The sequence below is a fragment of the Buteo buteo genome, chromosome 10, assembly GCF_964188355.1.
Source record: "Buteo buteo chromosome 10, bButBut1.hap1.1, whole genome shotgun sequence".
Lineage (NCBI taxonomy): Eukaryota > Metazoa > Chordata > Aves > Accipitriformes > Accipitridae > Buteo > Buteo buteo.
In genome coordinates, this window is record NC_134180.1 from 31,836,928 (window position 1) to 31,970,006 (window position 133,079).

General features: G+C 50.6%; 11 protein-coding genes across 19 annotated transcripts; 7 read left to right on the forward strand and 4 right to left on the reverse strand.

Moving 5' to 3' along the window:
* Window positions 1-10,946: 10,946 nt before the first annotated feature.
* PIF1 (PIF1 5'-to-3' DNA helicase) lies at window positions 10,947-19,074 on the reverse strand. Its single transcript, XM_075037581.1, has 12 exons — window positions 18,589-19,074; window positions 18,409-18,514; window positions 18,187-18,312; window positions 17,937-18,090; window positions 17,266-17,380; window positions 17,086-17,192; window positions 16,528-16,667; window positions 15,732-15,838; window positions 14,831-14,918; window positions 14,087-14,232; window positions 12,907-13,098; window positions 10,947-12,558 (listed from the first exon to the last, which is right to left on the reverse strand). The coding sequence occupies exons 1-12, from the start codon at window positions 19,072-19,074 to the stop codon at window positions 12,508-12,510; spliced, it is 1,818 nt and encodes a 605-aa protein (XP_074893682.1). The 3' UTR covers window positions 10,947-12,507.
* A 199-nt stretch (window positions 19,075-19,273) lies between these two features.
* CFAP144 (cilia and flagella associated protein 144) lies at window positions 19,274-22,555 on the forward strand. Its single transcript, XM_075039221.1, has 4 exons — window positions 19,274-19,421; window positions 20,288-20,347; window positions 21,256-21,359; window positions 22,420-22,555. Exons 1-4 carry the CDS (start codon window positions 19,289-19,291, stop codon window positions 22,483-22,485), a joined length of 363 nt encoding a protein of 120 aa, XP_074895322.1. The 5' UTR covers window positions 19,274-19,288; the 3' UTR covers window positions 22,486-22,555.
* Window positions 21,420-27,988, reverse strand: EBNA1BP2 (EBNA1 binding protein 2). Its single transcript, XM_075039220.1, has 9 exons — window positions 27,887-27,988; window positions 27,708-27,791; window positions 27,307-27,464; window positions 26,724-26,847; window positions 25,330-25,419; window positions 24,985-25,060; window positions 24,037-24,127; window positions 23,565-23,736; window positions 21,420-23,234 (listed from the first exon to the last, which is right to left on the reverse strand). Exons 1-9 carry the CDS (start codon window positions 27,947-27,949, stop codon window positions 23,184-23,186), a joined length of 909 nt encoding a protein of 302 aa, XP_074895321.1. The 5' UTR covers window positions 27,950-27,988; the 3' UTR covers window positions 21,420-23,183.
* A 97-nt stretch (window positions 27,989-28,085) lies between these two features.
* On the forward strand, window positions 28,086-51,552 carry CFAP57 (cilia and flagella associated protein 57). 2 transcript variants are annotated; one of them, XM_075039218.1, is made up of 22 exons: window positions 28,086-28,242; window positions 28,331-28,647; window positions 30,161-30,447; window positions 30,603-30,810; window positions 31,725-31,877; window positions 32,968-33,107; window positions 33,808-33,973; window positions 34,361-34,474; window positions 34,972-35,184; window positions 35,795-35,968; window positions 37,123-37,284; window positions 37,765-37,920; window positions 40,033-40,126; window positions 41,011-41,201; window positions 42,210-42,383; window positions 43,508-43,666; window positions 44,084-44,227; window positions 45,408-45,524; window positions 46,503-46,637; window positions 46,721-46,864; window positions 50,708-50,834; window positions 51,123-51,552. In XM_075039218.1, the coding sequence occupies exons 1-22, from the start codon at window positions 28,086-28,088 to the stop codon at window positions 51,332-51,334; spliced, it is 3,744 nt and encodes a 1,247-aa protein (XP_074895319.1). In that variant the 3' UTR covers window positions 51,335-51,552. The 2 variants fall into 2 exon arrangements, with proteins under 2 accessions (XP_074895319.1, XP_074895320.1); XM_075039219.1 differs by having other exon boundaries at window positions 46,572-46,637.
* Window positions 51,553-60,540: 8,988 nt separating this feature from the next.
* Window positions 60,541-61,203, forward strand: TMEM125 (transmembrane protein 125). The gene has a single exon (XM_075037582.1). The coding sequence runs from the start codon at window positions 60,541-60,543 to the stop codon at window positions 61,201-61,203; it is 663 nt and encodes a 220-aa protein (XP_074893683.1).
* Window positions 61,204-65,847: 4,644 nt separating this feature from the next.
* Window positions 65,848-71,669, reverse strand: C10H1orf210 (chromosome 10 C1orf210 homolog). The gene is made up of 4 exons (XM_075037584.1): window positions 71,498-71,669; window positions 67,932-68,439; window positions 67,119-67,265; window positions 65,848-66,655 (listed from the first exon to the last, which is right to left on the reverse strand). The coding sequence occupies exons 1-4, from the start codon at window positions 71,582-71,584 to the stop codon at window positions 66,291-66,293; spliced, it is 1,107 nt and encodes a 368-aa protein (XP_074893685.1). The 5' UTR covers window positions 71,585-71,669; the 3' UTR covers window positions 65,848-66,290.
* A 3,602-nt stretch (window positions 71,670-75,271) lies between these two features.
* Window positions 75,272-89,930, forward strand: TIE1 (tyrosine kinase with immunoglobulin like and EGF like domains 1). Of its 2 annotated transcripts, none has more exons than XM_075039222.1 (23): window positions 75,272-75,831; window positions 76,332-76,619; window positions 80,155-80,265; window positions 80,375-80,530; window positions 80,628-80,759; window positions 81,060-81,200; window positions 81,422-81,550; window positions 81,933-82,078; window positions 82,233-82,377; window positions 82,637-82,795; window positions 82,989-83,126; window positions 83,250-83,540; window positions 84,558-84,848; window positions 85,382-85,695; window positions 85,797-86,007; window positions 86,162-86,272; window positions 86,383-86,573; window positions 86,701-86,814; window positions 86,972-87,042; window positions 87,296-87,336; window positions 87,455-87,551; window positions 87,736-87,835; window positions 88,109-89,930. In XM_075039222.1, exons 1-23 carry the CDS (start codon window positions 75,786-75,788, stop codon window positions 88,178-88,180), a joined length of 3,495 nt encoding a protein of 1,164 aa, XP_074895323.1. In that variant the 5' UTR covers window positions 75,272-75,785; the 3' UTR covers window positions 88,181-89,930. The 2 variants fall into 2 exon arrangements, with proteins under 2 accessions (XP_074895323.1, XP_074895324.1); XM_075039223.1 differs by having other exon boundaries at window positions 85,382-85,575.
* Window positions 89,931-90,417: 487 nt separating this feature from the next.
* MPL (MPL proto-oncogene, thrombopoietin receptor) lies at window positions 90,418-96,550 on the forward strand. 3 transcript variants are annotated; one of them, XM_075039227.1, is made up of 12 exons: window positions 90,418-90,853; window positions 93,053-93,197; window positions 93,538-93,713; window positions 93,929-94,194; window positions 94,271-94,427; window positions 94,580-94,709; window positions 95,025-95,197; window positions 95,303-95,445; window positions 95,599-95,758; window positions 95,931-96,018; window positions 96,145-96,232; window positions 96,326-96,550. In XM_075039227.1, exons 1-12 carry the CDS (start codon window positions 90,601-90,603, stop codon window positions 96,512-96,514), a joined length of 1,968 nt encoding a protein of 655 aa, XP_074895328.1. In that variant the 5' UTR covers window positions 90,418-90,600; the 3' UTR covers window positions 96,515-96,550. The 3 variants fall into 3 exon arrangements, with proteins under 3 accessions (XP_074895328.1, XP_074895327.1, XP_074895326.1); XM_075039226.1 differs by having other exon boundaries at window positions 93,538-94,427; XM_075039225.1 differs by having other exon boundaries at window positions 93,538-94,427; window positions 95,025-95,445.
* On the forward strand, window positions 92,319-92,921 carry LOC142035344 (uncharacterized; the record flags this gene model as incomplete). The annotated part of the gene is made up of 1 exon (XM_075037407.1): window positions 92,319-92,921. A coding segment is annotated over exon 1 (603 nt), but the record flags the coding sequence as incomplete, so codon positions are not given.
* Window positions 96,551-96,675: 125 nt separating the features above from the next.
* CDC20 (cell division cycle 20) lies at window positions 96,676-102,630 on the forward strand. Its single transcript, XM_075039228.1, has 11 exons — window positions 96,676-96,849; window positions 97,341-97,543; window positions 98,133-98,278; window positions 99,041-99,137; window positions 99,684-99,812; window positions 100,171-100,367; window positions 100,718-100,812; window positions 101,163-101,394; window positions 101,504-101,629; window positions 101,800-101,917; window positions 102,248-102,630. Exons 1-11 carry the CDS (start codon window positions 96,803-96,805, stop codon window positions 102,424-102,426), a joined length of 1,569 nt encoding a protein of 522 aa, XP_074895329.1. The 5' UTR covers window positions 96,676-96,802; the 3' UTR covers window positions 102,427-102,630.
* A 3,348-nt stretch (window positions 102,631-105,978) lies between these two features.
* ELOVL1 (ELOVL fatty acid elongase 1) lies at window positions 105,979-120,654 on the reverse strand. 5 transcript variants are annotated; one of them, XM_075039230.1, is made up of 10 exons: window positions 120,614-120,637; window positions 112,851-113,072; window positions 111,491-111,624; window positions 109,721-109,779; window positions 109,085-109,275; window positions 108,866-108,946; window positions 108,601-108,657; window positions 108,161-108,266; window positions 107,863-107,999; window positions 105,979-107,440 (listed from the first exon to the last, which is right to left on the reverse strand). In XM_075039230.1, the coding sequence occupies exons 4-10, from the start codon at window positions 109,764-109,766 to the stop codon at window positions 107,186-107,188; spliced, it is 873 nt and encodes a 290-aa protein (XP_074895331.1). In that variant the 5' UTR covers window positions 109,767-109,779; window positions 111,491-111,624; window positions 112,851-113,072; window positions 120,614-120,637; the 3' UTR covers window positions 105,979-107,185. The 5 variants fall into 5 exon arrangements, with proteins under 5 accessions (XP_074895331.1, XP_074895330.1, XP_074895332.1 ...); XM_075039229.1 differs by lacking the exon at window positions 111,491-111,624; XM_075039231.1 differs by lacking the exon at window positions 111,491-111,624 and having other exon boundaries at window positions 112,851-113,112.
* Window positions 120,655-133,079: the final 12,425 nt, after the last annotated feature.

Consider the following 133,079-nt stretch of genomic DNA (forward strand, 5'->3'; position numbering starts at 1 on the left):
CACACTTGGAGGCTAATTTTCAGTAGTGCTGAGCACTCACAATGCCAGCTGAAGCCAGGTGGAATGGTAGGAGATCAGCACATCAGAAGATCAGGCTCTTTGATTTAAAGACTATCCTGAGGCAGAGAAAGCCTACCAGTGGGATGAAAGAATGGAAGACAATGACTGTCAGTAAGAGTCAAGCATTCTGGGAAAACAAGTTGAAGCCACCAAATAATCTCCTCCATGTCCCACTGCTCAGAAGGGCATAAAACTCAGCACTCTAAGAATCCAGGGGTGAGAAATATTTGTGGAGAGGAAAAAAGTGGTAAGTGGTGCAGTAGGATTTCAGAGCCGGGTTTTTAGGGTTACTGCTGAACAGATGCTTGATGGGAGTACCTAAGGGAAGGCTGTTATGTTCTCCAACTGGTAGAACCCATGTCTGCAAAAGAATGGCATAGGAGTCCTACTCCTGCAGAAGATAAAGCACAAGCAGATACCCACATACACAGCCCTGTAACTTGACTGTCCAGCTGTTCAGCAATTTCCAAATCTCCATAAATATCATAAATAATATTTTACTGTGAAATATATTCTCTCTAGTACCTATAAATATGACAGCTTATTGCAGAGTCTTGATTCAAGAGTATTTCTCTGCCCTCACTTAGTAATTGCCTCACCCACTAACAGCTACAGGTCTATCAAGATGATCCTAGTGATATTCATTATGCAGCATATACAGTATTAAAATACTAAATGCTTACTAGATACTAAAAACATATCACCCTCTACTCTTTCCCCTTACCCACCAAAAAGGAAATGTGAACAAAGCTTGGTATTTTGGGTAAACATGAAGGAGGAATTGAATACATGTATATTAAACACCAGCAAAAAATTACAAGCCCTTTCAGTTTGTAAATTAGCATATTCCCAGTTGTGTCAAACTGCAGGCTCAGGACTGGATCAACAATCTCCATGAACATATGAAATGAAGCCGCATATTTCAGACTATTTTGTCAGACTGGAGAGATTCAATGCTTAGCCTCCTTTTTTAACTTTTGCTTTACCCTTCCTCATCCTCAAGAGCATATAACAGCAGGCATTGCCCTCAGCTGTATCCTGCTGCTGCTTCTCTATTGTGATCATTTTTTTCTGCTTCTGGAAATGCAAAGATAGTCTGAATGAACTGGACCATAACCAGTATGCAGCATTAACAAAGTGCCCCATTCTATTGGATGCAGAACATAAAACTGGGAGAGACAACTAGTTTGTAGCTCTTCCAATTTTTTTGAGACAAGAGTGTCTCCAGCTTTCCTATCACTTAGTAAGAAAAGTTGAAATGTACACATCTGGAAAGTGGGATCCTCCCAGAACCTGTGAGAATCACTGGACATCCACACAAAATTCTTCCCTTTTTTTTGCAGTATGACCCACATTGTAAACCTTTCAAGCGGTAAACTCCCAATGCTTCACTGATTGTAGCTGCCTTCTGAATGCAGGCAGTGTATTGTTGAGGGAGAAAAAGCACAAGTTGATACAGCCTCAAACCCCTTTAGATAAGTAGAAGCTTTCATCTGGCTAGAGAAATAGATGGAGGCAACGTATTTAACCTGGGAAAACAACTTCAAGGTAAGCTTCCTCATGGAGACTGGACATAGAGAAAAACAAGGAGATTCCAAAAGGTAAATAGGATATTCAGAACAGGAGGCTTAGGGGAAAGCAAGTGAAAAAGGCATGCCATTTTCAAGATCTTGAGGAAAGATAACCTTTAATGGCTCCCTAGTCACCAAATCCCAAATACTGTGATAAGTAAGTTGCTAGCGTGCTAAAGCTCCAATTAAATAGTTTATCTCATTACACCAATGTCTAGTCAAGTCTCATACACTGCAGTAGAACATTTTGAAAGAACAACATTTTTGGTTCCTTGTAGAGAGGAGATGGATATAAATGGATGTAATTGCTTTGCTGTGTTATGCATTAATGCTGGTTATCAGTTGTTACCAAAACTGAGCAATTTGTGAATGTTATTTTACACTACCCCTGCTGCAGCACGTAGATGCCTTGAGTTTTGCCTATATTTATGCAATTAAGCTGCATTTAAGTTTCCACTGCCAGGGGTGATTTCTGCGGTAATGTGTTGTGAGCTTTTCTCCAGTACAAGCTTTCAATAATACAGATCCTGATAAAGTTTTAGTGTAAACACACTGCTGAACCTTGAGGATGAAATGCACATGATCTGAGTACTGAAAACAAAGTCAGGGTGGATATCTATGTCTTTTCCTCTTTTCTGCGGCTGGCTGAGCAAGCTTTCCTGAGCAGGAAGTGATCTTGTTATGAATTTAACCAACATTGTATTCAGTGGGCCCTAAGTTCCACATGTCTTTCCGTATTTTCAGTTTTCAAACAGCTGTTAGTGATAACTGCAAGAGAAAACTATATTCTGATAGTCTAATTCTATATAGAGAGAGATTCTCACATGCTTTCACATAAATTTGAATGAAATAGACTATAGACCCTACATGTCTTGAATATTCCTTGTGATAAATTGAAAGAAAAGGAATAACTAGAAAATGTCTAAACACTGGTTATGTCTGCTCCCAGTTGCAGTTCATACAAGTCTGATCTACCTTGCCCAGTAGCTAGGGCCCCAAGTGAAACTCAAGAGAAGGCCAACCAATTTCAAGAGAATGCATATGTCTTTCTAAACACTAGTCACATTAAATAACTCAAAAAAAGGGTTTTAACTGATGCATTTGAAAACTAAATGTGATAAGAAAATTATGTTCTTCAGCTGGTGTGCAGGGAAAATATCTGATAAACTAAAGATGAGTAAATTTAAGATGGATCAGGTAAAAAGGTCTTCCAACTGTAGTTAAAGAAACTGGACACAAAATATTTGCAGAGCTTCGCCCCACCTCCCACCTACCTCCCCAAGGGCAGTAACTAAACCTGTTGTAGCTGTGTCAATGTGTGTGTTCCAAGGATACTGTAATCTCATCTTTCAGGGAAGAAGGTTACAGCTTGCAAAAAAAAAAAAAAAAAAAATCAACAAGGAACCTACCCTCTTCCCTGAACAAGTATCCCTTCTCTCCAAGTGACTTAGATGGGCATATTCATAGAAGAGTAGTCCTTCATTCTCTGAATAAGCAGATTATAAAACAGTAGGCATTGCTAAGGGCAAGAAATCAAACTTGATGGTCTGATGCAATATGGCAATTGCTACAGCACTACTAGTAGTTCATTTCCATACAAAGTCCTTCAAATAGCTAGATGAGAATTCCACTCTTCCTCAGATATCTCTGTCAGCAGAATTTGCATTGCATGCAATATTTATTACATCCTTCAGGAATTCCACGTGACTTGTCTCACACTGGCATCTGTACAGGTCCAGGCCCATGTCATATTCCCTGAGAGGTTATGAAGGAACCCCTTGGCAAAGGAGCTCCGACAGGCAGTCAAGGGTCTAAGTATTAAAATGATTAGTTGGGATTGCACTGAGACTGTGAGATATTATGAGTCAGCTCTATAAAAATACCTGTTCAAGGCAAAAATTAAGACACAGCAGACATTCCATATTAAGGAACAGTCTGGCACACTGGTAGCTAATTGACTGTTAGTATATTTGTAGAATGGGGCATAAGGAAACAATTAAGCCTCCATACTGCTTATTAACTGTGGAACTGATTTTTGAAAATCTTATTTGATAGAAAATAACAGCAACTTCCAGACTACTATCAAAATTTACAAAGCTGAAGTAGGCAATGCAGTTTTCTTCTGACAGTATATCGCTTACATAGCATTTAAGATCAAAATGTGCACTCTCCCCCATTTATTGTCAATTATCTTCTCTTTCATGAAACTGCATGTTTTAGAGACAGAAAACAATCCTATACTTTTAAAGAAGTGAATAGAACAGTAGCTGTTTACTTCGGAGTGTTCAATAACTTCAGATCAACTTCTCTTCCCTCCAAAAGAAGAACTGGGTTTTAAAGTCCATTCCCTGAGCAGCATTTTCTATCAAAATGCTTGTTAGGTAGTGTTTTTTCCCCTCAGTTGTGGGAAAACATGCAAAACAAATATTGAAAAAAAAATATAGCTTGCTTTTCACTCTAGAAAGCATACTGATTTGGGGTTTTAGCACAACTAAATTCTCCTTGAAATATGGAGATGTTTATTTTGGAATTCCAATCAGAAACAAGGAAATCCCAGCCAAACCCTAGAGAAAGGAAAAAAAGCAGATATAAAGCAGTTATCTCCCCTGTCCGCATGCTAAGCAAAGAATTCACCCTTGATTTCCAGCAAATATTTCAGCAAGAGCAGGATGAGGTCTTTATGAACTTAGATGTAAAGATGAAATATGTTCCATTGCCTGTACTCTGGAAGTAAAATGAAAGGGCTCCATACTTGTAAAAGTAAACTAGATCCTTCTGAAGAAAAGGGAGCATTGCAGAACCTAAACTAATTTCTTTTGCAATATCCTCTACTCCATTTAGGCTCCATACTAATCATTACCTCTCCCTTTTTGGTAAGTTTTATTAAGTTGTTTGTGTCTTTTTCTACTTGTTTGGGCTGAAATCTATTAATACATAACCAGCCTGCAAACATATCATTATCGTATCATGTATTCTATATAACTACATGTAGTACCTATCTTTTGTCACCTCTTAAATGTCCTGGAAATACCTCCCCCCTCTTACAAACAGTCCATTGTAACAAAACATGCTTCATGAGTACCAAAAAAGATATACTGAAGCACACTGGCAAGTTTTCTTCTGTTCCAAAAAGTTGTCTACACTGTAATCTGGACAGCATATGCAATGTATCCAGCCCCAGCCCCGACTTTTTCTGGGAGTACCTTATCATCACCTCATTGGACTGGTACGCATCTAACAAGGGTTATAGTTATTTGGCTGCCTTCAGCACTAGCTCCACCATAACGCTTCCTAATGGCTCCTGAACAGACTGAGTGTCCATCTGGTGCCCCAAGGGTGAACTGACAAACTCATTCTGCAGCAAAGAACACAGCCAGCAGCTCCTTTTTAATTTGAGCTTATCTCCCTTCTGTGCCCTTCAAAGCACTGCAAGCTCTACTGACCTGGCTTTGCCTCAGTGCTGCTCCTAGCCCTCCTTCCTAGGCATCATTACCTCTATTGTTATACTTCTAGCCATTCCACAGTAAGACTGAAGGTGCTAAAGGATGGTACTGGTGACTTCCCCCGCTCTTTCAGGTACTTTTTGACCATACTAAATCTCTTAACTATCACGAAGGCCCATAGGCATATCGAATCTGGAAACATACTTGGTAACTATCTAAATCTACTTCACCTGCATGCCTTGAGCTGGACATATTACTTATGATTCAGTTTCTCTGGTTCTAGACATGTCACATGCTCTCTTCATCTTCAGTTTTTGACATAGCTTTCACCTTAGCTTGATATTCTGCTCCCAGCACCCTGCTTGGAGTTGTTACAACTTGGTACAGTGCTGAATTTTTTCTTCACTGAGGCCTCCTTCTACTGCAGGAAAAGCAATATCAAATGCAGTCTTCATACTTGAGGTTCCCTCTAGCCCTAGTTCCTGTTGACAGTGAGATGCCTCTTGAGTCACACTAATGGCCAGAAATGTTTTTGTTTGGGTTTTTTTTTGTTTGGTTGGGGGTGGGTTGCCTTTTTTTTTTTTAAAGAACAGCTCCTGAAACCCATGGCAAATGTTGTCAAGGGGCTGATACTTCTTTTTTATGTTAGCATCCTGATCCCAAAACTTAGCACTGTAAGATGATCGATACCTCACAGAAGTATTGGATGAGCATTATACTTACGACTTTTTGCCTGATGTTTCTGATGTGCTATATTTTATGGAGGCCCTTGATGACACTCCTAGGACAAGTGTCTGATTATCATTTGTTTTGACAATATTTCTATTAAAATAGATAGGTCCTTAGAAACAATATTTTTGACCTTGTACTTCTTTGAGATCTGAGAGTGCACAAGACTACACAGCAATCTGTCAAAAGTAATATTCTGTCTCTAACATGAATTTGAAATTGTTTGTACACTGAGTAATTTTTATCCTTTATTTTTAAAACAAAGGAATATATATTTGCCCAAAAGTTTAGCCAACAGCAATAATTATGGCTAATGAATTATCTGATGTGTTTTATTTTGAGTGTGGATTCTATGTTAAAATAGCCACAGCTTGCTACTATCACAAGTAAAACGGTTAAGGTTATTGTAAGGTCTCTTTCATCTGGAGAGAAGACATATAAAAACCAAACTATTTTAAAACTTCCTTCTTTATTATTAAATTCATTCTGGTAACATCCCTCCGCTTAATGCATTATGCATTGAAAGTCTGGCAATTAAATACTAGCTCATTGCTCAAGATTCAAGATCTATTTTAAAAATTTATTTTGTATTGCAAAGCATCGGTTGACAGTACCTGGTGTTATTATGGTCAAATATTTTATTACAAGGTGTCCGACTAATCTAACACAAACATGAAGGTAGCTTACCTGGAATGGTTTCACAGAAAACTTAATGATCAAGATGATCATCACATATGACTTGCAAGATAAATTACAAATGTAAAAAAAGTTATTTTTTAAACCAAGTTATTCTTATATTAATCCACAGAAGTGTTCTTCATATTTGATTTATTATATTCAGTAAGTCTGTCCAGCCTTCAGCTGGAGATATTAAAAAGATACATGTTGCCTTGCTTTTGTGAATTATTAGCTACTGGAATAATCTTAAGAAGCTTTACTTATATTTTTACTTTAATGTCTAGCATCATCTGCAAAATACATTATATCCTCTCTAAGCTGATATTTGATGATAGGGAATCACAGATCTTTCAATAAGCAAAGCAAGATCCAAAAATCTTTGAAGATCTGGACTCACTCCCAACCCTCAACTGAAAGTCTGGGCAAATCCCCCTATAATTCTCAGGGTGTTGTTAATAATTAAAAAAAAAACAAAACGTACCTACAGAAAGCTGATACAGCCTAGTGAGTTGGGAAGAGTAGATGGAAGGTGTGATTCATTTACGTATTCACCTACCTGTTCATAAAAACCACATATGTTAAGAAATGAGAGAAAAAACCCTGAAATGTCAAACTTCATATGATAAAAAAAATAATAAAATCTTAATCAAATTTCTGTCAGAGGCATCTTTATCATAGCTCTACCTTCTTGAAAAAAGATTGTAATAAACAGTTTCGTAAAAACATGTGTTACGGTTACATTTGGAACATTTTGGGCTTAACTCAGTTGCCCGCACATAGGCACATAGCACCATTTAAGATGCTCTTGGTGCCTACCTAGCCTCTAGCTGCAACCCCAGAAGGCCTTTCATAGGTTCTGTGTCACATCTGACAGCCCCCTGTATCAACACCATAACAGATTTAAAACAAAAAAGCAAACAAACAACAAAAAACTACCACAACACAAAACAGTTCAGTATTAAATAACTGTAAGTGAAGATTACTCTTAGACATGTTACCAGCTTATTTTGCTTGTATAACCAGATTTCATAACTTATATACTAGTCAGTAGCTTAGCTAAAAAAATCCATCCAACATCCTTATACTCTGTAATAGAAGCAAACATAAAATAATAATACAGGAAATAATGAGATAAAGATTTTACACATCTAGATGCAATGTCTAGTAATTCAGGTCTTTTCTCATGCTAATAGAACTGCTTAGATTTAGCAGCAAAAGACAATTGCATGTCAAAAAGTGGCATAATACAAACTGAGAAACTTTCAATATCTGTGAGAAAAATTACATTATTAGCATTCATAGCATAGCCTATAATGTACCGTAATTCCATTACTTAAGAGTAGCATTTGTTTGATCTATTCGGAGCAATTCTGGATACGAAGATCTAATTCACAGACACAATCTTATTACAGCATCTGAGACCAATAGGACTATTGCTGCCTTTCCTGTGCACCACAGGACTTCTGGGTACAGACGGTAAGGACACATTCATGTTTAATTACTATGAAAATGTCACCTAAAGAATGAGAAGGGAGTTAAATCACTGTACAAAGATTTAAACTGGAAGCTGGTAAGGTTTTAATAACACTCTGCATGTGAATTATGCTTCCAATAACACATAAATGTATTATGAAGCTTTAGCTGGTATAAAGCAGTTTCTTATGGCTTAATGTATTTGAAAAGAGAATGGCTGTACTTTGTGGTAACAGAAATACCAATTATGAATCAAACTCATAGTTTAATTCACTTAATTATAGCTGCAGTTAAGGCAAAAGCCACGTTTAAATACTTTTTCTTCAGTTTGTGAAAGTGGAGAGACAATATTCATTTCCTTGTATTTATTGGAGTACAGTAATGAAACCCCAGCCATTTGCTGCACTGCCATGTGCCCTCTTGGCATGCCTCTCATTTTAGCTGGACTCCAGCCACACTGCAGGCCACCTCCTACCTCTGCCTCTTGCCATCCACCAACATGGAAATGGCGGTTCCTCTGTCACTGGCCATTTCCCTTTTCATCTGCCACAGTGCCTCCAGCCTTACCTCTGTATCCCAGGATATCCAACCACGCAAGCGTTACGAGCATCTGCAGGAGAGGGCAGAGAGGCAATTTTGAAGGAAGCTAATACACTTGATACTTGGTGTATCAGGTGCCTGTGCCCAGGTGTTGGCGAGAATCTCTGTGAGGAGAGGTGAGGGCTGCCTCATGCCTGACACGGCTGGTTCCAACCGGTTCCAGCCAGTTCCACAGCAGCCCCACTGCCGGGCACGGCTGAGCCCATCATCGGCACTGGTGCAGCCTCTGTGGTAACAGATTGAAGAAGGGGAAAACTGCACAGCTGCCAGGAGTGAGGAAAAAAAGTGTGAAAAATGAGCCCTGCGGGCACCCAGGTCAGAGAGGGAGGAAGACCTCCGGGTGCCCGAGCAGAGACTCCCCTGCAGCCCCTGGAAAGACCATGGTGGAACAGATTTTTTCCTGAAGGACTGCAGCTTGTGGAAAAGATCCACGCTGGGGCAGGGGAGAAGCGTGAGCTAAGTTGCTTAAGCTGAGAATAGCACATGTACTTGCTCTGTGACAAGCCAAGTGACTTGCCCCTGAAAAAATCCAACCCATTAAGACCACCTTGCCTCAGCAGGTGAAAGAAACAACATCGCCAGACATTTTGAAGAGGGCTTGTAGTAGCCTCAGGTGAAAAGTTCCTTGCTCTTCAGATTCTTCTTCATTTTACTTACTAATAAAGACAGGACGAGTAGCTCTGTTTTTCCAGTACAATCACTGCAATAAAAAAATTAAGGAAAAAAAATCCTGTGTTGGTGTACTGAGATCTAGCTACAGACTAATTAATATCCCTCTGCAAAAAAAAATTAACATGTTAAGGAGTATTTGGAAGAAAGGATTTTTATTGTATTACAAGATTTTTACCTCATATATATGGAACCATGATTCTGTTAAAAAAAGGCCTTATCACAATCCTGACTGCAGGGGAGCCATGACAGAGCTTGACAGCTCAGATTTGTCCTAACTGCTCCTTTTAGGATTTAAGTAGCAGTCTTCAGCCTCAGCCCCCATCCCTACATCTGCTTTAGCTGGAAGTGAGCAAGAACATCTAAAAGTTACAGATGGACCCCTTTTGGCCTCAGTACAGCTGCCAACCCTTCAAAAGCCGCTACTATTCCATTCCCACTGCTCCACCTCTAAGAAGGTAAACACAATATTTCATGTACATTTAATACTAACATGCAATATTTATTATCCTTTCCAGCTTTAAGTTCTGTTTAGCATTTTATCTCAAACCTCAAATTGGCACCAAAAAAACCCCATACAACTGGAAAGATTTCAGTCCTTAAACCCATGAAAGCTGCAGTTAAATGAGTTGCTTTACAAGGTCACAATTAAAAGCTTATTTGCATTGTACATAATCAACTGTCTTACACTCTAAATTATCTTGTCATTACAGTGGTACAGGAAATTTTTAAGAGATGTTAAAGGATTTGAACCTGCATTATCTCATTACTTTTATGCAATCTGTCAATAAATCAATGTATTGTGTATGACTGGAAGTGCCTGGCATATTCTTCTTAACTGTCTACTGCAATGGTAAAACTCACTTTAACATCCCTGAGCTTTTCAGACCCCACATCTCAACCTCCGATGCAACACAAAGACCTCATACTGCAGCGTCCCATCTCTAAAAATCCACGAGAGTGCAAACTGGCCCCAGCCCAGCCCATTGGCCAAGCACACAGGCTTTTAGGTTACCCATCAGGCTTCCCTGCCTGCACAGCCAGCCTTGCCCCTGACAATTAGGGCACTCGCCGCCTCTGACCACCTGCACAAAGGGCATGATGGGAAGATGGACACAATGTCAGCAGATGGTCTGTAGAACAAGGGGAACAAAAGCAAAAACTCAACCCGCAACAAACATGGAGGATGCAGGTTGAGGCCCAGCTGGAACAACGCAGGAAGCATGAGTGGCACAGCACAGAGGCTCAGCCAGGGCACCCACCGCAGAATGGCAGCATGAGGAGAAGACAAGAGTGCTGCAAGATGGGGATGCACAGCAGGGTAGGGCTGACGTGCAGCTGAGGGAACAAGAGGTAGCCAAGGAAAGCCTGGGGCCAGCCTGGCACACCTGCACTCCAAGTATGCTGTCATAGGAGGAAAGGGCTGAACCTGAGCACCCTCATGCTCAGAGTCACACCAGCTGGGTACTGCCACCCAGTCAGCTGGGGGACACAGCCTGCAGGCTGGGTGGGGGCACCTGCAGCAGCTCCCCTGTGGATGCAGGGCTACATTGGAGTCAGGCCCTCACCCAGGTCTTGGTGGAGGCTCTGGGAGCCGCAGGCTGAGGAATCACACCTCAATGCTTATCTGCCCCAGCAGTGATACTTTAGAATGCCAGCACCCTCCTTCCCAAGGGTGTGGGCATGGGAAGGTCATTTCTCAGTTCCTCCCCAAGGTGGGCAAACAGCTTAAGTCCAGCTCAAAGAAGTGGAAAGTGTTGTTTAAAGAAAAAAAAAATTCACACACACACACACAGAGTCTGAAAGACCAGAGGTAGTGCCAGGAGCAACCTGCAGTGTGAGGGGAAGGGTCTTGCCTTTCACAGACTCCAGCTCCATCTTCAGGTACTTCCATCTACCCCCCACCAGACTTCTTTGAAGAAACAATGTGCTGATACATTAAGAACCCTTTCTTAGAATAAACACCTCAATAATTCTCACACTTCTGTCTTCTACTATTGCTTCCTCCAAAACTCTACCCCTCAAGCCCAGAAAAAACAAACCCCCACTTAAAAAATACATTTTGAAATCCTACCAAAATCTGTTTTCTGTTTTGTTAACTGCTGGCTAGTCAACATCCTTCCCTGGCTTTAAGGAGAGCAGCTGTCAAGTGGCCTTGAACTTGCTCAAGCTGCAGAGGCTTTGTTACAGAGACACTCCCCTGCAAGAGACCAGTTCCAGCTGGATGTTGATATTTCACATTATTCACACATGTTAAATATTTAAAAATATACAAGTTACTTAAGCTTTAAGCAATGTGCTAAAATACAAAGACCAAAGCTTCTCCTTTTATTAAGACTTCAAAAAGACAGTATATTAGTTCTGCTCATCTCTGCTTTTGCTGAAACAGGTGAAGTTACAGCTCACTTCACATGTCTTTGGCCATTATTCCCTATTGAACATTCAACCTCCACCTTATTAGTCAGATGCCTTGTTTCCAGCAGAAACTCCCTCCCATTTGAGCAAGCCTCATGTGTTTGAACAAGAGGGGCTCCCACCAGCACCCATCTCCTCTCACTCCCTTCTTGCCCAAGCTATGGGTATAAGCTGTAGGACTTAAGTGCTGGCAGCTCCTATTTTTAAACAGTACCAGCTCAGCTCAGAAGGTTAAAAAAATAAAAATCATACCTTATTGTATGCAACAGACTAATAAAAAGGCTATGTATCAGCGTAACAGGCAATGTATAACTCTTACAGTTCTGCTTGTGGAGGAAGTTATGCAAAGCCTCCTGGTGTTAAGCATCTGGAAGGCAAGAACACCCCAGCGTGCTATAAAGTGATAGCCCAGCTCCTGGCAGCTCCTTGCTTGCAGAAGAATCAAGCATGTATTCCAGATACTTAGCACTGCTTTCCCATATGTCAGCAGCTCTTGTGAACAGGTCCAATCCATCCAGGCAAAGAGGATACACACATTCCATCTCTCAGCTGTGGCATACTTGAAGAAAGGTACTCAAGTTTCAGCCTACATATGTGGAGAATAAAATACAACCAGGCAGACAGGATAGAACTGCAGCGAGGTCCCTCAGGCACGTCCTTGTTCAGTCATTTAGTTTGCTGGAGTTGCATCTGTGACACAGAAGTACTCAAGGCTGTGGGCCCAGAAAGGAGCTACAGAAGCCTTCCAAATTTCAGAGGCATGATACATTCATTTGACTTTATGTTATCAAATATACTCAATAGCAAGATCTCTGCAACTCAGCAGTCTGTGCTGATGGCTCCCAGAGGCCAGAAGAGCATTCTCAGCTTCATTTCCAGTTCTCCTTCTCATCAGCACCTGAATGGGTGTGTAGTGAATCCTTGGGGGGTCCGGGGGGTGAGGAAAAAAAACACAAAACAAAACAAAAGAAGAGATTTCTTCTGTGCCCACTTCCCCTTCAGTCCTTACTGCAAGAGGAGGATCAAAGAATCCCAGCCCATATTTTCACCCACAGGGCCAGCTAGTGCTATACAATCCAACACTACAGTAGGTATTTTGCCACCAAGAGATGTCCCACCATATTCCCTCTCTGCAGTTTCAACTTTCCTGCCACTACAAATTTTAATTTGAATGATTTTGCTTAGGAAGAAAAAGTAGAATCTCAGCACAAACATCTCTCATCCTGGTTGCACAAGGTAGGCTTTGCTAGCGCGGGATTTTTCTTTACCTGGGTTAGAAGTTGATGATGCCTCAGCTGTCTATAGAACTGCAACACAGAAGGATCAGCTCTCACAACTTTCGGATCAAAATCCAGAACACGGAGACCTGCAAGGCTACGGGCTCGGGAAAGAGCTACATAAGCCTGCCCACTTTCAAAGACACGAGACAGGGAGATTTCCACACAATCTAAAGACATGCCCTATCAAAGACACAGAGAAGTTTGTTACAGAACAAACAAACAAAAAAGAACAATGTGCTGTATCAACACTAACCTGTCCTGTGAGTCTGTCAAAGGTACCATCCTTGGTGCATGGGCTTGATAAAACAGTCTCTTGTTTGACTATGTAACTGATTAAAAGACGGGAATCAGTAGAAAGAAAAGGACAGTTTTCCACTGTCAGGAAATTGCTAGCAGACAGTAGGGTCCACTAACTCCACTAAGCCTCTTGTTGTGTGAAACTCCACAAATCCCATATAATCAACACAGCAGGGAAAGAAATCCTGCTGTTTTCACTCCTAGTAATTAACTGGAGCAGCCACCAGTCTCAAGCAGTCCTCAGGCAGACCATCTGAGACAGAGTTTGGGTTAGACCCAGCCAGCCCTGTCTGCACTAAGAGACATCCCAGGAGGCAGCAGAATTGACAATGTGGCCTGGTTTAAGCAGTGGCATGGGAACAAACTCACAGGTCTAATATCAAGACAAGTATTTATCAAAATGTATGACGTCTTCTGGAAAGGTAGGAACTGCATTAGTTACACTGAAAAAACCCAACACATGCCACCAAAGGGGAAGTCCAGCCCAAAGAGCACAGCTGTGACTCCCACAGCTTCCTCAGGTACACTGCAAACCTCAACATCACTAATGCTGATGACTGTCAGGGAAACACTACCCTGATCAGTCCACAGCAGTAAATAAGGCTGCTTTATAGTCCAACACCAACTATGCAGATGGCAGCACCCTTATGAAAACTCCAGCAGATTGCTAGCCCATCCTTGACCCTATAGGCAAGCATCACAAGCAGAAGAGGTCCTGCCTTCTCTGCAGCTAGACACACATATTCTAGAGGTCCCCCACAACAAGGGTCTTTCAGTTTTCCCTCCTGTTTTACCAGCAATGCAAGCTCACCCAGGAAATAAGGCTTATGATGGTGTAAAAGTCTATAGACAGCTGTATAAGCACACCCACCTGACTCTTGTGAATGGAAATGGCCCATGCCAATTTTAAAGGCAACTGTTGACGACTCAGATGAACTCCTGATGGTCCTTTGAAGACCCATTTCTCCATTTTGATGACCTGTGTGGCCCCACAGAGAAACCTCACCTTAGGCAGCCCTGTAGGAATGGGAACAGAAGATAAACAGGGATGTATTACTGACACTCAACAGCCTGGAAGCCAACAGCCTAAAAGCCTTTTTTATTTTTCCCTCCTTCCCCATGTCAGTCTTTCACAAATTTTAGGGCTGCATTAAAAAAAGAAAATCCCACACCAAAAAAAAAACAACCAACCACGCAACCCTAAGCCCACACAAGTAAATAGGATGTTCTGAAATTATTTTTGGGATCTACTTAAACAGAAGAATTTAAGTCACATAATTTATCAGTTGAGATACAGAGAAAAATTCACATTGCAGGTAGAAAAACAAACCAAAAACCCACCAAGACTGGCTTCAACAGAACAGACAGGAAATGCAAGTGAGCATACACATCTAGAGAATAAAGAAAAGCAAACACAAGAGGCCCTACAGATAGCTACAGCAGATGCAGCCCATGAGAGCCACAAGCCTCTCACTGCACAGGAGACCTCCTCCCTGCTTTCCCTCAAATTATTCTTACCAAGCAGTAAACAAAATTAACAAGTCATCAGCCATCAACGATAAATTGTTTTGGTTTTTTCCTCGTCCTTCAACAAAAGATCAAAAAGCTTTCTTACCCTTCTGTTCACTTTCAAATCCTACAACAACTCCTCGTGCCCCATTCACCAGCCCTTGAGACACATCCAGATTCTTAGCTAGCATCACCTACAGAGAAGAAGAAAAATCCCTTAGCACACTGGCTTTACAGCCTGTTCAGCCACCTGCAGCTAAGGTTCTAGCCTGGAAGCACAAGCACAGCAGGCTGATATGGCCACAGCCACATTATCCTATTGCAGGATAGAGCGCCGTCTCCAATTTGATTGAAATTATTTCACAGCCTTTCCTTCCTAGGATTCCCAACTACGTTGTTCTGCAGCACTGAACATTTGATTTGAGCTGCTTCTGTTCACAGCTGTGAGCTCAGATCCAGGGAACAGACTCCCCTTCCCCAAACACCAACAAACCTAGACATATGTAGATTCTGGGAACATGTAAGGAACAACTTCTTAAGGCAAACAATGCTGCTGCTAAGCGCAATCCTGCATCCTTGCCACTCTGACAGCCCTAGCTCACAGCAGGGTGCCCAGTCCTGCAAATTTGGCAAGCTATGCCACACCCTTACAGGTCAGGAGGGCTGCTGTACCTGGAGCTGAGACTGCAGGAAAGGACTGCCTGTGCTCTCTACGACCCAGAAGTTTCTAAACCTGATTGGAAATATGTGTCAAAGTCATAGGAGTCACCACTGTCCACGACACACGGACCTGCACTCAAATCAAACTAATTCTCTGTCTGGATAAGATTCCAAGCAGAAAGGATATAAAGATTGGGATAGAGTCTTCTGTTCACCTGGCATAGCCACTCTATACAGAATCTGCATTCTATACATTAATCTACTCTATGCATTTATCTGCTATTCCTTTATTTTTCTTATGCCATTTGATCCGCTGGTCTTTCACAAATGTATGTACACACACTCACCTGAGCTCCAAGCTTTAGCTCAACTCTACCACCCACAGGACACTGAGCATCAATTAACTTCACTAGCATTGGGTCACTGTCCAAAGCCTCAAAAGTGTGCACTTCTCCTATTAAGGAAAGAAGGATGTCACAAATTGCAACCATTGAATATATTCCACGCAGCATTGCAGGAGGCTCAGCATTTATTTCTAACAGCAATTCCTCTTTTAATATCCATTCTGCTCTGCTGATAGGACATCTTCCCACAAACCTTGTCACCTCTAAGAGCAGAAAGCTCACTATTGCCTCTCTTCCCAGCATAACTCCCAGAGCATAAGAAGGCTCAGGAATCAAACGCCAGCAGTAAATAAGAACTGGGCAGTCACCATTTTGAGCATATGACCAGTTTCACTTGCTGTCAATACCAGATCTCCAAGGAGGACTAAGAAAGAATCCTAGGACCAGACAGGGAGACAGAAATGAAATAGCCCTTAATTCAAATTGTGGTTGGATAGAGCACGGCCTTTCTGAGATGCTACAGAAAGGAAAAAGCAGGGGTATGGAGGCAATAAATGACCCACCCTACCTCACAACAAGCAATGAGCTCACTGTCTATTACACACCAAGAAGTAACGGTGTAGATTTTTATGCAAAAAGCTGTGAAGGTTTAACCCAGGCAGCTCAACTCCAACACGCACAGCTTGGACTGGTGCTGCTGTGCATGACAGAACACCAGTTCCTCCTGACAGCTCAGTATCCCCATTGCATCCACTCAGAGCTCAGCCCCAAAGCCAGCAGCTTCCTCCAAGGAGTTCACCTGATAGCTGTTGCAAGCATCTCTCATTAGTTATTTCTACATCATCTTTATGGGTGCAGAGCCGCGTAGCCAGGATCCCATCACGCTCAGACCTGTTAGCAGCGGTCTGCATCAGCAGTCTGGTAACCTCCTCTGTGCACCTGGTAACAAAGAAAAGGGGATTATTTTTTAAAGTGATCAGGAACAGGTCTTGAGCAGCAGTAACCTCCTCACAGCCGGATCAGGCTGTGCAAGCCCCATGCCTCTAGAGAAAAGGACAGAGAAAGTTAACTACACAAAGTTGGAGAGCAGCGCAATTGTGTGCCCCAGCCCTGCCCTAGCCACTGCCAACTCCAGATCCATTGCATTCCTTAGCAGAAATTGCAAAGAGGGACCCTAGAAAGGGTCATTCCTTACCAGAACAGCATACATGAAACGTGCTTACATTAACTAAAGCATTTATAGCTATTATCCCCAGCCATGCATTCCTGATAGAGCACAAAGAAGTGACAAACTGCTCCTTCCTCTGCTCTGTCAGTAGGGAGAAGGGACTACAAAGACAGCCAAGTTTCTCCTTACCTGCCTAAACGAACTGCACTCAGGAGTGAGACAAAGGTCTTGTCGGTCTGTCTCCGCACTTCAGTCAGCTCCATGTTTATGTGGATGCATTTCCTCCAGCTTTTTGCCTGGCAAATCATTATCTTGTCAAGAAAGAGGCAGACTTGAAGTACAAGAATGAGTTTAGGGACAGTTTTGTACCTGGAAGCAGAACTTGGTTTCTTCATTAGCCTTGCAGACTGGGGGTAGCTGCAAGAAGTCCCCGCAGATGATTAGCTGAATTCCTCCAAAAGGCTCATCCCGTTTTCTGACTGCCCTGAAAGGGAGGGAATAGAGGAGAAGTTCTGAATGCCCTCCAGGCCCTGGTCATAGTCAGGTCTCAAGTTAACTTCTTAGTCTGTGAGTATATTCAAACTTATAACACCTGCAGTAAAAGATGATTATTCTCAGCTGTATCAGAAGAGCTCAAATAATTAAGCAATGCTATTGCAAGACATAAAATTTGCTTTGGTTATGCACCCCAGATGTCATTACCAGTCTCAGTTCTTTGTTAGCTGTTATGCTGCAAGAGAGAATGCTGGATACAGCATAAACAGACAGCTGTATTCTGTATTCTGGACTCAGCTCTGCAGAAAACACTTGGCTCCAGAGTTGGAAACAGCAGCCAGAACAGCCACAGCTGGGGAGTGGGGACACGATCAAAACCTATCTCAAGATAAAGGTCTGCCCACATGCTGGCTATGATTTCATGCTTCCTTCCAGTGCTATGCCAGTGGCTGCCTGGTATCCATTCACATAACCAGAGCAAGGAAACAGCCTGGAAATTTAAGGAAGTTAATTTCTGTTAGTTGTTTGACCTGATGATCGCTCACCTTGCTACTGCCTCCAGCTTGTCAAAGAACTTGCCATCCACCATTGAGATCTCATCGATAATTAAGTGCTGGCAGGCCAGCCAGTGCTGGCGCACCCCAGGCCGCTCTGCCAGCTGAATACACTGTTCCAGCGGTGCCTTCCCAGAGCCGATCCCTGGCAGGGGAGAGGAAAGCAGAGCTTTGGGAAGCTCCTGACTCTTTGGGACAGAAGCGAGAGCTCCCACGCTCTCGCTGTCGGGCAGACCGCTACCTGCGAAGGCGTGGAGAGTGGTGCCGCCGATGTGGCAAGCTGCCACTCCGGTGCTGGCTGTAGCATAGGTGCTCTTCGGAGGGAGGGAGCCCACAATCTTCTTCAGCAGGAACGACTTCCCGGTCCCTTGGCGGGGTGAGGAGGGAGAAGCGTATCAAGGGCGAAGGATCGGGAGAAGCAGGAGGTCAGCTTCACCCGGTGGCAGCCGCCCGGCCCCCTCACCTGCACAGCCGGTGAAGAAGACGCTCTTCCCGCTCCGCACGGCGCCCAGCACCGCCTCCTGCTCCGCCGAGAGCCTCGCCGGGGGCCGCCTCTCCGCGCGGGGCACCTGCGGGACGGGCAGCGGCGCGCTGTGAGAGCGGGGCGGGCAACCGGGGCCGTCCCCCTCGCCTCGGGACTCACCTCCGCCGGGCGCTCCCCCCGCGCCTCGCCGCCGCGGAGGCGGCCGGGGGCGCGCAGCAGGTCTCGCTCCTGCAGCGGGCTGATGGCGGCGAAGGCCGGCGGGGGCCGGCTCAGCAGGCGGGGGACGCGCGGCGCGCCCCGCGGCCCGGCGGCGACCTTGAGCCGCAGGAGGCGGAGGAAGCGGCGCAGCGCGTCCGGGGGGCAGTCGGAGAGCAGGACCTGGGCGCCGCCCGGCCCCACCCGCACCGCCGCCCGCCCGTCGCCCGCGAACCGCGTGAAGACTCGCACGGCGTCACCGGCCAGCGCGAAGCTCAGCGCCGCCGCCGCCGCCGCCCCGCCGCTGCCCACCACCCGCAGCACCGGCTGCCGCAGCTCATTGCGGCCCAGCAGCACTAGCGCGCCCCGCATCACGCGGCGCCGCGGGGCCTGTCCCCCCGGCAGCGGCTGCTCCACGGCCACCGTGCAGCGCAGCTCCGCGTCCTCCATCCTGCCGCCGCGGGTCCGCCGGCCGTTCAAACCCGCCGCGTGCAGCCGCCGCCAATCAGCGCCAGGGGATTTAACTCGGCGGCCAATAGGAGGCGGGAAGGGAATCGGCCCGGGAGAGGGTGGGACGGAGCACCAGCCTGGCCAGTCAGCAGCCTCGCGGGGGACCACGTGAGGCGTTGCCAGGCCACGGGACGCCGCGTGGCCCGGCGGAGCCATGGCCGCCCGCAGCGGGGAGAAGGAGCCGCTGGACCCGGTGCGGCAGAACCAGCTGCTGTGCGAGCGGGTGCGGAAGGAGCTGCAGTGCCAGAGGCTGCACACGCAGTACGACGTGAACCCGCTCCACCGCGGTGAGGCGGCGCGCGGGCGGCCCCACAGCCACAGAGCACGGGCAGGAAACCCCGAGGGCAAGAGAAGCGTTTGCACCGAGGCGCGGGGCTGAGGGGAAGGCTCGTGGGGCCTGCATGAGGCAGGGGCAGGAGAGGGCCGCGGAGCACTCAGCTGCATGTCAGAGACAAGCAGCTGCACCCAGGAACGCCAGCAGTGGCCAGGGAGAGGGGCAGATCTGGAAGGAGCAACTGGTGGGCTTTTCTTTTACTTAAGGAACCAGTCTGCACAAAGACAGAACGGAGACGCGACCAATTGCCCAGATTAGACAGTGTCTTAGTAAACACGTAGACGTGAGGTGACTGCTTAGGATCTGGAACCCACGGATCCTGAGCAAACACCGCAGAGCTAAGATGGGGTAGAGAGTCCCAATACTACATCATGTTTCTTCACCCCATGGGCTGATTTCTGCCTGCCAATTCTCAGTCATAGAATATCATAATCTGTGCTGGCACGGACAGGTGATGTGAATAGATTAACTCAGGTCTAGCTTTTACAATAAAATCAACACAAACCAAAGGAAAATTTCCTGAAACTTGGCACTCTGCAGGCCACCGCTCAGGTGGTGTGGAACTTTGCTGTGGTGAATGCAAGCAGCATCCAGCAGAAGGGCCTTTAGCATGCTTAACCCCCTTCCATTTCTAGGAAGCTGCTATTAGTCAGTACTCTTAATTCATTTTGTTCTGTTCACATGCTGTTCTCCCTTTACAACTTCTGTGAAGTAGCTGGGCCCAGACCAGGGAATAACAAAAAAACCCATAGATATCCTAGACCCAGCTGTGACACTAAATTCACATTAAGGTAATTCACCTGCATCATTTCTTTCCAGTTCACACGATCACAAAGAAGCCCATGTCTTGGCATGATAATATAGAAGAGCCAGCAGATGGTAAGAAATCTCTGAACAGCTTGTGATAATTACGTAAGAAAATGACTAATAAATAAGATTTTAAAATTCCAATTATTCTAAAAGATGACATACGTGGAAACATCCCTGTGTTAAGAAAGTTAAACTCATTCATGATTTCTGTGAAACATAAGGCAGGTTTTTTTCCACTTTAAGGCCCTTTCCCATTACTTTTCATTATCAGTACGAGCCTGCATTCACGCAACTATGCTTTTATTTTTGTTTTTAGTTATCATACTATAAAATTCTGCTTGAGAATCTAAACCTCTTTCAGGGGAAAACAAAAAAAATCTAGAAACATGTTTTATACATACACGTTGCCTGTCATTACAGATTCTACTTAGCCACCCCACATGATAAACTGCTGAAATGGCTGCTGAGTCTTGCTTTAGAGCAGTAACAACAGGGACCCTTATAGCAACTGCTCCCTTATTTCTAACATGCCAATTTTGTCTAAAAAAATTAATGGTCAGTTAAGGTTGGCCTGCTCTGGTCAAGGATTAGGGGAAGGAAAAAAACCAAAACAAAACAGGGAAAGGCAGCAGGTCACAGGCAACTGAGAAAGACAACAGCTAACATGGAGAGCTGGTTGATGCTAGATGTGGTACAAGAAAAGTAAGATGCTGCAATACAGTAGACAGGGATGACAGAATTAACAGGACAATATAGGCAGGCAAATCTTGAAATTTCATCAGGATAAATTTGAGTAGAAATGTCACCCTGCATTCTCTTACAAGATCCTTCGCAGAAGCACACAGGTTGCCTGCAACCTTGGCTTGCTTGCTATTGCTTGGACAGCTTTAGGATGTCCCATTCTAACACACACCCACGGATGACTGGTTTTTAAATGTACTTACTTTCATTTGTATTTGTGTCTCTTAAACGAACAGCCAAGTTTCTGAATCTTATTCACCATGCAGCACTGGAGCCAACAAAGAAATATGCAGAGCCACAAACTGAAAGCCAAGAAATTGGCTGGAACACAACACCTTTGGTGAGTAGGGTGCTTAAGGACTCAGCTCTTTGCAAGATTCAGAGAGGTTCAGCCCATCACACTGAAAGATACTCACGCAAGAAAATAATTTGTGACAAACACAGAAAACAGGAATGACTAGGAATAAGCAGAGCTGTTCATGGACAAGCTTTTAAAATTTACACCTAAGAGGACTCTTCACACTGGCATAGGCTTGTGAAGAGAAAGAGTAGACTTCCCCTGAGAAACTTGCATGCAACATATCTACAATGACAGTCGACCCCAAGCATATTGGCAAATGCCACATACGTAATCGCGGCTGTTTATTAAAGCATTCAGCCATGAGAAATGGCGTAGTGAGCAATGTGAAGTGACATACATAAGTACTGTGAAAAGAAATGTGCTGCTGTACAGTATCTTTCAAACAAATTGCAAGCAGAACCGTAAAATTAATGATCAGCTAAGTATACCCGAGGCAGAATACACCAGTGAGGATTCATATGGGGAAGCGTGAATAAACAGGAGGAAAAGAAATCTTATTAACGAGCTAAGACATCAATCATATCCAACAAACGAATAGCTGTGACGATGACTGACTTTGTAGATTAGTGTTTCGAGAAAGGCAAATGAGACCCTGATTAATTTTGGCCTGTTACAAAGAAAACTAAGATAAATAAGAAAATAAGAGAGTCTTCTGCAAGTTTTCATTTTACACTTCAGGTAAACTAGTTACTCATGACAAGGCTAGAGACAGACATCCCAGCAGGTCTTTACGCTATTAGATACTGGTGGTAGGATTAGACTGTCAGGATAGAGGCAACTAAATTTGCTTATAGGGAAGTGAGTTAAATTTATAGAGTCAGGACACATGATGCTGTTTCATATGTTAAGTTTTCCTTTTGCACCAGGTTCTACCGTAATGAAGCAGTGAACAATGTATTCTCATATAGGTGGTACCCTACTCGTTTGTCACTTCGGCATTTCTCAGCAGCAAGAACACAGTGCATCGCTCTTCTCAGGAGGGACTATTAGTACTAATTCTAGTAAAAGCACATGACTATTCATCATTTTTCTTTCCCAGATTCACGTGGATCGTACTGATCGCAGACTCTATTTCCCACGACGGAGAACCGAGATCACTAAATAAATGGCTGCCATGGGGCATGGGGAGGAGCACTCTGAGAACCTGAAGTTGTAGAGTGGCCAAGCCACACAGCTTAGAAGCAGTTAATGACATCTAATGTGTTAGGCCCTGCTTGTTATTAGATAAGTCTGGTACATTTCTGGCAAGAGAAGATAGCAAGGAAAGGGAAGAGAGAAACTCGGTCTGTCCAGATTTGCAGCCTGGCAATAGTTACAGAAATAAACCTATTTATAAGATTGCTGCATTTGTCTCACTGCTGTTTCCAAACCCATCTATGTAAGTAGTCTAAAAACCACTTTAACATCTCAACAGGCTTCAGACTTCTTATTTTGACATTGGCAACGTGACCCAGAACTCAAGGTTCACCAAGTACATGTCAACAGTAGCTGTGGAAAAAGCTGTCAGAATGAAGGGAACAAAGGGCAGGCTTCAGCTACCATTCATAACACAGTTCAACATGAATTAGACATAGTTCTGTGCAAACCATTTAATGCGTTCACACACCAAAGGTTTCAGTAGAAAACAATCCTTCAACGAAACAGACAGTAAGAAGAAATTAGTGATAAGGCACCAGCTTCCACTGACTTTTTTCTTGCCACTTGAAACACCCAGCTTGCTCCACAGTTAGCTGCTTGATGACAGCAGAAACACATCTTGTAACACACGGAAACACAGGAACCCCACTGGGGAGCACGGTCCTCCTATCGTGCTCGGCTCTTCATTTTCTGCCTTGCTCTCTTTCCAGGTCTCTTCTGCAAAAAAAATGACAGATTCAGATCTTTATTTTCATGTCCTCAATCTTTATGCTAGCTCTATAGCTTGGGGAGGATACCAAGGAGAGGATACCTCTGGAGAGGGAGGTTTTGGGACACAGGTAGCAACAAACAGTACTTGCTAACTCCCCCACTCATTTCCCTGCTCCGAACCACCACACTCAACTCTGTCTGCAACTGAATTATGCTCAGCTCCCACAGACAGACACTGTCACTTCCAGATGCTGCAGGCACCCATCAGCTCTCCCTCCCAGACCAGGGCTGGCTTCCTAGTCAACCAGGATCATTTGCATGCAACATTTTACTTACATTGAGGGCTTTTTTTCCTCCTTTTCCTGATTTTCCTGGGCCTTTGTTGTGAGCCACTTTTGACCGGAAGCTGGATACATCATTAAAACTCTCCTTTGTGTTCCACTTTGAGCCCTTCTTCTTCCCACCAAAACCAAACTTCTGATTCTTGTATCGTCTTTTGGCATTTGGTCTGAAAAACAACCAAACAGCATCATTGTCTATATTCCTTTCCTCAAGAAGCTCTCAAGAAGGCACATGTATCTGCTGACGGACTCCCTTTCCCCTCTTACTGAAGAGACAGAAACTAGCACATTTCAGTCACCATTCAATTCTGGCCACAGTTTTCATCCTCTTTAGGGACAGAAAGCCACCTCAGGCTTACTTTAACAAACATTAATCAGAACAGCTTTCTTGTTCCACAACATGATCCCCTAAAAGACTGAAAAAATCAAAGATTCTACATTTAAGTATCTTTCTTTTCTGGTCTCACCCCTTCTTTATCCGTTGACTTGCACTGCCTTTTTTATTCCCTTGAGATGATGTCTGCTCTTCATCTAGAAAATCCAGCTTGTCGGACAGACCTGCAAGAGCAAAGACATAACAGTTGCTCAGCTACCATCACAGAAAATACAAATTTTCAGTCTAAACAAGTGTCGTGGTTTAACCCCAGCCAGCAACTAAGCACCACACAGCCACTCACTCACTCCCCCCCCTCCCCAGTGGGATGGGGGAGAAAATCGGGAAAAGTAGTAAAACTCGTGGGTTGAGATAAGAACAGTTTAATAGAACACAAAAGAGGAAACTAATAATGATAATGATAACAGTAATAAAATGACAACAGCAATAATAAAAGCATTGGAATGTACAAATGATGCGCAGTGCAATTGCTCACCACCCGCTGATCGAGACCCAGCTAGTCCCCGAGCAGTGATCCCCTGCCCCCACTTCCCCCAGTTTATACACTAGATGGGATGTCCCATGGTATGGAATACCCCGTTGGCCAGTTTGGGTCAGCTGCCCTGGCTCTGTCCTGTGTCAACTTCTTGTGCCCCTCCAGCTTTCTCGCTGGCTGGGCATGAGAAGCTGAAAAATCCTTGACTTTAGACTAAACACTACTTAGCAACAACTGAAAACATCAGTGTTATCAACATTCTTGCATACTGAACTCAAAACATAGCACTGTACCAGCTACTAGGAAGACAATTAACTCTACCCCAGCTGAAACCAGGACAACAAGTCATAGCAACAAGTCACCCTCACTGAAGAACAGCTACTTGGGAGGATTTTCACTACCACTGGCACATGATTTTGCACAGCAGCAGCCTTTCAAGCTTGCTGCCCAGCACTACAGATTGACAAAACACATCACACTGCCTTACATTGCTCACACATCACTATTCCCATTATACATGCGCTCTCTTAGACAAGTTAGCTTTACCTTTCTGGTATTTCTTGACTGCATTCAACATATTTTTTTTCTCCTTTTGTCTCCTCTGCAGAATCTCAGTTTGCACCTGAGATTAGAAGCAGAATGTTAGTGTTGTACCTTGCAGTGTCCCATACCTTTTTTTTCCCTTTTGTTTTTGGGGGTTTTTTTTGTTTGTTTGTTTTTTTTAGGTATCCCATCTTTCACTCTGTCTTCCTTTAAAGCAGCTAGACAGAAGACTAGACAGATTCCATATATTTTAGCCAGCCTCCTGTGGTCTCACTTTCTAAGCTCCTCACTCAGGCTCCAGATTCTTGTCATAGATAGATGTCTATCCCTTTTGTAGCTCCTCCTCACCTTCTTGCCGTATTTTCTCATTGCACGGAGCTGTTTCGCTCTCTCAGACCTCTCCATTGCTTCCTGTTTACTCTTAAGCTTCTGTCGAATCTTATTAGGGGATAGAAAAAAAAAATTATCAGTAACACAAAAGAAAATATGAGAATTTTATGATTGCTGTGCAGTCCTGAAGTAAATAATTATGTGAACTATCAATGAGTGTAAAAACGAAAACACCTCTCAATCAGACAATGGTTCATAAGGCAAAATGTTCTTTCAACTCAAGGCTGGAACAGTTATTACAGAAACTTCTGAACTGATCTGTACCCAAAATCTGGTTAAAAAGACAAAACTTACACAGAGACAAGACAAAGCCTTGTAATGGGCTCTAACAGAACTGCTAAATAAGAGTATCTTGTCACATCTGGTCAGTCTACTCAGTTGTACATAGAAGACTTGAGTTTCTTTCTTGTCATTATTAAAAGTAAAGCACTGAATAAGAGTCAACAACCCTTCCATGCCATAGAAAACATCTTTTTCATTCCCTTCTTGTTCACAAACATTTCTATAAGGATGCCACATAACAAGGGATTACAAAGATTTCAACACAGATCATCTGCCTTCAGTCTGTGACTCCACTAGAAGATTAAAGACACTGTTCTTCAATCAGAAGCCAGCAAAAGAAGGTAACGGTAATGTGTGGAATTGACTTAAGCCTCAGCACAAGCTAATTATTAATCTTCATCTTCTCTAGGAAGACTCTATCAGCCATCAAAACAGTGACCAAGTCATACATGAACCTCCAAATTAGACTCCAGCTCATGTTCGTTTAACTTACACAATGCAGTCTTTTTTCCAAAACTAAAACAAAAATTAGGGTTCCGTTTTGAACAAAGACCACAATCAAGAAGTAAGTTTGTGAAATTCTTATTTCCTACACAAATCTGACTTACTACCCACGATAGATTAATTCAGTAACACACAGTTTAAAATCACAGAGAACCAAAACACACTAAGTATAAGCAAAGGGTGATAAACAAGGAAAAAGGATCACGTTAATGCTACAGTTGACTGCAAGTCTTAGGCCAAAGAACATAAGCACAGCCAACTTTACAACCACTGTCACACATATGGAGAAAAGTCTCCGTTTTTGGTATTAAATACATTCAGGACAGAATATGAATCCTGCTTTTCTACTTTGTGTTCCAACCTATTACGGAAATCCCCACATTGCACTGAAATACCTAAACAGGAAGAATTTCCTGCCACAAACAACATTTCAAACACAAACATTGTCACAGGCATTTGTCAAAGAGATGAAGGTAAGTATTCACACATCACACAAAGTTAATCCCTAACACCAGCTGAAACCAACACATAACACAGGAAAGCAAGCCACTATTCACTGCACATACCTTCTGCATCTGTTGGTCTGACTTGGCCATCTCTGCAAAGTAATCATCTGGCCTTCTAGTAGGAATTTGGAGCTTACGCAACCTAGGTAGGGCTTCCAGGACCGCTGCCTGAGCCTGCCGGTAACTAGGAAGACAGCACAGCACCAGCTCTTATATCTTGTACATATACATTTATCTGGTTTCCAGTTACAGTTTTATATGATGGATTATAAAAGGCAAGGCAAAACAAGAGAACTGTAATAATACCAAAAGAAATCCACAAAGAAAACCCCATATCCTGTGTTAAAGCCATCGTGCTGCAACCAAGGAACTTTTAAAATCAACTTTTCAGCAAAGGATGGAAATCTGCTGCAAGGAGGGAAATGATTTATTTCCAGTCACAAAACAAGTTAAATATACTACCATTAATTTGTAGTTATTCTGGAAAACATTCAGAGCCATCAAATGTAAAATACACGGCCCAAGAGCAACCCGATACCGGTGACAGCCAGTGTGGCAGTCTGCAGCACACCTGCAAAACACGCCTCCGAGCACGCAGCAGTATGCCGAGACCCTACAAGAAATCTCCCTTTTGGACACTTACAAGCTCATCTCTCTCTGGAAATCATTCTCAGGATCAACAGCATCCTTGTTAGACGCACTCTGTGAGGCAGGGTCCGCGACCTGGCCCGAAGTCACATCCAGCCTTTCCACCCAGGCCAGCTGCTGCTTCAATTCGGACAGACACTGCTTCAGGCCGTCCTGCGGAAGAAGCACACCTCTGCCCGCCACCGCACAGAACCACCTCCCCAGGGCCGGCCCGGCTGAACGTCCAGGTCACACCGTGGGCTGCCGCTGCCCCACGGCCGCGGGGTGACACCCCAAATCACCGCAGCGGTGCAGGAGCCCTGGAGGCCTGCCCTGCCCCGACCTCCGCGGCCCCAGCCCCGGCGGGGGCTTCTCTGCCCCGCGAAGGCGCCGTCCCGCCCCGCGGGCCCCGCTCACCGCGTCGTTGCGCCGCTTCGGCCGCTCCTCCAGCACCACGTTGAGCCCCGGCTTCAGCGCTCCCCTCGAGAAGGCCTCCTGGAGCTGCGGAGAGGCCACGGTCAGACCGCGCGGGGGCACCGGGCGCCCTTACCCCGCGGCTACCGGGGGAGGTCTCGCCACCGCGGCCGCGGGCTCACCTCCGAGTCGGAGAGAGACGAGTCCTCCGAGCCGGAGTCGGAGAAGGAACCGCGCCGCGCCATGCTGCTGCCGCCGCCGCCGCTTCCGGCCGCGTGCGCGCGCCGCCGCCGCCGCTTCCGGGGGTGCCGGGGCCGCGGTTGCCACGACGACGGCGGCAGCGGCGGCAGCCGCAGCAGCAGCAGCAGCCGCAGCCGCAGCATGTCGGCGGTGACGGCGCAGCCCGTGGCCGTCTTCGGCTGCCGGCCGCGGGTGGCCGGCGGCGTCTGCTTCTTGGAGGACCAGGTCGTGCTGCACGCGGCGGGGGCGGGCTGCCTCCAGCTCCACCTCGAGCAGAAATGGCACAAGTTCATCCCAGGTGGCCCCGACCCCGGCCCCGGCCCCGGCCTCGACCCCCCCGGCCCCGGCCCCGGCCCGCCCTGCCCTGACCCCTCTCCTCCCCGCAGGCACAGAGAAGAGCCGGGGCGTGCAGGCGCTGGCCGTCAGCCCCAACCGGCGGTACCTGGCCGTCTCAGAGACGGTGGCGGAGCAGCCGGTCCTGACGGTCTACGAGCTGTCGTCGGTGCCGGCGCGGCGGCGGAGGACGCTGGCCGCCGCCGAGCTGCCGGCGCGGGAGGCGGTGGCCCTGGCCTTCTCCCCCGACTGCCGGTACCTGGCGGCCGCCACGGCCCCCCCCGAAGGGCACCTCACCTGCTGGCTGTGGGAGAAGCAGCGGCTGATGGCGGCCGTCCGCCTCGAGGCCCCGGGCGGTGGCGTCTGCCAGGTAAGGGCCGCGGCCCTCACGGGCTCCCCGGGCCAGCCCGGGGCCCGGCCGGCTCCCCCCGGCCTCGCCGGGGGACGAGGGTGCGCACGCCTGCCTCCAGAAGTGAGCTGGGCCGGCGCCTCTGCGGCTTGTCTTCAGCATCGTGATTCACGGTTGGCTGGTTCTTCGGGAGCCTGTCGCACTGTTTCAAAAAGGTGGAGAAAAGGATCAAACTTTAGTTCACCAGGTACCGGGTGCCAGGTAGCACGTAAATTCAGTCCACAGGATATGCGTGCAGTACGTTTTCCTGTGGTCGCGTAGCTTCTCTCCAGGGCAAGAGAGGGAGGGGAGGGCTCCACACCGTAGATTTTACGTAGTTTCTGTGGCCTTTCCTGGCGCCTGCTGTTGGCCTTCCTCAGCAATAGGACGCTGGGCTAAATAAATTTTTGCTTTGCCCCATAATGGATGTTCTCATGTCCGTATCGCTTATATCACACGAGATTCTCTTATAGATATCTATCTCTTATATAGATATCACATGACATCTATGGCATGGGGCCAGTGCAACTGGCCAGCGAGTGTGCAATGTGTCCCTTGTGTCCCTGCAGAAACACTCATTAAATGCATTGGCTGTGCTCAGCAGGCGTAACACACATCTTGGAAGCTCTTGGCATGTCCGTGCACCTTTTGCTTCCTGCAGTCTGTTCTATGTACAGATCAGAGGAGTAACCCAGGAAGAGCAGCTAGGAGCAGGCTGATGGCACTCAAACAATTCCTGCATCCTGCTTTGGGTGCCCTTTTTTAATATCTTTCTTGCGGGGAGGTAAGACGCTTCCAGTACATGGGTTGGTTGGACCCCAGCTGCCATTTTTTCCGTGGTACAGCTACAAGCAGAGGTTGGGTGAACTACTGACTTCATGAGCTCAATTCTAAAGAGAGGAAAGTGACTGTAAAGACAACTGCTGACTAAAGTTCCATTAAGAATGAAAAATGAGGTCTAACTACGATGCTACCCTTCATGTTGGGTGTTGAGATGGCTATTCCACTGTTTTCACCAATAAACACCTAATCATGTGAATCAATATGCATAATGGGCAAGGTTTGCCTGAAAACAGAATTTATTCCTGGCCTTTAAGAATGAATGGTCCCACTTTTCAGGAAGCTTGCTGCCAGAAAACTTGCTAATCAGCAGTAAAGAGGTATTTTGGCCTTACTTTTGTCATTTAATCCTGAGAGCAGAGACAACTTTCTTTTCGGTATTGCATTGTGATTCAGATAGCATCTTAGCTTAATAGAGTTAATGTATTTGTAGCATTGTGTAAAACTGATATACACAGTTTTGAAAGGGAGAGAACTGTAATGTAGTTATGATGGTTATTTCTTAGTCTCTTCTCTACTCCTGTATGTTTCTATGAACCTTCTTCCCTTGTTTGTTTTTCTGTATCTGGTGCTGAAAGTCTTCAGAACAAGTATAATATTTGCTTATTTGTGAACATAGCTTTGTAATGTAATTTCTCTCCCTTTTGTTCCATAGGTGAGCTTTAGTCCTCAAGACAATGCACAGGTCTGTATCACTGGAAATGGCTTTTTTAAACTTTTTAAGTACAGTGAAGGAACTTTGAAGCAGATGAATTTACAGAAGGGAGAGCCACAAAACTACTTGTGCCATGCCTGGCTATCCGAGGAGGAAGTTATATGTGGCACTGACACAGGCAAGCTTATGTTGTTTGAAACTGGAGAGCTGCACTGGGAGACAAGTGTAGAGTACAAAAAACCACCCAGGGAACTAGAAGAAGATGCAACAACAGAAGAATACGAGAGGTAAATCTGCTAAATAGTATTACTAATAGTTTCATGCTTGTGCATGCAGATTAGTTGCATTCACTAATTTCTTTCTTGTCCAGTTTATGAATGGGTTATAATATTCTGATTGCTGCTGATAAACATTTTTTGTTTTGTCCTTCTTTATTCTTAAGTCTTTATGTGTTTTCTGCTTGCAGTTCTTCTGATGTCCCTTGTGGACTGGCATCTGAAGATAATGGTTCACAACAGGATTCTATGCCTCAAATATCTGCAGTTGTAGCTTATTCCAAAGGCTTTGCATGTTCATCTAGCCCAGGAGTTGTTCTTCTGTTTGAAAAGACCAAGGAAAAGGAAGTCTACAAGGAGAGTCAAGAAATCTGGGTAGGGAGAAAAAAGCTTTTCCAAGCAATTATGCAGCAGAGGCCTGTTTAGAGGGGTGGGGGTGGTTCCAATTCAGTTTTATTAATAATAATTTTTAGCACATCTCTAAATTACATTGTAAGCATTAGCTAACTGTCCTGGTGGTGTTGAAAGTAAGGGAGTTGCCAGAGGTCACACTGAAAGTCAGTGACAGATATCCTTTTGCAAGGTAGCTCTGCATGTTCCCACAGGTAAAATGTGCTTTGAGGCTGCTAAACTTCAGGAAACCTTTAAGAAACTTTTATTTATGGAGACTTTTGGAGCTAAGAAGTAGTCTATATCAGTTTTGAAGAACTAAGCTGCTTGGGTTTTTTCATGGCAAAGCTTTTCTCCCCTCAGATATTTATTATAGCTGTCATGAGATTTGTGCACTCTTAAGTAATCTAGTAAGATTTCTAACTTCTATAGCAAGCTGCGTGCATTGACTTACTGCAATCTCTGGATAAGGATATTTAACTCTGATGATCTGGTCAAGCCTTCATACTCTGGCCTAAAATGTCAGATCTTCCTTATGCACAAGACCCTGTAATAAGACTGTTATCAACCTGAATGATACAATGCAAAGATTCTGAGATCACAATTTTCTCGATGTTTTTCTGTTACCGTTTTCATTTTTGTTTAATGCATTGGTTAAGATTACTGCTGAAATGTCCTCTGATACTTTTTTCAGCTGTAATGCTATAGATAGTTAGGTTATGTTGTCCTTTATTCCCTGCCTTGCAGTAGTTATGTACTATTAAATATCCAAGTTTTCTTACTGATGTTATGTATATGCTTATTAGAGTAGCATTAGAGCAAAAGTTTATGTGTTTGTGCATGCCTACTACTAAAACACGGAGAACTGGAATATCCCATGGGATGCATTTCTTGTGCAGCTTCCTCAGGACCTGTTCAGAAGTGAGCCAAAAACGTCAGGCAGACAGGACATTATATGTATATGCTTCAGCCCCTCTGAGGAAACGATGGTCGTTAACACAAATAAAAATCAGCTTTACATGTTTACTATGCTCTCCACCAGTCTTATGAAGGTGAGTGCAATCTTATCACATTCTACAGCCATCATGTCTAGTAAGGGGTGTATTGGAATGGCACAGGCTATTTAGTGTCGCATTCTATGTTACCTTCTCATAAAATCCATCAAATAGCGTCTGAACCCTTAAAGCTCATGATATGAAGTGGTCTACATGCTTCTCTGAGCGCTGTATTTCAGCAGCCCCTTGCTCAAGCATCCCTCCATATGAATACCTGATGTTAGTCAGCAGAATGATAGAGGACACGGTTAAGACTGTTTAAGGGTGCATGTATGTTGAACCACTTAAGTAAGGCTTTAACAGAGAGATTTTTAACATAACTAGTAGTTTATGCTCCACTATAATATGCAGAAACTTCAATGCAATGATAAAGCTGGAACAGCCATGGAAATCTCATGTTACTCTAAAATAATAGTTGTTGAAGTCCTAGTTAGGAGTGAAACCTCTTTGTGAAGAACAAACACAGTGAAAAACATTCCCTACTCTGAAGGAATTAAATAAGACAAAGACACGAGATAAATGTATTACCATGAACTAGACTTACATGGAGTTAAATACCTAAACTGTATGCAGGCATACAGAAAGATCTTTACAGGAAAGAGTTTTGTAGTTATGGGTCCTTTTTCTGCATGCAGCCTGAAATTTTATTTTTTGGTGCCTCACTTCTAGCATGTGCTAGCTAAACATCCTGGTGAAGTTACTTATCACTTACCACTTGATTATTTTTAAATATCTGTCTGACCAGAAGGTTTTAACTGAATTCTGTAGGTCCAGTTTTATTTATCTATCTAACTTGCATTTCTTTGGACACTTATAATTATGTTCTGCTCTCACTAGTGTATGAGAACTATGAAGTCTGCATCTTCCCTGCGTCACTTTTTTTTATTATTAATAAATAAAATAAAACTGATTCTAACGTTGTTATGTTTTTAACATTGTTGGATTCAGACCAGTGCAGTGAAAGGATTAAGTGGTTTCCTCAAAAATATTTGATTACTGTACACAAAGAGCTATGATGGATTTCTTACCTGACTTACTGCCTGCAGTGAAATATTTGTGATTTTTTTATGTTCTTATTGCTTCTTAGGAGAAGGCAGCTTATTTTTCGTATCTGAATTTCCCATTGCATTCTGCTTCAATCACTGGTCTGGACATCTGCATGTGGAAACCCATTCTTGCTACTTGTTCCCTCGATAGATCTGTCCGCATCTGGAGTTACGAGACGAAGTAAAGAGTTGTTTATGTTTGTTATTACCTCTTGCTTTTTTGTATATTGTATTTAGCAGGCATCAGCAGCAATCTCATATCAATGAGAGCGTTGTTCTGCTAAAATTCTGCTGTGGTGTGGGACGTAAGTGGTCTTACTGACATGATTTGGGCAGTGTGAATATGCAGTGCTTTTAAAACCAGTGCCAGAAGAATCCAAAACCTTTGCTATTAAGCCATATTGATGTCAGACTTCTCATGTGTTTTGGGAAAAAAAAAATAATCTTCAGAAATGTTTCATTCAGCTTTGTCTTGAGATACTGTTGTCCCCTATCCTGCTTCATAGACATAGTTCTTAAGCAAAATGACTCTGTCTTTTAAGGCTCTGTGGAGGGAGAGTTGGGGAAAAACAAATCTCAGACAAGATGTTTGTGTAGATTTGCAATCAGCAGTTCATTTACCATCTTCATTATATTACAGTAAACAAGGATTTGCTCTTGCACCTTCCACACCTTCTCTGTGAACCAGAAAGTTCAGATTTGCCTTTGTTTCCTGTAACATCTCTGTGATTATTACTTAATCAAATGACAACGTATTTCCTCAAGGACAAGGCAGAGTCAGATTGTAGCTGCAGGTGTCCTTGCCGGGCCAGATGATGTCCTGTCAAGCGTGCATAGGGAGTTTGTACTATTCCTTACTGCGCAATGGTTTTCTCTTTCAGCACTTTGGAGCTGTATAAGGAATATCGTGAGGAAGCATACACAGTATCACTTCATCCCACTGGCCTTTTCTGTTTGGTTGGGTTTTCTGACAAACTACGATTTATAAGTCTACTGTATGAGGACATGCATGTTTTCAAGGAGTTTGCTGTGAGAAACTGTAGAGAGGTAAGGAGTGGTGCAAAAATGAAACTGGGGAGTTATAGGGAGCAAAGTGATGAAGAACATGACAGAAGATAGGAACATCTCCAATAGATCCTAGTAGGATTTAGGATATCAAAGCATTGAGAAGAGGATTCCCACTGTTGGAAAATAAGCCTGGAGGCTGATGGATAACTGTGGACCTGGGAAGCAGCAGAAGGGGTAGTTTGCTCAGATACTCAAGGACTGAATTTTACAGGGGAAAGCAATTAAGAAAGCAGTAAGAGGCTAATTATGTCATGGAGTTTTCTTTTTGTGTAACATTCTTATATTAGACGATGTCATTGGAATTCAATGCATGAATGTTTTTATCCACTGCATCTACAGTAATGGGTGGTTATGTTCTTATTGTAGTGCTCATTCAGTAACGGAGGCCATCTTTTTGCTGCAGTTAATGGAAATGTGATTCAAATTTATTCCAGCATCACCTTTGAGAATATTAATAATCTGAAAGGACATAGTGGGAAGGTTAGTAAACAAATTCTATAGGATACAACTCATTGAAGTATGAACTAATTGGTAAGATGCATTTTGAAAAGGTGAAGTACAATTTTGGATCAGAAATGGGCCCCAAAATTAAAAATAGAAATATAAAAGTCAGTTTTCTGTGGTCAGAAGTCAATGTATGCATGCACTAAATACATCTAAAGAGTCTGTCCTTAAATTGAGGGTGAATGATTGGCAGGTGGCTGAATCAGGAAAAACATCCCAGCAATAAATTAAAAAATACAATGTACTACTCACTATTGAAATGAGCTTTTTCCTGACAGTGTGTTCATTAAGTAGCTCTTACTGATTATTTTTTTTAAATGCTAAAATGGGATTAGTTGAGAGACATCTAGGGGTTTTAAAGTAGGACTTAGAAGTATGATTCCAAAGTTGTTATGGATTTACCAGTAAAATGACTCCATGTTTTATGTCTATAAACTACACATCGGCTCCTTGGTGTGTTTTGCTTTTGCCAGATACATGCAGTTAAGTGGAGCACAGATGATGCTAAATTTGTTTCCTGTGACACACATGGTGCTGTGTATGAGTGGAACTTGTTGACAGGTAAAAGGGAGTCAGAGTGTGTGCTCAAGTCCTGCATCTACAGCAGCATTGCCCTGTCTTCTGATGCCAAAATCATCTTTGCTGTTGGATCTGACCAAACTCTTAAAGAAATTTCAGAGTCTTCGGTGAGCTAACAAGCACTCTGGGATTTTGCTAAGCTCTCTGGGGAGGGTGCTAGTGCTTTGGTTTCCTTATCATCCATTTGCTAAGTAGAAATCAGCCTGGTTTTGATAGCTGCGATATTTACTGATGCTTTTCTTGTGTTCTTATGTTCTTTACCATGAAACCTGAAATTTTGTTGTAGTTTTGTATTTTTAAAACTTGGATTTACCTAGAAATCTTCTAATCTGGCTAACAAACTAACTTGGGAATATTGTATCAACTGTTTTGCTGAAATACAAGTGTATTGCATCTACCGCTGTAGGCTATGTGCATTTTATTTTTTTTGTCCAAAATAGTAGTAAATTGTATGTGATAACCATTACATCTTTCAGAAGTGATCAACGTGTCGAACTTGGCTTGAAATTTTAAGAGTGCATATCTATAAACCTTAATACTAATTACTTTTCCTGGCTTTAATCCTATAAGCACGTAGATTCTTTTAACTGCATTATTTGCTGCAGGCAGAGGTATGACAATTGCTCATGCAATAAATAATCAAATAGTATTGGGGAATTTAATGTAATGTGAGGGGTTTGTGTGTTTTGTTGTTTTTTGGGTTTGGTTTTTTTTTAGATCCAGCATGAAGTGCCTGCTTTTGATGTTGTTTATACTGCAGTAGCTGTTTCATATTCTGGGCACATGGTATTTGTTGGTACATCTCTGGGGACAATTCGAGCTATGAAGTACCCGTTACCTTTGACAAGGGATTTCAATGAGTATCGGGCCCATGCAGGTGCTGTTACAAAGGTAACATAGACTACTTTCTTTTCCCTGCGATACCAGCTGCACACGTCTCCTTTAGCATTGATTCTCCTTCCCGTTTCATAGCATAATACGTTAAAACTAAGGTTAAGCCTGCATGTGAAGAATGAATATTGCAACATTCATAGAAGTCCTGTCTCTCAAAATAGATGTCACTGGATAAGCTGTTGTTGGCTAAAAAGTGGCTTGCACCAGGATACGTAACATGGCGTATCCCTGATGGAGAATTATGATATAGCTCTTTCTGGAAAGAGGAAGATAAAGTTATGCAGACTTTAAAACCTCTTGTGAGAATAGAAGTAGGAATGAGATAAATGTATTAAGTAACTTGCTGCCAGGGTAAAGAGCAGAAGAGATTGCAGTGCTGGTCTGCTAACCAGAGTGTATATCTAAAAGGCTAATGAACAGCATCTCAAAGGTGGGGGATATGGAATAGACCCTGCAACCACGGAACATTTCAGTGTGCTTTCTCCAGGAAGCCACATGTTCTGTCTTGTTACAACTGTTTGTAATTTTGGCATTTTAAGTATCACTGTCAAATACAGCACCTTGACTTAGAGTTGCACAGTCCAACATTAGTCTATGAACTTTTGGAACTCTACTTTCACCTCATTCGTAAGCTGTGTCAGCTCCCAGGTACTCTATGCCAGGCCATGCAGTCACAGGAGGCCTGGAGAAGGTGACAGCAGTTATTACTAGATAGTTCTTGGTGGGCTTATTTGCAGATTCAAAAGAAAATGTTTAGCTATCTGTTGCTCAAACAACTTCACAAAGGAAAAAGCTAGAGACCTTTGTAATTGTCATATAAAATGCCTGTCTGTGCTATAACTGTCTAGAAGGTCTTGTCTGTTCCAGGTTTTTAAAAATCTTCCTACAGCTTTGAGAGCAGAAGCAGATCCAGTGTCTTCACATGTTCTTCTATTCTTTGCCTTCCCCTGTTGTTTGGACTGGGGTGGAGCAGGAGTAGAGGACATAATCAAGATGGTGGTAGTGGGCCTATGTTAATATTTCCACTGTTGCCTTTATGTGGTAGAAATGACAGGGAGTATGTGGGTGGGGAGAAAAATTTGGTATAAAATCAAACTGTCTCTCCATTCTTCCTTGTCTCTACTATTATTTTGTTGTCTCTTACTTCTAAGATGTCCATAACAAACAATGACCTATTTCTGCTGACTGCCTCAGAGGATGGCTCTATATTTATCTGGAAAGTGTATGATAAAGGAGGTGGGATACTGAAATGGGTAAAGGAAGTTGAGTATGCTGAGGAAGTACTGATCATGAGATCAGATATCGAAGAGAAGGTAAGAGGAGCAACTTGTGAACATGAACCATAGGATTCCTAGTGTACAGCTTGTGAATTACATTTGCGTGGTGTTTGTGACTAGCTATTCCTATATGGCCTTCTGTTTAAGAGGGCTTGCATGGCTTTCATCACAAAAAGAGGTTACAGTAAGTAGCTGCAGCTGCTTGTTAATATGCAAACTGCGTTATATGAACAGTGAGTATGGAGAACAGTTTAGACTTCTCTCTTAATACTTTCCCCAATCCCTTGAAAGTAGTTTTAATGGAGTAGAGAACTCAGAAGCTGCATTTCTGTAAACAATCTTGTAAGATAACAAAGGAACCTTATTTCTGGAACTTCTTGGCCTGTCTGTCTGAAAATTCTCTGCAAAAGCTGTCTTTCATAAATATGTGCATATAAATAAAACATCCTTAACAAGCTGTTGCTAATGACAAATAATCTCTCTGTTAAAACTGTCTTCTCATCCATGTCCTAACAGAGTCAGGCAATGCTAGACCTGCAGATTCGTGTGAAAGAGCTACAGACAGAAAATGCTTACCAGCTACGTCTCAAGGACATGTATTGTAATGAAAAAATAAAGGAATTAGAAGAGAATTTCACGCAGGAAATAAGCTCCCTTAAAACCAAACACCAGGTATGATTCATATTGCAGAACCAAATACCAAGAAATCTTTCACTGAAGAGTTGAATTCAAGCTTGCATTATATATGTATGAATGCCATAAAGCATCTGAAAAATGAAGCATTCCTTTCCAATAAAGATGTTCTTGATATTTGTAAAGCATGAAGCTACTTTTGAGTCAAGTATCTTGTAAGTACAAGGGAATGCAAGAGTTCTTCTATGTAGCCTATAAGTATCTTCACATAAAACCAGTTCCAGCAATAAATGCTGCTTAAGACCAAGGATCAGTAAAGCTATATCACCCTGAAGTAGAAATGGGACTATGCCTTAAAAGCTCTGTCATATAAAAGGTTGCAGCTGCTGCAGAATCCAACAATTATTCTTCTTAATGCCACCTTCTTTATGCCCTGGCCACTTAGCTTTTTTAAGAACATCTTGTATGCTTTTTGAAAATAGAAGTAAAATATATTTCCTGGATTTCTTCTGTTCATGTGTTTATTGATTTCTCTGTGGTCATGAAGCAGGACTTCCCTGAAAGGCAAAAGCCAAGATAATTTCTCCCAGTGTCATACTTATCTGTGTCCGTTAATTCTATTCTGTCCATCTGTCTGGTGCACACACCAGATTTCTGACCTGTAATTTGCTGTATTTCTGGACCCTTTTTAGGGTTAGAAGGCAAGTGATCCAATAGCAATTTCTATGGCAGTAAGATGGCTTGAAGTGAGAGATTACACATCACATGATTCAATTCTGTCAACTTCATGTTCTTTTCAAGCTTTTGAATGAATATTAACCTGTCCTGGTGATTTGTTAGTGCTTACTTTGTTGAGTTGTACATAGTCCCTTCAAGCAGTATTTCAGTTTGACTCCACATAAAGAAGGATTCCAGTATGAAAGCTTGCCAAGTTACTTAATTGTTTTACTATTTTATGGTCTTGTCATTTTCAGGTGCTCCTTTTATACCTTTCTTGTCTTTTGGCCCTACAAATGTTCTGGCAGGTTTCTGATTTTGATTTTTTTGAGGAAGTTTAATTATTAATTTTAATGTTTTCTTCAAGTAGTTCCTCAGGTTCTTTGGCTTTTCTCATTGTGGTTTTTGCATTTAAGTAACCTGAGTTTTAACCTTTGTATTCTTCTTCATTTTTGTACAGCTTGACCTTTTACAAGAAAGCCATTTCAATTCTTATAGATTCCTCTACCTGTGTTTTATCTGTGCTGGTTTTCTTCTGCAGTTCTTCAGGTCTTTTCATAGGTAGCACTTGGCTATAGAGTTATAATAATCTCAGCCACACTGAAACTTCTTTAGGCTTGTTGATTATAGGCTTGCAAGCAAATGCCTTTGAAGGTGAACAGAAGTTTTCTAAGCAGGCAAGTTGTACTTCCTGTCTGACTATCAGTACATATTAAGGTTAAACTGAATGACAGATTTGGACAGGCTTGGGGCTAACCTTTCTAGTTGTTGTGGCCAGCAGTCAAATGGAGCATTTCTGCTTATGTAAGACCCGTACAGTTGTTATGAGAAGAAACTGAAAAAATTGTACCTATGGTATAATTCCCAACTTTTCTGGGAAATTTCTCACCCATTTTTTTGTTCCAGTTCTTTGTGCTTTTTTAGAAGATTAAGTAATTTGTAGTGGTAGTTGGACATTCCAAGCAAATGGCATTCAAAACTCACTTTTGCTTAGGTTTATGTCATTCTGTGCAATTGTCAGTGTTTTAGGACCTCAAGGTTGCTTCTAGTGAGACAGGAAGCAGCTTGAACTTTAATATAAGGACAAAAATTTGTGGAACTGCAAATTCTTCTCAAGCAGGTGCACACAAAGAAGTGGGGGCTTTTGTAGCTCACAAACTTTTCATGTTAGATTAGTGTTATACAGTACCCTGTATTATATGAACTCCATTTGCTACTTTCCCTTAGCTTTCCATAGTTTTGTAACTTGTCATAACAAACTAATCTCTGGGAAAACTTGGCTTAGTGACACATGGCATCTGAATTTTGGTGAGAGACTTCAAACATAAATTCTGTTGTGTATGTGTTCCCCACCATGGTCAAGAGCACAAATGATTTGGACACTGCTTTGCCTAGTTTCAAATTAAAATGTATTTTTCTTATTTTTTTCCCCAGATTTTACAGGCAGAGAAAGAAAAACAGGAGCTACAACACCAGTTTCAACTGTCTGAGCTGATGAATAAACAGGCCAGGGAGGTGCAACAGTTAGGTTAGACTGTAACAAGTGTTTGTAACTAGAATCTGGAGGAAGTGCATTAGATTCATAGCAAGTAATGTGACAGGGAGGGATTGCTAGAGTACAAGTACAAGGAAAAATGCATGTATGTCATATAGGTATTGCGGACCAAATGTTTGTCTAAACTGCACCACAAACATGCAGATGGGCACTGTATCTTAGATGTATCAGTTTTGAGATTAGTAATTTCTTCATTTAACTCATAGCTCACTGTGCAAGAATAGTGAAGTCATACAATTCAGCAACGAGGCTAATGTACAGTGCACACAACATGTAAATACCTGGAGCCCAGAGTCATAATCAAGATAAAATAGAAGTACTGCAAATTAGTACCAAAAAGCAAGTCCACCCATAAATGAGTCCATTGCCTACTCATACTCTGTAACAGTTGTGCTCATGCAGCTCTGACATGGTTGTCATCTCAAGAGAATGCCTAAATTAGCTGTTATTAATTTGTTGTAATGGCAGAGTAGGAGATTTTGGTGTAGGTTTTAGACTTGTTCAGGCTGGAACAGAACATTCTCTCCTGATGCAGCAAGCAGGGATGTGGCACAATATTCAGATACAACTGAGAAAGGTGAATGACAGCCTTGGAATAGGCATTATTAGTGAAGTGGTAAGTAAAAGGAAGAGCAGGAGACTCAAGGGATGGTTTTCTGATGTAAAATTTTGTATGGCCACAGAGTCTAAAACCCCTGTATATCTGATTAAGAAAGTGATGAAGTGCTTCTACTGTAACTTATTGCAATCAGCTGCCAAAAAGACAGTAGAGAATAAGACAATGATGACTGTAGAAGGATAGGATACACCTCTCTTTTCTGTTAGCTTTATCTGTTCCATATGTTGCCTGTTACCAGAATCTGACAGTAATCAGAAACTCTTAATGGAGAATGAGAAATACCAGGAGCTGCAAGTGAAATCCCAGAGGATGCAGGAGGAATATGAGAAACAATTGCACAATTTGGAGGAAAGCAAAAACAAGGCTGTGAAGGAGCTAACAGAATATTATGAGGAAAAACTTAATGAGAAATCTGTTCTGCTGGAAGAGGTAGGAAACTTGATTTGCAGTTTGAATTATCAACTAAGTTTATCTCCAACTGTGATAAAATGTTCCCTAGGACAGGAGAGGTTGGCTCCCTTCATGCAGATCCTAATCTGCCTGTAACCTTGGGGAAATATGTTGACAAATAGAATAGTAGTGAGGAGAACCCAGCTGAGTTACCAACTTTTCTGGGCTTCAAACCTAGACTAAGTAATCTGCTAAGGTTAATATCCTTGGGCATTCTCAGCTTCACCTCTCTTTCTCCTAGATCCAAGAATTCCTGTTTATTAATGTGGGTTAGATGATACATTTACTGTAACTGAAGAAAAAAAGATTCAATCAGCTTGTTCTAGTGAAAAGATAACATTTCTAAAATGGTGAATTCCATTCCTGAGTCCCTGAGATTCCTGCCTGCATAATTTGGGGAACAAAGAGAAATACCCTGAGTACTTAAAAAACTCCCACACACTGAGGTCAAAGACTTGGCTTGACAAAGGGCAGCCAGATAACTGATACTTGTATATCTAAAGTCAATAAATTCTATCAACTTTACTGTTTGCAGCCCTATGTTGCAATACCAATTTGGAAAGAACATGAGGAATGAATGTGAGAAGAGAGGCATACAGAGACTGATACAAACCTGAGTGGTCATTGGTCCTAATGCATCAGAAACAGCAATTTTAAAAGATCGTATCAGGTGTTACTCATGTTTGTGTTTTCTGCAGCCAGAACAAGTTTGCTGATGTTAGTATTTGGGCCACGTTCCTAACTTGAAGCATCCAAGCCTTAAGAAGAATTTTTTTTAAGAAGAATTTTTAATGTTTGTCTTAACAGTTTTTAAAGTTACTTTAATCCCCTAAGAAGTTAAGTTACCTTAAATAATATTGCTGCAATTGAAGAGTCCACTAAATACAGATCCTCCTAGGAGAAACACAGTTACAAATAAAGAATTCTCCTCTTCTTTACTGGTCTCTTACTGTTGTCCTCTCTAATGTTTGCTTTCCTTAAATGCAGGCAGAGGAGGATATGAAGCAGCAGCTTCAAGCACATGAAGAAATTAAGAAACAAATAGAAGAAGATGAAGATCAAGAAATCCTGGAAATCAAAATCAAGTATGAGAGACAGCTGTTGGAAGAAAGGGAATCAAACCTGCAACTGAAAGGAGAAATAGGAGTCATGAATAAAAGGGTATGTCTTATTCTGTGATAGGGTCAGACCTGCACGTGAAGACCTATAGCCAAGGATTGAATATGATTAATGGCATGTCAATTTAGTCTGTTAATTTAGTCTGTAAATATGTGGCATTTCATATGAGAACAGTAGCTCCTTCTTATATCAGTTGGAATGTTTTAGAATATTTGGGCAGAAGAAGAAGCTGTGTGCTGATTATATTGCTGATATGATTAGAGATGATGACAGAGGAGGTGTTTTTATTAGTACACTTTCTTTTATCTTACCTAGTTTTAAATTATAAATAATAATATTGTTCATCCTACGATGGGAAAGAAATGAACCTTTTCCTTTTTCCAAGTTCTAATGCGTTGCTTTGATAGAAAAATACTTCTACTGCTTCATTTGATGCAATAAACACTTTGTGTTTTGAATGCATCATCATTTTTTATTGGTTTTACTAGGACGTTTAAGGAGGCATAAAACCTTTTAGCTCTTTTACGGGCTGGCTATTACATTTGCCTAAGGATGTTAGAGGGACATTTTTTCTTTTCAGTTTCTTCAGTATCCATCTGGAGACAGGTTCTCTTCCTTCATACCCTCTATTATCATGGTACTGTCTTCAGTTCCGTTGTCTTTTAGACGCCAGGAATTTCTTCATGGGTCCTCACAGTTTGACCAGCACCATTCCTTGCTTCCAACTTTCTTGGCTTCACAGATCTTAGTACTGAGGCGGGGATTTTGGGGGTACCCAAAAGCTATGAACTAGGCACCCTCCCAGTCTACTTTGACATCCTTAGAGATGTATAACAAGTGATCACCTTAAAATAATTTTCGATGGCTTTAGTGTTATTTGAAGCTGATGCTTGAGTATAATATCCATACACTTCTTGCTTCTGGATGCAAATTCCTTGATTCCTTGTAGCGCAGTGAGTATTCTGTCAGAATATAGAGAAAATATAAAAATGGGTATTCAACCCTCTTTTGAATTACATGGATTTAAGTGATATGATGCTCCTTCATCATATCTTAGTTTGATATCCTTTATCCTACACTGTTTACAAGGTATCTTACAGAGTAGGATGGCTAAGTTGTGCACAGCTTTTGCAGACTTTTAAGTTCTTACTCGTTTGCCTCCCTAGTTGAACAGCCTACAGAAAGAGCTCAAGGAACGAAACAGGGACACTGAGGAAATGAGACTAGAACAGCAGAAGCTGCAAGGCATCATTAGGTCACTGGAGAAGGACATCTTGGCACTGAAGACAGAGGTTCAAGAGAGAGCTGACACTATCCAAGACAAGGTGAAAAATGGGACAATTGGCTGAGATCAAAGCCACCCTCCCGTAATTTAATACAGTTATTTATTTTAATAGCATCGTGTTGTGATAATCTCACATGACTGGAAACTCAGTTTTAACTTAAAGAATTTGCGATATTTAGTTTGGGATTTTAGTTTTTAGTTGACATTCTAAGCTTTTCTTCAGGAGCTCAACTTCAGGATGTTGAGTTTCTCATCCTCTGTTCTGGGATCTGTAGATGGCTCTCTGCATTATTTGCCCCCTCCCTTCTCATGCAATCTGTGTAGATGTGCAACTGAAGTTCAGTCTTCCACTAGATCTGTGACTGCTGGTTTTGCCTCTGCCGTATTTATGCCTTGTCCTAGGGATCTGTTTGAGAGTGTTGTGTCTGATTCGGATCTCTGTACCTATTTCTCCCAGGAGAAGCATATATATGACCTAAAAAAGAAAAATCAGGAACTGGAGAAGTTCAAGTTTGTACTGGATTACAGAATAGAGGAGTTCAAGAAGCAAATAGAGTCACGTGAAAATGATATTAAAACAATGAAGGAGCAGATCCATGAGGTGAGTAGAACTCTCATTTGGCCTCTGCTACTAAACCCTTTGAATACAAAGATGACCTGGTAAGTCTCCACCTGGAAGACTCCACCCTGTTTGTTCCTCGACTTCTTTCAAGGATACTCAGCACTGATTCAATATCTTTACAGCTATTAAAAATATTTGTGCACAATAGCTGCTATTTAATTTTCTATCATATGCTACCAGTGATCGACACAGTTATTTAAGCTCCTGTTTCAGTATTTAATTCTAGACTCTGAGTAATATCATTTTTGCTTAAAAATATATCTTATCCTTATGTGGTTGCCCTCCATGTACCCTGTAGAATTTGCAAGACACTGCCTTTACTGCTCTGGAGGAAGAGAGAGTGAACTTCTTCTCTCAGAAAAGTTGCAGGTTTATGCAAACATAACTCTGTTTAGGGATTAGGTATGTGGACAAATTACTGTTTGGCAGCTGATCCATGGAAAATTTCCATGTATTCATACTTAGCTTGCAGCAGACTCATTGAGGCAACTTATTTATGATAGAAACTTACTGTGATCTCTCCATAGATGTACCTTTAGCTCAGCCAAATTAGGGCTGTGGTGACATAGCTTATCAGTGACCTATTAGTTTTCCTAAGTCTGTTTATTCAGAACAAAAGCCTTTTGAATAAAATGCAAACTACTGAACAAATTGTATGTATGTTAGAATAGCATGATGAAAGCCCTGTTCTCTCTTCTGGTCACCATCTTATGCCAGTAAATGCTGTAGTACCCCTATTGCTTTTTTTCCCTTGTGTTCTACATATGTACCCACAGCTTTTCAATGGGTTGTTTCTTTTCAGTATCAGGTTCTTCTTATTGTTGCACTTACTCTTTCCAGTATTGACTGTTAATTTCCATCTCACCCATTTTTATTCAGATGGAACAGTAAAGCTCCAGTTCAGCTCAAGGAAATTAAGGGGCATCACATCACTTAAATACCTGTAACTCAAAAGGGAATTGAATATCCATTTTTGTGTTTTCTGTATATTCTGACAGAGGGCAGTGTTGTTCCAAAATTGACTTTTTTCGTGTTGTAATTCAACCTGAAGGGGGCTCTACTCCCTCAAGTTTGTATTTTCAGTCTCCTGTTTTCCTGTTACGTGTTGTTTTTTCATGTGTCCTTTTAGTCCTGATTTCCTTCTCCTGCTTCCTTTCAGATGGAGGGGGAGCTGGCACGGTTCCACAATGAGAGCACACAGTTGAAACTGAATATCATACAACTGCAGCAGAAACTAAAGGCAACTGATCGCGAGATGCACAGAGAGAGGCAGAAGGTATGGGGTACAACTACGGTGCAGGTCCCACATAATGAAGTTTGTGGGGACAGAACACTACAGAAGCATTAATCTGAGCAAAGGGTACTTCAAGGATACTGTGTCCAAGGACCAGTAGAGTCTCTGGTCAGTGGGGACAAAGACAGAAAACTTCCAAGCTTGCAACCAGGTTAGAGAGTTGATACTAAAAAAAATCCAGTTATTTATGTGTCAGTTTGTTCAATCAACACATATTCTTCCGGGTTTACAGAGCAGCGAGGCAAATGTTTAACTGACTACCCTTTCCTGCCCAAGCTTGAAATCTGGGGACACTTGGCCTAAACAGGAGCAGCATGTAGGCTATCACCTACAATGATACGTAGGCATCAGTAGGGTGAAATGAAGGGTGGGCTTATTAATGGAGGAGACAAGGGCCCCTTGTGTTTGACAGCAAGCACATCAGACGAGGGAGGAAAAGGGACTGCAAGTGAAGGGGAAGGAGCTTAGCAGGCAGTGCAGGACTGAGGAAGCAGGTAGAGGGGCCTGGTAGAAACCAAGTGAGAACGGGAAAGCAATCTTGATGCGAAATCACAAAGTTGTGCATGTGTCTGATACGTGTTTTGTCCCCTGCCTTCTCTCATTAACTGTTCGTGTGTTGCTTCTAAATAAGAATGTAGGTTGTTTGGGAAATGACAGTGGGGGGTAGCATTCATGATAATAAGCCACTGGGTTTTGGATGAGATCTCTGGATGCTGGCACTTACATTACCTAATGCAAGTATCTTGGGTTATTATTACTGCTAAAACTTGTCACTGCTTTTGAACATTTAGTGCTCACATCCCCAGCAGGTTTTTTAATGAAAGACTTTTTTTTTTTTTAAATTAAGTGGAAGTGAAGTATATGAGAGCTTTCACCAGTTCTACTAGACTTTCTAGAAAATTGCATATGATAGAGTGCTCTGATGAGCCAAGTAAGAATGTACCTACATCATTCTTGCAGAAGCAAAATATGGAAACTCTCATCAAACGATTTAAAACAGATCTTCATAATTGTGTGGGCTTCATTCAGGATTCCAGAAAAATGAAGGATGGGATCCGTGAGCTCTACACCAAGTATGTGCAGCGATCAGACTCGGTGAGTCAGGGCCTTTGCCTTCTCCTTCCAGATGAATTTCTCTGGTAGTGTAATTACTGAGGCAACATGCTATGCCCCCTCAGGTGGAGACTGAAGCAGCAGAAACAGATCTGCAGCAGGAGTACATGAGACAGCGAGAGTATCTTGAGAGGAATTTGGCAGCTTTCAAAAAGAAGGTGGTGAAGGATCAGGAAATGCACCAAGCTGCTTACATGCGCATTGTGCAGGTAATAAGCCTTCTCCTTGTGGTATGGAGGGGGAAGAAGGAAGCAGCTGTACAAAAGAGACTTTAGTAGCCTTACCACAATGGTTTCTTAGGACTTTGAAACAGTTTTGGTTTGCTTCCTTGCCAGAAATTCCTAAGTTTTTCAAGTGCTTCCATTCAAGGATAATATTCATTGAGCTACTAAAGTTCTATAATTTTCTGGACAAAAAGAGCAAGATCTCTGAAGTCAGAAATTGCTGCCGTTTTGTGGATACTTTTGTTTATCTCCCACTCCCTAATGTAAAAGGAGATAGGGAATCTCTGCTGCCTGGGTATTTTTAAAGCAATTAATGTACTTATTTTTTATTTGAAACAGTATTTATAATTGCCATCATAGTCAAATTGCACCTGTCTGAGTGCCAAGCTGTACTTGCTGTGTAGTAGTGTTTAGGAAGTAATTTGGAGGAAGAAAAGAAAAAAAAAAAAATTACTTTGGCCACATAGTCCCATGCCTACTGGTCTGAATTCAGAAGAACTTTCTGCTTTTTACATCCAGGTTTTTCAAGGAAGTTCAGAAACACATGATGAATATGCCTATTTGTACCAAGATCTCTTGCTCAGAATCCTTGTTTCCTACAAGGCAAGGTAAACTTGTGACAGCTAGGGCCAAAGATCCAATTTGTTTTCATCTGGAGTGAGAGGATCTAAAGCCCCACACCAAACATCCTAGGAGGACAGCTCTTTTACAGTCTCTTCTTACCATGATCTCCTTCTGCTCAGTCAGCATTTCCTTTTCCCCTCACTAGCCCTTTCTTCACTGTTATTTTATTATGCTTCCTCAGGATCATTAGACCTCAGTGACCTCCTAAGTCATCTGTTCTTTGCTATTTATTCATAGTGCTTCTTCAGGCCTAGGCAGCAGCAATCGTCTTCCCTGGCCCTGTTTTAATTTTTTGACTCCTTCTGTGAGTTTAGATGTTTCCTTTGGCACAAAAGGAGATGGCTTCAGAAAATAACCTGAAGAATTTCCTTGCTGGAACAGGGTGACAGACGGTGCTCATAATGATAATACTTTATGTTTTGGATCAGTAAGCCTAAGATGAAATGATGATTAAAACTGAATTAATAAAACATCTGGAAGACGAAGATATCAAAGGTTCTAAGCAGCCTGGTTTCTTCAAAGAAAAAGCAGTTCTCCAAATTCTAGTAGATTAATGAGACTTTACAGCCAGGAGGAATTATCGTGGTCTTCCAGTCCTTCACAGGGGGCTTTTAAGACTAGTTTAGACAAACTTCTGTCAGGACTTGCTTTGAAAAAGTAAATGACATCTTGATGGCCTTCCAGCTCTGTATTTCTATTATTCCTCAATTGTGCTTACATTTTCAGAGCTGTGCATTCCTCTCTGAGTGACTGTTCATAGGTACATTCTGCTAGTGACTTCTGTAACAGATGATTAGAACTGTCAAGGTAATTTGAGTTATTCTTAGAATTGACAAGTTGCTTGTTGTTAGACTATTCGTCTTCCCTCCAGCCTTCTGTATTTGTAATGGCTTCTTTGGTCACTTGGATACATAAGAAGAGACACACTGGATAATCTTGAAGTAACGCTGCTTGAACTGAAGCATGTATAGGATGATCTTTTCTATAATATGTCCTACCTGTCTCTGACAGTCAGCACTGTAGGGACTTCCTAGGCTGTAGATTGCATTCAGATGTCATATGCAGTTTTACCTGATGCCCTCATCGTCCATGCATTTGATCAGTCCCTTTTCTGAAACAATGGGTACTTTGCCACAACAATTGCCCATGACAATGAGTTTTACCATGAACATTTATTTTAATCCATTGCATTGCAGTGCAAGCTTTCTGGCAGAATGCAAAAACTGAATTAAAGGCTAATCTCTCTGGATAGCATGCCTCCTCAGAAAAATATTATCCGTGTCAACCAGCAGCATTTTAGCACCCAGCAAACCGAATGAGACATTTCAACATAGCCCAGATTGCCTCACACAAGATACTATGTATTATACTGTCTAATAGACCAAAAGCAAGATCTTCATTTGATAGCAGCATTCAACCACTTGGAGTGAACTTATGAAGATGTTCATGACTAAAGTACACCTAAACAGAAATGCTGTGACCTAACCCTGAAAGCTGGTCAAAAGAAAATTACCGTGACTGATTCTTGGAAGTTATCATCTTCATGTGTTCCTTTCAGTATCAAGCTCTGGGATAAAAGCATAGCAGTCAAATTTCATCTGTGTTTAAAGACTTGAATTAAACAAGTAGGAGTCAACAAAATACTATGATTTCAGAGCAGGCTGCCTGAGCGCACCAGCTCCCACTGCATTTAGAATCCAACACAGCAACTGTTCTTGCCCAAGTTCAGAGCTTAACGCATCCCACAATCTTCCTCCAGTCAGTGACTTTCAGCTGAGGGGAAATTAAAGCACAGTTGGTGTACTTGTCTTAGTGCGAAGTATTGAGAATCTTGCCACGCACATGCACCTTGAGTTATTGCTGCCAACTTGAACTCCTTGAGTGCATCTATGTACAGATAATTGTGGTAAGGATTATACTTCGTTACTAACCAGTTTTCAGTTGTGTGGTGCTAATACTTTATAAGTATGCTGTAAGGAACTGAATCATATGCCTTGCATAAATCTCTTGTGGCAACATAATTATCTTTATCAACCAAAATCATCAAGATTTGAAGACATCTTTTTCATAGGAAAATGTCATTAATCGTTGTTCTTATCTCCTGTTTTTTAGTGGGTTCTCTATTGCTTGAGACTGGTATTACATGAGGTACCCAAAGCATGCCTTTTGGCCACTTACATTTTTAAAATATTACCATTTATGATGAAGTTCCAGGGGTTGGAATGGTGCTGTGTTGCAAAACTTCTAAGAAACCACCACAAGTAGCTGAAATCCTTGCTATTCTTGGTTTAAGTATGATGGCAGCTGTTTAACATTTGCACTAGCTGTTGATGTGATAAGGTATTTCACCTTCTTTGTAAGAGGCAAATATACCATTTCACTTCTCCTGAATTCAGAAAAGAAATATTTAGTTAATGGTGCTCCTGTTTCTCAATTATGAGCAACAGTTTTATCATCCTTCACTGGTATTAGCCCATACTGCTTTTGCTGAAGTCTTTGAATCTGTCACAACAATAAGTTCATTCTCTTGTACTTTCACAACTCCTTCAGCAAGATGCTTTGTGGTAGGCTATTAAAAAAATTAGAAGACTGAACTTTTTTTGAGTTGAAAACTGACTAAAAAAAGAACAAAAGATGAATACACAGCTAACTTTTCCCCATAACAGCATGTTAGCAGTAGGTATCTCAAGTCTCCATATGCTTTATATATTTCTTAATAATTTGGAAGGGGTGTTGGAAAGCGATGTCTGTCAGAACTAATGAAGAGGGCTTTGAAGAAGTGCAAGGAGATACAGATAATTTAAATGAACACACATAGTGGCAAATGAAAAGCAAAATAATACACACTCGAGGGAGAAATAGGAATTCCTCACATTAATTCTGAATTAATTGGATCAGTCCAGGAAGGGACCTGAGCTTCCCTGTGGAACTGGCAAGGAAGATGATACCTTGGAGTGCAGCTGCAGTCAGAAAAGCAAAACAAATATTAGGTTATTGAGCTAACATGGTTTGATACTGTCATGTTTTGCGTCAAATCTACTGTGGCCTTATCTGAAATGTTGTGTACTGTACTGATTGCCCTGTATCTTCTGCTTCTGATAATGATTCTATACTGTCCAGTGTCCTTCCCAATGATAAGAAGATACATATTGCTGAGTCAGATAGTACCTGTGCTTTTCCTCATAGGGCATACTGTTTTTGCAGGAAAATGTGAGTCTGATTAAGGAAATCAATGACTTGCGGCAAGAACTGACAGTGGCCCACACCCAGGTACATGACCTCCAGTCAACACTAAGATTAACCAAGAAAAAACAAGCAATTCAAGACACAGGTGAATAGTGCTTCTTGTATGTTTTCCATATTGTCAGTACTCATTCCAGAAGCCTTTTTTGTCCTTAGTGAACAATTATATTACTGTCTCCACGTTGTTCCAGCGTGTCTCCCTGGTGTTACCTGTTATATTGTAAAGTTAGTTGTAGAAGCTGCTAAATACTGCAGAATCTTACTATTTAGCTCTACTCCTTCAGCCCTGAAAGACTCCTTTCCTTGTTCATGCCAAAGAACTCTGCGAGCTGGACCTCTGTTACTCTGCTCTATCTTCTCTGATTTTATCTTCTAGCTTCCTCCACTGAACTGCTGTCCAGCCCAGCTGTCCTGAGGTTGAATGCAGAGAAGGAAAATGAGAAAATCATAGAAATGCAGCAGCTAGAAATTCAATACCTGCGAGACCAAATCCAGGAGAAGGGGCAAGTCCTTGCAGTTCAGCCTCTCTTAGTTGGAAATCTTCCTAAGCTGAATCTGGAAAGAAGTCACAAGACACAGCAACAGTGACCTGGTTCAAGGATGCCTTACATTACTACATTCTCCTGGCAAGATCAGAAATGCAACAGCATGGATTAGACTTCCATGATCCTATACTCTTCCACTAGAAGGACTTGTGCAGCACTCACTGCTCTGAACACAAGGCAGCAACCTTCACTCCCTTCTACTTTCCTGGAATCTGCCCTTTCCTTGAGGCCTAGGAGCCAAGACAAAAAAATAAATTTGTGTTAGTGCAAGACTGATCTTTGTGCCTTCATGCTAGGGCAGGTATGCACCTTTCTCTTGAAAAATAATGTGTCCTAGTTCAGAAGAGCTAGTCAAACTCTGTAAGCCTTTTCTGGTAGAATTCCAATTTGGTATCATTGTGCTGCAAAAATCAACATCAGCCTTTTATTTTCCAGTATTGAATTGCCTATGTCCATACAAAGGTCTGCCCGCACTTAAGACAGATGTCAGTGTTGTTCCAAGCAGGTATCCAGCCACAGACTAAAAATTAATTATCTTGTGAGGGCAACCTTTGACTAGTGGTCAAGCACACCTGAGCTAGAGCCCTTGCTCAAGCCTCTGCCTTCTGTCTAGAGATGTATTGTCTCATCTGTTACAATCATTTCAGCAGCACAAAAAGGCAGCCCAGTTTCAGACTCCAAAATCTGGAATAAAGTCCAAACCTTATGTCATAACTCTACTGTAACTTTGATAAGTTAATCTTTGCTTGTCTTTTTTCCAACATCTGCAATCCCCTTAGTTCAGTTTTTCAGTGAAATTCCTCTAAAAAGTCACTCTGCAAAGTACTCATGTATAGAAAAAGGCAGGGAGTAATTTAATTTTTCATCCTTTTTGTCAGTGCATGACACACTGTCTCACTGAGGAATACTTCACATACATCAGAAATTTAAACTACTGATTCAGCATGGAACTATATGGTATTGTAACAGCCAGAACATTACTGTTTCCATTTCCTATGCTGAATTGTAGAGAAATGATGAGTGCTTTCTACATACTACTAATAATATCATACATAAGATAGTGGTGCCAAGGCTGGATAATGTGTAAGCTATATTACCATTAGGGATACTAGACTCATTTCCACGCTAACACCATGGCAAAACAGATGGTTCCATGAGCTCCTATGACCTGGGAGACTTCAGTTGAGTACTTTGTCCATGACTGTGGAATTAAGTTTCCTTAGTCTTTTTTAATTTTTTCAGCTTTAACGTGCATGAAGCACAGGTTTCACAGGAACAAAAGGAAGGAGTTATGATGGAATTGGTCTGTTAATGTGCTAGCTTAACACCCTTTCTTCCTCCTCCCCTCCCCATATAATCTTGATACTTCCTGTACAGAAAGAGGATGTAATTAATGTAATTAACAAATATTTCAGAAAGTAGTTCCTGCTTAAATTTTCAGAACACACCCATTTGAATTTGCTAGACTCCCATGTGGTATAATTTTTCCTTCTCTATGTCAGAATAAATTGAGTGGCAGAAGCCACTGCTTTAAGAGATGTGGTTTAGAGAAATAGAATCAATCTTTCTGAAAAATAAGGACCTTGTCCTAATAAGAGGAAGAAGCATATACAGGTGAAGAATGATTTCTAAGTGATGATTAATATGCTTAAAAGTATGCCTGTGTGTCACCCTCATGAGAAAGATTTAATGGTAATACAAGGCTTGTCGGATGAAGCCTAGGTAGACAGCTGGCAAACTCGGTTCAAGAAGATTTCAAACTTGATCTTAGTAGCTAAGAGGCAGTTAAACATTGTTTGTAAGGGAGAACGTTAAAAGTCAGTCACAGCAGAGTGTTACAACTGAGGTTTATCAGAGACCTGCTGGAAGAAAAATAGATGTACAAGCCCTTTCTATACTGGGAAAACTAGACCAAGGTCAGTCTCCCACGCGTGTGCTGTACAAATGTTTTCAGAATTAAGTTGTAACTGGGTTATGGGTTTGTATGCTAATGGTCTTCTGAATTCTGTCAGAGTGCAAAGACATGTTCCGCTTTCATCCTCTCTTGGTCTCCATTGTCTGTTTCTCTTCTTGGTACCTGTCTAAAGGATCTGGTAAGCATCTCATGCTCTTATAAAGTTACAGCCCACTTTTTAAAGTGAATATATGGCTATCTTTAAAGCTGAATAAGGTTTCCTCTTGGATGATGTATTTGTTAACTGGCCTACCTAAAGGACGAGGTTTTTCTGGGTAGGGACAAGCTCATTGTTCAAGGGTGTTTGTATAGTCAAATCCACCACAGCCCATTAGTTGTTTTAGGTTTAGGACAACAACCACTGGACGGACAGATGATATTTCGCAAGTTTCAAAAGATCTGTCAGATTTTACTCGGACAAATTCCTGAAGCTGTCACAGTAATTGGTGTCTATTGTATTAGCATATCCTAAGCTTCCCTTCTCATAGCCTGCTAAAAAAACTAGCATGCGACTTAATAACTGAGCCTCTCTTTCCATTAGTCAGGCAAGAGCTGCTGTCGGCTCCGTTCTCTTCTTTCTACATCTCCCAGGAGATTTTCCAGCTGCTCAGACTCGGAGTAGTGATCCCTTCTGCTGTCATTAAGCCCAGCCCCAAGGGAGGGGGCACGCACTCAGGCTGGGAGTCCTATTCCCCTGCTGACTTCTGCGTTCCTGCTACTCCCTTTTTTTCTCTCCCTCTCTCAAATAAGTCCTTCTCTGTTTCCCTAACTCCTCTCAAAATGGTCACCCTTTTCTTTCAACTAGATTACCAGGAAGTCAGCTCTTCTGCAGCATGGCAGGCTGTGCTGATGCCGCTCTTTCCCAGGGAGGGGGGTACTGCAGCTGCCTGGTGACGGAGGTGGCACCACCACGACATCTTGCCTGACCTAAGCGCCTGCCTGGTCCAAATGCCGTACAAAGATCCAGTCCTGATGCGACCAGATGGCCCTAGCCTGTACAGTAGTGCAGGGGCTATTTTATTTAACAGCACGTCATACCAAATACTTGCTGAATGTGTCAAACCTTCCCTCGCGCTGCCAGCCTGGCTGCAGGCTTCCTCTCACCCGCTGCCTGGGAGCTGCTCCCTGGCTCGGGCACCCCTGCCCCTCCAGCTGGGAGGAAATGAGCCACCTTCCAGGATCGGTGTGTGGCCAGATCCCGCCGGGGGAGGGAGGGAGGGGTAGCACCTGCACACCTGCGCGGCTCTGGAGCCTCTCCAAGGCCAGCAGCAGGTTTGCTGAGACACCACCCTGCTGGGGAATGCACCTGCCCGGGCGAGAGGTGAGGGCTTGCAGCCTCTCGTGGGTGCTGCCCGTCCCGCACCAGGAAGGGGAGCCGGCAGGAGCACCTGTTTCTTGGCAGGCGGTTGCCGGAGGAAGGGAAGAGATTTTCCCCGTGAGCTCCCTCGTTAGCTCGCTCCAGTGGAAGGAAAGTCAGGAAAAAACATTGCTGCCAGCCAGGAGCAGGGAACGGCGCTGGGCTGTCGCGTGTGGGCAGCGTCTGCCGCAGGTGAGTGAGCCCTCCTCCCCGGGACCGTGCGTGCGCGGGAAGGGCCGTGCTTCATCAGTAACTGCTGGCAGATTCGGGGGCTGCTTCAGACGTACTTCTTAGGAGATCCTGCCTCTTGCCTCCACATCGTTTCTTCCTTGCGCCATCGTGTTTCCTCTCGGCACATGAGGCTCGGGAGTTTCTCGTTCCTTCAGGACTCCCAGGCCTCCCTCGGCAGAGGTGCATCAGGACAGGCTCTGTGGGGTCAGGATGATGGACGCCTGTTATGAACACAGAGAAGAAGGCGAACACGAACCTTTATAATGGAGCACGCCAAAGCTATCTGGATTTCTGTAAAAAGTAGCTGCATGCTGACCCTGTTACAACAAGCCCTCCACCATCCTTGCCCCCAGAGCCCCTAGGCTTGGTGAAAGGAAGGGACAGTCTGCCACCGCCCAGGGCTTCCCCAAGGCTTCCCGAATGATGTCTGGTGGCAGAAGCGCTGGGGGGACAGATGGTCACTTCTGGGAAAGCATTATCCCTCTGGCAGGGTAGAGAGGGTGGGCTCTCCCCAGAGATACAGGTTAGACAGCATAGGTTTGCCTGGATTTTGAGCAGCCCTAGAAAGGAGGAGCACTGGAAATTGGCGGTTGATGTAGCAGCCAAAGGAGTGTGGATCTTTTGCTAGGATTTTGGGTGAGACAGACAGATGCCACATAAAAGCCCCATTACTCCCATCCCCCGCTGGTTCCTCTATCCCCACTCCTGAGTTCTCAGGAGAAGAGAGGAGACCTTCCCACACGCCCCAGGGCAGCAGCGTCCCTGCTCCCAGGGCCACAGATGGGCCTTGAGCACTATGACATTCACAGCTTCTGACTTGTGTATTGGCAGTAATTCAGACATAAAAGAAGATACATGAGCTTGATTTTCTTTGAGCTTACTAGGGAGTTAGAATAGAATAGAATATGCTTAGGAAGAATTTCTTTACCAAGAGGGTGGTCAAACAGTGGAACAGGCTTCCTGGAGAGGTGGTCAATGCCCCAAGCCTGTCAGTGTTCAAGAGACATTTGGACAATGTCCTTAATAACATGCTTTAATTTGGTCAGCCCTGAATTGGTCAGGCAGTTGGACTAGATGATTGTTGTAGGTCCCTTCCAACTGAAATAGAATAGACAGAATAGAATGGAAGTTGGAAAAATTACACGAAGGGATGGGAAAATACTTATGGCAATTCTGGACTAGAGGTTCCTGTGAGGCACAGAGTGGTGGCAAGTCCATCCCAAACAGGCTATGGCCAGACCTGGCCAAGAAGCAAATAAGCTGTGATGGACTGGAGAAGCAGGGGAAGGAGATGGCTTGTATATGTTTGAGATTTGAGGCTCTATTGGCTCTCATCTAGATTGCTCACGCAAATCATTTTACGTATTGTTATTTTACAGCAAATCTTGCCGGACACTCTCGGTCTCCGTGATGCTCACAAAGTCCACATAGCTGCATAAAATCCTTCCAAGGCTGGAAGTGCTGCAGGAGCCTGTCCCACCCCCAGACTTCCCCTCCCGAATGCTGTGGGTAAGCAATGTCTCATGGTGTACCCTGGGTTTGGGGAGAGGGAAGTGGCGAGTATTTCAACAGCTGAGTTTTATGTGGCTCTGAAATGAAAGTGTTAATTAACATACAGTCCATGGCCCATCTGTCAGATATCAGACAGTCAGACAGAAAAAGTCTATAAGTAAATAAATAAATGCATAAACCATTCCCAGGCAGTCAGCAGGCGTGTGTCTCTCACACCTGCAGCCAGGAGTGGCCAGAAACCAGTTGATGATGACCCTCAATTCCCAGTTAAATGTTGTCAGAGTAGGAAAAAAAAACCCACAGCGAAAAAGGAAAAACATGAACATTTTTGTTTTCCTGCATTCCCAGCGCTTTCCTGTTCTTCCTTCCCAGCTGCCAGCCAGCAGCGGGGAAGGACAGCTTGTCAATTTTTTCCTGAAATGCGACCTTCAGTCAGAAAGCACTGTGTGGCTGGGCTGGCCCTCTCCTTTTTCTCCTAATACAAAGATGAGAGCACTGAAAGCACTGGGTTCATTAGTAAGTAAATGGTAGAGATTAATGACCTGTGATACACGTTATCAAACTGGCTAGTCTGATGGCCTAACTGGCTTAAGCTCCCAAAGGGTCTGTGTTATGGTCTGTCCCAGACCAGTGAGACCAAGTAGCCCAAAGAAGAGCTGCAGAAGGGGCAACTGCTATCCTTCTCCCTCGTGGCAGAACAGGGATCCACATCCCTTCCTTTCTCTCAGTCTGATCCAGGCAAACTGATATGCTGCATAATGCAAAGAAACCAGATCAGCAAAGTTGCTGTGAGATCTAGTTTCATCCCTTCTCCAAGGGTGGTGACACCCAGGATAGGGCTGCTTTTGTTTAATACATAAAGACAGTCAGATTTTTCTTAAGAGGATGGGAGGCAAGGCAGCCGTGCTGAGGAATGGGAAACTGTAGTTAGATTTAAGGAAAAATTTATTCCTGGTGAGGATGGTTAAACACTGGAATGATCCCAAAGGGGCTGTGGATCCTCCATCCTTGGCAGTATCCAGCATCCAAGTGGATGGGGCCCTGAGCTGCTCAGTCTGACTTTGAGGTTAACTCTGCTTCAAGCAGAGGGATGGACCAGGTGGCTTTACAAGGTCCCATCCCACCTGAATTATTCTGTGATTCTAAGAGTAAAAATACTGTTATTAGTGGCACAAACCCTCGCAGTCTAGAGAAGCCCAAGACAAGTGTGGAGGCTTATAGAGCAAAAGTTTATATTCCCACAACATTTTCAAACACACACAAGGAAACATGGGGACACACTTCAGTAGAAGCCTTTGCCTCTGTTCAATAGAGGTTAATATAACACTGGGAAATACCTGCTCATAGAGGTCATACCTTATTTTGTTCTGCAGCCAGATGCTCTAATAGTTTTATCTTGCTCCCTGACCTTCTTCTGAGCAAATAAAAATTAAAATGGCTAAATTTTAAAAAGTAACATGAGAATGCAGTGCCATAGCTTGATTTTTGGTCACATTTTCCCTCATTGTGGTTAGTGCTGTTGTGTTTTTTATGCTTACTGTTTGACTCACAACTTGTGTGCGCAACTTTGGTCAAGCAGCAGAAGGCCGCAGACTTTGCACTTCTCCAAGCTTCATGTTTTCTTAGTCCAAAATCTCAATCTAATCTACAAACCTGCTATCTACTAGACTCACCCGTTCGCTGGTAAGGAGGAGATAAGGCACTGCTGTGCTTGGAGAAGGAAAGGCAGGAGGAAGTAGTGCTTAGCACTGAGCTGGTTTGCATAGGCTGAGGAAACGTCTCCGGGCTCAACCTCATCTCGCCCCTCTCCTTTGAAAGTGCCCTGTGATATCCTCACCTTCTCAGGAACCTGTGTCCTGGGCACATGCGGACAGCACAAGGTATCTTCTGTCTCATGCAAAATCGAAGAGGGTCCCAGCAGGCACAAATCAGCATACTCAACCACAGCTTTTTTTTCTCCCTAATTGATGCTTTCTGATTGTTCTGGCTCTAGCCGGGAGCTGCAGATCTCCCACGGGCCTCCAGGCAAGGGTACCCTCTGGAGCCTGGGCTTCTGCATCCCAGCCCACTCCCTGCCCAGGCAATTCAAGCAGCGGCGGCCGTGCGAGGGAATAGCACAGTGCGCAGCTCACATGGCGTGATGGGTCCCGGGCCTGCAAACCCGTGGTGGTTAGAGACTTCCTGGACACGTGCTGCCAGCTGGCAGCGTGCCCTGAGCCACGTCCAAAGTGACCTCATGCTCCATCACCGCCGGGGAGTGACTCAGGAGGAGCTTGGCCTGACACTGTCAGGCGGTGTCTGGTTCGGGCACCCCCCACGCTATTGTCCTCCCTCTCCCCCCACCCCACGTTGGCTTGTCCCCGATGGAGGGGCATTTTGAGGCGTTTGCTGGTAGCAAAGGCATTGCCGTAAGGGGATGCGTCTGTGGAGACTGCCTGAGGACAGGGAGAGCTGTGGGAGCGAAGATCCCTGGTGTGTGCAGAGCTGCCATGCGTGGAGGTCACAAATTGTCCCCACCCGTCCGTAATGAGCCCAGAGTCCCAGCGCCGTGCAGAGCAGGGCACAAAGACAAAGGGAGTGTTTGGCATGGGCTGACAGGCTCCCGGAGAGCCATTTCTAGCAGGCAGGGTGCTGCGTGGCCATCCCCCCACCTGGGAGAAGTAACACAGCTCTGACACAGGGGATCTGCATCCGTTCCTGTCCCCACCATGGGCTCCTGTAGGATTCTGACCAGTTTGCGTGTGTGTGCCCACGATGGCCAAACATGCGTCGTCCTGTGTGGGAGGTGACCAGGGAGGCAGTTCGTGGGTCTCCAGGGTCTGCCCCATGCGTCAAGGGCTCAGCCATACCTGAGACGCTCCCGCACTGTCCCCCCCAGCACCTCTCCTTGCTTTGGTTACTAGTTGTGCTGGAGGGTCCTTCTGGTGCTGTGGAACCAGCCAGAGCACTCACATGCTGGTGCGGGACATTATGTGAGAGAAATGCAAGTGGTTTCCACTCTTGGTGTAAAACTGTACCCATGAAGAATTGAGGGGGGCCTGGATGTTGGGGAGGTGATGAGCCCGGGAAGCCAGGCTGCCGGTTGAGACAAGGTGCTGTGCCAAGGGGAGCCCGGCTGTGCGCAGCACCAGGGAGCCTGCCTTCACCCTGCAGCCACCGCGGCCCTTCCCCTGCTCCCCTCCAGTGGGGAATGCTTCAGGGACCAGCAAAGAAGAGAGCAAAATTGCAGGGTGCCAGGTCCCAGCTTTCTGGGGGCTCTTTCCAGGGCAGCGCTGAGACCACTGGAGATGTAACCATCATATTTCTGTAGGGAACTTGGGTGGGGGAACCGCTAGCAGTGCAGGGGTAGGGACAAGGCTGGGAACATGCAGCAAGGGCAGCTCTCGCTCTTCCAGCGACTGCACTGAAAGGGTTAAGCCCCGGTCCTGACCCCCATCTCCCGATGTCATTCTGGGCAGCAGAGCCAGTTGGTGACAAGAGGCTGATGCTGATGAGGGAGCATGTGAAGCCGGAGCTGTGAATGGGGCTTTATCCCAGGAGGGACTTGCCTCTGCTCCGTCCCTGCCCTGCTGCCAGCACCAGCTGCAGGCAGAGTCCTGCGGGCAGCGATGTGCCAGTAGCCTCTGAGCTGGGCACACGGGGCTGGGGAGGCAGGAGACTCGTCCTTGGCGCAGGCTGAGGTCCCCCAGCAGTGCGTGGAAGTCTCCCTGAAGACGTGCGTGCGTGACTGATCTGTGCTCCAGTTGCATGGGGCTATTGTGAGGGAGGCAGGGAAAGGTCTTCAGGCCAGTCTGGAGCAACCAAGGCCCAGGGTTTGGCAGGGGATTGTTTGGTTCAGGGGAGCAGGGTCTCTGTTTAATGATATCTTCTCTTCTTGACTTTTTCAGATGAAAGACACAGGAAAGGAAGGACGCAGCCCTGGTTGTTCCCTCACGGTGCTGCTCTAGGGATGCTCCACCATGTCCTGCAGCCCTGCCTGGGGGGTGGGCTCAGCCCCAGCGCATGGACCATAGCTCTCCAGATGGCACTGCTGCAGAAGGGAGCTTCACCAGGCTCTAAAGAATGAAACAGAGGCGTCCCCACTTGAGAAATGCAGCTGCCTTCGCAACTGCTGCTGCCTTGACCCTCCACTTCACTGTAAGGGTGTAGATTCACCTGTGCAACCGCCCCACCGTGCCCAACCCAGCCTCCCACCATGCCGGAGCTGGCAGAGCTGAGCAGCCCCCGCACCCCTGCGGACGCGGATCACATCCAGAGGAACATCTTGGAAGAGCATGTGGAGCTCTGGTGGTTCCAGGACCCCAAGAAGTCCATCCTGTGCTATGGGATGGCTGTGGTGCTGATCCTGGCCTGCGGGATCGGGGGCATCATCCTGCTGTATAGTACTAGCAGCCGGTCTGGGGAGTGGCGGCTGGCCGTGGGCACCACGCTCTGCCTCCTGGCCCTGCTCGTGCTGCTGAAGCAGCTGCTGAGCTCTGCAATCCAGGACATGAACTGCATCCGCAGCCGGGACCAGATCGAGCTCCTGAAGAGCGGGGGCTTCTCGGACTGCCTGGTGCTGCTGCTCAGCGCCCTGGTGCTGGTGGTCTGCGGGGTCGTGCTCACCATCCTCTCCACCACGACCATGCAGCTCAGCCCCGCACGGCCGCTGGCCAGCATGTTCACCAGCGGGGTTGTCCTCCTGACTGCCGGCAGTGCCATCCTCCTCTGCCTGCTGCTCTACCTGCTCTGCACCTCCTGCTGCCAGGCGGCTCCTCGGAGCCTGGAGACCGGCGACATCCGTGTCTTCACCATCTCCGGCCGCCTCGCTGCAAACAGGCGGCTTCCTCCCACCTCCAGCATGGCCAACCTGATCTGACCCAGGACACCCCTGCGTGAGCCTCACTGGATATGACCCGTCAGCAGGGCTCGTGCCAGCCTTTCCTGAAGGAAGGGCGAGCGTCGCGGTGTCCCTTGTGCTTCTTTTGGAGATGACTGGCATTTGCTTTGCTCCAGGCTGATGGCGCAGCAGGGACTTGGGGTGCCTGGACAGGCTCTTTGACCTGGCACGTTAGGAGCACAGCGCTGGCCTGGTTGGCGTTTTATCTCCGCAAGTTTCCCGTGACAGCTGCTGCCTGCCCGGCTGCGAGCCCAGACACAGAGTTAAGGTGAGCCTGTCCTGTACCCCCGGGGACCCCAGTACTTGTTTGGTTCCTGCAGTTCCCGGAGCTGTCTCGTGCACTTTCCTGGCAGGAGAAGCTGTGATTGTGGGTGGTATAAAACCACCCTGTGCTCTGTGCAGAGCCGCCAGCTCCTGAGCAAAGCAGAGCCTCTAGCAGCTGATGAATGGCAGGAAATATTCTGTGTGTCAGCAGGCGTGCAGCGCAAGTGAAGGGAGCTCGGTAGGAGGTACGGCTGCAGGGGCTGCTCCCGAGAAAGCACCTGTGTGTCTGTGGGAGTGAGCGTAGGATTTGCATGGGATTCTGTGTGGCAGAGGCCCAGCATGGCTGGACCTCACATGAAATACTGTCTGTGTTTGCAATGCCAGGATCTGTTCCAATATTACATTTCTGTGGCCCACCACCTTCCGTGGTTTATCAAACCACAGCTCTGTTTTCACACCAGTGTGCTCCAGCCATGCGAGCCACAAACAGCAAGGTGCATTTTCTGGGGGATGGCCATGGGATGCCCGAATCCTGGGGCTGGGGCCGCTGCTCTGCAAGGGCGGTGCGAGGGGGGAGTGCTGTTGCCCTCAGACAGGAGTTTCCCGAGCAGAGGCACCTCTGCTGCCATGGGAGCGCTGCAGCTCATCCCAGTCCCTGCGTGTTCCCGTGCTCTTTCTGTCTGTTGAGTGCTGCAGCTGCTGCAGGGCAGAAAGTTCTTCTGCTACCACTTGGGCCTTACCTGGAGCTTCTTTGGTGTTTTATCTCTACAAGGTGTCTATCACTGAGGTGTCTTTCCCAGAGGCATGCTAACAACTCACCCCCAGGAGCTTTTCCTGTGACTTGACACTAATTTACCTGTCAAAATTCTCATTTCCTCCATAGACCCACAAACCATTTCACTGCCCTTTCCATAGACACAGATCATAACCTCCTAGCAAAGCTGCTCATGTGCAACATTCTCTTCATCTTCCTGCCTGCTCCCATATCCCCCTTACCTGAGCTGCTCTGCCCCAGCTGTTATTTTTGCTTATTATTTGCTAAGTTCCCTCTGTAATGGAATAAGACTGAGCTATTATTTTTTGGTGCCTGGTAGCAAATTTATTTGGAAGAGGATAATAGCTCATTCCCTTAGTAACAGCATGAATCACTGTCCGTGTTACACGTGGAGACAGTGTCAGAGTTCAGCATCAGTGAACCCCACCAGGTATACACTGGACAATGAGGACTTCATCCCCTTTGCACCTCCAGACCACACCGTTCCTGATGCACTCAGATCGCGTGAGGGCACTTCTGTATTCATCTGCTCTTGCCGTGCTTCTGCTGGCTTTCCTTCCCCCAAAGCCTTGGATTGTTTTCCCCAAAGTACAGGAACATCATTTTGGCTTTTCTTTCTGGATCTCTGTTATTTCTACATTTTCCTTTGCCACTTTCACATCGTCTATAGATTTTATTAAACTGCTGTTTCCTCTTTTCTCTGCATCATTTCCCTTAATCTGCCCAAGAGTTCAGAGGGTGTTACTAAGCTCAGGTCCTTCTGCGCTAAATCCTCTGCAAAGCAAAAAGCCGTCCTTGCCCTCTGGGCTGTTTGACCCCAGGTCCAGCAGGGATCCCTGTGCGTACACAGGGAGGGACAGGCCAGAGCTGGACAGTTCTGCACCATCACCGTTGCTGCTGCTCTGCACATCTGTGTCGGTCCATGTGCAGTTATACCAAGCTGCATTGTCTCTGCCTGCATCAGTGCTTTAGCAGTTACTCCCAGCTCCCCCAACCTGCACATGTGGACAGGCCACAGCTGCCTGCACACCAGCTGTTTTGCACATCTGGGCATTTCTGTGAAGACGCATGACTGTGCTGAGCTCGCAGCTCTGCACTGCCTGCATGCCAATGTGAATCCTCCCCTCCATAGCCCCTTCAAAATGTGCCCCAAATGCCCATGAATTGTGCCAGAAAAGGACGTTTTTGGGCCATGTCAGCAACCCAAGGAAATAATGGCTGAGAACAGGCTGTCCCCAAAGATAGTGGTTTGGGTGTCTGACTGCCCAGATGGACAGCCTGCGCTGCTCCAGTCACTGACTCACCTCTGCAGCAGTGGTACTTGTTTGCTCCTTTCTTGGTTCCTGTGTTGTGCATGGAAATCCATAATAAAGTGTTACAGAAGTCAACCGTATTGAAGGCTGATGCTTGAGCGTTGGCCTCTCTGCAAAGTGGGAGGTGGCAGAGCTGTGCAGAGCTGGCCTCTGCTCAGGCTGAGCCCAGGGCAGAAATCATGACAGCCCAGGGTCCCTCAGCGGGCAGCTGTGATTTTGGCTCATCAGCTAGCATGGCAATGCCACCACAGTCCCCCAAATGCATGTACTTATTTCCTGATACACGACTCCCACCTTCAGATGCACGTGCACCTCCCTCTGCTTAAGGACCTAGACATAGCTGCTCCCCCTTACCACCACTGTGTGAACCTAAGACCTTGCCGTGCCCCTCAAAGATGCTCACATGGAGCACGCGAAGCCTCCTGAATATATCGGTGCGTGCTGGTTTGTTTACAGAGAAGCTGTTTTGCCCTGCAGTAGGGCCGAGCCTCGAGCCTCGAGGCGGCAGCTGCTGCCTACAATGAGCCTGGAACCAGTCTGCCTGCATACCTGCTACTGCTCCCGTCCGCCAGCCTCAACCGCAGTTCTTCCAGCAGCTTCCCAGGGGGATCCCCTTGAGAAGGCTCCTCCTTTCCTGGTCTGACCCCTTTATATTCCCAGCTCTGCATGCCAGATGCATTTCCCCCCATGTGAGCTGCCAGCCTCCTGCCCGCTGGCACTGGAGCTGCCTGGAGTGGGGGCAGAGGGGCTGTCACGGGACTGGGGCCCCCAGCACACCAGAAAAACAGCCACGTCTGCTCAGTTAAAGAATAAATGGGTGGGCCTCCCAGCAGGGTCAAAGTAGACAAGCAACCCACCAGTAGGTACTGAGGGATGGGAATGAGCAAGATCCTGGATACATAAGCCTGGGCAGCTGTATTTTTAATCTCTTTTAAGACATCGCTGAGACCAAGAGTAAAATACTGCATCTAGCACAAGTTCATGGGATTAAAAAGCATGTTGAAAAGCCCAGAAAATACCCTTCAGAAGATAACTGAAATGCATTTTCCCAGCCCTCAGATTTAAGTCTCCTATCTTACCTAAAAGATATTAGAAATTCCCCCAAAATTACAGCATATATTGTATTTTCACAGGTAGCTGTTAAGATGATCCTAGAAGTCAAAGCATTGAGGCAGTGACTGCAAAAGTAAAGGTCAGTTTAGAAATATGGCATTTAAGAACAAAAACTGGCTGATCGCTGAAACAAGCCAGCAGGTTTTCATCCTCCTCGTGGCTTTGAATGGCATGTTCCCTCTCTGGAAGGTGCTTTAAGTCACTGGCCTGTATCACCCATCCAACACCTGACCCAGTCGTCCCCTTCAGTTTACATTCTCTGACGTGTATTATTTACTTTTGTACACACTGTGCTCTATAAATATCCTAATGAGTAGAGAAATACAAAGGCAGTTTACAGTGAGATGGAGGTTTGAAGGAGATGGGGGAATTAGCCATGTGGCAGGGCTGCAAGAAACGCCATCCCTGTGATGATGCTTTATGCTCTGGAGCATGACAGAGAGATTCCCAGGCCATCAGGGACGGTAATGACTGGGCTGTGCCCTGGGAAGTCTTCCCATCCGGATGGTATGAGCCTTGTGAACCACTTACTAAGGAGGGTGAACGCCACTGCTGCTCCCTGCTTTTAACTGTAGTGTGACCCACGCAGGCATGACTGGCTACAGCAGAAACAACTTGCAGTTACCTATGTCTCATGTGCTGTTTATCGTACCATAAAGATGACAGGAATGCAAAAATTATAATGTTCTTATAACTCCACGGTTAGAGATACAGACGGGACTCTGTAATGGGTGCCTGGGGACAAGGCTGTCTCGCCCCAGTGCACGTGCCTGCCTGACGCCAAAACTGGTGCCGCCAACAAGTTCGCTCAGCTCTGCAGAGCTGACATGGGAAAGGTAAGTCACTTTCTAGCACGTCTTGATGGAGAGGGAAGAAAGAAAAAAGAGAAGGGACGCGGCAGGAAGCAACGCTGGAAAGACATGCACAGAAACCCTGTGACGACGCAGCAGGGCTGCCTGCGCCACAGCAGGTGACAGATTTGTTTGCATGAGAACACTGGTGCCACAGACCTGTTCTCTCACCGCCGCAGTTAACGAGGAATGTATTTATGGTCCTTGAAAGCACATGCAAAAAAAAGCCACACCCCAGCTGTGGGCCTGGGTGTCTTCTCCTGGCACTGCTGCTGGGAGAGCCCCAACAAACCACCGCAGGCAGAAGCAGGGTTAAATCATGCTTTAATCACACCCCAGAGTGACAACGCATTGAGGGACAGAGCAGGGCTGGGTCTGGCGCCATGGGGCAGTGGGGCCGGTGCCTGAGACCCCGCAGGGAGCACAAGGGCAGGCTCCTCTTCCCATCCCACCAGGCTGCCCGGGCACGATAGGCACCATCTCCGTCATCCTCAGCATCCGAGCAGGGCTGGGAGAGCAGCAGTGGGTCTGGTGTCCCCACGTAGCCCCGCTGGTGTCATGCTGGGGCACCACGGGGCTGGCTGCCTTCAGCCTCCATCACCATTTCCAGCCCACCGCTCCTCTCCACTCCTTTCCTCCTGCCCCCAGCCACACGGGGCCAAAAGCCGAGGGCGGGTGGGAAAGGGCAGGAAGGGGATGGAAGTGGGGGGGACGGCGAAAGGCCGCAGTGGTGGTAGCTGGGCAGCAGGCTCAGATGGAGAGGTGTGATTCTCGCTCCTCTTCCTCTGGCAGCTGCTCGCTTGGCTGGATGTAGTTGTCCTCGATGAAGCCATCATCATCCTCAGCTTGCAGGTCGGCAGCACCAGGCATAGGGTGGCTCTCAAAGGCCCCCCGGCCTGAGGAGCCCCTGTCCCAGCCGCTGCCATCCTCCATGGGGCTGCCTCTGATTGAGCTGGTTTCAGGCAGTGGCCGGTGGCGGTAGCTGGCAAAGTTCTTGTGGAAGAGCTTGCACTTGGCAGCCAGCGCAATCAGGATGGAGATGCCAATTGCTGCCACCAGGAAGCCCACCAGGTACGGCCAGCTCCTTCCCCCCTTCCCAGCGGGCGGTGTGGTGGCTGCGGCACAGGAAAGGTACCTCAGGGCATGGTGGGTCAGCCAGCGGCACACCCGGCGCTCCTCAGCAGCCAGCCCTGTGCATGTCTGCGGTGTGCAGCCAGCACTGGATTGCTTTTATCAGGAGCAATATAAATGCTCTTCACCCAGAGCTAGCTACCAAGGATATGTGAACACTGCGGGGAAAACGGCCGGATGGCTGTCTGATACTGGTGCCCATCACCATGGAGCCTGTGCTCCATGCGGCTTTGTGGCATCTGCTAACTTTTCTGTTGCAAAGCCAGCAAATACCTCCAGGTGGTCACCACCCTCCCCACCAAGCCACTGCACCAGTGGTGGCCGGGCAGCCCGAGCCCCTGGGACTGCGGGGCAGAGCAGGGGGTCTCCGGCTGCAGTGCCCTCTGGGGTGATGGAGGGCAGGAGGCAGCTAGACTTTACAGATGCCTCTGTAGCTGCACAACTTACTATTGCTGTGGGTCACTGTGATCTGCTGCGCCGTGCTGACCCCCCGAGGAAACCGCTGCTTCATCCAGCAGCTCAGGTCCTGGGAATCCAGAGCTGTGACCTCCCGGCCCCGCAGCCCCGGGGGCGATGCACAAGTCACCTGCACAGCTGGGAGACACATGGGCTAAGGTGGGACAGGAGGTTTTCGCCCATCCCCTCCCCAGTTTAGAGAAGACGATCCCTGCTTGCTCCTAGGTTGATGGGATGCATCGCAAGGTGCTCCTGGCTCTGCCCTTCAGCCTCGACAGTCCTCAGCATGTTGTAAGGCACAACCAAAGAAAAAAATTCCCTGACCAAGGAACCGTGCGAGTGTGTGACTGATTAGCAGGCTCCTTTTAGCTGGATAATGCCAAATTCATGCATACTGATAGAAACCCCACTGTCACAGGGCTGCTGTCGCCTGGGAGCCAAGTTCAGAGCGTTGGAGCCTGATCCGGCTCCACAGGAGGAGCTGCCGAGCGCTCTGCAGCTCTTGAAAAGGTGGTCACTCCACGTAGATACACATAGGTGGATTTAGGGGCTGAAGTGTATGTATAGCCCCTTTCCCAGAAGAGTGGCTAAATTATCCTGGAATCTTCGGTATTGTGTGTAACTGCAAGCAAGGAACAGGCACATCACCTTTCACTTTGCTGTCCCTCAGTGGGGTGGGAGAGGTCCCTGGAGAGCTGTCTCAGAGCCTGCCCAGGGGTTGGAGCAAAAGGACCAAGCGGGACCCCTGCACCCAGGGTTCCTCCTGCCTGACACGTCTCCTGCCACCCACCCCCGTCCGCTCACCTTGCCTGCGCTGTAGCCACTGCTGCAGAGGGTACACAGTGCAGTCGCAGACCCAGGGGTTCCCTTCCAGCCAGACCTGCGGGACTGCATCCATCAGCTGCAGGCTCAAGGTGTCCACAGAGACCAGTGCGTTGTGCCGCAGGTCCAGGTGGAAAAGAGCCTTCAGCACCAGGAAGGAAGGGACCTCAAGCTCTTGCAGACTGTTGTTTCTTAGGAGCAGTGTGTGCAAGTTTTCCAAGCCCTCGAAAGCATCCGTGTGGAGGTAGGCGATGCTGCAGCTGCTCAGGTCCAGCAGACGCAGTGTCCCAAGGTTGGAGAAGACTGCTGGGCTCAGCGCCAGCAGGGCATTGCTAGAGAGGTTGAGGGAGCGCAGAGAAGGGAAATGCATCAAGAGAGTCCCGTGACGGGGCACAACCAAGGAGTTGAAGGAGAGATCCAAACCAGTGATGTTTCTTGGAAGGGAAGTTGGAGCATGCAGGAGGCTCTTCCCTTTGCAGTCGGCCCATCCCTGGGAAAAGAGCTGCTGTCTGAGATGGGCTCTCTGTGCTGGGGAGGATGTCTAGACCAAGACTCCCCAGGAGTTCAAATGTCTTAATTAATTACCCTTGCAGAGTTTAAAAAAGCAAAGACAGGTTTACGAGTTTAAAAAACACATGAGCTGCCAGTTTGGTGTGGGCCAGGATAAATGGAGAAAGATGAGGAAGACAGCCCAGGATTGAGAGCAGCTGACTGAAGGAGTAAAGGAGGTGCGTGGAGAGCTGAGGGGGACCCCAAACAGACGAGGTGGGTGCAAAGGGACCAGGTTGTCACCCTCCTGTCCTCCCTCACAGGGCAGTCATCATACGGGGTCAGCTTGCAGAGGGACCTCCTCTTCCTCCCCCAGATTCCCACCTCCAGCCCCCAGGGAGCTCTGGCGTGACACAAGGGCACCCTCCAGCTGGGGCAGGGAGGCGGGCGAGATCCCTGCCTGTTGCGAGGGCAGGCGGGCAGGCAGCCTGCTGGGCTGCAGAGCAGTGGGCACCTGCACCAGACACCCATGTCAAGAGCTGCTCCCCGGGGCCTGTGCAGGATATTGCATCCATGCCTCCAGCCTTCCCACATTTCTGAGGATACGCCGTGAGTGGCAGCGGCTTAATGCAGGCTGGCTGTGGCCATACTAGTAAACAAAACAAACGAGGCACCATTCGCTGTCCCAAAAGGCCAGCAGTGCATACTAGATGGATCGATCAACCCACATGGAAGGGGTTTTTTCCCCAAAAAACAGAGTAGCCAAATACAAGCTCATTTTGGGGAGCAGTCCCCAGCATGTGTTACTTCTGCCTGTGCTTTATGTGGGAGAAGGCCAGCTGCCCAAACTGAAGCTGCCAGAGAGTGGGTCAGCAATTCAAGTTTGCTTGGGCAGGCATGGGATCCTGCTTGATGCCATGTTTGGGCCCCCCAGGCAGAGGTGCCTTGCTGAAGTTTGCTGTGGTCTGTAGTCCCAGGTTTCTAGGTCTAGCTGCTTTCCAGCTAGCTGGCCTTTCCATTTCTTTGCCTCCTGTGTGATCACCTCTCCTTTCATAGAATCATAGACTCATAGAATCATTTAGGTTGGAAAAGACCTTCAAGATCATCGAGTCCAACCATCAACCATGCCCACTAAACCATGACTTGAAGTGCCTTGTCTACTCGCTTTTTGAATACCTCCAGGGATGGTGACTCAACCACTTCCCTGGGAAGCCTGTTCCAATAACTGACAACCCTTTCAGTAAAGAAATTTTTCCTAATATCCAACCTAAACCGCCCCTGGTGCCACTTGAGGCCATTTCCTCTTGTCTTATTGCTTGTTACTTGAGAAAAGAGACTAACACCCACCTTGCTACAACCTCCTTTCATGTAGCTGTAAAGAGCAATAAGGTCTCCCCTCAGCCTCCTCTTCTCCAGACTAAACAGCCCCAGTTCCCTCAGCTGCTCCCCATAAGACTTGTGCTCCAGACCCCTCACCAACCTGGTTGCCCTTCTCTGGACACGCTCCAGCACCTCCATGTCTTTCCTGTAGTGAGGGGCCCAAAACTGAACACAGGACTCGAGGTGCGGCCTCACCAGTGCCCAGTACAGGGGAACAACCACTTCCCTGCTCCTGCTGGCCACACTATTTCTGATACAGGCCAGGATGCCCTTGGCCGCCTTGGCCACCTGGGCACACTGCTGGCTCATATTCAGCCGGCTGTCAGCCAGCACCCCCAGGTCTTTCTCTGCTGGGCAGCTTTCCAGCCACTCTTCCCCAAGCCTGTAGCGCTGCATGGGGTTGTTGTGACCCAAGTGCAGGACCTGGCACTTGGCCTTGTTGAACCTCATACAATTGGCCTCGGCCCATCGATCCAGCCTGTCCAGATCCCTCTGTAGAGCCTCCCTACCCTCGAGCAGATCGACCCTGCCTCCCAACTTGGTGTCGTCTGCAAACTTGCTGAGGGTGCACTCGATCCCCTCATCCAGATCATTGATAAAGATATTAAACAGAACGGGGCCCAACACCGAGCCCTGGGGAACACCACTTGTGACCTGCCGCCAACTGGATTTAACTCCATTCACCAAAACCCTCTGGGCTCAGCCAGCCAGCCAGTTTTTTACCCAGCGAAGAGTACACTTTATCCTCCTGTTCACCTAAATCTCCTATCAGGCCCTGCCATCCCTGCTCACTAGAGGAACAGATGTGCGCTTATAAACCTGGGCTGCCGAGGACTGGGTTATAATGGGGCTGAGCCATGGGGATACCGCACAGGTCCTGTCTCAAGGTCAAACAGGGCTAGGCTCAGGGAGGCGGGGGAAGACAGTGCAAACCTTGTGAGGGAGTATCTGAAAGCTCCGTGGGCAGTGCTGCCCTGTGCCATCCGCCCAAGACAGCCGCTTTTCCTGCCTCCTCCCAGCTCCCGCCCGGTGCAGCCAAGCTGCTGGCTGTGGTGCTTGTCCTGGCGGGATGCGTTAGTTGTATTTCCTGCTCCTCGCCAGGCGCTCAGGGATCCTGACCCCATGGTTGCCCGGACCCTGGCTTCAGTCACTGCATCACCATGCACTGGAGAAGGGAGCGTGGGGCTGGGAGCCCCTCGGGGATGTGCCTCACTGCTGCTCCCCAGGCATCCCTTATGGGTGGCTGTGTTACGGCTGCAGCCGAGACCCCCAGAGTCAGAAACGCCACAGCCCAGACAAGGCTTTTGCCAGCCCCGCTGTGCTCCGGTGCATGGGCTGGACAACCGTGACGTGTTCCGCCCGAGGCTGGGATGTTGTGGGGCTGGGAGCAGGGGTGCTGCAGGGCTGGGAGCAGGACAGCTAGGCTCCAGGGGTGGGTGAACCACCCCTGTGCTTGGTGGCCACTGGCACGGCACATGTCCCCGTTAACTCCGCTTGCTCCCGTTGATTTTCATTGCTCGTCGTCTCTCCAGCCGTGCAGAGTGGGAGCTGCCGACCAGGGCCTGCTGCCCCGCAGGCGCACGGTGCCACCGCCCCAGCTGTGCTGGCAGGACGGGGAGCGAGGTGCCCCTGCCTGCCCCCAGCTGCTGCCCACGCCGGAGCCCACTCGGCCCCCCTACCTGGTGGTTGAGGCTGCAGGGGTGTCCCGTCACCACTGACCAGGCGCAGAGGAGGCTGCAGACCCCGAGCAGGCAGGAGGGAGCCATTTGGCTCCAGGAAACTTCCGCGCAGAAAAACAAGTCTGAGGGAAAGCTGGGAAGCCGGCAGAGCCGGCCGGGCCGGGTGAGGTGTGGCCGCGGCCGCGCGGCTCGGGGGCCCCCGCCGAGCCCCCCGCACCCCGACCGCAGGGCCCTGCGGACCACCAGCACCGGGGAGCCAGCCCGGCTGCCGCCGTGGCCCTGTGCCCTCCCGACGGCTGCGCGCGGGTGAAAGGTGGCGGGGCCGGTTACACATTAACCACCACGCCCGGCCACCTCCCACCCACCGCCTCCCGTGACGGGTGACCGGGAGACCGCCAGCATCTGCCTGGTGGACCGTGAGCTGCCGTGGGGGCTGCCTCAGGGGGAGCAGAGCACTGGGAGGTGCTGGGGGCCAGAGGAGGAGGGGGGCACCTCTATGGCATCCGCCCTGAGACGGCCGCGTTCGAGGAGCACAGCCTGAGCCCAGCCCGCCTACAGTGATAGCTGCTGTGCCCAGGCTCCACGCACCCAGGACAGGGGCACGCAGCAAGCCTCGGCCGGAGAAGCTGGGACGGAGGCAGCCCAGAAGCGTCCTACGGGAAAATAAAAGTCTTATCGGGGTTCAGGCAGAAAGGTGTTTAAAAAGTGCAGCAAACGGGCAGGTCCCTGGGCCTGGCAGTGGATCAGCAGTCTTAGCTTTCCGGCATGGCGGAGTTGCTAATAAAAATGTGGCTTCCCTGAGCAGCACCCAGGGCTCCTTTGAAGGTCCCAGAGGAGGGGGGTGCCCCACCACCTCTGGTACCCCCCACGCAGACCCGCCACTCATCAGGGGCGCTCCCAGTCAGCCCTGCCACGGAGTCAGTGAAAATCTGGGAAATCATGTCCAAGCAGCATCTTGTGGATGTTTGCTGGCATGCGGTTGGGTAAGATGTGCTGCCATGCCCGCGGGTGCTGGGGTGGGTGAGCGGACGAGGGCTGGCAGAGCCACAGCCTGGGCAGGGGAGGTGCTGGCAGCACCCGCTCCCAGCTTTGCCTCTGCAGCAGGAGGGAGCCCCAAGCTCCCCACTCCCCGTTCCCTGCTCCCCATTCCCACTCCTGCTCAGCGGCAGGCAGCCGCCTGCCAACGAGAGCTCTGTGGATCTGCAGTTTCCACCCCGCCGGCGGCCGGGACAGGGCGGCCCCGCTTCCCCCAGCTGCCAAGGGGCTCCTCCACAGCCGCACGTCCCACCCTTTCCTTAGGGAAAGGGCTTCCCAGCAGCCTGTCCATCCTGCGAGCGTGTGATGGATGCCAACGCAGCCAGGCAGCTGCCTGCTCCCCAGCTGCCCTGTCGATGCGACCAGGCGAGCTGGGGATGCTCAGCCACCCTGCTCCCGGGCTGCTCCTATGCCTGGCGGCAGCAGCCCTTAACCCAGCCTTGCAGGGCCTCCCCAGGACCTGCTCTGCATGTAAACCAAAACAAATGGCCAGAGAAGCAGGGCTAGAAAATGTTGCTGAGGCAGCCCAGCCCATCGGTGGATTCGCAGGGCGTTTGCATTTCCTATCAGGAAACGTATCGGTGCGTTATGGTTTCTGGCATGTGGTGCCGTGCATTAGAAAGTGCAAATGATAACAAAAAGGGGTATTTTTGTCTCTCTTTTTTTTTTTAGTCTGTTGTGATTCAGCAAAAAAGTTGAGGTCTGTGAATTCAGCAGAAATTCAGGTGCTTTCTGTGTGCTGTGGGTTGGGCAGCTAGAGCTTTCCGTATTACAGGAGAGGAAGTAAGGCGAGCTGCTCTGGCTGAGCTCGGCTGTACCCAGCTCCCTGGTTCCTCCTCTGGAGATACATAGAGTTAAACAGGAGCTGTAGGGTCCTGGCTGGGTCTCACCACAGAACCTCACAGAGAGGTTTCCTACCTCAACTCCAACCCGAGGGATCTGCACAGATAGACACCTCTTATCCTGGTGTTCCTAGAAAAAATGCAAGGGGACAAATCAGCTTGGGTCAGATCCCTCGATGGATCCCTGAGATCTCCTGGGCATCACCAGGTGTGGAGAGCTGACCCCAAATGGCTCCCATTCCCCAAAAGAGCAAAGCAAATACGCTGGTTCCCCTCGGGCAGTAAGAGAAGTCATGCTATGCTCCCTGAAGGAGCACGCTACAGGGTCCGTGGTTGCAAAGCCTTCCCACTTCCCAAAGCGTGTTTGTTCTGTGTAAATAACCCTGTCCTCAAATGGATCCTCATGGTGGAGGACATTTCACAGAATGCATCATAACTCATGGCTCCGTGTGCTGCCAGGGGAGCACAGAACAAGTTGCTTCCCCAGGCACAGCACATGTCAGCACATGGTGGCACGATGGCAATTGCGGTTCTGAGCATGACTAGCCTTTGTAGCCAGTGAACTAGAGGAAGAAGCCATTTATTTACCTATTTATGTATCTATCCCCTTCCTGCAGCTGTACTGAGTGTGCGGATGAGTCTCTGACCCAATGTGCTTGCAAATGAGCTTGGGGTTGGCCAGGCAAATGGGGATGTGAGGTTCCCAGGAGGGCACCAACAGCAGGAGGGACCAGCCTCAGCTGCCCACCCCTGTGCGTCCTACTGCAGGGTGGCCTCGTGCTCTGCATTTACATTATGGTTGTGCTCCAGGGGTCTCCCAAATACAGAGCCCCTCACCTATGCACAGCCCATGGCAAAGCACCATGCTTAGTTTTCCAGGCAAATGGAGGCAACTGCATCTGGTGTCCATCTTTTTTGGATCCTCTGCATCCCTCCTGTTGCAGGGTGGCTGGGTGGCTGTGCTGGGGGAGCCCCTGCCCGCTGCCATCCCTCTCTCGGCACGCTGTGGGCACTGCGTAGCCCTGGAGTGCACTGTAAATAGTCGGAAGCTATGAATGGATTTCCCTTTCCTCTCCATGTGTGCTTTAGATTTTTGGCCGGATACGGCATGGGCTTGGGACGCACCAAAACATGAGGCTCGCTCTCCAGCAGCCCTGGCTTTCACGTGGGAACAGTTCGATTTGTGAAGTAGCGTAAGGTTTGGTGGGTGAAGCTTACAGTGATTTCCTGGGGAATACCTTTTGTTTGCCAGGTAAAGAGCCCAGAGCACACCAAAGGCCGGGGCAGCCTTGCAGGAAGGCTGGGTGGGACGCCCTGGGGCTGGGGGGGCAGCAGGGCCATGCCGTGCCATGCCTGTGCCAGTGCCTGTGCCAGTGCCTGTGCCGGCACTGTATATGGGAAAGCCCTCGGGGGAAGCCAGGCTGTCTGCTGCTTTCCACTTCCTCCCAGACATGTTTACTGCAACATGGCGGGTTTTTCTCCCCCGGCAGTGGCCGCCCTCCCATGCGGGCGGGCTGGCTTTTTGGCACCCTGCCTGCGCTCCCGCTCAGCCCCTTTCAACCCTGACAGTGGCCCTGCAACAGGCCGCTGCAAGTGCGAGTCAGGCCCCGGCACAACGTGGAGCCCAGGTGAGGCCGTGTCTCGGCACCCCGGCTCATGGCGGCAGGAGGCCAAGGTGTCACGAGGTGTGTACGGCCTCAGCCTTGCCGCACACTGCTTGCCGGGGGAAAGCCTGTGCAGGGCAGCTCCCGCCGGCTCCTGGAGTCAGGGCCGTCTCCGAACAATGGGTGGAGAGCAGGAAACGCCGCATGGGAAACAGGATTCAGCTCCGCCGCCGCCAGCCACGGCCCCTTGGCCCCTTTCCTTTCCCTGCTCCAGAGAGCCCTTCCCACAGCCGTCAGCCACGGGGCCGCACCGAGGGGACAGGAATGCTGCCACCCGGGCGGGCTGGGGCATGAGACCCTCTGCACGGTGGGCGAGGAGGGGGGGTTGGGACACCTCCCGGCTGGTCTGGGGGCTCAGCGTGGCTCGGGGAGCCCTGAGCACGCAGCCCTAGTCCTGGAAGGGTGGGCGCCTGTTCCCCGGGAGAGCTGCCGCCGGGCAGGGGACCTCAGTGGCCTCTTCGCCATCAAGTCCCGCTCCTGAGCAGCCAGGTGGCCACTGAGCAAGCGGGGACGGGGACATCTTCCTCACTGTGCCCAGGCTATGTGCCAGAGGAGGTGGTCCTGGCTGCCGTGGATGCTGAGCAGCAGGGCGGAGGCAAGATGGGGGGCAAGGGCAGGCAGCAGGGGTCCTGAGCTGCTGCTCATGTGGAGCCTCTAGGCAGCCGCAGCCTCCAGGTCTGACCCCCGTGACTGGGACATGCTGGGGATTTTCTGACCTCTGCCAGATTCAGGACGCACTCCAAGGACATGGGACTCCAGGTTTATCTTCTGCTTCTCCTCCCACGGCTGGCAGGTAAATCACCCCTTTCCCTTTGCCCCAGGGAGCAGACCCTGCCCCAGGGAGGCTTGGTGGGAGTAGGCAGCTGTGGGAGCTCAGTGGCGCCATCGGAGCCGGGTTTGGAGGGAGAGCACATCCCTTCGTGATCAGCCATTTGGAGACCTCAGAGGGCAGCAGTGCCCTCCCCTGCCTGCCTCTCCCCAGCAAGGGGCTGGGGTGCAGGCAGCTTGTGGGAGGAGAGGGGCCCCGACACCCTCATCCTGCTGCACACCTGGCTTGTGACGGGGGGCTGAGCCCCTGGGGATCACCAAAAGGAGAGTGGAAATGCCCACCGTGTCATCCCGATGGGTTTGCACCCAACCTGGCTGTGCCCTGGCTGCGCCTTCTGGGCTGGGGGTGGCAAAATGTCCTGGAAAGGGGGTGACATCTGGGTGACAGAGTGTGGCCCCGAGGCAGGGCTGGAATGGCTGTGCCCTTGCCCAGCCGTGACATGCCCTCGTGCTCCCCCACCCCAGGGGCCATCCTGGACATCACCCTGATCGCCAACGTGCAGAGCCTGTCCCACTCCAACTTCTTCCTCTCCTGTGTCATGGGGGAGCGTGACGTGAGCTCTCTGCAGATCGAGCGGGAGAACAAGATTGTGATGACACACCCCAAGACGGGCTTCCAAAACTACCGCAACCGCAGCAACTATGTCCAGGCCAGGGGCTTCTCCATGGCCGACCTGGTGGGGATCCTCTACTGCCTGGGCCGCACCCCGACCGAGCAGGCCCAGGTGGTCTACGTGCACAACAGCCACAACGGTGAGCGGCTGGGGGGGCGGCGGGCAGCCCCCCGCCTGCCAGCTGGGTCCGCATGGGAGCTACCTGCCCTGTGCTTCGCAATCCCGGCACCACCCGGCATGGCGGGGGGACGGTGGTAACCCACAGGCTAGGTTTGGGGTCCGCCAGCACCGGTGGGGTGGAGAGGGGAGGGATGTTCAGCTGGAGGAGCGTGGCTGAGACCCACGGAGCTGTGCAGGGATGGGCAGCAGTGCGGGCAGCCGGCTGGGCTGGGAACGGTGCCTGGGAGCAGGGCAAGGTCCAAGAGGAAGTCGGGTGCCCTTGGAGGAGGCGGTGGGGTCTGGAAATCATTAACCAGGACGGGGGGCAGCCCATAGGAGCCATGCCAGCCTCATGCCCCTGCCACAGGCTCCTGGGGAGGAGGTAGTGCCGGGAGTCATCTCCAGCAGCCTCCCCTGGGCACTTGGCAAGCACCGTGCCGCAGCAGTATGTCGCCGCTCCAGCGGTGGGGTCTTGCCGAGAGGCACGGCTAGGGCACGCCACAGCCAAAGGCAGCACTGGGCTCTTGTCTCCTACTCCCATTTGGGGCCACATAAGCTGAAAGGGCCTCCTCAGGCTGGCCAGTGGCAGGGATACCACCCGGGGCAGCGCTCTCTCACACTGCCCCCCCGACCTCCACTCTCTCACACTGCCCCCCCGACCTCCGCTCCCCCTGTGCTTGAGACTTTGCAAAACTATTAGGACTGAAATTTTCTGTGATAGGTGTTTGCCTCACAATGTTTTCTAGCTCTTTTTTAGAAAGTTTTGGCTAAAACTGTTGACCTTTTGCTGCGAATGGGGCGGGGGGGGGGGGGGGGGGCGGGTAAAATTTTCCCTGCCTGTGTTAAAACACAGCTTTAGCCAGCAACTCTACTATCTCCAAGCTGGGGAACAGAGGCTGCTGGTGAGGTTCAAGCATCCCCCAAGGAGCCGGGACCAGCCGGTGTCCTTGGTCAGAGGCTCAACCCGAAAATGGCAGTGGTCCAATCGGAAATGGAGCCGGCCAGTCTGGGCAAGCAGAGCGGCACACAGGTGCCGAGGGAGAGAGGCAGAGGCACCGGGAGTCAGTGTGGGGGGCACAGCCGGCGGCGGGGGTTGAGGAGCACAGAGGGGGTTCTGCACCCCCAGATGTCCCTGTATATAAGTTATGGAAGGAGGTGACAGCTCTGGGGCTCCATTGGCGTGACGGGGTGTCCCATGGTACGGGGGCTGCCAACCAGCCCCCCGCTTCTGGGTTGACATAGCCAGGTCAAAATAGTGCTGTGGAGGAGCTCGTTGGTGTCTGGGTCCAAGCCCATGTAGGAGTTACAAGTGCCAAAAAAGTGGCTCTTTTCCAAGCGCCAAACAAACTGCTGTTGCTCTGTTTAATTTAGAGAAGAAGTAAAAAAATAAAGGAAGAAGTAAGCAAAAAACCTACATCTTTGCATGGGGAGGGAGGGCTGTGTACAGAACCCACCAGGGAGGCTTGACGCATATCGTCTCTTCTGTTAAGCCCAAGAGTGCACCAAAGCAGGCCAGGGTGAAAAAGCAGTGGGTGGAGAATGCTGTTAGAGGAAAGTTGGCATCTCCCAAAAGGTCATGCATGAAGACAACCATAGGAAGGATGATAAACTTTGGAAGTTTTGCTGTAAAAACAAAGTAAAGCAGACCAAAGAGATCTTGAGGAGCAATTTCAGAAGGGTTTAAAATCTGGCAATAAACTATTTTTTACAACATCCAGAGCAGAAAGACACCCAGAAAAACGATTGCAGAAAAGCAAAATTCTTTTATTTTTGCATCCATGTGCATGACAGAGAAGTTGGGGAAACTTGCTGGGGGATCTGTCTAAAATGCCAGCACTGATAGCAAGACACAGGTGATAAATAGCCAAGCGGAGCAGTGTGGCGATGCCAGGCCAGGCTTGCCGTGAGCAGGGCTCTGCTGCTGCCTGTGGGGCATGAGCGGAGAGCGGGCGGCAAGGCTGCTCATGGGACACCAGCCTTTCCTAAAAGCTTTCTGGATAGGAAGTTACAGGCCTGTAAACCCAAATCAGAACCAGGCAAATTAGTAGAAACTGTAATGAAGAAGAGAATTGGTGGTTATGTTCTCCCTGAGAAAGAGGCAGGGTGAGTTTGCAGTGGGAGGGTCTCTGAGGACTCAGTTGACACTGTCTGTTTGGGTTCCTGGAAAAAATTAGGAAAATTCCCTTTCAAAGGCTCTTTGCGAGCAATTCTGCACCCGGAGGGTGGCAGGGGAGGTCTTTGCCTGGGTAAATAACTGACTAAAAGAAAGGGAGCAAGAATAGGAGTTAATTTATGGTTCTTGTCACGTGGGGAAGTCTCCACTGGCATGGCACGGGGTCTCTGCGGGGACCTGTGCCACCGGTTGTGGTTACAGACAGCTGAACAAGCGGCCGTGCCGGCTGCTATCCCTGAGTGGCCCGGAGAGATGCAGGGATGGATGAGCTCGGGGGGGGCTGCAGAAACTGCTGGGTGGTGATGGAGTGACAGATAAAATTCAGTGTAGGTAAACACAAAGCACTGTGTTTGGGGCTCCCCGGGGGACATGTTGGGCCCTCACTCCAGTGAGTGAGATGGAGTGAGACAGGACGGGGCCACATCTGTGTGCCCTTTACGAGGGACTGCAAAGTCGGTGGTAAAAAGATCCCAGCTAGAGGGGTAGGTGGGGAGGGGATTCTGGGGAATTACCAGGACACGCGACCTGCGTCTGCGACCTCTTCCACGGGCGTCTGCGGCATGTGCCGCTTCCTCCCAGCCTCACTGGGGCAGGGCTCGGTGCTGGATGTGCCTTAGTTCCAACCCAGCGTGGCTGCTTTTAGTGTGCGAAGCTGGCGTGCTGGCAGGCTCCGAGAGTCGGCACCTGCCTGTGCCCTCTTTTGTGTCTGTCCTGGCACGCCCAGGGCATGGTTTCCCAGGCCTTAACATATTTATAGTCCCGTTTGTGCTCAAAGCTGGGCTCTGGCTGACTCATATTAATACCCTGAGCATTCATTGCTGCTGCATGTCCCAACAACTGGGAAATCAGGAAAACAGACATGACAGGGCCAATGGTCCCGTGGGCTGGCGTGCAGCCCTCCGCGCGCCTGCTTCCCCTCGCTGCCCCTCGCCTGCCCGTGCTGTCACTGCCTGCAGCCGCTCTGCGCCTCCTGAGCCAGCAGCAAGCAGGGCGCGCCGTGCGGATTTGTCCCAGCTGTCACCTCCCCAGGCTGCTGCCACCGGCATCCCGCGCCGCGCTGGGGCTGGCGGGCTGGCCAGAGGACAGGGTGCCCCATCCCGCTCCTTGGTGTCTGCCGGCGGGGGCTGAAGGAGCTGGGAAGGGAGCGCCTGTCCCTGCAGAGGCTCGAGGGGGTCCCAGCTCCCACAGGGGGTGGATGTCCCAGCAACAACATGTGGTGGGTGCTGGGCTGTGCCAGAGCCATGTTTTGGGGTGACTGGTCTGGGGGTGCCAGCACTGCCCTTGGGTGTGAGTGCCCTGGGGGCCGACCGCTGCTCAGCCTGCCCCTCCTCCTCCTCCGCAGCCCACCTCTTCCCGGTGAAGGCCACACAGTCTGTGAACATCGCCGAACCAGCCACCTTCTCTGCCAGGGTCCTCAAGAGGAAGGAGACGGACGTTATGTGGAAAAGAAATGGCAAGTGGCCCCAAAAGCAGGCATGGGGCTGGGGCTGCTCCCAAGCTGGTGCCTGTCACCGGCCCCGGGGGCATGGGGGGACCCCGGGTCACCTTCTGCCCCCTTGCAGGCACCTACTACCAAACCACGGACCGGAGCGAGGTGCGGCGTGACCTCGTCACCCTGACACTCCCCAATGTCAGCGTGAGCGAAAATGGCGTCTACAGTGCCACATTCATGGGGGACAGCCCTCTGTGGAGTGCCTTCTACCGCCTGATCGTGAGAGGTGAGCGGGGCCCTGGCTCCCCGGGACGCAGGGACAGGTGGCCGTACCCTGCCCTCCGGCCTGGTGCCACCCTGCGCCCCCTCCGCTCTCTCCACAGCCTGCCCCGCGAAGAAATGGGGACCGTCCTGCGAGAAGGACTGTCCTGACTGTCTGAATGGCGGCGTCTGCCACGACCATGTTGGCGAATGTGTCTGCCCTCCCGGGTTCATGGGCACCCGCTGCGAGCGAGGTAGGTGCCAGGCTGCCCAGTCCCGGGAGCTGTGCCCAGGGCATGCATGGGGGCCTCGCTGCACTCCCAGCCCCGGGCACTGTGGCCAGAAACTCCACGTGCATCCCCAGTGCCTCCCCACCCGCAGTGCCCCCTGTTTCTGGAGCAGGGCTGGACCATCCACCCTCTCAGCAGGACACGGCTCCTGTGCCTGCTCCGGGTGGTGATACAGGGCTTAGGGTGCCTGAGCTGGCACCGTGCCGTGCACAAACAGTGCATGGGTGAACAGCAAGTGAGGGCAGACCACGCTTTTTTTCCCAGCCTGCCGGGAAGGCCAGTTTGGCCGCAACTGCCAGGAGACGTGCCAGAGAGCCCAGGGCTGCAAGGGGCTGAGCTTCTGCCTGCCGGACCCCTACGGCTGCTCCTGCGCCTCGGGCTGGACTGGCTCCCGCTGCAGCCAAGGTATGGCAACTTGGGCATCCATCAGCTTCCCCATCCAGCCTGGGGTCCCTCCAGGGCCCAGCTCTGCTCTTCAGCAGCAGCAGCACCTGTACAAGCTTCTCCCAGCCTGAGGGTCAGCATGGGTTGAGCAGTGCTGCTGACTGCACCAGCTGCCCACGCTCTCTGCCTCTGTGGTCCTGCACCACGGCCGGGGGTAGCAGTGATCTCTCATCTTCCTGCAGCCTGTCCCCCAGGATACTATGGCCCCGACTGTGCCCTGGGATGCGCCTGCCGAAATGGAGGCAGCTGTAACCGCTTCAGCGGCTGTGTCTGCCCGGCGGGCTGGCATGGGCAGCACTGTGAAAAGTCAGGTGAGACTGGTGTGGGGCTGCAGTGGGTTTCTGTCCCCCACCCTTAGGTGGGCTCTGGCTTCTTCCTCACCAGTGACTGGGGGGTCATCTACTGGCCTCGCCAGCTGGCTCAGCAGTCCCCCTTGCCTGCAGAAATAGCCCCCAACACTATGGAAACCGGGGCACTGCAAGGAGACCATCTAGTCTGGCACCCCAGGATTAGCCATGCTGAGAGCGTTGCTGAGCCCGGCACGTGGGGTGGGGATCAGGGCTGGACTGCAGCATCTGGCACGGGCCCCCTGGCACCAGGGTCTGGCTGCAGCCGGGACCAGGGAAAGGTGCCAGCCCCTCTTGAGCCTGGGGACGAGCGGGGCCAGCCCTAATGCCGATTTCTGCGGGCCAGACCGGTTCCCCCAGATCATCCAACTGGCCTCGGAGCTGGAGTTCAACCTGGGCTCAGAGCCCATCGTCAGCTGCGTGGCTACCGGCAACCCACTGCCCGCCAGCGACAGCGTGGAGCTGCGCAAGGCTGACGGCACTGTGCTCAAGGTACTGCCCCTGTGCCCTTGCCCCACTACCACCCCTGTGTTGCTGGCTCCCTCAAAAGCACTCGTCTCTCCGCCGGGCTGCTGGGCAGCTTCAGGCTGGTGTGGGGAGATAGGCAGCTGAGCCGGGGGGCTGATGGCACCCTCTGTGCCCACAGCTTATCAAAGCCATCATCGAGCCAGGGCAGATCACCTGCGAGTTTCAGGTGCAGCACCTGACAAAGGCAGACACGGGGCTCTGGGAGTGCCGGGTCTCTACAACTGGGGGCCAGGACAGCCGGAAAGTCAAGGTCAATATCCGAGGTGAGGAAAGGGTTGTGGCATGAGCAGGACAAGCTGGGGTTGCTGGGGGAGGCTGACAGCATGGTGTGGCAATGCCAAACGCCCTGCACTGGACTGGGTGCCACCCATCGTGTGCTGCAGTGCCAGCAGACAGGTTTGGCTGCTGATAAAAGACTTCCCTGACAAAGCTGGAAGGAGCCAAGAGGTGGTGGATGTACCCACACTCTGCTCCTCGTTGCTCCCAGTCCCACTGGTGTCATTCCTTCTTCCGCCCTCTAAGTGCCACCAGCACCCCTGAGCCCCCCCCGGCTGCTGGCCAAGCAAAGCCGCCAGCTCGTGGTGTCGCCCGTGGACTGCTTCTCTGGTGATGGACCCATCATCTCCATCAAGCTGCTCTACAAGCCCAAGGATGACACCTCAGCATGGTCATCCATTGTGGGTATGTGTCTGCCAGGGGGCAGAGGGCACAGGTAGGACCTGGGCGGGAGGGGATGGCTGCCCCCGCCAGTGGGTGTCTGGGTTGGGCAGAGGTCTCCATCCCGGGGCCCCAGTGGTAATGCCGAGGAGGATACCAGTGGCCAGGCAGATTGTGGGTCATGGGCATGGCTTTGACATGTCCTCTTGGCCAACAGTCGACAACAGCGAGAACATCACCCTCATGAACCTCCGGCCGGTGACTGCCTACATCGTCAAGGTGCAGCTGAGCCGTCCAGGGGATGGTGGGGAGGGCAGCAAGGGGCCTGAGGCTGTCATGGTGACCGAGTGCCTTGGTGAGCCTCCATCTCCCTCACCCTGACCCTAACGCTGACCCTACCCCTAACACTGCATGGCACCAGGTCTGCAAAACCCCAGGGCTGATGCGCTGTGAGGTTTTGTTGCCTTTTTGTTCACAGAACCCACAGTCAAGCCTGTGATCGAAGGTTGGTCCATAGAGGAGAAAAACATCCTTCACGTCAACTGGAAATTGCCAAGTAACCACGAGCCGGCACATGGCTTCATCGTCCACCTCTTTGACTCCGCAAGGCGGCTGGTCTGTGAGAAAAACATCACATCCATCTCTGTGCTCTCTGCCCGCATTGGGGACCTGGAGTACAACAAGGAGTATGGGCTGGAGGTGCTGGTGTACCACTGCACCAGCCTGGGGCCCCCCTCCGACCTCTACAAGGTCATGATCAACAGCAAAGGTGGGTCCAGCAGAACACAGGGAATTATTACAGGGAATTACAATGATAAATCAGTTATAATTGTAAAGGCGACCATCCCCATGTCCTGTATCCCATTTCTGATAGAGCATGAACAGCTGCTTGGGGGAAAATGGGTCCTCCTTTCCCTGCTAGACCCTGCAGCCTCCAGCACCAAGCAGCTGAGAAACTTTCTAAGCTGAACATGACATTCAGGCCATCACAAGTGATGCTCGCAAACAGATCTGTCCTCTGCATCCTTGCCCAAGCCCTGATGGACCTGTCTATACTTGCAGCTTGTAGCAACAAGTTCCTCAGTATAATTATACTTTGTGTGAAAAAAATATTTCCCTTTGGTTCACTTTAACCCCGCTGCCTGGTAATTTTGCTGGATGGTCACTAGGGCTTGGGGAGACCTGAAGTCCCTCCTGTGGGCAAATGCACACATGCACACAGCTCTCCACGTGGGTGGGAGACCATGGAGAGGTGGAGCATCAGCCGGACCAACCTTTCTGGCAGCCAAGGGGGAAGGAGTGCATGAGGCCTTCGGTGAGGCTCAGCACTGGCTGGCACATGTTGGGAGGGCTAGTGGGCGTCAGGCTTGGAGGATGTGAGGTTTTCTCCTCTTTGTGCTTGTAAGAGCTTTGTGTGATTTGGGATTAGGGATGTCGGAAGGCTAGAGAAGACTCAGAGGAGGCGGTGGGAACACTGTGTGTGAGGGAGGGTTGAAGAAATAAAATATCCCAAGGGCTAGTCTATACACAGACATCTACCTTGATGGTCCCTGAGGCTGGGAGCATTTGGGGGTACAGTCCTGCCCTACTGTTGTACCTGGAGAGCAGCTCCACCTCCTCCTGCACCTCCTCCAAGCAGGGGCCAGGGGTCCCTGGAGGTCCCTCAAACCTGGCACAGCTTTCGTTGCCATTGCCATCCATGGGGTCCGGTCCTCACAGCAGCGTTCAGGCCCTGCAGTGCCAGAAGCCCCATCCTGGGACTGACACTCTCCCTTCCTTGTCCCAGGGCCCTCCTCCCCACGGTTGCTCTCAGCAGAGTCTGTGTCCGACACCGCTGTCAGGCTCTCCTGGCAGGTCCCCGAGTACCCCAACGGGGGCATCACCAAGTACATCGTGGAGCTGCAGCAGGTGGGGGCCACCAGCGAGCCCCAGTGGATTGACACCGACAGCGGCGCCGAGACCACCAAGATTGTCGGGGGCCTCAACGCCAGCACCAGCTACCAGTTTCGCGTCCGTGCCAACTCCCATGTCCCAGGGGAATGGAGCCAGCCCGTGAAAGCCAAAACCCTGGGGGACGGTGAGAAGGGTGTCCCAGCAGACAGGGGGCTCAGCTCTGGAGGAGCTTGGGCTCAGCATCTGGGTCAGCAAAGAGTGACAGGGTGCTCATGTGACTTCAGAGAGTGGCTCTGAAGCAGCAGACCAAGCCCAAAACACTTGTGGGTGTCTTCAGAAATCCTGCTCCTCCTAGTCCTGATGGGGCAGGGGTGGCATGGTGACAGCACGGCACCCACAGAGTGGCTCTGCCTTGGCCAGAGGGTGGCGTGGTGTGCGAGGGGCTAGAGAAGCAGGACAGAGCCGGCACGGGAGGAGCTGGTGGCTGGACCCAGAGGTGGTTGGAAGTCTAGAAACCAGCAGGTTCAGTGGCAGGGCCCAGTCAGTGACACCATCACCCCTGTGCCACCATGGCACCAGGAGCTTGGGATGTGGTTGTGGTATCTTCATGGGGTCGCAGGGTGCTGGGAGAGGGCTGCTGTCTTGGTGCTTGGCCACCCATGCAGCCTGGGCAGGGCTCGGCTGTGGACCACCACCCTCCATCCCTCCTTTCGGCAGGAGCGCTGAGCGTGCCGCCCAGCCTGGGCAGCCAGAGCACCGAGCAGGCGGGAATAGACCAGCAGCTGCTCTTGGCCATCGTTGGCTCCGTGTCCGTCACCTGCCTCACCATCCTCTTTGCCCTTCTGGCACTTTTCCTCATCAAGAAGAATTTTTTCCACCGGCGCCGCACCTTTACATACCAGTCTGGCTCGGTGAGTGCCGCCTGCCCCGCCAGGACTGTATCCCCAGCTCCCCACGTCCCAGCCCGATCCAGGTCACGCTCCGTAGCCTCCAGTCCGGACGCAGCCAGACCTCACTTCCACGCGGAGAGGGTGCGGAGCCCGCCCTTGCCCATGATGCCTGCCCTGCCAGGACTGCCGTGCAGGCAGAGGGGTGCCCGGTGCCTCTAACCTCACCCGTTCCCATCTGCCAGGGGGAAGAGACCATCCTGCAGTTCAACTCGGGGACCCTGACCCTGACACGCCGGCCTAAGCCGCAGCCTGAGCCCCTCAGCTACCCCATCCTGGAGTGGGAAGACATCAAGTTTGAGGACATGATCGGGGAGGGCAACTTTGGGCAGGTCATCAGGGCCATGATCAAAAAGGACGGCCTGAAAATGAATGCAGCCATCAAGATGCTGAAAGGTGAGTGGGGGCGGAGGCGGGAAGGGTGGGCTGGAGGATCCAGCTGCATCCTGGGCCATGCTCGGTGCTGAGGAGGGGCAGGAGCCATTGGTGGAGGAGCAGAGGAAGGGCCCTTGTTGTAGGACTGAGGTGTCCATCCCTTCTTTTCTTCCAGAGTTTGCTTCGGAGAACGACCATCGCGACTTTGCCGGGGAGCTGGAGGTGCTGTGCAAATTGGGCCATCACCCCAACATCATCAACTTGCTGGGTGCCTGCGAGAACAAGGGTGAGGGCTGTCCCCCTCTCCCCTCTCCCCAGCCCCACAGCCCCTGTCTGGCTGTATATTCCTCTTTGCTGGGGAGAGCTCCATGAGCCCAACCTCCTCCTGCCCCCCAGGCTACCTGTACATCGCCATTGAGTATGCTCCCTATGGAAACCTCCTCGACTTCCTCCGCAAAAGCCGAGTCTTGGAGACAGACCCAGCCTTTGCCAAGGAGCACGGCACCGCCTCCACCCTCACCTCCCAGCAACTCCTCCAGTTTGCTTCAGATGTGGCCAAGGGGATGCAGTACCTGAGTGAGAAGCAGGTACATCCCCAGCAAGCCTCTCAGAGCATCCTTCCCCTGGGGCCTGGGGACTCCCCATCAGGGCACAAGACCCCTGGGGCCAGCAGAAGGGAGCGTGTGGCTCCTGCTGACTGCTGGCCCCTTTCAGTTCATCCACAGGGACCTGGCAGCCAGGAATATCCTGGTGGGAGAAAACCTGGCCTCCAAGATTGCCGACTTTGGCCTTTCCAGAGGGGAGGAGGTCTATGTGAAGAAGACGATGGTGAGGCAGGAGCAAAGCGTCTCCATGGGGCCTGCACCAATGCAGGACCCCTGCCGTCAGTGGGAACAACCCACCGTGCCGGGACCAGCTGTGTCACAGCTGCCCTCCGTCTGCGGGGCATCCCCCCTGCCCTGACAGTCATTCTCTGTTTCCCCAGGGCCGCTTGCCAGTTCGGTGGATGGCCATCGAGTCCCTGAACTACAGCGTGTACACCACCAAGAGCGATGTGTAAGTCCTGCAGGCGGGGGCACTGGGGCTGGGGCATGGCCGGGGCCACCTCCATCCCTCTCCGGGGTGGTCAGTGTGGTGATGCTTTTGCTCTGAGTGCTGCAATGGCAGGAGGTGATGCTGATGCATCATCCTGGGGAGCTGCCAGCTCAGCCCAAGACCTGGCTGCCTGCTGCACCCTGGGCTTTGCCCCATGCCCATTAACAGGGCATGGCTGGGGACTCCATCACAGCCTCAGCTCCTGCCCTTTCAGGTGGTCATTCGGTGTCCTGCTCTGGGAGATCGTCAGCTTGGGTAAGGCTCTTCTGTGTCCCCTGCCTCCACGCGGGTCCCTGCAGGTCCTCCTGCAGCCCCAGAGGGGACAGCCCAGGGACCATCCCCGCTGCAGCCAGCTGTGTGTCTCTGGACGCAGGGGGGACGCCGTACTGCGGGATGACATGTGCCGAGCTCTATGAGAAGCTGCCCCAGGGCTACCGCATGGAGAAGCCACGCAACTGTGACGACGAGGTGTAAGTGGGCAGAGCTCCTGCCCGGTTCCCCTCTGCACTGTGGCTGGGGGATAAGCTGGGGTCCCACACCCCAAACACCCTTCCTGGGCTTTCGTTTCCCACCAGCTTCCCCCCATCTCCCACAAACAGCTTTTCTGCCCCCTCTCCCCCCGTGCACGCTGAGCCGCTGGCTCTCTGCCCCCAGGTACGAGCTGATGCGGCAGTGCTGGCGCGACCGCCCCTACGAGCGCCCACCCTTCGCCCAGATCTCCATGCAGCTCATCCGCATGCTGGAGGCCAGGAAGGTGAGTGATGACGGCTCAGCAGGAGGGATGCCCACCTTGTGCGGGACTTATCCAAATGCTGGAGCATCCCTTGGGCTCGGTTGGGGGGGGGACATCCAGCAGCAGCTGAACCTCTGTGACCCCATCATGTGGCGGGGGTAACCCCAGCATCAATTTTTGGGTGTGGGGAGCCTCATCACCTCCCTCCAGGGCACAGTGCCTGAGAGTGTGCCAGCAGGGACAAGCGGATAGGGACACTGCCACAACAGGCTCCTGACTGGGGTTCCCCCACAGGCCTACGTGAACATGGCCCTGTTCGAGAACTTCACCTACGCGGGGATCGATGCCACCGCCGAGGAGGCATGAGGCTGCGCTGGCACCGTGCAGAGGGGCGACGCTGGCCCCAGCCTGCTGGGACAGTGCTGTGGGGACGAGGGGCTGCCCGTCCCCCTCCAGGGCCGAGTGGCCAGACGCCGGTGCCCCTTCCCAAGAGTGCCTTCCCCGCAGCAGGACTGTGCCATGCCCTCCCTGGCTGCCCACCCAGCGTGTACTGGCCATGCTGGCACATCGCTGACTATCGACACGGCCCCACGCTGCTGGGGGACATGCTGGGATGGCCCCCAAGGACAAGCAGCAGCAGAGTACAGCAGAGCGGGCAGGAGAGGGGCTCTCTCAGGAGCTGGGCTGCTGCCACCTGAGCCCATGGACACAAATACCCAAGCTTTGGGGCGAGAGGGGAAGCAGCGAGCTGGCAGCTGCCTGCCCTGCAGCTCTCAGCGTGCTCTGGACCTGAAGCGGTGCCAGCGGGGCTGTGAGCATCATTGCCAGCGCGGGACAGGGCCACCCCAGAGGTGCAAAAGGACAAGGGACAGTGTTGACTGTGCACAGCCTCCAGCTCTGCAGTAACCTTTTGGAGGTGCCAGCCCTGCCTTACAGACAATAAACCTAGTGCAACAGGCAGCTGGGTCCAGAGGAGGGGAGGTGGGGACCCAGCTCCGCCTCCCTGATGGCATGGGGAACAGGATGGGGGGCCTCGATGGTCTGCTGCTGTGATGGGCACACCTCGGGATCCTGTCCCCATCGGGGTCCTTTGATGATCCCCAGGGATGCCCCAGTGCCCCCAGACAAGCCCCAAGTCTTATCATGCCATGGGGATGGGTTTTCTTAATATCCAACTGGAATCTGCCCCCTGCAATTTAAGACTTTGTCCTGTCCCTAAGGGATATGGAGAACAGACTATGTCCTTCCTCCACGCAGCCACCTCTCGCATGCTTGAAAACTGTTCCTGCAGCTTCCCCTCAGTTGGCCGCTCCTCCGGGGATGGCCCTGCTACTCTGGCCGGTCCCTGTGGGGCTGTGCAGCTCCGCACCCTTCCCACACTGGCCAGCCGGTGCCCGCCCAGCACTGTGCTGAGCCGTCGGGCAACTTCCCACGTCTTACACAGGGACCGTCATGTTTGACCAGCCTGCTTGAACACGTGCCATTGGGGTGATTTTCTTTCGCATGCCGGTCCCTCAGAGATTGCCTGGGCTTTGCGCTGACCCTCCCATGGGAGCTGCTGCTCCAGGCTGTGGTCCCTCATCCTGCACTGCTGCTGTTTGTTATGCTGACAGTGGGTGGGCTTCATCTCTGTTGGCCTCAGCTTGCTAAGCCCTAGGCGTACCATCCAGCTGCCCACCTAGCCATCTTCCACAGTCCGCGGGAAGCAAGGGCTGCTGCTCTGGAGCCCAGTATCCCAGCTGAAGGCAGGGGCATTTGCATTTGCCCTTCTGGGCAAGAGTCCATTTTCCCCAGAAGGTGTTTCAACCCTGTCAATACCATTTTGATTTCCCATTCTGGCCTCCAGTGCTCTTTGGTGTCAAGTGCAGCCGTTAGTAAGCAGCCTCTCTGCCCCATCACTCAGGTCTACAGTGAAACAGTGACCGGGACTGGCCCTTGCGGGCAGCCTGACATGTGCCACCGCCTCTGCACCTCCTCTGCTGCTGGCTGGGAATGGTGTCTGAGGCAGCATCACCAGCCCTGCTGAAACTGAGGGTTTTCTGCTTTGTGCCTCCCTGATGGCAAAGCCCAGTAGCCAGATGGAGAAGGAAGTGGGACTGATTTGACAAAAATTGACTGTGACAAATTGGTGCTGGCTGTTCCCTTCTCCCCTCAGTGCCCCCGCTGCTGTCCCTGGTGGCAGGGCAAGGAGAAGCCCACCCGCCCTTGGCACAGTGGGGACCTGTGTGCAAGTGGCTCCTCATGCCGTGGCTGGTTCTCCCCGGGCTGTGCCGTGGTGCTGCGCCCCGGTGGGGTGGGACACCCCTCCTGGCTGCCTGCGCCAAGCGGCGCTGGTAGATTGGCACGAGGCTGAGCATGCCTGCAGGACCCCACCGTGGTGGCCCTGCTCCTGCCCCAGCATACTAGCATCTGTGTGGGCCCTGCCAATGTCCCCTGTGCCTGCAGCTCTCCTCCCGGCACAGCCATGGGGATGGCACCGCTGGACCGTGCAGGGCAGACCCAGTGCGTACCGGTGCCAGGCGGCACAGGGCGGGATGAGGCCGGAGCAGCTGCCCCACGTCCCATGCTCCCACGTGCCTGCAGCCCCCAACAGCCTGCCCAGCCTGGCATAAGGGCCTCCCTGGTTCCTCAGGCGTTGTTTTTCTTCCTACCCCAGCCTCCCGGCATGCCGGTAGCCGCAAGGGCAGGACGTGCCGCCTATCTGATAGGAGCAGTCTCTCTTGGCGCTGCGGCTGGCGGCAGAGGGGCTGTGGCACGGTGGTTTCGGGCACGGGGAAGTGCCGGCAATGGGGCGGGGGGAACCTCCAGCCAGGCTTCCTGAGCTGCACAGCCACCACTTCCCAGATAAAGGTATTGCCCGGAGGAGCCGCAGCAGCTCCCAGGGCACTGGGAAGGGCCCAGCGCAGCACCCACGGCCCCAGCACATGGGTTGCAGGATGGCAGCCTACCTGCATCAGGGCTGGCTGCTCTCGCTGCTCCCTGCTGTCCTGCTCAGCCTCCGTAGCCCTCCAGCAGCCCCTGAGCCGGTGACATCCCAAGGTAGGTCCTTGGGGTCGTTTTCTCCCCCAAAGGATGGGCCAGAGAGGAGCTGGCATGCTGGGTGCTGGCAGCGAGCACCCCACGGCAGCCAAAATCTGCAGGGTTGGGGAGGGGGTGTCCCAGGAGGGTGTGCAGGGAGTGTTCAGAGTGGGCGGTGGAATGCCTTTCTCACCCATGGGATACCCTGGGGTGCCCAGAGCAAAGCGACGTCCCTGCTTTCTGCAGGCAAGACCTGGCAGACCCCAGGCACCCCTTTGGGATGGCAGCCTGGGGCTCTCAGTCCCGCACAGGTAACAGAGGGGCTCCCTGCTCATCCAAAGTTCTTGGAGTTACGACGATGAGGGTCTGAGCAAAATTCAAGCTAATGTCTGACAGCATGGCTCTGCACCACAGGTAACGCTGTGGCACTGCCAGGCTAATCCCAATGCTCCCGCACCAGCCTTGCCGTGATCTTACTGCCCTGCTGAGCATCCTCAGCTCAGCCAGTAGCTGGCCCCAGCCTGGCTCGCTGTGCCTGGCAGAGCCGCTTCCCAGCTTTCTCCTGTTTCAGGCTTCTGTACGCTTTCTTTGAGCCCCTCCTTAGTCCTTTTAACACTTTCTATAACACCATAAAAAGCATTAACTGAACAAAATCCTGTTGATCTCCTGCTCACGTCTCCAGCCCCACCCCAGGTCTCTGGCCTCGGCAGGCTCCAGAGCACATTTTGAGTCACCCCCATAGGGGCAGTGGGAGGAAGGTCGGGGTTGGGCTCATCCTCCCTCTGCCTGCAGCTTCTGTGACATTGCTGTGCTCTGAGCCCACTGCTGGCTTAAGCAAGCGCGCTGCCCAAGCGTGGCTGATGTGGGCTGCAGAGCTGTGTGGCTGCTCTTCCTAGGAAATGGCCTGCACCCAGCGAAGATGCTCTGATAGCCCACAGGACCAGTGTGGCCTCCCACAGATGCCATGGGTCCCTGTGCTACCAAGCTGCTGGGACCTGGCCACCCCATCCCCTGTCGCTGGGAATTGGGGATGTCATGGAACCGGCATGAGGCCTGGGGTGGGGGAATGAGGTGCAAAAAGGGAAGAGCAGGTTGGGTGGGTTGTGGTCTCTTGGGAGGGAACGTGGGCTGGGGGAAGAAGGCAACACAGGGCTGGGAAGAGAGGAACAGGGCTGGAGGCTCAGGGCAAGGGAAGGGACAGGGAGAGCAGAGGGACACTGAAAAGGTGGCAAGTACATTTGGGGACTGTCACTTTTATTCTCTGCCCAGGGTGGGCTCAGCTGGCAATGCAGGGGGTGCGTAGCAGAGAACGGATGCACTCAGCACGTGGAGCAGGGCCAGGCACTGGCAGAGGGCTTGTTGTGGGGTCCTGCAGCTGGGGGCAGCCTCTGGAGAAGAAGGCACATCCCAGGAGGAGAAGGAGGAGGAGGAGGAGGAGGGCTGAAAGCAGGGCAGAGGCAGTGGGGGAGAAGGGCATGCTGGAGCAATGCTGGGGGGCAGCAAGGCCCCCCCTGTTCTTCACACATCTGCATCTTGGGGCTGTCCACTTTTCCCTGACAACAGCAAGAGACACGCATGTGCCAGCAAAGCTACTGGTGCTTGGGATGGAGATCCTGCAGGTCGTGATGCTCCAGTTCATCCCTGCATCAACAGGGAGGGCGGCTTGCTAAGTGGGGCAGAGAAATCCACAGCCCCCCCCCCACTCCCCAGGCTGGGGTTTCAGCATCCCCCCCTGCTCAGGACCACACGCCCCCACACCAGCCCCAAGGCTCTTTCCCTCTCCCCAGGACGCTGCTCCTCCTTATCTTGCTTCCGCGCACCTTCCGGCGTGAGCAGGGCAGGGGTGCTTCCCGCCGATCACCAGGCCCTGAGCCCCCCTCCGACCGCAGGGCTATTTTGGGATGTTTGTTTGTCCCAAAGGACCCCACGTGCTGAGGAGGGTGGGGAGCAGTGGGGCTGGTCGGCAGGGAGCCCTGCTGCCAGCCAGGACCCCTGTGCGAGCCAGCAGCCAGCATGCGTGCCGTGTCCCTCCCCACCGTGCCAAGCTGGTGGAGGGCACCTGTGGCACGTCCACGTCCGCAGCCATGCCCACGCTGCCCCAGGGGCCTGCACAGACTGGCCTCAGGGGCGAGCCAGCCAGTGGGCATGGGGTGGGGGTACACAGGTGGGATGGGGACGGGTTTGTGCCCAGGGGCTCCTTCATGCCCACACTCCTCCCAGACGCTGCGCTGTTGGCGGGGGTGCCCGAGGACATCCTCTGCTTCTCCCGCTCCTTTGAGGACCTCACCTGCTTCTGGGATGACGAGGAGGAGGAGGAGGAGGAGGCGGTGAGCGGGATGTGCCACTTCTACTACTGGTACAGCAGGTAGGAGGTGGTGGGGACAGCCCAACATCCCCCTTGCCCGCACAGAGAGCAGCAGAGGCGGGGTGCTGCAGCTCTCCGTACCATTGCTGTGGCTCCCAGCTGCAAGGAGATAGTGGAGAGCCCATGGGAGCTACACAGCAGCCACCACACACCCTGCGGCAGGGCTGGGAGCTTGGCTGTCCCTCAGTCCCACAGGGATGGTGCCCTGCAGCGGATGGGGGCACAAGGAAGGAGCTGGTGACACCAAAGTCTCAGTGCCATGCCCCAGGTCCCCTCTCCTCCAGCCTGGCCCTGGGCAGGAGGCATGGGGTGCTGCAGGACCCCATTCTCCATTCCTCAGGGATGCGCCCACAGCGTGTGCAGTGTCCACGTGGCGCCGTGGGGCTGGTGGGACGCGGCATGTCTGCGTCTTCCCCAGCCAGGACGTGCGGCTCTTCACCCAGCTCCACCTCTGCGTCCTGGACGCCATCACCAACCAGACCAAGTACTGGCGGGAGCTCAGCGTGGATGCAGTGGGTGAGTCCCTCCCACTGGGCAATACCCCTGTGACACCAGGACAGTCCCCAGACCTGGGTCCCCTGTCCTTCTGCTTGCTGCAGGGGCTGGCAGCACCCTGCACACCAGGCATGGATGCAGTCCTGGGGGACCGCCGGGTGTCCCGCAGCAGGACCAGGGAGTGCCCAGATGGGGGCTGCTGCAGGAGGGCAAACGCCCCGGCACATTCCCCGCAGGTCTCATCGCCCCCCCAGCAAACATCACGGCCCACTGGGCTGGGGCTGCAGGGCAGCTCTGCGTGTCATGGCAGCCACCACTTGCCGACTACGGGAACTTCTTCCTCTACGAGGTGCAGTGCTGCCCTGCCAGCTCCCCAGAGATGCCCTGCAGCACCATGTTGGACCCCAGTGGGCAGCACCCTGGGGACCCCTCCAGCCAGCCAGCCATCAGCACCCACACCCCCACGGCTGGGGCAGCCACAGCCTCCCCGGGAGCGGGGCAGGTACATAGAGGGGCCAGGGATGGGCAGGGGGATTTGGGGGCTGCAGCTGCTCCCCAGCCTGGCCCCTCTCCTGCAGAGACTGGTCCAGGCCGACACCTGGGTGGTCCTTCGGGACCTGTGGCCAGGGGTGAGGTACCACATCCAGGTACGCAGCAAGCCTGACGGCACCTCCATGGACGGCATCTGGGGGCCCTGGTCACGGGCAGTGGCTGCAGAGACTCCCCGCTCCTCTGGTGAGCGGCCATCCCCACCACCGGGGTGCTGGCAGGCACCCACACCTGGGGCTGAGAGGGGTGGGGGTCCTGGGGTAGGTGAGGTGCAGCACCCAGGTTTTGGGGGCCAAGGCAAAGCAGCTCCCTCCCTGCCCTGGCTCTTGCCTGCCCAGGAGACATCGGGCTGAGCTGCAGCACCCCTGACCTGCAGCACGTGTGCTGTGAGTGGAGCTGGGACCCTGCAGAGCCCCACAGCTCCCACCAGCTCTTCTACCGTCCGCCTCCAAGCGGGGCCAGCACAAGGTAAGGGGCATGGCAGGGATGCGGCGCTCAGGCAGAGAGGCGGCACATCCCAGGGACCATGGGCTCTGCTCAGTGTCCCACATCCCACCCTGTGCCCTGCCCTGCCCTACCACCATCGACCTCGCAGCTCCCCACCACCACTCCGGGCCACACTGCACCTCCAACTACAGGCAGCGTTGGCTTTCCTGGGCAAGTGCAGGAGGAGTGAGGCAGCACTGGCTGCGGGGATAGGGTGGCCCCAGAGCAGGGCTGGCAGCAGGCAAGGGGAGCAGGGCGGCCACAGTGGGGCTGACTGGTTCCCCGCTCCTCGCGCAGGGAGGAGGCGTGGCAGCGGTGCGAGGAGGTGAGCGTGGGGGTGCAAAGCACCCACGCCTGCACCTTCCAGCCCAGGGCTGGCAGCGCTATCTCTGTCCTGGTGAATGTCACCCGGCCCCACGCGCTGCCCACGCTCAGCTACTTTAAGGAGCCCTTCTGGCTGCACCAGGCCGGTGAGTCCCAGCGCCACCGTGGCCCCTGCCCTTGCCCATGCCTGCCTGGCAGGGGACGCAGCATCCTATGTCCCATTCCATGCAACACGCCCCCGTCACCAACAGTGCTCACAGACGCCCCGCAGCTTGTGCAGGCAACGGTGTCACAGGGCCAGCTGAGCCTGCAGTGGCTGCCGCCACTGGAGGTGCTGGCAGAGCAGCTGGACTACCAGGTCCGCTATGCCGTGGAGAAGAGCCATGACTGGAAGGTAAGGCTCAGCCAGGGCTCCTCCAAGCAGCCCTGCCCACCTCCGCTGCCGGCACACGGCCCACATGGGGTCAGGCAGGAGGGACCCGCACCCCACTGCTTGGCCACCACGCAGCAGCCGTCGTCTCCAGCTCAGCTCGGCTCTGCCCCGCAGGTCCTACAGGTCCCGCGGGCAGCCAGGAAAGAAGTCCTGGACCTACGGCCGGGCACCCGCTACCATGCCCAGGTGCGGGCCCAGCCCAGCGGGCCGTGGTACCAGGGCAGCTGGAGCGCCTGGTCCAAACCTGTCGTGGTCGACGCCACGGCCAGTGCGGGTAAGGGACAGGGCGGGAGTGGAGGCTGCAGCCAGAGGAGCCACACGGCCGAGGGCAGGAGACCGGGAGTGCTGGAAATGGGATGGGGAGGACCGAGCGACAAGGCCACGGGGGGCTCCGTGGTGGGGGCTCAGGGCAGGGTTACAGTCCCAGCGTTCCTCCTCCGACGCAGGCTGGATCATCCCGAGCATTACGGTGGTGCCGCTGGTCTTCACAGGAGTGCTCCTGGGGCTGCGGTGCACCTTCCCTTCCCTCTACAGGTAAGGGCTGCGCCTGGGGCAGGCGGGGGGCAGGGGTCCAGCACCAGGCCTGGGCACCCTGCCCCGGGGGCGTCAGGGCGCCCCGGGACCGGGGTTTGCCTTCGACACCCCCTTCCCCGCACCCAGCAACGTGAAGCAGAAGCTCTGGCCCCCCGTCCCCGACCTGCACCGCACGCTGGGCAGCTTCCTCCACGAAAGCAGCAAGCACGGCCAGGTGAGGGGGCCGGGGCAGGGCCCGCCGCGGCTGAGCCCCCCCGGGGGCAGCTCGAAGGGCGGCCCCCACCGCGCCCCCTCTGTGTCCCCCCAGGCCAACACCTTCTACAAGCAGCCGCCGGAGGAGGCCGTCCTGCCCTGCCTGCTGGAGGTGCTGCCCGGCCCGCGGGGGGAGCCGGGCGCGCCGCCGCCGGAGCACGCCGCCGGCCGCCTGCCCGGCACCGACATCGCCAACCAGTCCTACCTGCTCATGAGCGGCTGGGAGCCGCGCGGGCCGCCCTGAGCCGCGCTCCCCGCCCCGGCATAAAATGAGACGAGCAAACACCCGGCCTCCTCTCTCCTTCGCCGCGCCCCGAACCCGAACCCGGCCTCCTGGGCCCGCGGGGAAGCGGAGCGGCGCGGCCCCCGCGTGCCGGCCCCCGTCACCCGCCCACCCGCAGGCGGGGAGGGGAGAGCCCCGCCCCGCCCCGCGGCTCGGCCAATCGCGGCGCGGCGGACGTTGGTCGCCGTGGCAGCGCGCGGCGGTTACGTTTGAAGCAGCCAATGGGAGGAGCGGCCGCGCGGGGTTTAAATGCTGCGGCGGCGTAGAGAGATGTGGGCTTCAACCGTGGAGTGGTGGTGAGGGGCGGCCGGCGGCAGGGCCGGGGCGGCGGGGAGGGCCGGCACCCTGCGGGGGGAGCCCGAGGAGTGGCCGGGGAGGTGGGGGGCGCGCTCCCTGAGGCGAAGCGGGCCATGAGAGAGTCCCTGTTGGCGAGGGGGGCCTTGGGGCGGGGGGCATGAGGCTGTGGTGGAGCGGCCCCTGAGGAGCGGCGGGGGGGGGGGGTCTCCTGTGGTGGAGAGGGGCCTGAGGTGCAGCCGGGGGGGGTTCTCCTGTGGCGGAGAAGGTCCTGAGGTGCAGCCGGGGACGTTCTCCTGTGGCGGAGAAGGTCCTGAGGCGCAGCCGGGGACGTTCTCCTGTGGCGGAGAAGGTCCTGAGGTGCAGCCGGGGACGTTCTCCTGTGGCGGAGAGGGCCCTGAGGTGCAGCCGGGGGGTGACCCGGGGGAGCAGGGCTGCCGCTCGGCCGGCGTCCCTGCGCGGGTCCCCGCTGACACCGCCCGCTCGCCCGCAGGGCCATGGCGCAGTTCGTGTTCGAGGCGGACCTGCATGGGCTGCTGAAGCTGGACACGCCGATCCCGAACGCGCCGCCCGCGCGGTGGCAGCGCAAGGCCAAGGACAGCGGCATGCCCGGGCCCAGCCCAGCCGCCGGCTTGTCGCCCATGAAGCCGGCCAATCGCTCCCACAGCTCCAGCAAGACACCGTCCAGGACACCCGGTGAGCGGTGGCGACCTGCGGCGTAGCCTGGGTGGGGGAGTGTCGCCCGGGCTGCTTGCCTGTAGCCGTGGGGCTCTGGCCTCCATGCCAGGCTGCCCTAGCCGGCTTGCTGGTCAGGCAGGAGGAGGTGGGTTACACTGCCTGGCTCCTGGAAGTCACCCACCTTCTCCTCCCCAGCATGAGGTGGGCAGAGCTCTGTGCACTGGGGCTGGGTGAACTGCTGATCCCACAGCTGAGCCTTGCTGGCACAGCTGTGTGTTGGGACAAGCGTGGGTAGGACTGTCTGCTGACAGCTTTATGTGCTCTAACAGTATTTTTGCACCCTCTCCTTATCTGTGAACTCTGGTGTTGTTGCACTAGACCCAACGAGTTGTCTCCTGGCACTCCCTAACCAGAGTTTAGTACAATTAAACAGGGGGGTATAAAAATACAAGTTAGTTGTGACTGGATGGCGTGAGCTCTCCAAGTCGTGCTTGTCTGGAACTTGTCTGGTAGGTGTGATCTGGGAGTGCTGGATTTGCTCTCTATTAAAAGCTCTAATATAAGCTGTTTGATAACTGTAAGGCAATATTTATGCATGTGAATGCAGGTAAACCTGGATCCAAAATTCAGAGCACCCCAACAAAGGCTGGAGGGGATCGCTACATTCCCAACCGCAGCACTCTGCAGATGGAGATGGCCAATTTCCTCCTAACCAAAGAGAATGACCCTGCTGAGGAGTCCCCTACCAAAAAGGTGAGCGTGTTGCTAAGTTACTACAATGATCACTACCAAACACCTAATCCTTCTCGGCCTTTTTACAGAGAAGCAAACTGTTGGTTTTATCAAGTGGGCACATGGGGCTGACAGCCCCAGCCATCACTGCTTCCAGCTCTGGGCTTCAGGAGCCCAGGATGTTGTGGAAGCTGTAAAGCCTGCACACAGGTACTCAGGTACACAGCTGCTCCACAGGAATCTGAGCATAGCTGCTCTGTGGGGTTGTTTCCCTAGGTACAGGGAAGAGTAGAGCCTTACACCTCTGCTTCCACTCACTCTAGCCTGTGCTGCTTCTGGTAGCAAAATTCAACTTTGGGCTAGTGAGGCTTTAAAATATAGCGGGCTACAGAGATACAAAGCTGTGAGCCTGTGCACAGTGAAACTGCTGGTGGTAGCTATTCTAGGACAATGTCTACATGGGGAGCTATTCTGGAATGTGTACACTGTGTTCTGAAATCTGTTTATGAAGCATTTGGTCCCTTGTAGCTGTGGCTTTCCCCACTGGCAATGAGACACTGAACTTGCCACTCTTCTGTATGAAAATGTGAGCAGGACAGTGTGCCAATGTCTGAAGAAAAACTACTTTGACCTGCCTGTCTGTAGCTGACTCCCACACGCAGCTGTACACCTCCTGATTCTAGGAGAAGGGGGCTTAGGTACATGCTCTGGCAGCTGCAGTTTAAGTGCAGCATGGGCTTTGTGTTTCAAATGCATCTCACTGAGCGTAGTTTCTCTCTGTAGGAGCAACAGAAAGCCTGGGCAGTGAATCTGAATGGCTTTGATATAGAAGAGGCAAAGATCCTTCGCCTCAGTGGAAAGCCACAGAATGCTCCAGAAGGTATGATACAGGGTCTATGTAAGTTGACTCAGCTGGAGAGATCTGGGCAGGGGAACAGCAACACAGAGGCCCTGCATGCAGACACAGGAGAGGTCAACTGGCTTCTCAGAGCTCCTATGCACACTGGAGTCTCCCTCCTTAGGGTTCCTGAGGTTGAGGGGCTGTGTAACAGCTACAGTGAATTTATTTACAAAAGTTGAAATGACTACCAGTTGCTCACTTGTACTGCAGGTGGCTAACCTTCCTGAGGTCTGCAAAAGCTTCAAACTCTCTCCTGTGCACTTGTAGCTTAACGGTCACTAAACATAACGGCATACAGAAAATCAAGTGCTTGTCAGTTAAACTTGTTCCTGTGAATTAGGGAATCGGAGCTCAGCCTGGTTCAGCAGTTCATACTGCCAGTGATGTTAGCACACTGCACTCTTCTGAGTGTATCTCTTCTCTGAGGACTTCACTTTCCCTGGAAGGGATTTCTGTTTGGGTGAGCAGTGCTCAGCTGGGACGAAACAGTAACTCAGGTTAACAAATCTGTTCCTCTGCACACAGGCTATCAGAATAACCTGAAAGTGCTCTACAGTCAGAAAACGACACCTGGATCCAGCAGGAAGAATGGCAGATACATTCCCTCAATGCCAGACCGGATCCTGGATGCACCGGAGATCCGCAATGACTATTGTAAGTAGGCTGCAATGTTGAGTGCTGGGCATTGAGATCATTCTGCACTGGAGTGCAGCTCCTAGGACAGTGTAACTGGGCTCTTTCAGTATCTTTAAGCACCCAGGCTGGCATGGCCCACTTCCGGAGTGTCCCTGTGTGGCCTTAGAGGAACAGTGCTATGTATGTGACTGGGATAAAGGCTACCTGACCCCACCAGCTGGGCATGGTGACACCCAGAAGGCTGCCCCTTATCTGTGTGTGTGTATGTGTGTGTGCACATACCTGGTGCAAGTGGAAGATCTGCCATCAGCACTGGGGAAGGGCAAGGCTCCCCAGGTAAGCACAGTGTGACCTGCATTGCTCTTCCAAATTGTAGATCTGAATCTCATTGACTGGAGCTCTCAGAACTTCCTGGCAGTGGCTCTGGACAACTCTGTCTATCTGTGGAATCACACCTCTGGGGAGATTATCCAGCTGCTGCAGATGGAGCATCCAGATGATTATGTCTCCTCTGTGTCATGGATTAAAGAAGGAAACTACCTTGCTGTTGGCACAAGTAATGCTGAGGTCCAGGTGAGTGCAGGAGTAAAACTAGAGGTGTTGTCTAGGGATTGCTGGAAGGTCCTGGGACAAAGACTTGGCTAAGCACAAGAAGGATGCACTGTACCCTGACTTGTCTTGACTGGTGTGGTGTGGAAATGTCCACAGCCAGTGACCAGCTGCAGCATGCAAGGTGGAGTTTGGCATTGGAGTTTTCTGATGCCTGGAGTTACCTTCTGCTCTGTAGGCATGAGATACAAGTTGATCTCTGCTCCCTTACTGACAAGGTTGAATGACAAAGCCTGTGCAGTGAGGTTCCTAGGGCAAAGCAACTGGGCTGGGTTTCTTCATCCTCTGGAGAACTTATTGCTCTGCCTTTCTAGCTATGGGACATACAGCACCAGAAACGTCTCCGAAATATGATCAGCCATTCTTCCCGTGTGGGGTCCCTCAGCTGGAACAGCTACATCCTCTCCAGGTAAAGCAGTGGGTGGGGGTGGGTGAAGGGCAGTGTACAGCTGTTGCAGATTCCTACCCTAGATGTGTGAGCAGTGCAGGTTAGGAATGGCAGAGAGGAGTTTCTGTCCTGGCTTGGGATTCTTACTCAGCCAGTTCTGCTGAGACTGTGGGGAGAAGGCCTCTCTTCTCTCTTGCCCTTTGCTGAAATTGTGAACAGCTTCTGTGGCTGCTTTGCTCACACCAACAGGCCAGAGATGCTGGTAACATGGGTTGAAACCCAGGGGTAGGTACAGCAGCCTTGCAACAGCACAAAAATGGATTTTGGTGAAAATATGTGCCATCCTGACCCTGCAAGCCTTCTCTCTGCAGCGGGGCACGGGCTGGCCACATCCACCACCATGATGTCAGAGTGGCTGAGCATCATGTGGCCACACTTGCTGGCCACACACAGGAGGTCTGCGGACTCAAGTGGTCTCTAGATGGCCGCTACCTAGCCAGTGGTGGCAATGACAACCTGGTGAACATCTGGCCATGCACCCAGGGGGACAGTGGAGACTTTGCTCCTGTACAGACCTTCAGTCAGCACCAGGGTGCTGTCAAGGTGAGTGCAGGGCTGCTGTGGGCACATGTCTGTGTGCAAGGCAGACATGCAGCACTGGCTGTGCACAGGTTGCTTCTTGCATGTCTTAGAATTAACTCCTTTCTCTCAGGCTGTGGCATGGTGTCCGTGGCAGTCAAATGTTCTAGCCACTGGAGGTGGGACTAGTGACAGACATATCCGCATCTGGAATGTGTGTTCTGGCACCTGCCTCAGTGCTGTTGATGCCCATTCCCAGGTAAGACATGAGCATCAATTTGAAGATAAACACCTTCTGGCTGGACACCTATACAGAGCTGCTGGCTCCTGAGGCCCAGAGGCATGGGAAAGCAGGGGACCATGCTCATCTCTGAGTGGTGAGCATCAGCACAAGCAACTTGTCTTAGCTGCATTACTGCCTCTTCCCAGGTCTGTTCTATCCTGTGGTCAACAAACTACAAGGAGTTCATTTCAGGCCATGGCTTTGCACAGAATCAACTGGTTATATGGAAGTATCCAACGATGGCCAAGGTCACTGAGCTGCGAGGTAGGCTGGGCCCTTTGCCTGGGGAAGGGAGGGCTGCTAGAGGTTGAAGGCAGATGTAATCCTTGGTTTGAGCAGGCTGGTGGTCTAGCCTGGAGCATCACTGATGCAGAGTGGTGTCCAGGGGGCATGCTGCTAGAGGGAGGCACTCCTGTGGGCTGCTGAAGAAACACTGTTGCTCCAAATGCATGCCTAGGGTGTGAATTTGTGCTGCTGCAGTGGGGTGTGGGGACAGCTGTGCAAGCTGGTGGGGCTCATGGGGTGTACAGGAGTAAATGTGACCATTGTGGTAGACCCAGAGGGACCAGCCCTGACTGCACACCTCCTCCTCAGGTCACACTGCCAGAGTCTTGAACCTTACTATGAGCCCCGATGGTGCAACAGTGGCCTCTGCAGCTGCTGATGAAACGCTGCGGCTCTGGCGCTGTTTTGAAATGGACCCCATAAAGAAGAAGGAGAAAGAGAAGGCAAACAGTGCCAAAAGCAGCATCATTCACCAGGGCATCCGATGAGTGCACAGGGTGGTTGTGGGGAGGGGGAAATTTTGGCTTACACACTGTACAGTATTTTAAATGTTAATAAACTGCTTTAACTTGACTTTTTTTCTTTATGGAGTCTGATGGAAGAAAAGGCCATGGCTCACAGACCCAAGCCCTTCCTCCCTAAGGTTTGAGATCTGGGCAAGTGGTGGAGCTCTTGTTCTTTAGGGCCAGGCAGCAGGCAGCCTGAGCCTAGCACAGCTCTGAAGTCCTGGGAGGAGGAAGATGCTGTACAATGGCTGTACTTGTGTATCTGTCCCAGTGAAGGCAATGCAGGTGTGTCACCTGCCTCACCACAGGTAGAAGCTGTAGCCTAGGTGACTTCCTAGCCCTCCATCCCTGACTGGAGTGTGTCAAAACTGACACTTCTGAGGGCTCCAGCCCTGTGATGGGGCTAGAAGGAAGAACCCCTGACTTGCTTCAGCTTCCACAGCGTAGTGAACCAGCTCTGAACTGGCCCCTGCCTAAGGCAGGGCCCTCTGCCCAGCTGCTGCCTGCTTTGGTGCCAGCTGTGGTGGGGAGGAGCAAGGCTCAACTGAAAGCACAGTATGTCTGTGGCCCCAGTTTATGCTGTGTCCTTACTGTGCCTCTGTAGGCACCTACCTGTAGTGATAACCTGTGCCAGAGCAGTCTGTGGCCTTGTTCTTGGCAGTCTGAGCTGTAGTGGTGCCTGCACGCATCAGTTAAGCCTTGTTCTGCTACATACAGCCTCTGTGCTGCAGCCAACACTGCCTGGTCTTACAGTGCTGGAGTAGAATAGCTACTTTTGCACTGAGTTTAGTACTGACTTTAAGAGCCAAATGCTATGGGGAAAAGAAGAGGGGGCAGGGGCTGGAAACATACAGCAACAGCTGTAATCACCCCAAAGGCCAGAAAGGGGGTAGCAATGGCATGAAGCCTGATGCAGAACAAAAGGTTAGTTTACATTGCCACAGCCAGCTTAGACATCATGCAAGACACTCTCAAAGCACCATAAACCCAGTGCATAGCTCTTAGTCATATATTCTTCCAGCAGCCCTGATCTCCCTCCTGGTCCTAAGCTTGAGGCTGCACACAGGAATGCAGGCAGCAAGGCTAAGCTGACATTTGGTAGAGCTTGACTCCCCAGCACTTGGAAAAATGCATTTTTTTCCAGGCTCAGTTATGCTGGTGCAAGTTGCAGGGACCATATTTGAGCCTTGCTGCTCTGCATATTTGAGCCATGCTGTCTGAGGTTGTGGGGCTGCACCAGACCCACCAAGCCTGTCCATCAGCTGCACAAGCAGAGCCCAAGGGCTGCACAGCTGATTAACATCTTGGCCTCTGCAAAGCAGCTTGACAAAGCCTGTGCCTCCCATCAGCCTGTGATTAGCTGAGGGTGGATTATTATTAACTGTTTTCACCTTCCCCTCAGCACAGTACCATGCTGTACCTGGCACCAGGCTTCTCTGCCTAAGCTTTAAGCCAGCTGCAGCCTTCAAAGGTGGGCAGTGTTGGCACCAACTCATGCTGCACTGAGGCCAGGCAGTGTGCCCCCCACACCCACCAGAGCAGCCCCACACCTGTTGCTGACCAGGGGCACAGACTCAAAAACCAGCTTGCAGCAGCTGAGCCCAGCACCTTCCCAGCAGGGCTGTTGGTGCATCCCCAGCTGGCCACCTGGGGAAGAGCAGGGGAGGTCTGAGGGAGGAAGAGGCAGCTCTCCCTTCCTCTTCAGAAGCAAACCCTAGGGCAGCAGCTGGATCAAATGGGGACAGGGGCAGGAACCCATATGCAAGGTTGGGCTTTTTCCCAGAGCTGTGCTGCTGTGGTAGAAGCCCTGCCCCTCACCACTGTAGTTTGATGCCTTAAGCAGATTAAAGCTTCCACTGGTTCCTGACCATGGAAGGAAGGCTTTATATGCCTGAAAGCTGGTGTATTTTCTTCACTCCCATGTAGTAGTAGAGCCAGTCTTGCCTCTCTCCTTCACACATACCCACCCCCAGAAGCTGTGCATTACCCAGCCCTTGAAAGTCCTCCAATTATTACTAGAAGGTGATAATATTGCAGTATCTTCCTTTGGCCCCATACTGGTCCTACTGCCCCAGAGCAAGGAAGGAGCTGGGCACTGATCCAGCACACCCAGGAAACACTGCCATATAAGGTGTGATTTCAGCTCAGAGCAGCAGCCCAGGCTGACCATGACAGCATATAAATTACCAAGCACCATGGCCAGCCCATGGAAAGATCACAGCTAACAGGAACAATTGGAGGAAGGGAAAGCAGAGCACACAAAGGGAACAGCCTGTTTTAAAGTGAGAAGCATAAGGAGTTTAAACTATTGTTACTATTTTGGGCAAAAGCAAAGACAGTCCTGTCTTTACCAAAAGCCAGCTGGGCAGCAGGGAGGAGGCAGCTAGACAGGAAAAGCTCCATCTCAGCTGTACTGTCACCTACAGCTCCTGAAGCAGTGACTTCTGGTTCCTGCTGAAATGGTGAGCAACACGTTCTTCTGCCAGTTCTTGCCCACAGAGAAGCAGCAACAACTGGGAGAACACCACACAGTGCAGCAGCCAGATCCCATTTTAAGGCTTCATACATACAAGGGCACTGAGCCCTGTAAAATGGGGTGATGCCCACATGCAGTTAGGCATATTGGTCACACGAGTTCAGGTCACTTGAAAAGGTTTTCCTACATTTCAGAGGTGTGCAGCAGCTCAGACAGGGTCAGCAGAGCTTTCCTGCTCTAGGGCTTTGGCTGGACATCCACCAAAGCCCTCCCACACCCCAACCAAAGCTGCAGTGAAACTCAGCTTCTGGAGGCCTGCTGGTCTAATGCATTCCTCCCAGCCACAAGCAGCCCAGCCAGCTACCCACCCCTCTTCCCAGGCTTGAGTCATCAATCACCTCAGCTGGCCTCTCTGCACAGGTCACAAGGTGATGGGGGAGGCGGCACTGCACTACAACAGCACTGAAGGGAAGCCAGACTGGCTCAGGTGGTAGAGACAACAGAGCACAAGCTGGCAAAACACACTTCTGTAGCAAGAACAAGGCAGCAGCAACATAAACCTCCCTCTGACCAGCCCAAGCTATGTTCTGCACAGATCCACACTGCAGGGGCATTCACAGATGCCAGCAGCTCTGGCTTCAGCAGATGCAGAAAGCAACAGACTGCTGTTTCCCCATCACCTGGGCTTCCAGGGGCTCTATTCCCTCTGCCACACCTCAGCTCCCCAGGATTTCTGAGAAGCAGCAGCTCCTTCTGGGCAGCTGGCCCTGGTCCCAGCCCACACCCACACTCCACCCCAGCCATTCTTTCACAGGGTGGAGGCACTTTCACAACAGGAGCCTTGACACATTTCCTGCCCTGAGCACCCCTCTACCAAAACACTTGGAAACAATCTGCCATCTGCTTCATCAGCACACTGCTATCTCCCTCTCCCCCAACACACAAACCTGCTACTCCAGCTACTTCTCCCAGCCCTGCCTCCAACCACACTGGGCAGGACCAAGCATCTGGAACAGTTTCTGAGCACAGCAAGCCAGGAAAACAAGAGGGCAGAGCCATTTCTCCTTCTGTCTGTTTATTTGTGATAGAAGAGCAGCCCAATCTGACAGGGCCTGGCTCCTTCACCTCATCCTCAAGGCCATCAGCATGGTTTTGGTTACAGCCAGAGCAGGTGATGGGCACCAGGCCCAGGAGAGCCACTGCACTGCCCTGCAGTAGGGCAGAGTACACCTTCACCCAGGCCCAGTCAGATCCACAGAGGCAAGAGGTGCTCACTGTTACACCACAGCAGGGCACACTACAACCATCCTCTGCTGTGCTCATGCTGGGCCAGAGCAGGGCTGGTCCCAAGCAGGAGAGCCCAGGGGCTGATTCTAGGGGCAATTATTGCTCGTCTCAAGTTTGCAGGAATGGAAGTGGTCCAAACCAAGGCTGAGCTTGGCCTCCCCCACCCTAGAGCAACCTACCAGCTGCCATACAGGATCAGGCAAGTGTGGCTAAAGCACACACCAAGCACCCAGCCCAGGCACAGAAAGGCAAGGCAACCTGGGCTTATCATGTGGGGGAGGCATTTCAGGCTGTCACAACCCCTGCTACATACTAGGCACCAGGCATGTGTACTGTACTGGGCAGGTCTGGGCCCTCAAGTCCCATATGCACTGCCCCTACATTCTCCACAGCCATGCCTGAGCAGATACGCCAGGGCAGAACCCCCAACCTCGGTGCACAGGGACCAGAAGGGACATGCAGCACTGTGGCATGGAACAAAGCAGCACAAGGCATGGTAGGGCAGAAGCACTCACGCTTCAGCTGGCAGCATCAAGCAGCCAGGGACAAGTCTGCTCATCCACACAGGCTCTGATGAGACAGGGAAGAGGAGAGGGCACCAGGACAGGGACCGGTCTCTTCTTTTGGTCCTACTCAGAAGGAAGTGGCCCCTAGGCAGAAGGGCCAGATGTAGGCACTTGGGGAAGTTCCTTTGGAAACACTGGAATGGGACTGCAGCCCCACAGCTGTGATGCAGGCAGCTGCCTCTCTGCTCAGCAACACCAAGAAACAGCACAGGCCCTCCCAGGAGCAGGAGAAGTTGCCCATGGCTGCTCAGAGCAGAGGGGCTGGGCATGCAGACAGAGGACAGCAGGGCTGGGCACAGGGGTACAACAGTCTGTAGGCACTTGACTTGGCTAGTGGCACCCAGGAGCAGGGGAACAGGTCCCAGCTGCCTCTGCCCCGGGGCTCTCATTGGCTCTGGGAGGGCCTTGCCCTCTAGTTGGCTTTGACCTTGCCATTGGTGACAGTGCCATTCTCATGGATGCTGCTACCGTTGTGCTGGGCTGCTTGCTGAGCCACCCGGGGCAACCGTTTGCCCTTGGTGTAGGACTGGTACCAGAAGTTGGAGAAGAGGATGAAGAAGATCGTCCCATAAATCCAGATGAGGTGGATGAAGATGGGGAACTGGTACTGGCAGCTGGGCATGAAGTAATACTGGGAGATGTGGATGGAGACAATCACAAACTGTGCCTGGGAGCAAGGCAGAGCAGGGATAAGTTATTCATGAATGCAGGGTCAGGGATCCCACTAGAGACCTTCTTTCTAAATGAAACCATTAGACTCCTTTCCCACTCTGAAGCAGAGGTCCTTATGGTGAGGCACCATCAGCAGCAGCTGGAAAAGGCAGGCACAAGCCTCAAGGCAGCATGCACCTCTCACCTTCCCAACATGGTTGTAGCCCAAGGGCAGCAGGCTGAGCAGCACCCACACCCTAACCAGGCTGTTAGGGCTATGAGAGGCCCACAGTGGACCAGAGCTGCTAGAAACCCAGAGTGAAAGGCTACAGAAGACACAACTAGAGCTGCTGGCTGCACTTTCATAGCTACAAAGGCTGGCCTGCCCCTCGCATCAGAGGCTGAGGGCACATGCTCTGCTCCACAGCACAGACTCACCAGCTGGATGGCTGTAATGTGCTTCTTCCACCACAGGTACTTCTGAAAGGCAGGTCCCGCTGCTGAGAGTCCATAGTAGAAGTACATGACAACATGCACCATGGAATTGATCATGGCATGGAATGAACCCATTCCCCCTGTCAAGACAGATTTTCATTAGCATAAGTCAATCCTCTGCAGCAACCAGCACTACAGGGAGCTCCTAGGAGCCCAGCAGGGCCAAAAACCCACTTCTCAGCATGCTGTGGCCAACCCCACCCTCTCCCCAAGCTGTGCACCCAGGCAGTTTCCACCTTACCTGGACCAAACTTTGCTCCCCACCACCAGCTCCAAGGCAGAACAGAGTGGTGGAAGAGGTGCAGGAATGTGACCTGTTCATTCTTCTTCCGCAGGACAAAGATCACCTGCAATAAGATCCGAAAAGTATCAAGGACCTGTAGCCCTGGGAGCACCTGGAGCAGGCTGGGCCACTAATCCACAGTGTCTGATCTCAGTGATGCTTCCCCCATCTCCAAGCTCACTGATCCCACACATCAGGTCACCCCACAGCTTCCAGAGCTATAATATGCCAGGAACGGCCTCTGCAATAGCCTAGAGTAGGCTCCTTGGCAGTGATGCCAGCCAGAAGCACTACCAGGTCATACTGGAAGGGCTGAAGCAAGCATCTACCCCAAGTACACTGGGCCCCAACTCCCTGCCCAGCAAGCAGTGACAAGGCCTCCTCAGTAACTCACTCACCGTGTCTGTCAGTTCAATGAACTTGGAGAAGACAAAGAGCCAAGCAACACTGACCATCTGTAACAGAACAGGTTAACATTAGGGACACACCTCAGCCTGAACATGCCCAGTGACCAAGGGTCTCTATACAGTAACCCTGAGGTGAAACCAAGAGTCAGGGACCACAAGTCCTCTGCCTCAGGAGAGGCAGGTAGGTGTGACCTTGCTGTCCAAACAGAAGCACTAAATGCCATCCCCACTTACCAGGAGAGGGACAAGAACTCACCCTGAGGGCCTTGGGGTCCTGTGAGAAGTCCACAGGGTCACATCGCCAGGTGTAACCAGTAAGCCACCCTGCCATCAGGAACTGCAACAAGAGCATCATCAGGGTGAGGCCAAACATATCACCTACTGCACAGCAGGGCTGGGAACAGCCTACAAAAGGGCTCCCCATCACCCATGTAGCCTGTGTGCACTGCTACAAAGCCTACTGCTGACAACTCACCTCATAGACTATGTAAAGTGAGAGTCCCACCAGAAAGAAGTTGTATAGCACCATGAACTTCTTCAGGTTTAAAGGCTTTCTGTTGGCCATTAGCCGGGGACCCAAGGATAGTACAAAGTAGACATATGCCAGAAGGATGCCCATCACAAGGAACGGGGACTGCATCAGTGGATAATCAGCAATGCGGGGGTCTGCAGAGAGAGCCACAGTGCGAAGCAGTTAGCATCCTCACCCCAATCTGCTGCCAGCAATGCTATTGCCAGAGATGAGGCAAGGACATGGCAATCCTGTTCTCCCAGGACAGGTGTGCAGGTAGGGGGGGGCAGTCTGGGAGCAGAGGCTGATGAAGCCAGCCAAGCTCAGTAAGGTAAAGCCTGAAGCTATGCTGCAGGGCAGCCTGGAAATCTTCTGCCAAGGAGGGTGCAAGTGCCCCAAAAGGGCCTGCACAGGCAATGAGGCAAGACAGCCTCATAACAGGCAGCCCCAAAAAAACCCAGAGCTGCATCTATGTCAGGGCAGAGGCAGGATGCAGCCAGACCCAGACTGCTTCAGGGATGACAGACCACACCCCTGTGCCTGTGGCAGTAAGGCATACAGGGCCACCTGCCCTGCAGCTGGGCAAAGCCAAACACTCACCTGCTTTCTTCATGAAGTCCTGATACATGGTCACAATCCCCTCCATGGTGGCAGTATCTCTGTGGAGAGAGAGAGGGCAGATCAGGCAGCTGTTTTCCCAGGAGGGCAGCCTGCAGAGCTGGGAACCCCATCATCCACCACCAGCAGTCCTTCCAAGGCAGCATCTTAACATTTCAAGCCAGCTGGGAAAGCTTCCAAGCACTGTATCTCTAGCCCCTTAGTCTTGCTCCTGTGTACAGGCTCAAGCATTATCACCCACAACCATGATGTTGCCACCAGCCCTGCCACCCATACCCACTCAGCACACTGCTCTGCCTGACCCTGGTGCAAGGTCTCCAAGGGAGATGCAGAGCTGGCCCACACTCTCCACAGAGCAGTGTTTTTATCCTCAGCTTTGGGCTCCTGCCTACTGATCCCCACCAGAGAAGCAACACAGCATCACTGGCAGACCCACTGCATGAGGAAGGAAAGCCATCAGTTCAGAAACAAAACAGTTTCTGGTGTCAGAGTTCCTGGTTTCACATCCTTGCACAAAACCCTCCTGACAAGAACTACCACCCCATAACTCAGCACCTCAGAGGCTCAGTGCATCCTACTTGACAATGACATTTCCACTCCCCTTCCAGACAGAGGACAGTATCCCCAGGTAGTGGAGAAAGCCACAGGAGAAGGATACGAGGCTGCAGGGAGAAGGACCAGCACTCCCCACACTTGCTCAACCTCACTATACACACATACCAGACAGTGATCCAGGCAGATGCTCTCCAGAAAAGCAGGAAGGGCCCAGGCTCTTGCTGCTGCAGGCAAGTTTGAAACACCCTCACCCAGCCCCCTGTGCTCCCCAACCTCTCCCCAGCCCACAGGGCACCAGAGCAGCAAGAAGGCAGGCAGAGCACAGGCCCAGCCTCACCTGACTCACCCACCTGCGAGGGAGGCATTCCCCACAGCTGCTACCAGGCACTCCACCTACCCCTTCATCCAGGAAGGTGCACAGGAATCACTGCCCACACACAGGCCTGGGGAAACAGGTCCCCAGCCTCCCCAGGAAGTTTATTGCTGCCACCACCAGGAAGCATGCAGCCTCTCCCAGACCAGCAGTCAGGAGGCTGAAGCCAGAGTAACCTTCTCCCCAGTAAGGCCCCACTGCTACCAGCAGCCACTGCTACCTTAAGCCCTCACCAGCCAGCACCAGCATCACTCCTTCAGCTTTGCTTCAAGAGGAAGAGCTTAGCAAAGTTCTCTTTGCTCTAGCTGGGACCCAGGCAGGACAGCAGCAGACACCACTGGTGCAGTGCTACCAAGCACCTACGTGACAGGCTTCACTGGCAGCAATCTTCATAGGGCCTGGCACACACCATTCTGGCTCACCATTCTCTGCAAATCACTTCAGTGCAGCAACAGTGCTGGCTCTGTGCCTGCCCAGTCATACCCTCTCTGCTTCTCCAAAGTGTGGAGTATCACCCGACCTCTCTGCAACAGCAGGGGGGTAGAACAGCTCTCCCCCTTCACCCCCCACCCCTCAAAGTACCCACTCCTCCAAGCAAGGCTCCAGAGCAGCCTACACAGCCACGCACCCCAAGGACAGAGCACAAGTATTGCTGTGCTTCAGAAAGCACAGAGGGTGGTTCCTCACACCACCTTAGAAGCAGCTGCAGCAATAGGGCAAAGCCTGCTCAGGACTGATCCCCCACACCTCAGGTACACCAGCAGAACAGATGCTCACCTTCCCAACCCAGGGTTTCAAGGCATTTAATAGCAAGTAATACTCACTTGTGGTATCACTGTGATATAAGTAATATTTAAGGTCCTGGGCGCTGCCAAGATTATCCACTCTCCACATGCAGCAGAGGCGAGAAAAGTGTAGTAGGAACTATAGCATCCTTGAGAGCCACTCAAGGCTCCAGCTGTGGGAAATGCAGTAAGTACAAGTCCTGAAAGCTGCTGAGCTTTAAGTTGCTTTAATGGCCAAGAGCAAGCTCCAAACTTGTCTGTCTAGTTTCAGCTTTCAACCACTACATCCAGCTACACCTTTATTTGCTAGATTGAGGAGCCCTCAAGAGTTAGTTCCCAGCAGAGGTACATGACTATTCAAGCTCTATGTTTATCTTATCAAGCTGAATGAGTCAGCCTTACTATAGGTCTAGGGCAGAGACATAACTCCTGCAGAGTACTTGCCTATTTTGGGCAGGCTAGGATGAGAAGATAGTTCAGTCACCGACAAGCTCAGAGCTACATCTCACACTGCAGGGAAACACTAGAGCTCAGGCACTACAGATTACTTTGCTGACCCTGATGCCAGCAAGGCTCCAGCATCACTGGCCAACTAGGACTCCAGCTCAAAACCATTCAGGGTCCCAGGACACTAGAGACTTGGGTGAGAAGACTCACACTGCAGTTTTGCTCTGACAGACCTGCTGAAGGCTGCACAGAGCACACAGCGGACAAGGGTCATCCTGGCAGCAGCCCTGAACCCAGACAACTATCCCCCCAAGCAGTGGGAGAAGCCCACTTCAACCCAGCACTAGCACAGAAGTCCCCACCAGTGTGAACAGCAACAAGTCCCTTTTACTGCTGTGTCTTGTGAAGCACCTCCACCACACCTATAGCCATACATGTCACAGGGAGACAGGAAACATTGGACTTGTCCTGAGCTTGGGCTCTGGCAAGCACTAGGACTTCTATCAGGGCAAAACTAGCAGGATTATGCTACAGGCCCTTATGAAAAGGACCTGTGCATTTTCCACAGCTTCCCTAGGCAGAACATCCTGCTGCAGCTAGAACCACCACATCTCCAGGGAACCCCCAAGGTCTTTGGGTCTTTGAAAGCCCTGGTATCCACACTAGCATGCTACATAGTCCTGCATTAGACAGAAGCGGCAGTGTGCCTTGCTCAGTGAGCAGAACCAGGTATGTCTCACCCTTCTCTGTCTCCCAGGGGCAGCCACTGGCCTTGGGGTGTTGGCAGTTGAGCTCCAAAGGGGGAGTTGTAGAGCAAGCCCAAACATTACCTTCACTAAGCAGGAGGATGTTAAGTACGCTGGCCTGCCTGAGCCATGATGGCACCATGCCAGCCCTCCTGCTGCAGGCAGGGGTTTTCCAGCACAGAGCAGATCTGGGAACCTGAACTCACCTCTGCCATTTCCTCTGTGTACAACACCAGTACTTGATGTCCCTCTGCACTTTGAGAGAGGTTCACCATCCATCCAGGCATCCGCTCTTACTGCCCTCCATGCTACACTGTGCATCACGCACTGTAGGCATTTACAGCTCAGTGGTTGGTATCTGTCCTCTCTGCACAGGGGAGACACTCTCCTTTGACTCCTCCTGGATCCTGATCCTCTTGGGCAAGGAGCTGGGAGGAGATAGGGAACCCAAAGCTGAGCCTTGAACAGCTGAAGAGAAGAAAACAGGTCCAAGCATCCCAAAGCACCAGGAACCCTGGAGGGCCAAACACACCCTGCACAATACCTAGTGACCTTGCAACAAATCTCCTTCCACCTCTCACCAACAGGGTGTCACTCCCCCACCTCAGAGAAAAAGTTCCCACTATTTGCAAACCAGATTATCAAGCCACATTCTGCCCCTGTAACCAACATCAAGGATTAGATACTTGCTTACACCAAGCAATGTGTACACTGCATATTTCCAACAAGCTACACAACTAATTAGTGCAACTTCAGCAAGAACAGCAAGGCCCTTTATAACCAGCCCCAGCAACCCAAGAGCAGTCAGACCACAGCATCATGAACCATGACACTGACAGAGACCAGAGCTCATCCCAGTTAGTTTTGTTAACAGCCTTGCAGGGTACATCTCTCCCCAAACAGCAACCATCTGCAAGCAACACTCAGCCCCAGCCATCCATCCAACACCCAACACTCCTACCCCATCAGCATTTGAGTCAGAAATCAGCCTGTAATAAGTGTGAAAGCAAGCCACCTTAATCTCCCCACTATTTTAATTACAGGCAGCACTAAAACAGCCTGATAGGCGGTCACAGAGCTGCCACCCCAGGGAAAGCTGGCACAGGGCCCTTGCTGAACTGGCTAAAGCAGGCCTGGCCCCTGTGGGGGTCCTAAGGGAGTAGCAACCCTCAAAGGTCAGGAGATAACCAGTTGGCCAGATATCAAACCAACCCACATCCCTGACCTACAAGCTGGCAGCAAGGCTTGCTGCCTGATGCAGCTCTGAGCTCCACAGCCTCTCAGGAAGACAGCTCTTCCTCCCCCAGCTCCCTACCACAGCACCTGCCCAGCTTCCTGGAGCTCCAGAAAGTCACTGTGGGGTCCAGCAAGGTGTGCACACAGCTCTGTGCACCCAGAGAGTATGTTTCCTAGCAGAACTATGGGTACCTGTGGTTCAAAAGCATCTGTCAGTAGCAGCTGCTGCTGTGGAAAAGTGGGACTGACCAACCCAGGGTCTGGTGGCCCCAGACCAGGCACAGACAGGGCTGTGCACAGCAGATGCTGAGGTTGGCACCTCAAACCATCACCAAGAGCTGTCAGTCACAGCTCCAGAAGATGCTTTCCTGAGCTTATACACAAGTGAATCCAGCAAGATGAGGAACCATGTCTGCCCTAAACACACAAGCAGCAAGGCAGTCAGAGCAAGACAAGAGGGAGAAAGAGCCTGGCCAGCCCTAAGCAGCAAAACCCTGTTCTTTATCAACTCTGCAGTGGGATCACTCTAAGACTAAAGTTTACCAAGAAGCACAGAAAACTGCATTTGGATCTCCTTCTGCCACTCTATGCCCAGGTGAAAGGAAGAGGGTCCTGTAACCAGGCAGTGCACACTTGCTTAACACAGAGCATCTCAGGACACCAGCTCAAGCACATGCAGCCGAAAGCACTCAACAGGAGAGCTATATTCAAGTACACCTGCATTACTGCTAATGGTTTCAGTGATCTGACTAAAGACTCAGTTAAGGCACTATTGTCCACATGCTACTAAAGTCATTTTTCTCCCTCTCAAGAGAAATCACAGCCTAAAGTGATGCCTGTGCACCAGCTCATAGGGCACAGAAGACCAGTCTGGCAGGAGAGCATGAGCTGCTATGTTTCAAGTGTGGAAAGCCATACCAGCAGATTAGGGCAGAGCAGGAATGTAGCTCTCCTAGCCTGGCACCTTGGCTCTAAGGATTTGGGACAGAGTCTGATCAGAGTTTGAAGACAACCAGTCCCAGAATTCTCAGCTCACAACAGAACTACAAAGTCTACAAAGACACTTCATGCTACCACCACCAGATCAGTTTTCCAACTTGAATCACATCCATTTGTCACTTCCTCTGGCTCAGCTACTTCATGCTGAGTGTCAAAGGATATGGCTAACAGCCTGGTACCATATGCTCTGCATCAGTATACTCTGAAGTTAGTATAGGAGGACAAAGTCAGTATAGGAAAGAAGGGATGCAAACTCTCAAAGCCTTGATATGTAACAGCTCTTGCAAGAGCTGCCATTGTGGCTGCTGCAGGAGTCACACTGGCTCCAAGTGGCAGGAAGTGACCCATCTGAAGTTGGAGTTTCCCCATCTTTACCAAGTGTGTGTTAATACCCCACCACTATCTCACACAGTGGCTGTAAAACCCTGAGGCCTTTGGATAGCATCCTACAAACAGAGATTAAGCTCTCCCCTTCCCATGCTCACTGGAAGCAAGGAGAGCAAGATGAGACTCCCAAATCAGCAGGCAAGCTCTGCAGAGCCTGAGCAGTCAGTGTGGTACCTCACAAGCTTTTAAGGGAAGGAACAAGCCCATTGCGATAGGGTACTGGTAACCTTGTACAAAAACCAAGGCAGGTAATCAGACTTCAAGGTCCCACAAGAGCATACATTGCAGTAAAAGGCCTACAGGCACAGCACAGTGTTTTTTCAGGGACAGCACCTCCCCAAGCTGATCAGGCAAGCTGTTAGAGTAGGCTTACTCCTTATCACATTCAACACTGGTGGCTGCGTATTCAGGGCACTGATATCAGTACAGATGAGAGCAGTTGGGGAAAAAGCAGGGAAAAGGCAATATTAGGCAGAAAGTCTGACATAGCAAGGAACAAATTAGTAGTGAAGGACGAAAAGAAACAGAGGGTGAGATACCTACAGAAATAGAAAATAAAGTTTCCAAGCTAACCACACTGAGCTGTGTCAACTCCCTCATGCAGCACCAGGTGAGGGGGGAAGGAGGTGGAGGTGGCTGGGCTCCCTCTCCAAAGCAATGGCACCTGGCAGCCCCCCAGGGTGCACAGGAGAGCAGACTCAGGAAGGACAGACTCAGGCAGGCAACAGAGGAGGGCAGGCAGGGCTAGACCAACCAAGGCCAACTCCCAACACCTACTTCTAGAAATAGGTCAAGTTGTCTAAAGCCCTCTGGCAAAGGAACACAGAGCACCCCTATCTGGAGGTGGGACTCACTGTACCAGAGCATTCATCTCTGGTTTTAATCATTATGCAAGTGCCTCACTACAAGGCTCCACACAGCAGTTCTGTAACCATTACACAGTAGTGATGACTGTGCTCTGTCCCATCTGGGCCTGTGCATTAATTGGACAGGCACACCAAGACAAGATGGACATTAGAAGTCTACAAAGCAAGATGCAGAAAGGAAAGACTCCTAAAATCCCTCCAACAGCTCTATCTAGACCATTCAAGAAGCCCAAGTGTGAACCCAGAGCCACTTCTCATTGAGACAAGGGGTCACTGCCTGGAACTCACCATGACATCAGCTTCAGGCCCCCCTACCCTCCACACCAAGAAGGCAGTGCAGTCATACAACCACCTTATAACAAGAGAAAGGGATGTTCTCTGACAATACTACAGACATCAGACTCCAGCAGCACAGTATACACACCACAGATCCCAATAGGCATAACGCTTAACAGGCACCACCTTTAACAGGGTTCACAGCCCTCCAGACACAAAAAAAAAGCATTAGGCCCAATTATCTCCACACAGGTATAGATGGACCATTCAAATCCAGGGCTGGTGCTCCTACTGCTGGTCCTGTACACACAGGGAAAGCCTCTTAGGGTTAAGTAGAAGCAGCATGAGATAAAAAACCATATGTATACAGAGAAACTCTATTAAACCATGAGAGCAAGCTAGCTGATCTGATGCACAGGGTAAGAGCACTCCTTGCAGCAAGACTGGGGACATGCTGCCACAGCAACAGCTTACCACCCTGATCCATCCCACACAGAAGAATCAACCAGAAATTAAATACCCTGTGAGACACTAAGAAATCAAGAATCATCAAACACAGTTAGCACCTCCACCATCCCCAAGCCACTAAAGTCTCAGTTAGCATCCAGACACAGGCCTGCTGGTAAAGAGCTGGCTGTGGCAGCTGCAACTTGTCATCTGAGCAACAGCAGCCCCACAACTCCTGCAGGGAAGAGCTCTGGCTCCTGGGGACCAGTTCCTCCCCGCAGGAGCCCAGGCTGCATCACCTGTTTGACTAGCAAGAACCAGACTTTCCACCCCAAGTGCTCCCACCATCTGACAGCCAGTAGGGCACATGCTAGCACAAATCCAATACAAAAGCATAGAAACACAGAAGATCTCTTGGGCCATCACAGGCACCACTCCCAAAATCTCCTGCAAGCTTCTTCATAAAGGAAAGATCTCACCCTGAGTGACTGTGCTGTAACCCCAGCAGAAAAGGGGAAAGCATTCACTTGCAACCTTCAAGGACAGTGCCAAGCCAAGCATGCAGCAATGCACCTGCTTCTGATACCAGCTTTTCTCCACCAGGAGAGAAAGGAAACACTACACACCTTGAATAAGCTCAGTTATTTTCACCTCCAAAACATGGTGCAAGACACCTCTAGGTCAGAGTGAGTTTTTACTCTCCTAGCCTCAGTTTTAACAGTACTTTCTCTCATATTTCACTTCTGCCCAAAGGACCATATGATCCCCCCCATCTAACAGACTTTCAGGAAACAGAGGTGAGAATATGACACAGGGCAGAACTGCAGAGGCCCAGGCTGTGTGGGTGGCATGGCTTAATCCCTACAGCAAGATGCAGCAAGTAGGTGCTGTAACAGCTGGCATCATGCTACTTCTCATAGGAACAGGCTGTCAGCAGCAGCTCAAACCCATGAGCTAGAGGGGCTTCCTAGGAAAGAGATAAGACACAGCAGCCTCAGTCAAGCCCCAAGGCCTCAGCCAGCTTTTTGACTCTTCAAATCATCCTCAAGAAGCCGCCCAGCAGGTCTGGTGGGAAGGTCAGCTCCATCCAGCTAGGAATCTGCCCTGGCTGCATTCTGGCAGAAGAGAAGGTGGTCAATTTGGGGCAGCACAGCAGGATGGATGCACTGCTGCACAGGCAATCCTGGTCTCCGAGAGGGGAAGAGATGCTCTGAGGGAATGCACTAGCAGGGAAAGTGCCCTGTGTTATCCCATGCTGCCCACTGAGCACAGGAAGGGGGATTCACCCCACTTTCTGCCCTTAGTACTCCAGAACCAAGGTGGTCAGTCACAGGGAAAGCACCTGACAGTCCCCCCACAGGAAGCAGCCTGGGCACCGAGGCATACAGACTGCCACCCCGCAAAGTCTCCCCTCCTGTCACAATGCCTATGTATTTACACTGTCTCATTTAGCTTGTTACAGAAATCAAAAAGCAGCTTCCCCAATTGCCCCTTCATTACAGCAGAGGAACAGGCCCACATAAGAGACCTACAGACCAAGCCCAGTACTGCCTGTGGAAGGTCAGGTGAGCATTTGGCCATGGTTATTAAACCTGCAGTTGCCCAGCAAGTGCAGATCCCTGTGCATGACCACAAACCAGTCCAAGGTAAGCTTGCAGCCAGGCTACTGCTGCCACCAGGAGGGTGACAGCGACCTCCTCCTCCTCCCACCGACGTTCCAGAGCAAGCGCCAGATGGAGGCCAAGCACCTACACGAGCCGGCACTCAAAGCTAACATTGTGTCACAGCAGCGGGGGAGGCCTGGTACCGCCACCCTGCCCAGAGGAGGAGGGAAAAGCCATCTCAATGGTACATTGATGCCGAGGGCTGTGTAGGAGAAAGCTCTCCGGCCACTGAGCAGCCAGCCCCGCCGCCGGAGGCTGCTCTCGCCCTGCTGCAGCGAAGGCCCAGCACACCACAGCCCTCCTCAAGCCGTTCAACGTCCCCACAGCTCTCAGCCAGGGCCGAGCCCAGCGACCGCACCAGGGCGGAGGGTGCCGGGGAGCGCAGTCGGGGTCCCTGGGCACCGCCCCGCACGGGCCTTCCCCCCCACCCCCAGCGAGGCGGCTCCGGCACAGGCCCCCCGCCCCGCATCCCGCTGCTGGCCGGAGGGAGCTCCGAGCCCCGCAGGGCCCTCCCCCCCCCGCCCGGGAGCGGGAAGCGCGGGCGGCTCCCGGCAGGGCCTCGGGGTGAGGCACCGCCAGGGCCTACCGCCGCGCCGGGCCCCGGAAGCGCCGTGCCGCGGCCCACTCGAGCGCCGGCACCGCCGCCGACGGCGGGGCCTGGACGGCCGGGCCCGGGGCTGCCGCCCGGCTGGGGCTGTGGGGAAGGGCCGCTGCCTGACAGCCCGGCGGCTGCCGGCCCCGGGGAGGCCGCGTACCGCCGCCGAGGTGACCGGGGGAGGTTAATGCACCTTCCAGCGAGCCCTGGCCGCGACCAGCCCCGGCAGCTGCCCCCAGCCCCACCAGAAGTGCCAACATGGCAATGCCGATCCCCCTCCCTGAAGCTGTGCAGCCGCCAGATCTCGATGGAGAGGAAACAAACCCCGGCTCGGGGCTCATCCCTGCCAGCAGCAGGGAGGCAGTCCTGGCACAGCCAGGACCCCGTCCCCGGCACAGCCAGGACCCCGTCCCCGGCACAGCCACCAGGCAAAGACCTGCCAGGCCAGAGGCCAGGGTGTTTGTGCCCTGGCACACAACCAGTGAGGAGAGACAGTCCTTCCTTCTGGCAGACTAGGAAAGCATCCCAAGCACCAAACCGAGACAGTACAGAAGGGACAGCTCTGGCATATGACTGCCCCAAAAGAGGGCAGCCCAGCTGTTGGAAAGGAATTACACCCTTCCCTGGGCACCCCGGAGAGTGCTCTGGGACAGTGGCACCAGGCTGTGAGCCGGGGGCTCTGGGGAGCACTGCAGCTCCTCACACCATCAGGACCCAGCTGCTCTTAAAAGCCACTTGAAGAACCCAGCTTGGACTCCACTTATCATCCTCCTTCCAACATAGGCAGGCTTGCACACTGCTGGCCTGTCGCAGGCATCCACGCTGCTATTATAGTTATCCCCCCTCCGGGGGGGGTGACAGCCTCCACTAGCACCTTCCTGCCTGGTGGCAGCCCCACCCAGCCTCGCCACCTGCCAAGAGCATGTCACAACACCCATCCCGCCCATGAGGCCAGTCTCTCCAGACTAATCCCTCCACCGCTTTGGTGAGGGGCACACCACCCACTTCCTCCCATGCCCCAGAACATCCCAGGTGCAGGGACACAAACACACCCACACAAGCCTCCTCCAGCCTCTGCCACTCCTGCAGGCTGTTTAGCAGGTGCCAAGCCAGCACATGGCCCCACCAGGGCAGGGCCCACCACCCCAGCAGGCAAAGCTGCGATCCCAAAGCAGATAAACCTCACCAAGGCCTCAGCGCTCCCCTGCCCTGCGACAACCTCAGCAAACAGCGCCAAAAGCCCTTCCAGCACACACCACCAGCAAACCCCAAGCCACCACCAAGCTCAGACACCCCCCTCCTCCCAAACTCCCCCCCCACCAAAGAATCCAAAATGACCCCTGGGAAAGACCAGGCACCCCCAGCCCAGCCCCACCAGACAGGGCTGGACGCCGGACCCAGCACCCACCGTCCCGGCTAGGTCGGTCGGTCAGTCCGTCTGTCTGTCTTCCCCGCCCCCAACGTGTACCTACCCAGCCCGCCCGCATACACACACTCACCATCAACCGCACCCCGCTCTACCCGCCACCACCGCTGTCCCTGCCCTTAAATGGGGCTGCCCTACCCCCCTCGCCGCTGCCGATTGGCCTTGGGGGTTCGAGTTCCGCCCTCCAGGGCGGAGCTCGCCTCCCGAAGCCAATCGGCGCTAGCGTCGCTGCCCGCCCATTGTGTAGTCACGCCCACGGGAGCAGCGCCTGGCGGGCCGGGGCTGCGCAGCGCCCTGACATTTTGAGGGGGGCGGTGCTGGATGTTGGGGTGGGTTTGGCTGATTTTTAGGGGCGAGGCAGCTGTCTGGGGAGACCGAGGAGGTGGATGGGCAGCAACAGGAGGGAAAAAATGGCAAAGGGCTGGGAAAAGGCTGCGTGTTTGGGCAGGGTCTGGGTGGGGTGTGGAGGGTTGGCTGGCGGGTGGTGGTGAGGGCATGAGGGAAATGGCGGAAAGAGGGCCCTGGCGTTGCTCTCACACCGACCTCTACTTTCTCTGCTGCTTGTGAGGTGGAGCCAGTCCTCTCACAGTCCAATGCCATCTCGACATCTATTTCAAATGGGAGTCACACTCCTCCTCCGGGTTCGCGCGAGAAGGCTGTCGTCCACCCCAGCAGGAGAAGCGGCAGCACGGTGGGCAGAGAGGCCCGGCAAAGCCTGGGTCATCATCTGCAGCCAAGGCACAGCATCCTGGTCACTCACAGGTGGTGACCTGACCCCCACATGCATCTTCACAAGAGTTCAGTGTCAAGGGGAGGCCCTCAACTTGGATGGTTAAGATGCACTCTTCCAGTCTTACACTTTCAGGAGACAACCTAACTACAGATCAATAAACAAGTGGCACATATGCTCATTTTTTGACCAGTGACACCACAACAGGTATTGCAAGGATTTGGAAACACAGGACAGGACGCCCCAGAGATGTTAAATCTCACTGCATGCTGTTTCCAGCACCACTTCATCTTGTGTTGTCTTCACAGACTTATCAAGGTTCCTCTTAAAAAGTGGCTGGGCTTTGACCCGCGCTTTTCTGATCTGATCTGAAGGCAGTTTCAGAATTCACTATTCTAATTGTGAGGAATCATCTCATTTCCAGCTTAATTTGATGCACAGCCAGTTAATATCCATTTGTTCCTGTGCCAGCGTTGTCTTTTATCTCACATAGGTCCTTGCTTTGGTATTTATGCTCCAATGTATTTGTAGACAGCAATCATCTCCCTCTCAGCCATTACATGAAAGACTAAACAAGTTTTTCCAGCATTTTCTTACTAGCCAGTCTGTCCCTGTACCTAATGCCATGGTAACTCTTCTGACCATGCTGCTGTTCAAGTTCCCTCTCCTGAAGGCGGGTGACCAGGAGTGGTCACAGACCTTGTGCTCACCTGGTGAGAATTCCCCATCTGGATACAGCCAGGGCTGCATTCGCCCTTCTCAGTCCCGCTTTGCAGTGACATCTCAGAGTAATTCTATGGCCAGTTACTCCCGTAACTCCTCTTCTTCAGGTGCTTGCAGCTCAGAAAGTCCCCCAAGTGAAGTAAAGAACTGTATTCCTGATGACTTTCATGCCTTTTTTTGGTGGTACAGCATTCTTTTACTTTCCCCTACAGTGCCAATACACCACAACATTCTGATTTCATCAGATTACACCTAATATTTGTGCCAGTCCTTAAGGAAATCAATTTATAATAACATCTACAAAGTAACTCAGTAGTGACCTTCTGCGTGTCCTGATATGCTCCCTTTCACCAGGCTCTGCTTTCGTCTTGACCTTAACCACTCCTTCCCACATGAAATTCCTGTGCTTGTTTCTGCTTCAAGATCTACCATGGTTCCCAACTGGTCTCAAGGTTCCCAGCTGCTTCCCTGGAGTCTGCACAGGGCCTATAGCTTTACAGAAAGGTTTTTTTAACTATCAGGTTAGTCAGACATAATAGACTATATTTTATCTCACTTGCCATTTCCTGTCCATGTGCTGCATTACTCTTTAATTGAATACTATTAACATCAGACTGGCAGGCCTGCAGCTGTCTGGAACACTCTTTCTCCCTTGTTAAGTATAGGCATCAGTCTTGTTTGCTATTCTCCACTTCTTTTTCTTTTTTGTCTTCCTTTTATTTTGCACCATTACTCTATTTTTAGTTGATTTGTGGTCCGATTCAGTGGAAATCTTGCTATATTGTTTGTCATGAAATGAGATCACCAGTGGATGCCTTCACACTCCCTACTAGATACTTTTCCACCTTGTATCCCACATCTCATAGCTTTCTCCAAGCATTCCTTCTCTCCTCAGGATCCACCCTTGCTGGCAGGCTTGTCAGGCTCTAACAATGAACCCCAAATTGCACAGCCCAGCCTCTTCCTGCTATTGGAATAAATTTCCAGGTCACTCTCTTTTCTTCTGCTGTGAATGCAGTTTCTTTCTCCTCTCTCTGAGTCCTGGACTCTACTTCCCTGTTGTGTCTGCTGTCTACACCCTTATTCCTGTGCGGTATTTGCTCGTTAGTTTTCCCTTGCTACCACATCTTCTGTTTCTCTCCTTAATTCTCTAACACACTGAATATATTTTTCCATTTTATTTCTCCTTTATTAGTTGTTTTTTCTTTTCACACTTACTTGCTTTGATGGGTTACCTTTGTCTGCACGTCTGCCTTTTTTTACTTCTCATGCTCAGCAGGTGTCTGCAGTTCCTCGGTGTTCCCCCTTCCAGTCACATCCCTGACCTGCAGCAGCCTGGGCAGGAGCTCCAGCTGGCGCGAGGACCCTGGTCTGCCAGAGCACCCTGGCTGCAGGCAAGTGGATCCAGCGCAGTGCTGTCCCAGTTACAGCTGGCCAGGAGAGTGACGCAGAGTCCCCTCCTAAACCTCGGAGACGGGCTTCCAGCAAGGACTCGACTAATCTGCTGCATGTTGTGGATCTGGGTTTCTGCCTTTCTTCTTTGGAAGCAGGGTAATACAGGCACACGTAGCAAAGGAAATCCCTCAAAAATAAGGGGGGTGAGGGTGAGGGAGACAAGGCCAGGGTGATGTGACCCGTCATGTACAGCCTGATGTTCCCGAAGTGTCTGGAGAGAGACTTCTATAAATGCATAATCTGCTGCTTCCATCTTGAGTCCTGCCTGTGCGACCTGAAATCTGGGAGAACAGCTGTTTGCAGCCAGCCAAGCGTGTTGCTCTGACTGCAGCGTGGACTGCCAAACCAGAGATGATGTCACACACCTGCACAAGGGTATCCTTCCTGCACCAACCGCTCCTGCAGCGGGCAAAGCCCTACGGGTCATTAATTCTTCACCTGCAATTCGGGAAACAACCTGGCTGTCGTGCTCTTGGTTGCAGCAGCCTGGACTGCACCAGGCTCCAGTTTGGGAGAACTTAAGCTCATTCCTCCATTGCTTATCCTGAAGAACAACACACCGTTTCCACTGTAGCTTTAGTGAGGGTCTTGCTGATCCTTCTCAGCACGGAGATCCGATCAGATGGAGGTGGGTGTGGGTCTCTGCACTGCTCCTTTCCGTTGTTCCCTCCACCAGTCCCTGTCTTCTGCTTTCTCCTTGCTTCTTGCAGCGCCAGGTGCGCCTCTCTTTCTCCTTGTTGCTCTGTCTTGGTGCAAAAAAGCAGGCATGCGCTAATGTAATCGGCTGAAGGCACAAAGATGGAAGCCATCATCAGTGCAGAGCATTATCAGACTATCAGATGGGAAAGTCTGGAGGACCTAAGCAATAAAAAAGGAATGAAGTTCAATTAAAGGTTATGACCTTAGAGATTAGTAATGATAATTTCTTCTGCATGTGATGACAGATGCTTGTGCAGTTTCTCAGTGTTGCACCTTTTCTGGTGCCAGCCTTGAAGAGTGGCTTAGGATCACTATGCAGCTAGGTGGGGAAAAGAGAGGGGTTTCAGCCCCTCCAAGTGCTAAGTTTCTCAGTTTTTCTGACAGAGATAGAAATTCCCCAAATCCCGGCTTTCTGGGGAACTAAAATATCTTTTTGATCATGTCTGATTTATATAGTAAGCTTATATTCTCTTAGTCACTGAATTTATAACTATGAATTTATTTTTTTTAAATACTGAAAAATTGAATCGTGAGCTTTTTATGTGGCAAAAACATTGACACTATTCAACTTGAAAAATCTAAAAGATAATAAAAAGACCAAATTAATTTAGTGAAATTAAACACATGTGCACTTGGCCCTGTAATTTTTCAGTAATGTGTTTGACATAGATACCTAGCAATTTCACCTACCTTATTACACTTGGGGAGTGAAAAGACAATTTCCAGATCCTCCCATGCTTTTCTTTATAATCCTGAAAAGCCAGCGATTTTACATGTGATCAGATAAAACCACTGAATGTAAATTGGTTCTTTAATGTTGTTTAACCCTTCTCCATTTCTCCCAAGGCTGGACCCTAAAGCACTATCAACGACACATCATTGCTGCACACCTTCTCTGTGACTCCATGACAAAAAAATGATAAGTTGATTATGCTGGCAACTGCAAAACATCCAAGAAATGCTCCTATGCCACCTCTGTCTATACTGAGAGAATAAAACAAGGCTTTCATGGCCACTAAATGTGGAGACAGATGACACTACTTGGAGTCTGAAGGACCATTAAATGCCATGACGTCAGTTTGCGATTTCAACAAATGGAGATGGGCAGATAGGCCATGCTCGACTGTGCATGCTTTGCTAAGCTCAGGCTGATGTGTTGCCTCCTTCCATGGCTGATACCAGCATTAAGTGACTCATCTTGTGCAAACTTTTTCTGTTATTTATGCTGATTACATCATCCTGGCAGTAAAGACCCATTACCCCACCGCTGTCAGTGTTGCCCTCTTCCCCTTCAGCCAGAAGAAATACCTTTAGTCCTGGAATCCAAAGTCCCTAGAAGCCCCTCAATTTACTAGGAAACAACTCTGGAGCCAGCAGGCATGAAATCACCCTGCTGAAATCCCTGCTGTAACATGATGCTGTAGTTTTACTTTAAAACATCACCTGGAAAAAGGCATACTGAGAGATAAAAAGGAAGGTAGAAGCATCACCTGGAAGCTTGCAGGCACCTTGGTGGTGCGCTGGAGCACAGATGCTTTGATGGCAGACTTTGACCCTGGTGTTGTTAATTGCTGGACTTTGCCTGCCAGCTGGGGTGGGCAGCATGCATGACTGCAGTTTCTTGCCAGGATGAGAATTCTTGATAGCTGCATAAAAGCCAGCAAGCTCTCCAGTGTGAGCCCTGACACCCACCCTCTGCAGGTTGGCAACATCACCCCAGCAATGCGTGACACACGGGTCCTCCACAGACATGCCAGAAGTCTCAGCCCACTCTGGACCTGCTAAAGCATCCCCATTTGTTTCTCTGACCTGTAGGATAACATTATGGAATAACGGTGCTTGTTCCAAATCCACCCAAATCCTGGGTGGGGAACAGGCAGCAGAGCCATGGCCAGATCAAGGCACCAGAGAAGACAAAAAGCCTGGAGAAGCCCGCTCTTCAGTGCCTCTGCATGGCAGCAGGCACAGCAGGGCCAGTTCAAGCCCAGAATGGAGTGGTGGGAGGCTGGAAAGGGTCAGGAGGTTTGGGGACTTCAACACATGCGGCACAACAGGAGTCTTGAGTCACCAGTGCAAGCATTTGTGACTGTCCACGTGCAGCGTGCCATGGCAGAAGACCACTGCAACTCTGTGAGCTCTGTCTCTGGGAGGGACCTGAAAACTGCCCCTTCACAGGGAGCTTTCAAGGCTGTCTCATGGGCACATGGTCCTGAAGAGAGAAAATGTAGGTGATGGAAAAGCCCTGGTCCTGCTCATCCCCAGAATCTCCCTTTCCATCTGAAGCTATTTCATTTCATCTCCATGATTTAGAGCCCATAGGAGTTGATCGGCTCTGGCAACTTGTCCCAGACTGCCTGGAGCCTGAGAGAGCAGCTTGACAAAGCCAGGTGACTTCTCCATCCCCAGCAGGCAGTTGAGATTACAGCCAGATTTGGTGACTTGACAACAACATGCCACGCTCCACAACTGCATCCCAGGACGGCCCTCCTAATGTGTGGTGAAGCAGCGCCATACAGCTCCATGGAGCGAACAAAGCCAGAAGAAAAACCCCTCCCAAATGCTCAAGGCTTTGCTGGTGACTTTCCTGGGGAGGCTTTGCCTTGACCTGAAGTGTCCACAGAGTCGTGAGCAGAGGCTGCCCAGGCCGGGCGTCCCAGGTGCTGCACCCCAGCCGTGGGGCAGCGAGGCAGTGGGCAGGCGCTGGTGCAGGCTGCCAGGCGTCAGGCAGAGCACGCTGCTGGTCGCTCTGCAGGGACTAAGCCACAGAAAGGACATTGTCAGAGCAGAGGATTGTTCTGGGAGAACAGGCCGCACAAAGAGGGATTGTTTTGCTGTGAAATGAGGCCGTGTTTTAGCTCCAGCCGGGGCTGGGCTTTGCCTGCCTGTCCAGGCTGCAGGCTGGCAGGGGACACTGCCTGCTCCCCAGTGGCTGCCTGGTATCTTCTCTGCTTCTGAGCTTCTCCACTGGCGCAGTCAGCAGCACAGTGCATGCCCTGAGACCCACAGTGGGTGGGGAGGAAAAGGAAATTGAGGGAGGTTCTGCCGTGGGCTCCCACACCTGCCTGGCAGATCCAAGGGGCATGGGGGCAGGGGAAAGCAGCAGTGGGGCAGCTCCCATGGCGAGGGGCTGCAGTGTTTCTCCCAGATAGCCAGGAGCAATGATCCCCCCTTGAAGAGACAGATATAACCAGGAGGGAAACAGAGATATGCAGTAAACTGCTCTGAGATAGTGGGAAGAGAATGTAGTGGCCTCCTTTCTGCAAATACCTCTCCAAAAGGTGTTGTGGATGGTGAACATCACAAGCCTCCTTGGATGCCCCCATGCCTGCACTGTGTATGTGGACAAGCATCTTGCACTCGAGCTCTAGCAAGACACAAAAAGCATAGGAGAGGGAGCTGCGTGCTCAACATGTGGGTTGGAGCATTCCTATTAATTCCTATTTTTTTTATTCCCTACGTGAGCGAATACAAACAGTCAAGAGCGACGATGGGCGCACCCACAGAGGCTTTTTGTGAGTCATTCCTGGCTTGGCAGCTGCTGTGGGGCTTCAGCAGCCCAGGGCTGTAGGTCCTGCTGCCCAGCTCCTCCTGCCCGCAGACCCATGCTGCCCAGCTCCCTGCCCAGCCCTGAGCTCTGCAGCATGGGGCTGCACATGATGTGTGCTCCCCCAGAGCCCCACGCAATTGAGTCACGACCTGGTGCATTGTGCAGCTGACTGGAGCTGCGCTACGCTGCGCTACGATGATGATGATGACTGTGGCTGTTTCTATCGCTGTGGTGGCCATGGGAACCTGAATATACAAAAACGAGACAGCCAAAATTATGGCTTTTTGGCCCCACTTACGCAGAATGCATTTCTCAAGGGGCATACAAACCGGTCCTGTATTAGCTACTGCCATTAGCTCTTTAGGCAGTGCATTGAAGTCCCACCACGCTGCTGCAGTAGAGCAGGAGACAAGAGCCATCTCTTCCATCCTACACAGCAGGACCCTGACTTCAGTACTGCATCAGTACCAAAAATAAACTTCACGTAAACATCCACTGCATACTTCAAAGCCCAGTTCCCGCAGGAGCAGCACACATCCATGCTGCACGCCAGCACAGGCAGACCCCAGGACTGGCACATGACAGTGGGAGACAGACACGTCCCACCAAGGCCACCTGGCAATAGGCATAGAAGGGGGAGGTCTGGGTTCAGAAGAGGACATCCTAGGAAATGCTGGAGCTTTAAAATAACACCCACAGACAGCAATGATGCCCCTTTGGCCCAAAGCATGGCCAGCAAACATTCAATGAAAAAAATAATGCGGAAGTACCCTAGGGCACAGTCTTTACTCAGAGAAAAGGAGCTGCCATGCCAAGCGGGACCTTAGCACCACTGCTAATTCAGTGCAGAAACTGCTTGGACATGATGGTAGCCAAGGGAGAAGCCTTGTGGCAAGCAGGTAAATCAGTGACAGAATCTGAGCAGCAGTAACAAGATAGTCGCTGCAGGAACCACAGTTCTTGATCCCCTGACTTTGGAAAATATGCGTCTCAGTCAGAAAAATAGATGCAGTAATTCCCTTTCTTTAAAAAACACCCCCCCCCCACACACACACACCCCCACACACACACCAAAAAAAAGACAACAAAAGCTCCTTCAGAGGAGCCAGCCAGCACACTTTGCATTACTCTTACGTGCTTCCTCATGTACAGGGTTACCCCTGAGCAAATTGCAGAAGGTTTTTGTTAATTTCTAAGTGCAGGTTTCTACCCAGGCAATTTTCATGGATCCAGCCAGAGAGCTGCAGTATCATAAGGACAATAAATAAACCGTGGAGTCACATCAGCCTGAACTATTTTTATGGCATATATTACAAATACATCCAAACATCCCATCTCTCGAGCGTGTACTTTTACTACCACAGCATCTACGTGAGGTACAAAGTGGTAACATTTCACTTCTAAGATAGATGAAGATTTATTGCACTCTGTTGGAAGGAGGAGCTCCATGGGATTTTTCCAAAGCGCCTGTATATTCATTTGCAGGCACCAGTTGTCACATAGACATGCTCTGGCTCTCCTGGGGCCACCAAGCTCTTTGGGGGACCCCAGGCGAAAACAGAGAGCCAACCTGGGGTTTCTGCTTCCACTACTCGGCCATTTTCCCTCCATTTGTGCCTTTGACTTTCAAGCAGTTTCTGAGCTTTTCAATGACCGGTTCAGAGGCATGTTTTGCTGCTGTTTCCATGTGTTTGTCTCTCCTCTGTGAGCTGCAGGTGATGCTGCTTTGGGAGCTATGCAGATGCAAAACTTGGCCTGCTGCCTTTTGGCAGCACACACCCCATTATGTTGCTTCTTAGCATAAAAAAGTGCTCAGGGTCCCTCAACCCAACCATCAGAAGACTTCTCCTTTGGTCCAAGACCTTTCTGTCAGAAAGTTCATAGCAGGAGAATGGAAACCAGGCCCCGAGTCCACGCCGAGACCCTGCCTTCCTGCCTTAGTTGCGGAGGGCTGCCTTCCACTCTTAGTACGGAGAGTGGAGAACTGCAGAAGTTCCCCTCCCTCAGCTGTCCCCCTGATCTTTTCAGCCACGTCTTCCCTCACACCTTATGTACTACACCTCCACTGTAAAGGCTTAATGACACCCACTTAAAAGATCTGTAGGTTAAACAAACAAACAAAACTGGTTTTTGGTTGTTGTTTTTTTTTAAACAAAAGAAGACACCTGCGTGCACATCTCTGCTTGGGGATGGGGCAAGAGAACAAACATGCGGCAGATGTTAGTCATGCTGATCAGTCAATGCAGAGAGATACAGAGAAGTGGTGGCACCACACCGAGCTTCATGGCTTCCAGAGGCAAACTGGCCCAGGGCAGCAGTAGGACAGGCTGGGGGCACCACCGAGCACAGCTGGATGCGTGATACAGGCTGGGAACGGTGGGACTGCAGATAGCTGGGCAGGAAGGAAAGGCAATAAATATCTTGCTCCTGCATTTGGGAGGAAGCCAGATGAAGCATTCCTGTCACGAGGGTGAAACGCTTTCCACTCTAACAGTAACTCGGGAAGATGTTAAACAACAGTTGCATATGGCAGTGTTAAGAACCCAGCAGTCTGGGTATCCTGCATCTCAAAATTAAAAAAAAACCCAAATAATCTGTATTTAAAAATTCGTTTTTAAAAATCCAAGCAATTAACACTGACATTCAGTAAGACGAGGAAGCCGGGAGAAGCTCCAGAGAACAAGCAAGCTGATGTTATGCCAAAAAGTAAACAGGATGGCCTTGTAAACAGGTGTGTCTGCTCGACAGTCATCCCATGCAAAATAATGACTGAAAAATATGCGATCGTATCAATAAAGACTGAAAGCAGAGAAATATAAATACCAATCATCAAGGATTACAGACAAAAAAACCGTGCCAAACTAACATGATAATTTTTGTGGCACTGTATACTCTTAAATATCGGAGAGCGACCTGGCCAAGTGTGAGGCAGCAGAGGAGATGCTCCCCAGGGAATTGCCACTGAGGATGTGTTTCTAGCAGGGACTGCTAGGTAGTGTAAACCTGATGACCTGGATGGAAATGAAGTCATGATGAGTAAAGCATGCTGTCCTGGGAGCTGGGGACATGTCAGTGATCTGGAGGCCTTGGGATCCCTGGGGCAGCAGGGCCACGCAGCAAAAGGTGTCCATCCTCTGCACTAGATGCAGAGGACTTGGGGGGGGATGCAGGGACTTGGGGGGCCAGAACAAACCAGTGCCCATGCTCTCCATCACACTCCTGCACCCAAGCTGGGGACCAGACAGCCCTGCAGCGCCTGCTGTGCTGAGGCTGAGCCTCCTCCCTGCCGAAATTATCCTGGGATTGGACAAGGCAGGGAAAAAACCCTTGAGGGCTCAGCATGGCAGCACATCCCGTGCTTGCAGGGAGTGTGTGCTTCTCCGATCACCTGCTTGGCCCCTGCTGTGGCGGGGCACAGACAGAGCCTTTGCCCTGACCCAGCGGGGCTGTGCTTTTATTCTGACACAGTGCACCGGGAATGGTCAACCTGTTGGACTTGCAGGCCATGCTGACAAGCAGTGGACCATGAATTTCCACAGTGACTTTATGGGTAAAAGGCCTGTTCCTGTTCCCTGTTTAAACATTCAAGCACTAACAGCGACTGGATAAGAAGTTAAAGTTGCTCTGCATTTGAAATTCCCATTCCCACAATTAGAATAGTGTGTCCTAGTCCAGTGTCCCAAAGGACACAAATGCATAAGATTTGGATGAGAGCCAAGAAGTGGAAAATGGAAAATATGCCTTAAAGGAAAAGGGACTTTCATCAGTTCAGTTTATCGTAAAAAAGGATCAGGAAAGCTTGGTCATAATATCCGACTCCTCTCTCTGAGACTAACAACTCAGGGGCTCACTCCCTGGCTGAGAAGATCCAGCAACTTGAAGGGAATTAAAGAAATGCAGCCTCAATATCAGGTGCAGTAGGAAAATTAACCTTTAGAACAATCTACCAGCCACTGTAGTAGAGACATAGCAGTTCAAGATCAACTGTTTTCCTAACTACAGTGCTCTAATTTACACAAGAACTAATTCAGGGCAGCCTGTGTCATGCAGGAAGTTACGCTGGCGAGCCTAGCTGGCCACCCCAGCTCTATAATCTATGGAAAAAAACCCTGCCTGTATTTCCCTTCCTCCCGTCCAAGTGTGTGAAAGGTCTGGCCTGCCCCACTGGATGTGTTTTCGGGAGAGCCAGGTTAGCTGGGTAGCAGGCAGCCACGCTCTGCCTGCGTCCCAGGCTGCCTGAATCACCCCTGCCAGCCGCTGGCCCCAGTGCTCCTGCACTGAGACATTTTAGCTTTATAAGGAAGGCAGTCTGGGGGGACGAAGTTGAAGCAGCATCTTAGAGCTGAGGCTCCATGGATGACGAGTGCCAGGGATCTGACACATGTTCCTCTGACAAGTTTTCTGCCTTCCTTCCCAACCAAAGCAGGGACGTGAGACAGAGCAGGGAACAGCTGTCCCCACGGTGCAGCCCATCATAGGGCATAGCCCTGCAGGCTCTGACTCTCCTGCCATCAGATTCCAGGCATTGCACAAAACCCTCACAGTGGAGCCAGCAGCATGCCCCTGCCTTCACACCAGCTCCCTGCTCCCGAGAGCCAGGAGCTCTGCGTTCATTAGGAGCAAAAAGCAATCCCATCAGTCTGGCTGGGCTGGTGCCATTGCAGACACGTCACTGGGCTCATTCATAGTGGAGCAGCTTTGCTTATCGTATAAGCTGCTTGTGCATCCAGATCAACTTTCTACTTCCCAGCTCAGTGCTTTTCAAGGTCCTGCACATCAAAATTGGTCAATAACAGCCCTAGTCACAGCTTTATGGAAGGTTTTGTTTTGGGAGAACGGCCCACAGCCTCCACAAATAAGCTGGATCTGATTAGTTCAGAGGCAAGCAGTGCAGGAGCAGCTGCAGGCCGTATCTGCTGAGTGGAGATTTCCTCACCCATAAGATTGCTGACAGATGCTGTTGAGTAAAATACAGTGCTGGCTTTCACCGCAAGTCAAAAGGGAAGTCCAGGCAAGAGCAGCAAGAAGCACAACAGTTGTCTTTAGGATAGTGCTGTATGTACTGACATGCTCGGTGGCATGCGTCCCCACCCTTTATTCTCAGAGGAATCTTTCATTAGGCAGATTGTTATTGTTACAGCTCAAGGGCAGAATGTAGAACAGGGATGGCTTCATAACTCCCAGTTCCAAAAAGAAATGGGCCAGACCTCAAAGCCTAGCCAATTCAGAAGTACCATGGTCCTGAGCAGACTGAAATACCTCTCTGAAGTGACAAATTAATCCTGAAGTAGCTAAGAAACTTGATAGAAAACACAGAAGCAGAGAACTATGGAAGTGAAATCAGATCCAGCTGGGATTTGCAGCAGCATCAGAATGCAAAAGCTC

Bases quoted from the DNA above. Each gene is read 5' to 3' on its own strand.
- CDC20 (XM_075039228.1), top strand. From the start codon at position 96,803: ATGCTGCGGCGGCGTAGAGAGATGTGGGCTTCAACCGTGGAGTGGTG. The intron at 97,544-98,132 runs GTGAGCGGTGGC...ATGTGAATGCAG, and splicing joins GACACCGTCCAGGACACCCG to GTAAACCTGGATCCAAAATT. The intron at 100,813-101,162 runs GTAAAGCAGTGG...TTCTCTCTGCAG, and splicing joins AACAGCTACATCCTCTCCAG to CGGGGCACGGGCTGGCCACA.
- CFAP144 (XM_075039221.1), top strand. From the start codon at position 19,289: ATGGCCGCCCGCAGCGGGGAGAAGGAGCCGCTGGACCCGGTGCGGCAG. The intron at 19,422-20,287 runs GTGAGGCGGCGC...ATTTCTTTCCAG, and splicing joins CGTGAACCCGCTCCACCGCG to TTCACACGATCACAAAGAAG. The intron at 21,360-22,419 runs GTGAGTAGGGTG...TTTCTTTCCCAG, and splicing joins GCTGGAACACAACACCTTTG to ATTCACGTGGATCGTACTGA.
- MPL (XM_075039225.1), top strand. From the start codon at position 90,601: ATGGGGCGGGGGGAACCTCCAGCCAGGCTTCCTGAGCTGCACAGCCAC. The intron at 90,854-93,052 runs GTAGGTCCTTGG...CACTCCTCCCAG, and splicing joins TGAGCCGGTGACATCCCAAG to ACGCTGCGCTGTTGGCGGGG. The intron at 93,198-93,537 runs GTAGGAGGTGGT...TCCATTCCTCAG, and splicing joins TTCTACTACTGGTACAGCAG to GGATGCGCCCACAGCGTGTG.
- CFAP57 (XM_075039218.1), top strand. From the start codon at position 28,086: ATGTCGGCGGTGACGGCGCAGCCCGTGGCCGTCTTCGGCTGCCGGCCG. The intron at 33,108-33,807 runs GTAAAGAGTTGT...TTTCTCTTTCAG, and splicing joins ATCTGGAGTTACGAGACGAA to CACTTTGGAGCTGTATAAGG. The intron at 46,638-46,720 runs GTGAGTCAGGGC...ATGCCCCCTCAG, and splicing joins ATGTGCAGCGATCAGACTCG to GTGGAGACTGAAGCAGCAGA.
- TMEM125 (XM_075037582.1), top strand. From the start codon at position 60,541: ATGCCGGAGCTGGCAGAGCTGAGCAGCCCCCGCACCCCTGCGGACGCG.
- C10H1orf210 (XM_075037584.1), bottom strand. From the start codon at position 71,584: ATGGCTCCCTCCTGCCTGCTCGGGGTCTGCAGCCTCCTCTGCGCCTGG. The intron at 68,440-71,497 runs GTAGGGGGGCCG...CTCTTTTCCCAG, and splicing joins CCTGCAGCCTCAACCACCAG to GGATGGGCCGACTGCAAAGG. The intron at 67,266-67,931 runs GTGAGCGGACGG...TGTGTCTCCCAG, and splicing joins GTGGCTACAGCGCAGGCAAG to CTGTGCAGGTGACTTGTGCA.
- EBNA1BP2 (XM_075039220.1), bottom strand. From the start codon at position 27,949: ATGGCGCGGCGCGGTTCCTTCTCCGACTCCGGCTCGGAGGACTCGTCT. The intron at 25,420-26,723 runs GTATGTGCAGTG...TCCCCTAATAAG, and splicing joins CAGACCAACAGATGCAGAAG to ATTCGACAGAAGCTTAAGAG. The intron at 25,061-25,329 runs GTGAGGAGGAGC...TTCTAATCTCAG, and splicing joins TGAGAAAATACGGCAAGAAG to GTGCAAACTGAGATTCTGCA.
- ELOVL1 (XM_075039232.1), bottom strand. From the start codon at position 109,766: ATGGAGGGGATTGTGACCATGTATCAGGACTTCATGAAGAAAGCAG. The intron at 108,658-108,865 runs GTGAGTTCTTGT...GTTCTGTTACAG, and splicing joins AGGACCCCAAGGCCCTCAGG to ATGGTCAGTGTTGCTTGGCT. The intron at 107,441-107,862 runs GTGAGTCTGTGC...CCTTGCTCCCAG, and splicing joins ACATTACAGCCATCCAGCTG to GCACAGTTTGTGATTGTCTC.
- TIE1 (XM_075039222.1), top strand. From the start codon at position 75,786: ATGGGACTCCAGGTTTATCTTCTGCTTCTCCTCCCACGGCTGGCAG. The intron at 82,378-82,636 runs GTGAGGAAAGGG...CCGCCCTCTAAG, and splicing joins AGTCAAGGTCAATATCCGAG to TGCCACCAGCACCCCTGAGC. The intron at 87,836-88,108 runs GTGAGTGATGAC...GTTCCCCCACAG, and splicing joins GCATGCTGGAGGCCAGGAAG to GCCTACGTGAACATGGCCCT.
- PIF1 (XM_075037581.1), bottom strand. From the start codon at position 19,074: ATGGAGGACGCGGAGCTGCGCTGCACGGTGGCCGTGGAGCAGCCGCTG. The intron at 17,381-17,936 runs GTGAGCGATCAT...CCTCCCTTTCAG, and splicing joins AAGCTGGAGGCAGTAGCAAG to GGCAGTCAGAAAACGGGATG. The intron at 13,099-14,086 runs GTGGGTGTGCTT...TGTCTTTGATAG, and splicing joins TTTCCATTCACAAGAGTCAG to GGCATGTCTTTAGATTGTGT.